Source organism: Pinus tabuliformis, chromosome 2_1, assembly GCF_031772625.1.
Source record: "Pinus tabuliformis cultivar Carrire ecotype Pingquan chromosome 2_1, CPIR1, whole genome shotgun sequence".
Classification (NCBI taxonomy): domain Eukaryota; kingdom Viridiplantae; phylum Streptophyta; class Pinopsida; order Pinales; family Pinaceae; genus Pinus; species Pinus tabuliformis.
The window spans coordinates 387405672-387549850 of NC_142299.1; the positions used below are offsets into that span (position 1 = coordinate 387405672).

At 35.2% G+C, this 144179-nt stretch overlaps 6 protein-coding genes and 3 pseudogenes across 6 annotated transcripts; 5 read left to right on the forward strand and 4 right to left on the reverse strand.

Annotated features, from left to right (window-relative positions):
- Positions 1-12266: 12266 nt before the first annotated feature.
- Positions 12267-13669, reverse strand: LOC149200482 (ER-bound oxygenase mpaB-like). The gene is made up of 2 exons (XM_089399584.1): positions 13133-13669; positions 12267-13050 (listed from the first exon to the last, which is right to left on the reverse strand). The coding sequence occupies exons 1-2, from the start codon at positions 13585-13587 to the stop codon at positions 12435-12437; spliced, it is 1071 nt and encodes a 356-aa protein (XP_089255710.1). The 5' UTR covers positions 13588-13669; the 3' UTR covers positions 12267-12434.
- Positions 13670-21056: 7387 nt separating this feature from the next.
- LOC149200483 (formate dehydrogenase, chloroplastic/mitochondrial-like) lies at positions 21057-22530 on the forward strand (annotated as a pseudogene).
- A 16683-nt stretch (positions 22531-39213) lies between these two features.
- On the forward strand, positions 39214-66168 carry LOC149200484 (glutaredoxin-C1-like). Its single transcript, XM_089400955.1, has 4 exons — positions 39214-39235; positions 39432-39563; positions 40726-40787; positions 65878-66168. The coding sequence occupies exons 1-4, from the start codon at positions 39214-39216 to the stop codon at positions 66166-66168; spliced, it is 507 nt and encodes a 168-aa protein (XP_089257081.1).
- Positions 66169-69837: 3669 nt separating this feature from the next.
- On the reverse strand, positions 69838-74666 carry LOC149200485 (ER-bound oxygenase mpaB-like; annotated as a pseudogene).
- A 3032-nt stretch (positions 74667-77698) lies between these two features.
- Positions 77699-78163, forward strand: LOC149200486 (glutaredoxin-C1-like; annotated as a pseudogene).
- A 3333-nt stretch (positions 78164-81496) lies between these two features.
- On the reverse strand, positions 81497-82280 carry LOC149200487 (ER-bound oxygenase mpaB-like). The gene is made up of 2 exons (XM_089400956.1): positions 81805-82280; positions 81497-81722 (listed from the first exon to the last, which is right to left on the reverse strand). The coding sequence occupies exons 1-2, from the start codon at positions 82257-82259 to the stop codon at positions 81497-81499; spliced, it is 681 nt and encodes a 226-aa protein (XP_089257082.1). The 5' UTR covers positions 82260-82280.
- A 14124-nt stretch (positions 82281-96404) lies between these two features.
- On the forward strand, positions 96405-96776 carry LOC149200488 (glutaredoxin-C1-like). The gene has a single exon (XM_089399585.1). It carries the CDS (start codon positions 96435-96437, stop codon positions 96774-96776), a length of 342 nt encoding a protein of 113 aa, XP_089255711.1. The 5' UTR covers positions 96405-96434.
- A 20507-nt stretch (positions 96777-117283) lies between these two features.
- LOC149200489 (ER-bound oxygenase mpaB-like) lies at positions 117284-118681 on the forward strand. The gene is made up of 2 exons (XM_089399586.1): positions 117284-117801; positions 117884-118681. Exons 1-2 carry the CDS (start codon positions 117347-117349, stop codon positions 118497-118499), a joined length of 1071 nt encoding a protein of 356 aa, XP_089255712.1. The 5' UTR covers positions 117284-117346; the 3' UTR covers positions 118500-118681.
- A 14457-nt stretch (positions 118682-133138) lies between these two features.
- Positions 133139-133907, reverse strand: LOC149200490 (ER-bound oxygenase mpaB-like). The gene is made up of 2 exons (XM_089400957.1): positions 133477-133907; positions 133139-133394 (listed from the first exon to the last, which is right to left on the reverse strand). Exons 1-2 carry the CDS (start codon positions 133905-133907, stop codon positions 133139-133141), a joined length of 687 nt encoding a protein of 228 aa, XP_089257083.1.
- Positions 133908-144179: the final 10272 nt, after the last annotated feature.

Genomic DNA, 144179 nt, shown 5'->3' on the forward strand with positions numbered 1-144179 from the left:
GGTAGACGTTTCAAACCAATAGGACAAAGTGAAAAAAAATTGAGAAAAAAAAAAAATTTTCAATATCTTTTATAATAGTTTAATATTGTATGTTTGAATATCATATGAAGCATGGTTCCAATTAAATGTAAATAAATAAAATTAAAAAACAACATTTACATGAGAGTTTGATAATAAAGATTACTTAAGTGTAAAGTAATTTAATTTTTTTAGTCATCTTATGATTTTCTCTAAAAAAAAAATAATTAAAATCAATTTCAAAATTTTAAATTTATATAATTTAAACAAATTTATTTAAAATTAAATTTATTTTTCAAGTTTTTGAGGTAGTGTGTGTATATATATATATATATAAAAGGTTTCAATATTTTTTTTTATAATAATTTAATTTCCACAAAAAAAGATTGTCATTTTCAATCTTGGCAAGATTTGAACGTATAACTTAGAAATACCTAAACTCTCTACAAACAAATTAAACATATACCTTTTGAGTGTGTGTTTTTATTATATATATCATGATGATGATGATGCTTAACGTCCACTAAGGCCAATGTGGTCTATCGGACCTCAAGAAAAGAGAGTCTAATTGTCATTCTTCAAAATCTTGTTTATGTGATCAAAGAGCAAGGAAAGAAGCATTCCAAGATCGCTATACTTGGGTTGGCTTAATAAGTCAAGAAGATTGGAGGTGTGACTGATGATAGGGAATTGAGAGTGGGTGTGGGAAAGCGCTGGACAATCTAAAAGGAAGTGCTTTTCATCTTCCACCTTCTTAGTATCACAAATCTAACAAATTTCTATCGTCTCAGGGAGTCTTCGGAGTAGACCATCATCTGGTCTCACTCTGAAGCTCATGAGAGTTAGTTTTAATCCTAGGCATGTTCATTTTCTTCTTAGTGCTGGTCAACATAGAGAAATAATTCTGGTTATCGAGGGTGGGGTTGATCACCTCCTTATAATACCTTAGCTTCCTTTTACCCTCCAGCTCCTTAGCATCCTACATCTTGTCCTTAAAACTGGAGGCAATAGTATCTTTGACACTATCCTTGCTTCCCGTGATGATCTCCTCCTTAATCCCCCAAAGGTTGAGCGAACACTGAGCATCCTGATGCCACCCCTGCTTGAGGCGCAGGTGCATGTTTTGACTAAAGTTAGAAGCAATTTTTGGGAGCCTCTTGGATTCCATATTGTGAAGCTTCTTCTTATACATCAGATATCTAAACATAGTTGCACTTTCAATGGGGAACAAGCTAGCTTCGATCAAGAGGGTAGAATAGGTAGTATTCCCCTTGATATTGAGGTTATAGGTTATGAATTGCTTCTGGATCATCTCAATCTTTCTCCACAACTCCCTAGATATACTGCACCGCCAAAATTCACATTCGTATAAGATAACAGGGGTGACGAGAGTCTTAAAGAGGAACTTTTTTTTACTCTAGACGTAAATATCAACTGACTTACAATTGTTTTCAAGCTCATAGTAAGATTTACAACCTCCAATAATTCTTTTCTCGGTGCTATGATTCCAGTTGAGCTGACAAGGAAAGTCAATACCCAAATATTTATAATAAGAAACATGCTCAAGATAATGGTTATCATAGACAAAACTACCATGGGTGATCATTTTGGATTTAATGATCATGACTTTAGTCTTGTCGGTATTGAATGTCATATCCATCTTGGAGTAGTAGACATGAAGAGTCTTAAGCTACTTGTCAATGTCATCGTGGCTCCTTACAAGAAAAATGATATCATTAGCATAAAGGAGAAGAGTAATGATAATACCAGCGAGCTCGGTACCTTTGCAGCCCACAGTTTCCAAACACTCCTCTCATTTCTTAATGTAAATACCAAAAAGGGTAGAAGAAAGGGGACAACCTTGCTTAACCCCGCTATTACATTTAATATCTTTAGACCACCCTTTGTTGGTATTAATTTTGGCAATGATAGTCTCGTAGAGGCAGATGATAACAATACTTAGTTCAGGAGGAACCATGATCTCTTTAAGCATCTCCTAGAGCTTATCTCAGGGGACAGTGTCGAAATATTTTCTAAAGTCCACAAAACAACAAAAATATCGGTTTTACTATTGTGACATTCCTCTATGATGATCCTAAGGGTGACAAGGTGGTCGATAGTTGAGTGATGTCTCGTAAAACCAACTTTCCCTTTAGATCTTTTAACCTGGTTCTCATGCCAAAGGCTAATATTTTTTTCCAGAATGAGTAGATAAAGCTTGGCTAGGATGTGGCTAATCATAATGGTCATGTAGTTAGAGGGAACACTTTTGTCCGCATTTTTGAAGATAGGCACAATAAGGTTTTGTGTCCAAAGCTTAGGGAAGCCATGCTTTACAGCCAAATTGAGAAGCTTGTGGAGATGAGGAATGATGATATATTTTCCCATTTTAAAGATCTCAACTTGGTAACCTTCAATATCTTTGGCTTTCCCGTTAGCGAGCTTATTAATCCCAAAATCTATGTCTTCTAGAGAAAAAATATTATCCTTAACAGGAGTGTTTAATATGGTGTCAATGGTGTCCGAAGAGTCATACAACTTCTTAAGATAATTATCCAAATTTTCTAAGGGGATAAAATGATTATATTTAGTTTTACGAACAAGCACATTCTGCCAAAACTTTACGGGCGCAACTTTAGAAAGGTGGAGAAGATGCTCTTGTCTCTTATTAATATGTGACCTCTTTTTCCTCTTAATGAGAGATTTGTATATGCTTATATTTTAGAGCTTAATTCTTTCATTAGGGGCGTCTCTGATTTCTTTCCTAGAAATTTTACAGTCTTTGTCATACCAAGGTTTGGAATTTCTATTATTTTTCTTATACAAAGTCTTATTAGAGAATTTTCTAAAGGTGGTGGAAATGGTAGTAGTAAAATGGTAATAGATTTGATCAATGTAATTATTATAAGTCATGAATTCTAAATTCCTTTCCAAATTCCTTAAGAAAAGGTCGACCTTACTTTTTCTCAAAGTGAATGTGACTTTTTCTTTCACTATTCTCCTGCATGTGGGTGGTATTCATAGTAAGATTGAGGGATAAAGATAGAATCTATGGTAAGAGTCAGGCTCATACCCGTTAAGAAGCTCAAAGTTTGTAATATGGTTGAGGACATGGATGTCAGAGATCACATAATCCACGATGCTGCTACCCAACCCATGGAAACAAGTCATCTGACTGGAGAGAGGCCATTTATTAATACCATTGCAAATGATTATGTCCTGGGAACTATAAAGTTTGAGGAGCTCGGTGTCGAATAAGTTCTCGATTATGTCTTCATATTTTCTCTTGAATCTATTAGCTAAGTGACCATCTTCATCAAGACACAAGGGGTTAGGGTTAAATTTTTTACTTAACACAATATCTTGATTAGTAACAATCTGAGCATTAAAGTCCCTAAGCAAAAGGATATTGCTTTCATTCCTTAGGTTGTAGATGTATTTTTCTAAGGTATTTAAAGGATAATAATTATCCAAGTTATTTTTCTTATAAGATGTAGAGTTGATAGGGGCAAAATACAAAATTACAAGGAAGATCCTATTGGTTGTATAATCATAGATTTCGATCCAAATGTATTGATTGAAGGGGTCGGTTTTATGAAGTTGGTTGTGAGAGGAAACAATGTTCCTAATATAACAGGCTATACCACCAAAACCTCTCCTAGAGGATTTATTATTCTAGATAGGCCAAAGAGTGAAACCGTCAAGGTGAGGGACCCTAGATTCGTCATGTTCCCAAGTTTCAACTAAAAGAATAAGATCAATATGACTTGGGATCCAACTTAACATAGGACCTTTACACCATGAAAAACCATGACAATTCTAGGAGAGGATCTAGAGTGATGTTATTTCCTATTTATCATTTGTGTTTGGGACTTTGTCTCTAATGATAGATTTTCTATTCCTAATGATTTTTCATTTCCTTTCTTTTCTTGCCTCCTTGACTTTTTGTACTTGTTTTGTAAATTCAGCTTGGTCTTCTGGAATGGGGTCTTCATTTATAAAGATTCTCGTTCCTTTTAGGCTTGGGGATTTCCTAAGTATATCTAATTTATGGTCATTACCACTAACCTTGACATGGATTAGTCTATGTTTATGCTCAAGTATCTTTCCTATCCTTATTGCTTCAGTGGTATAAGTTGTTTGAATTTGAGATTTTGTCTTTAATTGTTCTTTAACTAATTCTAACATGTCTTCATTGTTTTGTTCTTCTATACCAACAATTATAAGGTTGAGTACAATTAGTTTATTAATTTCTTATTTTATGTGTTTAATATCTAATTTATTCTCTGTGTTATTTAGGGTTGAGTTATTATGTAGTTGTTCTTTTAGATTTTTAATTTCACTTTTCAAAGTGTCATTTTCTTTAACCATTGCTTGTTTTCTATGTTTGATTTCTTGAATTCTACCTTTCATTCCTTGGAGTTCAGTCTCGAGTGAGAGTATTTTATTTTCTAACGATTTGTGGTTATTGTCAAGCATTGTAGTTAATTCTAGTTTAAAATGGTTTTCTCTTTCTTCTCTTCGTCTTTCTAAAGATTCAATGTACTCATAAAGACTCTCTAAGGTAATTTTACTTGGTCTCCCTTTTCTAGAGTGCGGTTTAGAAAAATGAAGAGAAATTCTCATAGTAGAAATGAGCAAAACTTAACCAGAGAAGAATAAGTTGGAATGTATGCACCTGTCGGAGTTGTCTATTGAACTGATTTTTCTAGATTCACTCGTAGTTGACTTGCAGTTTGTCTCCTCCAAGAGTGCGTTCTCTAATAGCTATGGGCCTTTTGATTCCAAATGTTAGGCTATAAGATTATCCACGTCTAAGCCTTTCATATGATGTTTACAGAATCTGCATCGTCCACACTTGGCTGCAGAAATCCAACAATCACTGGTTTGAAATGAGTTCGGCTCTTCTATGAATTCGTAGAGCCTTTTCTACTATTATCATAGCATCCAATTATCATCCCTTTGTCTTCAAACAGTTCCAGTAACCTTCCACGAGTTTGGAGGGAATTTCGTTCAGTCTTCACCATATTCAATTTGAGTGACCCTACAGTCTTCGTAGAATGATCTGTTGTAGGAGAGGAAGAGTTTACGGTTGTTACATGTGCTTCCAAAGATTTCTCTTACGATTTTTGTAAACCCTTTCTTCAGCTAGATGCTTATCTGTGACGCAATTTCGAAACAGAATCACAGGCTGTCCTGCAGCTTTTGGCACTCACTCTTCAAATGTGTTGAACTTTCAGTGTTATCATTTTAGCATGACTAGATCTAGATGATTATAAAGTTCTACCAAAGCATGGATTTAGCTCAGTCTGTACTCCTCCATTTGAATTGAGACCAAATATCCTGACTGAATCTGCAACCAAACCCTTCTTAATATTTTCTTAGCGCAATTTTTTTTCAGACCCAAGTCATCATCTCCCTTCTATCAATGTGAACCCTCCCAACTACCTCAGATGCACCCTTTGAACTGCCTTAGTCGAGTCTCATACCTGCAGGAGATGTGTTGCCTTAGACCTTCAGGAGATGCGGTATATATAATTATTTAGTTTGACTGAAGTAGATCAAAACTCATGAAATGTTAGAGCTGAGGTTGTTGTTTTGTAGGTATCTCCATAAAAATTAATGTAAATTAATGTGACTCAAATATAAGGAATCGGTGCCTCCAAAATGAATATTGTATGTTGGAGGGGAAAAAAATTGTAGCATTTTGAACATGGTTAAATTGGACAATTTTTGTAATTTTTCAATTAAAAGATTATTCTCGAGTGACCTGTTGATTCAATATCAACATTGAACTTATGTGTTTGAATATTATATCAGGCATGGTTCCAATTAAATGTAAGTAAATAAAATTAAAAAACAATATTTACACCCGAGGTTGATAATAAAGGTTACAAAAGTGTAAAGTAATTTAATTTGTTTTTAGTCACATTATTATTTGATTTTCTTTAAAAAAAAAATGATTAAATTTTATTTAAAATTAATTTTAACTAAATAAATAAATATTTTATAATTTTAAATTATTAAATTTATATAATCTAAATAAATTAGCATAAAATTAAATATATTTTTCAATATACATATATAAGAAATTAATTTATTTGATTGAAGTAGATCAAAACTCATGAAAAAATTGATTAATTTTATTTAAAATTAAATTTGACTAAATAGATGGATCTAAATAAATTAACTTAAAATTAAATCTATTTTTCAATATATATATAAAAGAAATTATCTAATTTGATTGAAGTAGATCAAAACTCATGGAACATGTCATATCCCTCTCGTAAATAACTCAAGGTAAATCAATTAGTTATGAAATAGTAATTTTTTAAAAGATTACAAATTAGTTTCAAAAACTAATTTTGGTTATTCATAAAACTGAATGAGAAACTAATAGCTGGGTGTCGAATAGAGGAGGGGACAGTTGGAAACGATACCCAACTAAATCAGCCACGTATTCCACCGTAGCAGCAGTGACATGGTGGAGAGTAGTGGTCTATGTGGGGAATAATCATGTTAACGTCTTCCTGTTTTAGACTTTGGAGGGGTTTTTTTGGAAGGTGTACTTGCCTGCCTGCCTGGAATTCCAACAACCACCTGCATGATTATTGATGTTATAAGACCCCCTCGGTTTCTCCTGCCAATTGGTGGGGGGGGGGGATTGTGGAACAAAGCCAAGATTTCATAATCCCTCATCGGTGCTGGGGAGGCGCGGAGCGTTGCCATCATATTTGTCATCATGATGCAAAATTCGTAATACAGGGCTGGCGGATCATCAGTTCCAGGCACCGTGGCCTCTGCGGCCTATAAGAGGCCAGCCACCGCTACACTGCAGTTGGGGCAGAGCTTAATGGAGGACGCCGAGGAGGAAACGATGACCACGAAGATAGCCACGATGAGCCTAAACCCTTTGCAAAGAGTGCAGTGCCTCGCCTCCTACAACGTGGTGCTCGTATTCAACGTCACTTACTGCTTCATGTGTCATGTGGTCAAGCGCCTCCTCTGCGGCCTCGGGGTTAATCCGGCTGTATTCGAGCTCGACGAGGAAGGGGAAGGCGCTAGGAACTTGGATATGGAGAAGGTTCTAGTGAGATTGGTCGAAAAAAAGCCTGTCATGCTGGCAGTTTTCATCAACGACCTCAATCGCCTCATGGCCACGCACATTAGCGGCAAGCTCGTGCCCAAATTGAAGCAAGTCGAGGCTCTGTGGCTTTAGAGAATCAAAATTTTTGCTGGCATCTATTTTTGTTGTTTTCTTTAGTGATAGATCAATTAATTAATCACCATTTCTCGTGGCATAGAAGGACACAAATTTCTCTGAAGGTCATGCGAGACCAGAGACTGCTAATGAGAAACTGCCTAGGATTCGAGGAACGCCATTAAAAGGAATGCTTGTTGAGTTCTTTAGAGCTTACCTCGATTGCATCAGGTGATGGAGGCAAGGAGGCCGCCAAGGATAAAGATAAGTAACTTACTCCCCTTCTAGAAGGAAAAATATATGTATGTTTTATTTAGGTATCTTTTGAAATATTTCCTTGTGTTAAATGCCGAGTCACTTTTCGTTTTCTTGAAAATGGATATAAGCTTAAATGCTTTGTGTTTCTAGCTGATTTTGAAGTTCTTGTGAAATAGTTATGCATTGCGTGCATGATAGAAAATTGCTAATGATGTGCTTCTAGGCACATAAGTAATCATACTAACTTTCTTGAAGAAAGAATATGTTTTATATACACATAGATATAGTTTTCGTTTTAGGAAAGTGTGCATACCTCATGGATGAAGATGATTGCTTTTATGAGAAGATCACTTGAAACAAAAATAGAGTTTCTTATTTTTAAATACATATGAATAGTGTTCATATCATACCAAGAATCCATACTTGTTTCACGGAAAGATTATGTGCATTGAAGTAAAAGTAATTGTGTTAGGAAAAACACATGTTGCATGCACATAAGGGTAGCTAATATGATTATGGAAGTATGATTTTGTATGATCTTGTGTGTACATAGAGAGAGTGATTATGTTAACTTTCTTGAAAATAATAATCTCTTGAAAAGTTTGTCTTGTTAGATGAGTTGTGTCGATTTCTTGGTTTTGATGCATAAAGGGTAAGTTAACCTTGTTATTGTATCTTGATAAAGATGGATATCTAACTAATTCCTTGAAATCGAAGCATGAGGAACTTACTTATAGGAAGATAAAGAAATGAGGTTATAATGACTTCCTTTAAGAAAGAATTATGTGATTTGTTACATGAAATGATGGTAGTATTCTAGTGAAGGGAATATGTGTTGCATACGTTAAAGAGGTGCTATTATTGTGATGTAAGAGTTATGTTCTTTGTATAATAGAGAAACTATGTTGAGTTCTCGAAAAATAACTATGTGAAAAGAACATATGTGCTTAAGCATAGAAATAACAATTTATTACATGTATGAAGATATAACGATTGTGTTATACATGTTAGTAGAACTAATGAGTTAGATCTCTTAAAGAGAATTATGCATTAGTGTGAATAAACATTGTGGAGGTAAAACAATATTTACTTGAGTATATGTACTAGTTAAATAGTATGTCATGCTTGCTCATGCATATGAGTAGATGTTTAATGATCTCTTTTAGAGGTTGATTATTGATTGAATAATATGGTATCTAATCTTGTTGCCAAAGCTTGTTGATGACAACATTGACAGCAAACGATGGCAGTTGGTGCCAAATAAAAGTGATGTTTAACATTGTGGCAGGAAAAGGATTAATGGTCCATGCAAATGAGTTCGAGTTGCAGGATCGTCCATTGCTAGAACAATCATGCCACAAGGAATGTTGCATGTGGCGGTATGTAAGAAAAGAGTTTCATGGAAAATGTATTAGCTTTTAGCTAGTTATGTGACAACTTAATGATAATTCATTGTAATGATTTTATAAAAATGGTTAAGGGATGGAATCCCTTATAAGCCATTGTGTGAGGGGTGATAACCCTCATGAGCATTTAATAATAAGATTAAACATTTGCTAGTTTTCACCCTACGGGGTTTCCATGGTATATTGGTGTTCAATGGTGTGATTGCCTTTTGTGTCAGTTTGATGATGATGAATCCTTGATGTTGATGGTTCTTTATTTGATGGCATAAGCATAACGTCCAAGTATGAGATTAATTAATATGGTGAAGGAAATCATGAAATGGATGCAAGGATTCATGAGACAGTTTATGTTATTACACTACCACAGTGGTGGTTAATGGTTATGCAACTTACTGTCTTTTATTGCAATTTACTTGATGTACTAATGAACATTATATCTAATGGTTAATGATGAATTGTGGTGTTGTGAATTGGATAATTACTTGTGGGTAATTTGTATAAAAGAATTCCAACTCCCTGCTTTTACATGCGAGGTCACCGGGATATGTGACAGAACACTACCTTTGAGGTTGTTGTTTTGGAGATATATGCATAACAATTAATGTAAATTTATGTCCTTAAAATCTAAGGAATGGTCCCTGCTATATGAATATTATATGTTTGAAGAAAAAAATTACAACCTCTCCAACATGGTTAAAATGGATAAATTTAGTAAGATTCCAATTAAATGATTATTACTTAATGATTAATTTTAACATTAATATTGAACTTTGAGTACTACATCAAGGATGGTTCCAATTAAATGTAAGTAAATAAAATTAGAAACAAAGTCTACACCAAAAATTGATAATAAAGATTAAATAAGTGTAAAGTAATTTAATTTGATTTTAAGCGCATTATTATTCGAATTTTTTTTTAAAATTACAAAAAAATTGTGAATTTAGTTTTTGTCACCAATTTTTGTTTTGTGTAATAGTAACTTGGAAAACAAGCATAGAATAATAAATCATGCAGAACGCCTTACAAAACTCGTGGAAGCACAATTCGATGAGCATCACCACTACCAAGTACTTTCCCTTTTCAATATAAAATCAATTTACATTCATATTTCATAGTATTTTCTCATTGAAATGCCATTTTTAAAAACCAAAACATTTATTCTTTATTTTTATTTGTTAATAAAAATAAACTCATATTTACAAAATACCACCATCCACCTAATTTCTTTTTAATATTTAAAAAATAAACTTACCAAAAATAAACAATCATCAAATAAATTATTTGAGTTAGAATTAATAATCATGGTAATGGTGTACTCACATTAGAGATGACTTTAGAATAAGGTATATTAAGTTATGTGGTTTTGTCAAATTACAAAATACCATCACTTAACTATAACTAATTTCTTTCTGATATTTAAAAGGAACAATATTTTATATAAAAATGGTCTCAATATAAATTAATAATCATTTTAATATTATTGTATTTTTATTAAATTAAGGATGACTTTCAAATAAAGTAAGTTAAATTTTATAATTTGATTGTAAAATTTAGATATTTCAAATGGTTTTTAAAAAATTTGCTATTAAATTTTGTTTGTTTATAAAATGACAAAAAACTCATTTTATAACCTAGTATAATATATAACATTATTCATCATTAATATTCATAAAATCGATGCTCTTATTATTTCTCACCCTTCATATTCATAAAATCGATGCTCTTATTATTTCTCACCCTTCATACTTATCAATCGATATCAGATTATAAAACACAAGAAAAAGTTACGACCAGAAGATTAAAATTGAAATAAATGCTATTATAGTACACCAACACCCCTCTAAAGTCAGAATAGCGTAGGAAAGAAATAAGTTTTGGTTAGTTATCGATTCTCGGTATTTTAGGTGTAGCAATTATTGACGTATGGGTTATCATTCAATTTTTAAGGTTTAGGAATTATTGATCTGCCACCTATAAAGTTAATTTTCAATCAATTCTCGAAGACTGATTTATAGATTATTAATATTAATATTATTTAATTTTGATAAATAATGTGTACAATGAATTATTTATTAGAGTTTTTATTTTAATATATTAAAATAATAATCTAATCATTAATTATTATATGGATGTTTGTGGTTGGGTGTGGTGTTAGTTACTCACAAATATCGGAGACCATTGTTGGGTTTTTATTAGAATTCTTCTGACCCTCAGGCCAACCTGCTCTGGTAAAAAAAAAAAGGTCTGTCTTATAGCAATCAATATATCTTAATCTATAAGTTATTTAAGACCTTTAACCAAGCTTGACACAGTACTGTGACATCAGTTCACATTTATGGTAACATAAGACCATCACCATCTTTTTATTATCGGTTGAATGCAACTCGAAGATGAATATGAAATAGAGTACCATTCTCCCGCCATCAACAAGTCGGCAGTCTGCAACAGACCAAATAGCAAGCTTCATTTCCTCTCCTCTCTGCAACACATGGCAATTCAGACAACTGGGAAGGAAGCAACATAAGAGGACCTGTAACACTTGTAGGTTTTCCCAGATGTTTGGCTCCTACGATGTTTGTTTCAAAATCTATTCAACTTTTCTGGGTCAAATGTATAACACTGCTCAGACTACTTCCAATCTGAAACTCAGCGAATTATTAGTTTCATTGGTGGAATTATTTACAAACATCTACACTAGTAAACAGCGAACTCAGGCCATGACTACGGGTTTCAGCCTACTGAAATGTATCCAACTTATCACTGGTTGCTTTAATAAGCTTCTCATTGTAGTGGTGCAGCAACATCCCCGAAAGATGAACTTAGATGTAGATCCTATCTCACAAAGAGTCATACCATGGACAAAGCACCAGTCTTGAAATAAAAAAAAGCTATGGCCCTCCCATCAAGAATGCATCTTTATCTTTAACATTCTGGACTTCAATGACTTAAAAAATTACTAATTAAACCAAAAAAATTAGTAAACAAATAAATCCAAGAAATCTGCACTTCTTAACACCGAATTGTTTGCTGCAAATCTCCTAACTTCGATTTACACCGAACATAGAGGCTAAATGTCAGAGATAATTTAGGTAAATAATTTTTAAAGCGATTGAGTTAATTGATTTTTAATTTTACTCCAAGCAAAACATTAGAATGGTTTTTTACCAAAAAGTTTGCGATGAATTCCACCTATTCATGAGCCGAGCGAAAAAGGGAAAAAGAATGGGGGATTTTTGTTCGCTCCTTTGGTTACTCAATTTGTTTTATTACGGTCAGAAAGACGAAGAGCGAAAGATTAGAAGACGAGTAAAAAGAAATTTCCATCTTTACCATCTTACAAATCCTTTTGAATCGTAAACTAAAAGAAACTCTTTTAAACATTTTCATTTTCATAGGAAGTATAGTGTTTCTAGCCTATGACTAGAAACTCTCTTTCAATGAAAGTAACATTTAGCATACAAACATTATAATATTAAAGTTTCTTCAACTCTTTCAAAGTTACCCAATAACAATCCAAAGTGTTGATAGCTACGTTCAATCTGCAGAGCACGTCATCGAATCTTCTGCTTCTTGGGGTTCGAGAAGGAAGGGAAGAATGGACAGCTGAGATCTCCGCCAAACGCCACGCCCAATTCTCCCGGCTTGCCAGTGCCCACCTCATTTATCTGGTAACCATTTGGATAACTCTCTGGCTTATACTCGCTGTACCTCAATTTATGCACCTTCGCAGCTTCCTCCTCTTCGGCACCCTCCTCCACTGAAATCCTCTCTGTCGACCACCTCCGCGGCCTCGGCGGTAGAAACCATTTCACAAAATTGCCAACGCAGAGCAGCAGGACGACCTCAACGATCCAGATGAGCCAATAGGGCTGACGGGGATAACCCATGGCGTCCAAAACCCTCTCCTCCAACAAGCAATATGCGATCCGTCTGCCTACCGGACGGAGGCAAGCAGGTACAGTCGACAGCAGGAGATCCAACGTGGCGTCGCCGATCTCCCTGTTGGAATCGGAATACGCCATTTTCTGGGCTTCGTATTGCCGGCTGAAGATCTCCACTCCCTCCACCGTGTCGGGAATATCTCGGATGCCCATTCTTGTGCCGATGTCGCGCCACACCACGAAATTCGCCATCGTTTCTATTTCAGTCCACTCCCGGTAACCGAACCTGCAAACGAAAAAACGAAGATCCCTTTAAATTTCTCTGAAAAGCAACTAAATGCACCGGAAAAGAGAGTGAGCGAACATACTTGGAGGCAAATCGCTTGGGCTCCAAGATGAAGGTGGAAAGCGTGTAGAGAAAATCTTGGTTGGAAATGTTGTAGCGGCCGTGAATGAAGTTGAGGCGCCGGAGTGCAAGGGATCCCCTGCAGCTGTCAACGTGATTGAGGAGCATTTCCTGTAATAGAATGTCGGTGTCGTCGTATCGCTTGTTCACGGCTGGTGGTGAGAACTGGCGAGTGGCGGCCAACAGGTTGGATATGGAGGGTATGGCGAAGGTCTTGAAAAGAGCGAATTCGATAGCCTTCTTGCTGAGAAGAGGGAACTCCACGTAAAGTGTGAGCTTCGACAGAGCCACGGCGTCGCGGATGGGATCCATTGATGAAATTAGACGCAATCGTCTGTGCCGGAGGAGATTGCACACGCCGACCCACAAGAAGAAGGCCAGAAGGAGAATCATGACGGAAGATTGTGTTTCTACCATTGCCGTAGGTCTAAGGGAGGGATGAAATGCTTTTTTTGCAGATCTCCACAGCCGCTCCCTGGATTTGTCATCGCAGTGGGTGGACGCAATACCAAAACGTGTGCAACTAAGCTTTGACAATTATTTAGCCTGCCGTCTGGGTCAGGTTGAATTTATTATTCCTCACCGACATATTTCATACTTATTATTGGAGGTCCCTTATTATCCCGCAGGCTAGGTGATAATAGCTTTAGATTTTTCGTTGACATTTTTTACAGGGTAAAACAAATTAATTTATAGAAAAATGCTTTTTTGGAATAATCATAGGATTTTGTTTATTTTCGCATTAATTAATGTGGTTTATTTTTTAGATAAGGTGAAAGAAATCGTCTAATCTGCATCATTGTTTCACTTTAGTTTTCAATGTTTCAATCTTAGTTATCAAGTTCGGTCTTAATTCAATCATAGTTACCAAGTTCGGCTCTAATGTGGTTTATTTTTAAGATAAGGTGAAAGAAATAGTCTAATCTACATCATTGTCTCACTTTAGTTTTCAATGTTTGGAGACTGCTAAGTTGTAAACCAGTGAAAAAATTATTGTGTATTTTGTTGTTTATGGGTGGTTTCAATAAATTTATGTAATGTGATCATTAAGGGGGGAAGTTGGAGTTAATGCTTGACATCTTTTGTTTGTAATGTTGGTTTATGAGTTGTTGGTGATAGTTGAGAAATTTTTTCAATTTCTCTTTCTAAATTAGGAATAAGTTAGATCTCACAAACTCTATATTAGCACAACCACATTTACCAATGTGATTGATAAACACGGATAGACTTATATGAAACATGATATACGCTGATAGGCTTATATCAACCATATTAATACTTATTATCAATATTTAAGATTATTAATAACTATATAAATATTAATAACCAGATTATTTATATATATTATTATAATAATATTATAATAATAATATAAACTCCTAATATATATTAATTAATAATAAAAATAACTCATAATAATATATTATCATTATATTATTAAAATAATATAATAATTTAAAATTATAAAAAATAATCACAATTATATTGTATTATTATAATAATAATAATAATATATGATTATAATATTATATTATTATTATTATAATAATATAATCATTATTATTTTTATAATAACAATAAATATCAATTATTTATTATTTATGATAATTAATAACAATACAAATAATAACAACTATATTCTTATATATTTATGATTATCATATTAATATTATGATAATAACATAAACTATTATTATTATTACTATTAAATTTTAGTATTTTTAATATTTATTTTAGGACTTGTATACATTGGATTAATTATTATTAGTTTTTAAGATTATTAATAATTATATAAATATTAAGAAACAGAAATTTTTTCCTTCCTAAATTAAGAATAAGAAAAAATTAAATCTCGCAAACTCTATATCATAAAATAATCTTTAATATAAACGACGTGTTGACAAATACACTTACGTGTAAAATTCAACCCACGGCTCTTAAAAGTGCATTAAGTTTGAAATGAAATGGAGCCATCAAACCGACAATTCAGGGTAACACTGCCATCTGGAAGCAATTCATGTTTCGTGATAGTTACGCCAACAGACTGAAAAAGCAAACAAAACCATACAACCTTTCGTAAAACGTTCGCTCACTTGTTGCGTCGGGAATATATCAAAACTACATTATTGGTGCTGGTTATGTGGGTTGGCATGCACACCAACAGTGTAAACAGAAACTGATTGAACATGGAGGTGAGGTTAAACTTTGTATTCTAACTGTGAACTAAGTTATTGTTGATACTTATATGGAATGAAGTTTTCAATATTTCCCCTTATCTTCTCCTTTCTATACTTCACTTCTTGAAAAAAGTGAATTATTAGGTAAGAGATCAAATTTTTTTACAGGAGCCAATTCCTTATTCGAAGTCGAGGTTTTTGTTTCAAAATGTTTTTCATTCTATAAAGGGCTTTAAACTATGACATTCTCTTTCCTCTATGTATCTATTTTATTTATTTTAATTTTTTTATTTTCCAAATGGCATGTTTAATTTTAAATTTTTAATTATGTTTATAGATATGCTTATTCTAAATATTTAGAACGGGAGTTATAAGAAGCTTTCGAAGAATCCCCTCAAAAAGGTTTCCAGAGCAGTCGCTCTTGCGATCAAGTCGTGCAATTCCACGATTCCTCTAGCCCAGAAACTTATTGAGGGTAACCCCATCACTCCCAGGATTTATGGTCTTCCTAAAATCCATAAGGAGGGGGTCCCCGTGAGACCCATTGTCAATACCATAGGTGGTCCGACTTACCTCCTGGCCAAGTTCCTCGCGGCAAAATTGAGACCCTTGGTCGGGCAGACTGAGTCTTTTGTCAAAGACTCGGCTGCTTTTATTGAGGATCTCAAGAATATTAATATTGATCCAGAGGACATCTTGGTTAGTTTTGACGTGGTCTCTCTCTATACCTGCATTCCTATCAGTGAGGCCATGATGGTTATTAATAAGCTAACTGACCCTGACACGGCCAAGTTAGTTGAGCTGTGCCTTACCTCTACCTTTTTCAGCTTCGAGGGAGAATTCTATGAGCAAACTTGCGGAGTTGCCATGGGCTCCCCCTTGTCCCCTGTTGTCGCGAATCTCTTCATGGAGGATTTTGAGTCGAAGGCTTTGGCCTCCTCTCGTCTCTTACCAAAGCTTTGGAGGAGATTCGTTGATGACACTGGTGTTGTCTGGTCTCATGGTCCGGATGAACTCGATCGCTTCTTCTGTCACCTTAATAACCAATCCGCCGCCATAAAATTCACGATGGAAAAAGAAGAGAATGGTTGTCTTCCGTTCTTGGATGTTCTCATCTCTAAAAAGGTGGATGGTTCCTTTTCTCATCAGGTGTATAGGAAGAAGACGCATACTGAGCAATACTTGCATGCTTCTTCCCACCATTTCCCTGCTCAAAAGTTAGGTGTTCTTAGCACGCTTGCCACCCGTGCTGTTAGAATTTCGGATGAGGAGAGCCTAGAAAAGGAGAAGGCTCACCTCCTGGATGTCTTTGAGAAGAATGGTTATGATAGACGCCTCGGTCAAAAAGCCTTCCTCAAGGCTAAGAAGGAGCCGTCCACTCGTAAAGTTTCCAAGGATCATATCATGGGTGTGAACCTTCCGTACATCCAAGGAACCACGGACAGGATTGCAAGGATTCTAAGGAAGTACGATGCGGCCGCGACCTTTAGACCTCTCAACACTATCCGTGGTTCCCTCAGGTCGGTGAAAGACCCGATTGACCCTAAGGACATGAAGGGCGTCTATGTCATTCCCTGTTCCTGCGGGACCCCTTATATTGGTGAGACTGGTCGCTCTATTAATCAACGGATTAGCGAGCATTCGGCTGACTTAAGACATGGAAGGACCAAGTCCTCGGCCCTGGCTGAGCATGCGGGAAAGACTATGCATCATGTGTGTATAGAGGAGGCTCAAGTCATTGCCAAAATTGCGCACTTTCACCATCGCAAATTTAGGGAGGCCCTGGAGATCGAAAAAAGGCCGGTCAACCTTAATAGGGATGATGGCTGGAAGATTAGCAGTTGCTGGGTGCCAGCCTTGTCTTCTTAGCCTTCTCTTTTCCTTTTGTTAGGTCTTAGGGTTTTTGTCTTCCACCTCCTTTAATTTCTTTTGTCGGTTTTGTCCTATGATCTTGGAACGGTTGAGTTTGTTTCGAGCTATTATTGTATATATGGGGCTTATTAGTATTATATTATTTAAGTATCCCTAGGTTAACCTTAAAAATTAAGTTTCCCTTAAACGAATTCTTATTAAAAAAAATTTTAAACCTTATAAATATCAATAATTATCAGTATTGATATGATTATCCTTAATAAAAATTTGGAATAAATATTCTTTTTAATAAATAGTGGTTTAACCTGTAGATTTAAAGATACCAGAATAGTAGTTTAGTAATAAACTCATCAACCTTGGATTATAAGTTAGAATAGAAATTGGGATTATGATTCTAGGAATTATAGTTGAACAAACTGTTTAGATCTATCAAGATGATTTAGATTATGTAATAAACTTTTAATCTATTGACCAATCTATTTAAATAATAAATTTGATATAGACCTAACGTATATTAGATAATAATGACACTATTAACCTTAATAAATTTGGAATAAAAATATTTTTAATGTTTTAGGTACCAATAACATTAGTTTTAATAATAAACTATCGACCTTAAATTATTAGTAATAATAGTTCACCTTGGAATAACTATTATTAGGTAATTATGATTTACCATAATATTAGTTATATTTTTCACCTAATATAGCTAATTCTCTAATAATAATAATAGAAGATTTAGATTATTATTTAGTTATTTAGCTGATTGACTTAATGACCAATCTAATTAAAATATTAAATTTGGTATAGATCTAACTTACCAAAGACCTTGAATTAATTATCACACAACTATCTAGTAGAAAAATAGGGTTTGGTACCTTTACATTGGAATAATATTTAAATATGATATATTAAGGGATATAATAACCATCTTAATTAAAATAGGTACATAATAAGAATAATACACCTAATTATTTTAAATTTACCAGTAGATTTACCTAATTATTTTAAAATTTACCAAATATTTACCTATATTTAGCTTTTTAGAGAAATATTAATTGAATAATAATTTTTTAGTAGTTTGACCAGGGTCTCTTGGTCAAATTAGCCGTTGGGATCTCTGCACACTCTATTTATTCACGCTAAGCTAGATTGGTTCTTCAACTTGTCCTGACGATGAACCACACTAGTTGGTTCGAAACGCGTCGACAAAAGATTCGCTATGTGATTTTGCCGAAGATTATCTTAAAAAAAAAAGGTTTTCATAATTTTTGTTTTTTCAATTAAAAAAATTTACTGGACGAGTAAGATTTAATAAAGTGGTACATTTTTAATAACCTAAATTATATGGATGAGTAAGATTTAATAAAAAAAAGTATATTCTTTGTTAGTAAATCACACTTAAAGGGGTTTTATTAAATTCTAACCCTAACCAGAATATAAAGTGGGCTATCCGCACAAAGAGCAATAGAATATAAAGTGGGCTATCCGCACAACGAGCAACAAAGAGTAACATAAAAGCATAGATTTACAAATCAGAGGAGAGAAGCATAGATTTACATAGTAGAGGAGCGACCCCTGCTCGTAGCAAGTGGCCGAAACCATACTTTATAAATCAGAAGGTTTCGAGAAGGTGCAGGAAGCCCTTTTATCAAAATTGGACGTTTGGATAGGCAATTCTGCACGATTTTTAGCCAGGATGTGAGTGGTGTTGTCTATTTCTAGATATACATATACATACACATATACATACACACACACACACACACACACACATATATATATATGATAGCCTACAACTAAAACTTCACCTATTTTTCATTCTAATAATAAATATTTCAATCAGGAAAATACATTATATTTGATAAATTATAATAGATACTGACATTGCATTACTACATTAGATTGAAATATACCAATATGTTATCTAAATTGCACAATATGTTGTTTGTTTCAGATTGTAATTGAGATTCCCTACATACTTATTCAGACAGCCATGTATGGATTGCTCACGTACACCATGATAGGATTTCAGTGGTCTGCACTGAAATTTTCTGGTATATATTCACCATGTTCTTCACCTTTCTCTATTTTACATATTATGGAATGTTGGTTGTCACAATCACTCCAAGCTACCAAGTTGTTGTTGTTGAATGGTGAACTCAAAGACCACAAACATGGCATATCAGAAGATAACTAGATCTAATAATTCAGTAACATGAATATAGTGGACAACACACAGTAGTTTGAAACAACAGTTAATATTTTCTTATCCACACAATATAAAAGTTACACCGCGTAGTTTGAAACAACAGTTAATATTTTCTTATCCACATAATATAAAAGTTACACCGGTGTCGTGAAGGGATTACAATGGCTTCTCAAAAGCCTGAGGCACCCTCTCAGTAGATTCACTCTACTCATTCTAGCTAACTACAATGCTCTCCCAACTTGACTTGACAAGAAAGGAAACAGAAATTACAAAAATATCTCTCTGTCAAAGGAATCATTAGCCAATATAACAAATAATTTCTTTTGTTGTTATGTCTAAGTTAGCACTCCTACAAAATAAAATAAATTAATGTGTCTTTTTGAACTTCTTAATTTAACATCATTCATATGCATAGAAGTTGCGCAGGGGATTTGTAGGTTCAGAACATAAAAGGGAAAGTTTGAACCAGTGTTACCAGGATCGTGGCTTGAACCTGCCATTTTCCCAACTTGTCTGAGTCAAACTTGGTTGTTGACAGAGAGTTTGATTTTCCAACTTGTAACTTGTTTGTTGACAGAGTTTGACTGTCGACACGAGTTTGACCTCTGAGCATGAATATGACTTAGTTGATTGAATCAAACTTGTGTAATAAAAACCCTCATCCAGCCCAATTTAGGTTATTTTTACCTCTGCTAGGTTCATTGCTCCTCTACTGAGTGATTAATTTCTGTGAAACAGACTGAAGGGAGGTCATGTTGTCGCACTCACCATTGCTTATATATTTTCATCAAAATATATATGTGTATATCTTTATACTTTTGTTCTACTCTCCAATTTTGTCTCGAATTTTTTCCTTATCCTTTCCCAAAACTTGGCCTCCCCGAATTTTCCTTGATTATGCATCTGGTAACGCTTGGAGGGAGCTGTGCTAAATGCCATCTCTTTCTTTAAACTGTTAGAAGCCCCCCAAATGCCCTGTTTCTTTCTGTATCCATGTATACCACTAGGCTATATGTGTTCTCTGTGTTGGTGAAGTGATAACATGGAATTTAAATGCCCTACTAGGCTACATGTACTGTGCTGTCAAATTGGCCCCGTGAAACTTGAAATCATGATAACTGATTTGGAATTGCGATTTTTTATCTGCTAACACTAGAGTGCTGGGACACACTCATCATCAAGCTATGTACACCAGACTTCTTAATAAATGAATAAACTGTGGTCTAATTGTTAGCAGGTCTCATTTGTCTAACTGTAGTTACTAGCCATCAAAAGCACAGAAAAAGATTTAGAGCTAATGCTAAATGTGTATCAGCAGGGTTTTGCTTGGTAGAGTTTCTTTGACTGCTGGACAAGGCACCATCTATGCTGATTCTTGTATTGTAGAATCTTCTTGACAGACAATTTCCCTTGAAACATGAGACGACCTTCTAACTCAACTCATATGTCTTTGACCTGGGAGGGAGGTATAATTATATGGTACCTAGTAATATCATACTCCAACTCCACATCACTTGGAGTCATCTTTCTTTTTCGGGTGCGGAAAAATATTGTCCCACAATTTAGGCGTTCCAAGCATCTTGCTAGCCCCTTGCAGATTTCCTTCCTCTTCCCAGTTTTTCTGGATGGACGACGAGGGTAGTAACCAACTGCTCACTGAAATACCAGCTGGTAACCCCAAGGTATTTAATGAGATTTTCTCCCGTGAAGGGCCACCCACCCCTTGGGATATAAAATCGTGTTATTTGTTGCTGTTATTGATATGGATGAATAGTTTATGTCCTAGACTTCCTTTTGTTCCTCATATCCTGAATAATAATCAATCTATATGGTATCGTATGTGTTGCTTCAAAAAGAGAGATTTACAGAATATATATCTTGTCAAACAAGTCATAAATGACTTCTGGTTATTCACAATTGAAGTTGGGTGGTTGTTTAATCCACAATCCAATCTATTAATTTTCTGGTATGCCTTCCCTTTCCTACTTCTTGCTACCATGGATCGTCGAAATCAGTGTATTGCTTGCTTTCTTTTACATTTAAGAATTGTAACCCACTATAGACTAAACTTACATAATTAATTTCCTTTGCAGAACTTGAGAAGCACATACCTGATGCACATGTTTTGATTTCTACGCCTTTCCACTGGGCCTATGTGACAACAGAGAGGATCAAGAAGGCAAAGAACTTAAAGCTTCTTTTGACAGCTGGTATTGGTTCTGATCACATTGATCTAAATGCTGCAGCAGCCGCTGCTGTGACTGTCGCAGAAGTTACAAGTACTATTTCTGAAATTATACCGCTTGTCACTGCCATGTTCACGCTATGGACATTTTGGTATGAACAAGTTTCTGCAATGATCCTTCATAATTTAACTGACACCTTCTTCAACAATTTTTACAGCAAGTAATGTGGTGTCCGTGGCAGAAGATGAGCTAATGTGCAAATTCTCATATTGATGCGAAACTTTGTGCCTGGATATAAGCAAATTGTTGAGGGTGATTGGAAAGTGGCAGCAATTTCTTACAGGTCATATGATCTAGAAGGGAAAACTATTGGTACTATTGGTGCAGGGCGTATTGGCAAAGAACTACTTAAGCGTTTGAAGGTATTCATTCTTAGGATCTAGTACTACTTCATGATGTTGCAAACTTCTTTTCAAAAATCAGTGCTCCATAATTCTTATGCATGCATGCTGTTTGTTTCAAAATTTCAATCTAATAATAATAAACATTACATGATGTTGAATTGAATTGCATTCCTTTGTACATCGCTTCAATTCTAAGCTTCTTTACCACGACCGTCTTTCTATTGGACCCGAATTGGAAAAGGAAACTGGAGCAACATTGGAGACAAATCTTGATGAAATCCTACCTAAATGTGATGTACTTGTCATTAATATGCCTCTTTCTGACAAAACTAGGTGCGCCTTATCACAATTTCATAAATAATCTCTCCCATTATTCACTTAGACATCAATAGCACCTATATATTTTATACAACTTGTGAACAGAAAACTAATTATTGTTTCTCTTGCCCTTTCCTTTTGGTTACAATAGGGGAATGTTTAACAAGGAAGGTGTTCTCTACCAAGCCTAGCTTCTCTCTCAGAATCTTAACATCCCCTTTGCAAAGGGTTTCATTAGAATGACAACAACCCGCATTTAAAGCATTTCTCCACCCCTCTCCTAATTAGAAATACAATTTTGGGTTCTCTACTAATTTTCTCCACACCCATTTAATCTAACAATGGACATAGAGCATGTATATTTATACCTGTGTTTTGGAAATACCATTTTATACTTTAATGTTTATTATTTTTGTTTTATTATTATTACTTGAATTTCTTCTTAACAAGTGGTTGTGTTTCTTTTGGTTTTAGTGAAATTATGGGCTGTTGGCTCTCTTATTATGGAGTATAATTCATATTTGAGAATTTTTCAATTATTAAAGTAGGTTAGTCAATTGCTTAAAATATTAAATTTATTTCAAAAAGTTTTTGTTACTTTATAGGTTAGACATTGGCTTGAAATATTAAACTTATTTCAAATTTTTTTTGTTACTTTATAGACAAGGCGTAGATTTCTTGGCTCTATGATGAAAATAATGAAGGGAAAACACATGTTAATATGTTACTTGTGCTCTTTGACTGAAAAATACACAGTGAGAGAAAAATGCATATTATGCTAATTGAGGAATGTTTTTCGCTTCTCGAACTTATAGTATTAAATTTAACACACTAACACTTTACAACAATGAACTAACAATATTCATGATGAAAATAGCAATATGGAAGATTTATCTACATAATGAAAAAGGCAATATGGAAGATTCCGATCACGTTCCAAGGCATTTCTTAAAATGTGGATGTGACAAAAGGTTGTTGTGGAAGTTGTTGTTTGTATATGGGAAATTTCTTGATCATTGTGTATAATCCTAATGTTGATAGATATGTCTACTAAGTGCTTCCAGTTAATGGGGCATTGATTTGAGCGTTTAATATATTTTTATTCTTTATCAAAGTATTCTTTTGTTGTATTTGTATTTTTCAATTTATGCCTTACGGCGTTTCCTTTGCAACATCTGGTGCAAATACTAGTTAAACTTAATTTTCAAATCTTAACTAATCAGCAAAAAATCCAATCCGGGAAACTACTAACGTAAAGGTCTGTGTTATCCGCTAACGAAATTACAGTGTGTCTATTTTTCTCTTCTTGAAAATTAGAGTGTTCATTAAATTCGAAGATCACATCAACTGATGAAACCAAAACATTTGAGTCACTATCGAATCGTGCATCAAGTTCCCTTTTATATGCGAGTTGTTTTAGTATGATTTTTTGGAAGTGTTTTTGTATAATTTTTCTAAAATTTGGTTACGGAAATCACAAGTTTGATGGATAATTTTTGCACAATCCAAATGCCCTAAAGATTTTCCAGGGTGCTGAATCCATATTACAATAAAAAAAACATATTTAAATAACACAAATCAAGATTTCACCTCAATTTTTTAGGTTATATTCCACTACCAAACACAACTCTTTCAAAAGTATATTAATTTCGAGATAAAATCAAACCATCCAAACCGACATCTAGTTTGACCATTCACGGGAAAGCAATTCAATGAATTTTCGTGTTTCGTGATAGTTACACCCATAGTAAAACCTTTCGTAAAACCTTTTCTCACCTGTTACGTAGGGGGAATATATCAAAATTGGATTATTAATAAAGAAACGGCGTTGTCTAAAGAGATTACAAATTCATGGAGGCGGAAAATGCTGAGTAGATCCCTCCAGATATGGCTAGATTGCTGGTCAATTGAACACATTTCAAGCTAGCTACGTCAATCTTGTATTTTTCCGAATCACTTGTGGGACAGATTGCTGGTACTGACTATAAAATATCTTGCTGCAATTTGAAGAGATCAGTTGAGCAGATTTCCTTGATAGGCCTCTTGAACAATCCACACTTTACTCTGAATGTAATGGCAATTATTGTTGGAACTACTCCACACCTACATGCAGACTCTTAGAGCATGGGACTGCATGCAAGATTCCTTTTGCATGTTGAAACTACTACACACCTATATGCGGACTCTTAGTTAGAGCATGGGATTGCATGCAAGATTCCTTTTGCATGATTTACTCCTTGATTTGCTCCTTCTTTAACTCCGCAGCTGACTGGTTATCTCCGGAACTTATTGTAGGTGTTGAGTCTTCTCATTGATCACCACTATAGTGCATTACCTTGGGATCTCACCCAGTGAGGCTATATCATGAGCATTGTAACATATTTTCGAATGTATCATTCTTTTCTTCTTTCGATTTTCTTTTAGTGTTGTTGCTCTGCAAAGCTGTGTGTTCAACCTTTACTAGCTAGATTCATCTGTGCAGGTTTTCTAACACATTTACATGGTATCAGAGCCCACAGGTTGCTAGATAAAAGGCGCACCAGTACTTTATTTTGCAAGTATTACAGATTGGAGATCGAAGATTGATAGAAAAATGGAGTTTCCCAAAGCATCGATCCTAACACCGTACAACTATCATGAATGGAAGGACCAAATGGCTCGATACCTTCGTCATAAAGGGTTCTACAGGATTACCATGGCTACAGAAGTGGAACCCACTTCAGCCATAGAGAAATCCAAGTACCTCAACCGTATGGATGAGGCCCACGGATCCATATGCATGTGCATCTCTCCAGAGTTGCAGTTTCATCTATCTGCCTGCAATACTCCCAATGAGATTTTGAAAAAGGTTGAAGATCTCTACGGGAAACAATATGAGATGAAAGGACATCTGCTCGAAGTGGAGCTGCTATCATTGGATCCACGGAACTATGACATAATTCAAGACTTCTTCACCAAATATAATGATCTATTGCTGCAACTCAAGGGTTGTGGAATTGACAAATCCATGGAGGAGAGTCGCCAAGTTCTCTCTATTATGTCAAAGCTCGGACCGGAATACTCCGTCTTTGTGTCTACATTTCATTCAATAAGGCTCGCAACAGGTAAATCCTACACTATGCCTTCTCTCAAAGAATTTATGGAGTCCCTTATTTTTGAGCAAGATAAACTCATTGGCATGGGGAAAATCAAACCTCAAAAAGCACATGCACTTGTTGTGCATGATGGCAACCACAATAAAAATCATAGATCTAATTCAAATCAGAAAAGTCAGCAGCAAAAAGACAAAGGAAAAGCACATTCCCATCCAAAGAAGGAAGGGTACACCAAGCCCTTCAATGACTCCTCCGGCTTGAGAAATGAGAAAGGGAAGAAAGGAAAGGGATGCACCTACTGTCAAAGAGGATTCCATCCAGAATCCTCTTGCATGAAGAAACAAATTTACCAAATGGCAGAAATCCTTCAGAAGCACAACCTTGGGGACCACATCCCTCAGGGCGCTAAGAAGAAAACTGAGGATCCGCCACACGGGAAAGGTAACAATTTTCATGCTTTAGTTGCAATTAATTCTTCTCCTGATGCATGGATTATAGATTCTGGTGCATCACATCATATGGCTGCTGCAAAGGAAGTCTATTCCTCTTTGGATGCATGCAAAGGACCTCCCATCCTCATGGGAGATGACTCACCTATTGAGGTCACCGGAAAAGGTAGAGTGGAACTTTTACACGGAAGCTTTGAAGATGTGCTTCATGTTCCAAAACTTTCGGTAAACCTGCTTTCAGTTTATCAGATCACTCATTCCGGCACTGGAAAGAGAGTGGAATTCACTCCAGATGTAGCAAACATATATGATCCACATAGCAGCACCAAATTGCAACTGGTGAGGTAAACAATGGAGCCAGACTGTATACATTTTCTGAATTTATTGAATCTGAATCCTCCTTATTGCTTACACATGCTGATGATAGTAGTAGGCTTTGGCACGAGAGGTTTGGTCAGTTAAATTATAAGTATATGCAGCAGCTAAGCAAGAATGAGATGGTGGAAGGCTTGCCAAATATCAGTTTCTCCAAAGGAGTTTGTGAAGGGTGTGTTCTTGGCAAACATCCCAGAGAAAAGTTTGACACCAGCAAGACTCACAGAGCATCCTCTCCTCTATATCTGATACATAGTGATCTCATGGGGCCTTTTCCTCATCCTTCCATCAAAAAAGCAAGGTATGTGCTTACATTTATTGATGATTTCTCACGGTATACTTGGGTGTATCTTCTCAGCAACAAATCTGAAGTTTTTGAGCACTTTGAAGATTTCAAAGCACTAGTTGAGACACAGTCAGAGAGAAAGCTCAAAGCCCTCCGTACAGACAATGGGGGGGAATATGTTAACACAGCACTTCAGAACCTTTGCCTTCAGTCCGGCATACAGTTGTAGTACACAGTTCCATACACTCTGCAGCAGAGTTGCTGAGAGAAAGAACCGATCTCTCAAAGAGATGGCTTCCTCCATGTTGCATGCCAAGTCATTGCCTCATAAGCTCTGGGCCGAAGCACTTAATTGTGCTAACTACATCCAGAATAGATCTCCTCATAGTTCTGTCAAGGATCAGACCCCCTTTGAGGCTTGGAGTGGCACTAAATCAGAGTTCACACACCTCCGTGTTTTCAGCTCTCAAGCATGGGCCCGGATCCCCTATGAAAAGAGGAAAGCTCTTGATCCACAGAGCATTGAGTGCATCTTTGTTGGATACCCTGATGGTGTGAAGGGATATCGACTCCTAATTCCCTCTACGAACAAGCTCATCATTGAGCGAAGTGTCAAATTTGAGGAAAGTCTCTTACATGCACCTCAAGCGCCGCATGCAGACACTTTTTATCTACCTCATGTCCGAGATGATGATTCAGTGCACTCAGATGCAGATACAAATCATGCAGATGCCGAGGAAGAGCATGCAGATGCAAAGACAGAGTCTTCAGATACAAATCTAGTGCATGCAAATGATGATCCACATCCAAGCACAGATCGGGCTTCCAGCAGTGAATCATATTCCCCTGTCATAAATCAGAGAACAAGGAGCTTACGTGAGATACATGCACAAGACCAACCAGCTACTAGAAATGGTCTTATGGGGGATAATTCTGATCTGCAGAGGACTAGCTCAGAGTTTATTGAGCCTCCTCTTGTCCTCACTGCCACTGAACCATCACCCTCCTGGCATTGTCATTTGGTTCAGTCTTCTGATCCACAATCTTATGCTGAGGCTGCTGGGCATCCATCTTGGGAGTCCGCCATGGAGGAGGAGTATAACTCCCTCCTTGAGAACCAGACTTGGGATCTGGTCCCCCTTCCTTCAGGAAGGAAACTTGTCCGATGCAAATGGGTATACAGGACCAAGAGTGCTGCAGATGGGCAAATCACCAGACGGAAAGCAAGGCTAGTAGCCAAAGGCTTCCAACAAGTGCATGGCATTGATTATGACGAGACCTTTGCTCCAGTAGTAAATATGGATTCCATACGCCTTACACTTGCCATTGCGGCTGCACAGCGGTGGGAAGTACATCAGATGGATGTGAAGAATGCCTTTCTTCACGGAAACCTATCTGAGGAGATCTACATGGAGCAGCCACATGGTTTCATTCAGGATTCATCTTTGGTCTGCAGACTGAAGTAATCTCTCTACGGCCTTAAGCAGGCCCCGAGAGCTTGGTACACAAAGATGGATTCTTTTCTCTTATCACAAAACTTTGAAAGATGTAAGTCTGATCCGAATGTTTACATGCTTAGGACACATGATTCTCTTCTTATCTTAGTTTTGTATGTAGATGATCTCCTAATCACTGACAGCTCGGCTTCAGCCATTGCTACAGTCAAGAGGGCCTTGCATGATAGGTTCTTGATGACGGACATGGGTCCATTACACTTCTTTCTTGGTCTTGAGATCAGCCAGAATGCCACAGGCATTAAACTCTCTCAGGTTAAGTATGCACAGGATCTCCTCAAGAGATTTCGCATGACTGACTGCAAGCCAGCACCGACTCCTTTTCTGTCTGGGGTCCGCCTTGAGGATGGAGGTGACACTCCATTAGTTGACAACACTCTCTACTGACAGCTAGTGGGGAGCTTATTGTACCTCACCCACTCCAGACCAGATCTCTCATATGCAGTAGGGGCAGTTTCCAGATACATGCAGGAGCTGCATGAGCCACACTGGAATGCTGCCAAGCGCATCCTCCGATATGTGCAGGGCACCATCACCTTCGGGATTCACTATGCAGCAGGCACTGCATTGAATCTCCTTGGCTTCACAAATTCTGATTGGGCGGGAGACAACATTGATCGCAAGTCCACCTCCAGATATTCACTCAGTCTAGGATCTGGCCCTATCTGTTGGTCGAGTAAGAAGCACGCTGTTATTGCTCTCTCTTCAGCTGAGGCTGAGTACCGAGGAGTAGTCAACATCACCATTCAGGCTCTGTGGCTACAACACTTCCTCATTGAGTTGGGCGTCCAGTTCCACCAGCCCATTGTCATCTGGTGTGACAACCAGAGCACTCTTAAATTTTGCAGGGATCCAGGACAGCGGCAGCGGACGAAGCACATAGAGATCCATATGCACTACATCAGAGACTTAGTACATGATCGGGTCATTGATTTGCAGTTTTGTCCTTCAGCAGAATAGACTGCAGACATCTTCACCAAGACATTCACTGAGCAGAAGTTTTGCTCTTTGTGCGGTCGTCTTGGAGTGAAGGACACGATTGCTTAGCAACTGTATTTTTCTTCCTCTTTTCTTTTGATTACATTGTATTTTGAGGGGGGGTTTTCCCACGAGGTTTTCCCTCTTTCCTCAATTTTAGTACAAGTTGCACTGTATTTTGGGTGACCTTTGGCCTTAGTTGCCAGGACCCATTTTCTATTTTTCCCCATAGCAGTGTTCAGGGGGGTGTTGGAACTACTCCACACCTACATGCAAACTCTTAGAGCATGGGACTGCATGCAAGATTCCTTTTGCATGTTGGAACTACTACACACCTACATGCAGACTCTTAGTTAGAGCATGGGATTGCATGCAAGATTCCTTTTGCATGATTTACTCCTTGATTTGCTCCTTCTTTAACTCCGCAACTGACTAGTTATCTCCGGAACTTGTTGTAGGTGTTGAGTCTTCTCATTGATCACCACTATAGTGCATTACCTTGGGATCTTCACCTAGTGATGCTATATCATGAGCATTGTAACATATTTTCGAATGTATCATTCTTTTCTTCTTTCGATTTTCTTTTAGTGTTTTTGCTCTGCAAAGCTGTGTGTTCAACCTTTACTAGCTAGATTCATCTGTGCAGGTTTTCTAACACATTTACAATTACCAATGAGCCAATAAAACTTTGATACTATCATTTGGAGTTTCTAAAAATATGCAAGAATTTACTTTCTATTTCCCAATAGATTAATTAATTAATTAATATGATAATATTTTTTCGAAAATATTAATATAGATTCATGTTAAGTACGGATTTAATATGAGTTAAGAGGGAGTAAATTTTTTCTCTTGCAAAATTTTTAGAGTGCAAAATATATTTTTTCAAGTTCAAATTTTTTAGGCTGAAAAATACAATATGTTATTTTTCATTGTTTAAATTATATTTTTGAATACTAAATAGTATATATATAGGATCAAATAAGAAATTTTAACCATAAAAATTAATTTTTTAAAATCCATACATAGATATATATGATAAGATTTAAACATCTGATTAACATGTTATTTAAATTTTATTTTTATTTTTATTTAAAAAAAATATGGATGGAAAGACAAACTTACACATCTCCTCATACTAAACTATAAAATGAACCTCTCGATTCAATGATATATAATTCTACATATCCCAATATAATGCGATGAATAAACTATCGAAAAAATACCATTCAACTCTGCTCTTAACAAAATTCAAATCAATCCAGGTGGATATGTTAATCATGATCCTTATAAAAATTCCTAGAGAACAAGCCAATCGCAGAGTTGAGCTTGTCACGACTCCTCTTGGAAGATGTTTTATAACCATATATAAATTCTTCTCCCTACTACGTATACTACAATGGAAATCAGCCATATGTCTTTCCTCTGCAGATATTGTAGGAACTCTCCCTTCAATCTGTATACACTCAAAACAAAACAATAATGCCTTAGTCGAGTCGTGCAGACTCTATTACAGAAGTGATATGTCTCTAGGTTGCGATCAGATTTTAAATACCACCCAAATTTGTTGCTTACAAACCCTTTCTATGGTGGGTGCTCCGCTACACACCAATAGCACACCCATTTTCTCTCAATGTATGTTCTCTTGAGCTTATGGAAAACCCATCGTCAATCTATCATCTCGAGTGGTACATCGAGAGAATCTAGAGAACAATGGGACTGTAACTCCACTTTCTCTGAACGATGAAATCATTAATCCTGGTCCTCTTGACATGGATTTACAGTCTCTTCATAGAGACAAATAACTTCTTCATGTTTCAATACCAATTTCTAACTTCTTCCCGTTTCAATATCAACTTCTATCTTCGATTTTTAGAACATGGTCTTTTATTACAAAAAGGGCTCTTTATTACATTTAAGGAAATACCAGTTTAAATGATACTATTGTATCAACCGATATTCTTAGAATCATTCTAATCTAATTGAAACATTTTCTAACTATTCTCAAATTCTCAAAAATGTTAAAACAATAGAACAAGTTTCAAATATATACCTTGATAAGTTTCCATACAATTATGTTTTTTTATATGTTTTTTATATGGTTAAAAATATCTAATTTAATTTTTTAGTTTGTAATATTCATAATATACATATGACATTAAAATAAATTTAAATAGTAATTATTCATATTAATAATGATTCTAGATAGACATTAACACACTTATTTCATGATACATTTGAAAAAATATTTAACAAGATTATTAACCAAGAAGATTCACTCTATTTTACTATGGTTATTTTTAACTTATAATAAGTATTGTTACAAAACCATGATTTATCAATATTACATATTCAAAAACCATAATAAATTTCACACTCTAAATATTTTATATATTTTAGTTTAATTTAATTTTATAACACTTTTTTAATTAAATTGACAGGCAAAAGGGCATAAGTCTTTTTGAAATAAATCTAAACCCTTTATCTTTAATTGCTATAAAAAATATTCAAGCCCTTAGGGTTAGCTCAATTGATGTCTTTTCATTAATAGAAAAAAAAAAAAAAAAAAAAAAACTACTACAAAAAATGTTATAACTCTCTACCATCTAATTATAAATTAAGATCCATTTTACCAATAATTCATTTTTGTAATCATCATATTTTAAATTTTCTTACCTAAATTTACTTAATAAACAATAAAAACTTAATACTATTTTTGTTTTCAAGGTTTTGTGATCCATAATGAATTAAGCAAAGTCTTTCGCTAGAAATCACATAAGAGAAATTTTTGGCCGATGCCTTTCAAATGAACAAGTGTGGTTCATCGATGAAGAGACATGCTGTGGTAAAGGCTTAAATAGAGAGCAATGTAGAGACATAATTTCAAGTAACTAACAAAGCTAATAGTGAATTTTTTCTTAATCTTTCTCTATAAAATTAACTTTAAAAAATTACAAAACATCTTAAATAGAAATGACAACCACATTTATATGTATTACTAGGATTTTAATAAAATTAAAAGTGTGAATATTTCTACATATGGAAATGTGAAATTTATATAAATATAAAAAATATTATTAAAGATTAACATAGATTAGTTTTAATTTTCGATATATTAAAGGTTTAGATGAATCAATTCTTTCTATATAGAAAATTTCCACATATTTAACATTTCAAAAAACAATTGTCTATTTGGAAAATTTGATTTTTTTTTTTTGGTAAGCTTGGTAGCACTACATCATCATCATGTCCAACTTCTCACTCCACATATTTAACATTTCAAAAAACAATTGCATATTTGGCAAAAAAAAAAAATTCTAAGCTTGGTAGCACTACATCATCATCATGTCAAACTTCTCATTCGTATAGGGGATAGCACATGATTTGAACCCAATACTTCCGGTTCGTTGAGACTTCATTTCCATGGCCATTTCCAATTGAGCTACCTCAAACAAACAAATCTATACCAATTTTATAAGTTAAATTTGTATCATTTTCTAAAAAATTATTATTCTTTTAACAAGATTGGATATTGTGATTTCTATTCCAAAAGGAAAATGGAACAAGCTCCCATTACATATAGTTTTTGGAGAGTAACTCACTTTTAGAGAAAAAGAGGGAGTGCATTCCCGAATACCGCAAGCATTAGATCCAAAATTGCCCAGATACTACATTCTACTTATATTGTCTTACAAACTGATTAAACAAAACTTTACATTTACAAAACATGTGTAAAACTTATGATAATTGTCGAGAATGTTGCAATAGAATCACTGTTGTGATCTTCTAGAATTGATTGACTGACAGTTCTTACTGGGACTTGATCCTGTTGCCCTCAAAGTTTAAGTTCTCACCAATTTGGTTTATGATGAGTCCCTTGAGATAGTTGATTGATTCCTCAAGGTGAGAACACTTGTTCTTGAGCGAATCAATTTCAGTATTCTAGTCATTAAGTTGTTTTTTCATAAAAGAATTCTCTTGCTACGCTCGCTGCCTTATTTCCTTCACTGTTTCACGGAGTTGATCTATCATATATTTGTTTTCTCTGCACACTATGCACTTGTCATTTGGGGAAGCTCTATCAAGAGGATTCATTTCCATTTCTACGCAGAGGGATGAAAAAAATCTTCTCTGATGTCTGGAGATGACAAGGGATAACTTTGGTAGATAGGAGGAAGTGAGATCCACAGAGGGTGCTCCACGTTGGAAGAGATTGATAAGGATGGTAGATGCTGAGAGTAGAGGCAGAGAGTAGCTAGAAGGTAGAGATATCAACAAAAGAATGCCAGGGGAGTTGGATATAGGGAAAGCAAGCCAATGAGAGAGGGAGAGAAAGGAAATTCATTGCATAATGGGCTGATGCACAATGGGAGTTGTAGAAGCAGGGATGAAATCGGGACTAAAAGGGGAGAGGGAGCCATGATAGAGGATAGACTGAGGGAGCCAAATCAAGATGAAGGAAGAAGTGGAAAAGTGGCAGATATATAGGAGAAGACAATTGATAGTATAAGGAGAGGATAAGGGCGAAGATGAGTCACGCGAAAACTGAGGGAGCTCATCAAAATTGGAAAATAAGCAGGAGCAGGAGAGGGGTACGAGAAGGATTTGAGAGAGATTTGAATTTAGAGGAGGAGGATTATTAATATTTTTTGGTCAAGTTCCTATCCATAAATCAATGTGACATTGACAGGATTGGACTAAGTAAGATTTTATGGAATTGGAATATTTATAATATCATGGTGAATATAAGATTCACTAGGAGATCATGCCACTACCGAGTTGGTCTAAGTGTCAGCTGAGTTATTGTTTTCTCTCAGAATGTGCTTGAAGGAAACTTGACCCAAAGTTAATAGATTTTTTCTGATTCTTGTTATGGATTGGCTCAGAGCAACATTTGATGGGCTGCTCCTTTTAGCCATAACTTGAATGATTATAACTGAGTCGCCCATTATGACTGGATTCTGAATATTCCTTTTTTTGAGGATCATTGTGCCCAACATCAAACCATAGGCCTCTACCCTATTGTTTGTGTTTCTTCCAAGTCCCCATTCATAGGTAATAGGGTTAATTCCACCTGGTTCTAGGAGGATGACACCTACTCCTACTTTGCCCGGATTTTCCTTTAAAGCGCCATAAAAAAAAGGCAGGGTTGCTTTAATTTTTTCATCCAAAGGATGAATTCTTCATTTTTTTAGCCTTATTTTCCAATTCTGAAGTGTTGGCTTTAAATTGGGAGTGCTTGGCCATTTAGGCATACTAATTGCAAAGTTGATCCAACTTCTCTCCTCTTGTTCTAGTTGATTAGTATCAATTGGTTTCATTCGTTTTGAAGATAGGAATTTAGATGTAAGACCCCAAGTCATAGACAATACTTTGTCAATGATTAAAGGGTAGTCATTGAAAATTTGTTGGTTTCTTGCTAACCAAAGCTGCAAAAATAGGAAGGAAGGGAGACTTGTCCAATACCTTTTGATGGAGTGCTTTTTTTTAAGAGAGTAAGGGTATTCCATTTTCCAAGTTGTAAAGAAGTCATTAAATGGTCAAGATATATTTAGACCAATCTCCATGGGACTTACTAGGAGGTTCAAACATTCTTTTTCAAAGGGGAAGTTGAGAAAGAGGTGTTGAATGCTTTCTTCAGCCATTAAGTACAAAGGGCACGTGGAAGGCCCTGAAAATCCCTTTTTTTGAGGTTTTTTGCAGTTAGGACTTTGCCTTTTAGAAGAGTCCAAATGAATATTTTTACCTTTGGCAAGCTTTCAGTTTTCCACACTGTTCTCCAAGGTGTCCAATCTTGTTTATCTTGTTGTGCTTGGATGGTCAAATATCTTGATTTCACCATATACTCTACTCCATTAGGATCCCAAATAAATGAATCTTGAGAATCTTGATTAATTGGAGCACCTCCCTTGAGAAGGATGATTAAAGAGTTCCATTGTTTTTTGAGATTTTGAGGGAGGATGGGGATGTTCCAATCTGCCCAATTGTTGTTTTGTCAAAGAGAGATTACTTCCAATGTGCTTATTCCCTTTGAGCTCATCCATCTTCTTAAATTTTGGAGATTTGAATGAGTGGCTAGGGGAGGGTTCCCCATTATTTTATCTTCCCATAATTTAGTACCTTTACCATTCCTAGGGAGTTTATATGTGTGCTCCTTGATGAGAGGGAGGACTTTTTTGACTAGTTTCTAAACTTGAGAACATGGCATGATTGGGGTTCCTTCTTCTAGAAGGAGAGATCAAGCATGATTCATATATGTAGATTCCAAGACTTGCTTCTACCAACAATCCTTCCCTGTGATAAGCCTGTATGCTATTTTTTCCCCTAGAGCCAAATTCAAATCAGCAAGGAGTCTTATGGACATACCTCCTTTTTCATATGGCAAGGTTACTTGATCCCATATTACTAAGTTGAACTTTTTTTATTCAAATTTCCCTCCTTGCCATAGAAATCCCTTTATTATTAACTCTATTTGCTTGCGTATGCTAGCTAGTGCTAAAATTACTGTAAATTGATATATTGGGAGAGCTGTGAGCATTGACTTAATTAAGATCACTCTGCTTGCTAAATTGAGCCAATTTATCCCCCAATTTTGTACCTTTTTTTCCATTTTCTCAATGTGGTTGTTCAACAGTTCTGTCTTCATGATTTCTTTAGATATGGGGAGGCCTAGATAGAGGAAATGACTCCATATTACTTGAAAGGGAATGTCCGACATCTGAGATATTCATTGAAGAGTGCGAGGAGGCGTGTTCCAACCATAGATTCTACATTTTTTTTTGTTGTTCATGGAATTATTCAACACTTTTTAAATCCTTCAGGCTACTATGCAAGAAGCCCCTCCCATCATTAGTGTAACATATGCAAATAATGATAGATTGATGCTTTTGACTCCAAAAGTTATAGAGAGGCTAGTTAATGTGTGTTCTCTTATGCTCTTTTCAAGAGTTATGCTCAACACGTATGCCATTATTATATAAATAAAAGGAGATAATGGGCATCCTTGTCTCAATCCCTGAGAACTTTGGAAGAACTCACTTGACCTTCCATTGATCATAGGGGTGATCCATGGTCCTACTGTGCAAGCTCTGATTACTTCTATTATCTCACTTGAGAATCCAAATTTCTTGAGAACTGTTGATAGGCAGGATAGATTAACTTTATCAAATGTGTTGGCCATATCTAATTTTATAATGATGGCATGCTATTTCCTTGATACACTTGAGTGCAGTGCTTCTTGCACTATCATAATATTGTCTTGGATCTGTATATTAGGCACAAATCCTCCTTGATTTTATGAGATAAGATCAGTGAGGAGGGGCTTTATTATATTGGCTATATTTTTGTGATTATTTTATAAGAGGAATTACACCAGGAGATTGGTTGGAATCGATAAAAGTGGAGGGCCTTACCTCTTTTGGGACAAGAGCAAGGTAAGAAGATTTGGTGAAACCTCCTAATTTCTTTTTCCTAAAAACATTTCTTATCATTCTTATAAAATCTTTTTTGATAATGTGTCAATTGAAATGATAGAATGCAATGGAAAATCCATTGGGGCTAGGAGCTTTGTCCAGATGAAGTCCCACACTACTGATTGGATCTCAATTTCATCGAATTATTTAGCGAGTTTAGAGTTGTTTTGTTCACTTAGTTTATTGGGAATATGCTGGATGAAGATTCCATAGTCTGAATTTGCTAATTCTGTTGTTAGAAGCTTTTTGAAATGGTTGTAAACTTCCTTTTTCAATGTTTCTTGACCTCTTATTTATCTATCTTCTTCTACCTTTATACTGTCAATCTGATTTATGATTCTACGCATCTTTGTTAAATTGTAAAAGAAGGTTGCATTTTTATCTCTCTCCTTCAACTAGAGGTTGTTAAATTGTAAAAGAAGGTTGCATTTTTATCTCTCTCCTTCAACTAGAGGTTGTGAGATTTTAATCTCCATTCCTCTACCTCTGCTATATTCTCTCTGTATATTTCCAAATAAAGTTTATTTTCCTAAAATTGACTCTTTTTTTTTTGTTTCTTCCCGGTGTTCTTTTGATTCTGGAATGGTTTCCAATTTTTTTAATAATTATGCCTTCCTTTTTTAATCATTTTATTTATTATATCAAAATAAATATGTACAAACTAAATTATTAAAAAAATATTTCCGTAACTTAATGGCCAGAGAACCTGACAAAATATTCATATAAAAATTATTTTAAAAACAACCCATTGAAGTTAGTCTAAGTTAACCAACATATAACATGCACATAATGCACTAATAATATTACATTATGCGCTAGTCTACTAGGCGGAGGAGTTGTCCAGAAAATTATGAAAATTCTAGTCATATTTAAAGAAAATTTAGCAAGAATTTTTGTAAATCCAAGTTATAGTAATTAATCTTCAAAATTTTAAATGTTTTAGACATTTTTGATGGTGCTGAATCTATTTCTACCATCAAAAACATGATTTAAACATTACCTCTATAAAAAAATTTGAATTTTTTTTACCTAAATTGCAAACACTTTTGATTATCCAAACAATTCCTTAAATTTGAATTTTTTTACCTAAATTAAAAACCACTTTTGATTATCCAAGCAATTCCTCCACCTGATTAAATTACTCCATTACATCTTACAAACCATCACGGCATGACGCTGTCTAATTACTTTAATAAATACACAATTTCTGAAGCATCGCTTCCATGACAACCCGCTCACATAAACTTTCATATGATTGAATAAATCCTCGTCATGACGTTTTTGGGCACTGTGATCATACCCACTGCCGGCAGGTTTTCTAAAATATTAAAAATACCTAGGGCAATTTTTTTTTGCTTTTCTGTTTTAATAATAAACCTATTAAATAAAAAATTATACGCATGAAGGAGAAATATAAGATATAATTTATTTTTATATTAGTTTATGCTAAATTAAACCCTGATTACTCATCAATGCAGTGATAAATCTAAAAATAAGTTTATTTTTATATTATTAGTCCCTGCCGGGGACTATAAGCGATCGATAGATCGCTGACTTTGGGTTGACCGCGGCGATATTTGGAAATATTTCATGGTTTTCCTAAGTCGGACTAAGGTTTATGGGGCGGAAGCGAATGGGGGTCTTATTACGCGCTTCGCATGGATCGAGGCGAATGGCAGGTGGCGTGCGTGAGGGGCACGTGGTTGCATGCGCTCTGGTGGTCTGATCGCTCGCCAGGTGTCCGTCCTCGAGATTGGGGAATGTTCCTTCTGTGTTTTACTGTCTTCGCGGCATTTGGGTTGGTATTGTTACTTGCTTGTGTGGCTGTGCAGTCTGTGCGATGTTTGGTCTGCGGTAGAGTTGCGCCCGGGTATTGTTATTTGCAGTCTGTGCGATTTTTCGTCTGCGGTGGAGTTCCTGCCTGCTGGGTGTGCGTTTGGTAAGTTCGGCTAAGTTAATGGCATTCTGGTTGAATACTGAGGGTGTGTGTTCTGGTTAAATACTGAGAGTTTCTCTTACCTGCATGCAAGAGTCCATGGTTATTTGAGCATTATAAGTTAATGGCATTCTGGTTGAATACTGAGGGTTTTTCTTAGGTGTGGTCGGCATGCGCTGTGGTGATCTCATCGGCGGCCAGCTGTTCCTCTTCGAGATGCTGGAAAGTTCGGCTTGGGTTTTACTGTCTTCGCGGCCTTTGGGTTTTACTGTCTTCGCGGCCTTTGGGTTGGTATTGTTACTTGCTTGTTTAGCTCTGCAGTCTGTGCAATTTTTCGTCTGCGGTGGAGTTCCTGCCTGCTAGGGTGTTGTTACTTGCTTGTTTAACTCTGCAGTTTGTGCGATTTTTCGGCTGCGGTGGGGTTCCTGTCTGCTCGGTGTGACTTTGGTAAGTTCGGCTACTGTATGGCATTCTGGTTAAATATTGAGGGTTTCTGTTACCTGCATGCAAGAGTCCATTGCTATTTGGGTTTTACCCTGTTCGCGGCCTTTGGGTTATTATGATTGCTTGGTTGTTTAGCTGTGCGGTCTATGCGATTTTTCCTTTCTATTTGTTCTATTGTCTGCGGTGAAAACACAATGCGGTTGCTGCGTGCTGTGTTACCTGCATGCAAGAGTCCATGGTCATTTGAGCATTATAAGTTAATGGCATTCTGGTTGAATTCTGGGGGTTTGTCTTAGCTGCATGGGTTTTATGCAAATTTGCGTAAATGTCTGCGGGAAGCTATGATTGTTAGTTGTATTGTTTAGAGGATAAGTTCGGCTACTGCATTATAAATTAATGGCATTTGGATTATTATTGTGAATACTGAGGGTTTGTCTTCTGGTTGAATACTGAGGTTTTCTCTTACGTGCATGCAAGAGCCCATGGTTATTTGAGCATTATAAGTTAATGGCACTCTGGTTGAATACTGAGGGTTTGTTTTAGCTGTGGTCGGCATGCACTGTGGTGGTCTGATCGGCAACCAGCTGTTGCTCCTCGAAATGCTGGAAAGTTCGGCTTGGGATTTAGTGTCTTCGCGCTCTTTGGGTTTTACTGTCTTCGCGGCCGGCTGCTCGGGTATTGTTCCTTGCTTCTTTAGCTCTGTAGTCTGTGCGATTTTTCGTCTGCGGTGGGGTTGCTGGCTGCTCGGGTATTGTTCCTTGCTTGTTTAGCTGTGCAGTCTGTGCGATTTTTCGTCTACGGTGGGGTTCCTGCCTGCTCGATGTGGCTTTGGTAAGTTCGCCTGTATGGCATTCTGGTTAAATACTAAGAATTTCTGTTACGTGCATGCAAGAGTTCATGGTTATTTGGGTTTTACCCTATTCACGGCCTTTGGGTTGTTATTGTTACTTGGTTCTTTGGCTCTGTGGTTTGTGCGATTCTTCCTTTCTATTTGTTGTATTGTCTGCGGTGAAAATAGAATGCGGTTCCTGCTTGTTCTGAGGGTTGTTGTTACCTGCATGCAAGAGTCTATGGTTATTTGAGCATTATAAGTTAATGGAATTCTGGTTGAATACTGAGGACTTGTCTTAGGTGCATGCGTTTTATGGAAATTTCGGTAAATGTCTGCGTGAAGCTGTGATTCTTAGTTGTATTGTTTAGAGATTAAGTTCGGCTATTGCATTACAAGTTAATCGCATTTGGATTATTATTGTTACTTGGTTGTTTAGCTCTACGGTGTCTGCGATTTTTCCTTTGTATTTGTTGTATTGTCTGCCGTGAAAACACAATGAGGTTGCTGCGTGCTCGGTTAACTCTGTCGCAAAGGTTTGCTTGCGGTTCTGTTGTTCCAGGTGCGGCTTGTATCCCGCAACTTTGTGCTGTCGCTTTGATAAGTTCAGCCACTGCATTATAAGTTAATGGCATTCTGGTTAAATACTGAGTGTTTCTGTTACTTGCATGCAAGATTCCATGGTTATTTGAGCATTATAAGTTAATGGCATTCTGGTTGAATACTGAGGGTTTGTCTTAGTTGCATGGGTTTTATAGAAATTTGGGTAAATGTCTGCGTGAAACTATGATTCTTGGTCGTATTGTTTAGAGGTTAAGTTTGGGTACTGCATTATAAGTTAATGGCATTCTGGTTAAATACTGAGGGTTTCTGTTAGCTGCATGCAACAGTCCATGGTTATTTGAGCATTATGAGTTAATGGCATTCTGGTTGAATAATGAGGATTTTGTGTGCAGACTTCGTTAACCAATTTCGTCATTTGCACATTTTCTCATGGTACTGGCATAGGCTGGCTTGTGCATGCATATGGTCTGGACGAGAAGGAATTTGAACGCTTGGCTTCGTTGCAGGTACGGTGTTATTCTACTAATTACTTTTTGTCAATAAGTTAAACGTTAGATTAAAATGTCATGTTAGCTAGTTATAACCAGATTGGTTCTGATATGATGTTTAAGTACCTTGTTCTCCTTAGAGAGAAAAAATTGTTTTATTATGAAAACAAAATTACATTTATTATATATGTTTCTGCATTTCACAGATATCCTTAAGCATAGGAAGTGATAAAAGTATTGCTAGTAACATATCTTGTTTCATAAACAGTTTCCAAAATGTCAATATGACAGCCCTGTCATAGTCATTCTAACATATATCGGAGCTTTGAAACGAGTTTTATCTCATAGGAAATTAGCTGCTAGATATTTCCATAAACAGTCCCATAAAAAATATAGATATAGAGATATGCTTAAGCATAGGAACTGATAAAAGTATGAGTGAGAAGATATGTTGCTTGATAACGAGTTTTCAAAAATGTCAATATGACAGCCCTGTCATGGTCATTCTGACATACATCACAGGTTTGAAACCAGTTTTGTCTCATAAAGAATTAGGTCCTGGATATGTTCATAAACAGTGCCATAAAAAATTATAGATATAGATATTGACATTTAAAAGACATTCGATCAGCTCTCCTTCCACTCTCTGTTGAATGGGCCTAGCTCATGGTACCAAGTATAATCTTGCTTTTGACAGTCCATCAGTTTGCATGTTCCTGTCTTTGTAAACATGATCTGTTAAATACTCTGTTTAAGCAAGTCGAATCTCCTGAAATATAGGTTGAAGTTTATAATTATCCAATCGATTTGTTCCATTCATCCGATTCACCATAGTTTGTGAATCATCAAAGATCTGTAATTTTTGCGCATCCTCTTTCACATGCCACAATTGCCAACAGTCTTGCGACAATTTGCTTAGGCAGATTGTTGCTATGTTTGCCAAAGCCGTTCTTTGAACATATTACATGTTCATCATTTATATGGATTGTACCTGCAGTGTCCGATAATGATGGATCTTGTTGAGAAGCGTTATGGAAGTATGCTTATGCACTACTCGTATCTGGTTCAGTTTCCAAAAATGTCAATATGACAGCCCTATCATAGTCATTCTAGCATATATGGGAGCTTTGAAGCGAGTTTTGTCTAATAAGAAATTAGCTGCTAGATATGTCCATAAACAGTCTCATGAAAAAATATAGATATAGAGATATGCTTAAGCATAGGAAGTGATAAAAGTATGGCTGAGAAGATATGTTGCTTCATAACCAGTTTTCAAAAATGTCAATATGGCGGCCCTGTCATGGTCATTCTGATAGGCTGATAACGAATAGCAGGAAACTTTTTACCTTGGTATATGTTAGAGTTGCAACCTAGCATAAATCAGAGACAATACTTTTTATATTTTGACAGTTGAATTGGTGCACCACTTATGTAAAACTCATAAATAGGCTCATGGTCAATTTATTTGACAAATGCAATTGACAATGGTGTTAGCTTTCAGAAATATTCTTAAAGTTCTGTTGCATTTGTTCATTTTGTCTTTGCATTGCTTCCTTTTGTTAACTTCATTTTGTGTTTCGATTGTTCCCTTTTGTTTACTTGCAGAAATATTCTTAGAATTATGCTCCATTCTTTTCATTATGTTTTTGCATTGTTTGCATTTCCAATTTCTTTGTTATTTACAAATATGGCTTGCTGCTAGAAATTTGATATTTGTTTACCAAGATAATGCAATAGCGTATTTTTTAAATATACATACATTTTGTTCAAAACAATCAAATTCAGTTTTTGCTAACTTCATTAATTTTTTTTGCAAAGCTGTACAAGACAATTGCAAAAGCCAGCTCTGGTAAGCAATTGCAAATGATGGAACAAATAATAGATGTTGACAATTACAATTTCAGATTGCAATGCATTTTGCCTGAGAACATTGATATTGTATTAAAAAGAAATGGTCTTTTTAGACTAAATGCATTTTCATATACTGTAGGAGATTGTCTATTTGACTCGTTCGAAATGCTTCTACATTTTCGTTATACTTCAAATGAATTGTGAAATGGGTTAATAGACCACTTTCTTTTTTGCTTAAAGAACAATGACGTTGAAGCAATACAGTCATATCAATATGAACTAGCACCTGAGTTCCTATACGAGTTACATGGTGTTAATGATATTGGTACATATCTTCATAAAATGCGTTATTCTGCATCTACAAATATAAAGGAATCTGAACGAGGTTTATGGGGTGATACCTTTTGCATACGTTGGTTAGCTAAATGGCTAGATATATCAATTGCAGTTTGGTCATTGACAAGAAAAACGAGATATTTGCTTTTCAATCAACATGAAAATGCAATTCCATATTGCATTCTCTTTCATGATGCAAATCCTGTTAGTGGTCATTATGAACCATTGGTTTACCAAAAGTTTCCAATTTGCATTTGCAATGAGTCTAATATCTACCTATCACCTATTTTCAAAGATGTTGAAAGCAATTGGATGCACATTGCAAATAATATGCTTTTAAATGGACTCACAATTGCAAAGCAAGTGACATATAACTGTGGTGACAGTCTCTTTAATGCAATTTGCTATTTGGTAGCAACAGAATTCAATGCAGAGTCTTTGCGACTTTACATTGTGCAATCTTTTTGCAATGCAGTTATGCATAAGAATCAAGAGGCATTGCATTGTTTACAGCAATACATGGTAGTTGATGCGATACACTATACAATGAATAGCAATTGGCAACAATATCTGATAAATATGGCAATGCCATATGAAAAAGGACAAGTGGAAGGCAGACCATTTTGCCTGCAATGGATATCTGTCATATTCAAAGTCAATATCCAAGTATGGTCCTCTGTTACTAATAGCTTTGTCAACTACAGTTGCGCTTATTCAAGATGCAATGATATTGTTAACATCTTGTCATTCATGACAAATACATCGCATATTCACTATCATGCAATGATACAAGAATATGTTCACAATTCTCAACAATTGTCCATGGAAGCAAATGATGTTTGTAATCAATTGCATCATGGGCATGTACTAGAAAAAGAGCAATGTATATCTCAAGTACATTTTAGCAATAATATTGCATTTGAGATAGCATGTCATTTAGAGAAAATGCAACCAACTAAGGATTGTAGGCTGAATTATCACAAGCTAAAGCAATTCATACGTGCAAAACGCAAATGCAATGACAAATGCAAAAAACCATTTTCTAATAAGAAGTCAAAAAAGAAAAATGCAATACAAATTTATATCGAAAAAGTCGAAGACACGCCTAGGAATATATGTGCAGTTTGCAACAAATTGCATTTTGCAAAAAATATTAGGTTCTTCACTACAGATTTGCAAGAAAAGCATATGGATTTGACGTTGAACAATAGGACCTTTAGCAATGAAAACATATGTGTTTCTTGTAAGAAAGCACTTGACAATGGAAAGCTACCACAATTTGCAGCACCCGAACAAATAAGACGTAACATTTCATTGCCAACTGTAAATATACTTTCAGACCTAGAAGAAAGACTTGTGTCATTGAGAATTGCATTTGCACAAATCAGAAAATGGGGACATAGACGGTCACAAATTGGCTTAACAGAATCAATTATCAATGTACCAGTTCATATGGACATTGTGCAAAAAGCATTGCCACAATATCTAAATGATACAATGACAATTGCAGTTGCATTGAAAAGAAGATTTCAATACAAAAATGCATACCAAACAGGTAAAGTACGTCCCATTATTGTCATGAAGGCATTGAACGAATTATGTTCTAGAAGTCTTTATAAAGCTAGCAACATTTGTATAAATGAGAATTGGGCCCATGTTTTACAAGAGGATAATGAATACATTGTACAAAATTCAAACAGTGACAATGAAAGTGATACAGATAGTGATGCAAATAATGAAGCACCTACTGAAACATTGGTGCATGGATTAATAGAATCACAACGCATCTACGATCTGCAAGACAAGATTATTGAAGTGGCCCCTGCTGAAGGACAACGACCATTAGGCATCTTCAAGGACAAATATGCAGAAGAAATGAACTTTCCAACATTATTTTATGGCGATGCACGTGATCATGACATCACAAATAGGTTTACTTACCAAAAAATTGTGCAATGGGAATTGTTACAAGCAAGTGGTGACTTCCAATATCATACAACAAATTTGTTTTTCAAGACAATGCGAATAATAATTGATAAAGTGCTTTCTTGCATATGGGTGCGAATAAGAAAGGGACAACTAAAAGGCAGGAAAATATTAGCAAAAGATGTCAAGTATCGAGCAAATTTGGAAAAGTTATTGAAATCTGACATTGGATACATAGATTTCAAAAACATTCGCATATCTTCTGACCATTTGGAACAAATTAGGAAAAACATATTTGCAATGATACGACAACTAGGCCCTCCAACTTTCTTTGTGACATTCACAAGTGCAGAACATCGATGGAAACCATTAGTAGATACACTTGTCACATTGTTTAGAAATAAAGCAAAAAAAAGTGCTATTGATATATTAGAAGATGATGACATTGACTACCTTATAAGAAAATATCCAGTCACATGTAGCCAATACTATAGACATAGAATTAATGCTATAAAGCGATTGATATCTCAAGATACTACATTCTTTGGAAAAATATCTAATTACTATTTTGTAACAGAATTCCAAAATAGAGGAACTGAACATGAACATGGACTGTTATGGATAGAGAATGCTCCAATATATGGAAAAGAAAGCAACTCAGAAATTGAGAAGTTTGTTGACAATTACATCACTTGTAATACAAATCATTTGGAGCCAGATGTTGCTAAATTGCATAAACATCACCATACAAAAAGTTGTAAGAAGCGAAAAAATTCAAATTGCAGATACAACTTCCCCATGCCACCAATGAAATCAACAATGATCATTGAACCAACCAATGCAGAAAATACAAAAGTTGTAGAGAAGTCAATATCATTTTTTGCATTCTTGGGGCAAACAAACTACAATGATTCAACAACACATGACGATTTCCTCCTAGAAATAGGGCTGCTACAAAATGAGTACATAGAACTATTGCAACATACAGTAAAGCAACCAACAATTTTCTTGAAACGAAAACCTTCTCACATTTGGAATAAAAGTTTTGCAAACAATATCCCTGCTTTATGGAATGCAAATACAGATGCACAATTTGTGCTAAATGCATATGCTGCAGCATCATATTGTAGTTCATATATGGCCAAAATTGACAAGTCTATGACAAATGCATTTAGAAGAATACGGAGAGAGCATCAAAAAGATGAAATTGATGCTATGCAAATGATTCGTAAACTTGGAAATACATTACTCAATCTACAACAAATGTCAGCTCAACAAGCAGTGCATATAGCACTTTCATTGCCATTGAATTCTAGTTCAAGGGAATGTATATTTGTCAACACGTCTCCAGTTGATGAACGCACGTTTATGCTTAAACCGCCTATTCTTTTGAAACAAGAACCTGATGATTCAGAAGATGTTATGTGCCATTCCATTGTTGACTACTACATTGGACGACCAAGTTCCATTGGCAAAATCTGCCTTGCAGAATTTGTATCAAATTACAAGAAAAATGGCAAACTGATATCTAAAAGGAAAAAACCAAATGTTATACGATTTGTCAAATATAACAAACACAATGATATTGAAAACTTTTGTCGAGAGAAATTATTGTTATATATGCCATTTGAAAATTGTGAAGATACATTGAAACAAGAATTGCCTACATGGCTCTCTGCATATAGATTACATGAAAAAACAATTCAAGTTAATGAAGCCAAATTTACATATAACATCAATCCAACATGGGGTGATTTAGAGACTGCAACAAATGAGCAAATTAGTTCTTTGAGTACTAACGAAATGAATATGCAAAATCAAGAGAACAATTCCCATTATGAGGAATATGATTTGCAATCGGACTTGCAATTTCCAAAACAATTTGAAATGAAGAAAAAAATCAATCTTGGATTTCAAATTACTGCCCATCCATTTTTAATGGAGAACAATGAATATTACAAACTTAGAAGAATCTTGAACAAAGAACAACAAGCAATTGTAAAAGACATTGCAATTAAAAAAAAAAAACCCAAGGAACCAATTTACCTTTTTATTACAGGTGGAGCAGGTGTAGGTAAAACGCTCACAGCAAAAGCAATTTTCCAAATGCTTATACGAATTTATGATTCACAAAACACAACTGATCCTATGAAACCAAAAGGTCTAATATTAGCATACACAGGAAAAGCTGCATACAATGCAGGTGGAACAACAATCCATTCTGCATTGCTAATGCCTTTTAACAATTCTCAACTGTTCTCGCTGAGCAAAGAAGTATTGGACAACTTATCAAAGCTATATCAAGAATTGCAAGTAGCTTTCATAGATGAGATCTCGATGATTGGAAGTCGGTTCTTATATTCTATTGACAATAGACTCAGAAACATAAAACATGTCCAAACAAAATACTTTGGGAACATTGACATCATATTTTGTGGTGATTTCTATCAAGCTCAACCTATCCAAGACTCTCTTATTTTTGAACAACCAACAATCAACAATCAAACAATAACACATGATTTTTGGAAGGATAATGTCAAGTGCTTCCAATTGCATATGACAATGCGACAAACAAATAAGAGATTCATATCAGTGTTAAATAGAATGCGAACAAATTGTCAAACATCTGAAGATATAACATACATGAATACAAGTTGCATGCGCCCTGTACCAAATGATCCAACATTTCCCTACTTATTTTACAAAAACAAAGATGTTGCAATGCATAACAACAAAATATTGATGCTAATGCCTGGCAAAGAAATTTTGATTCATGCAATTGACGAAAATCAAGAGAATAACGACAGTTTCACAGCTCATCAACATACGGCTATTTTGCCACCACAACTTTTGATAAAGTTGAACATGTTAGTTGAAATGTATGCTTGCAATTATGATGCAGCAGATGGGCTAGTGAATGGTGTAGATGGAATAGTTAAAGCATATACCCATACGAATAAGGTCGATGTTCTATGGATTAAGTTCCATGACCCTAACATTGGTCATCGACAATCTAGAAAACTAGGTCATTTGTACACTTCAGAGATAGCGGATGATTGGACACCAATATTGCGAATATCAAAACCAATGCCTATGACATCAAAGATGGCACCATTGAAAATACGAAAACAATTTCCAATTCAGCTTGCATGTGCACGCACAATACATAGATCACAAGGCTTAACCTTGGATAGGCTTGCATTCGACCCTACTGGAGTACAAGTGCATGGCCTAGTATACACAGCACTATCACGTGTCAGAAACATAGAATCATTGTATTTGCTTAATCCTCTTAAACATAGCAACTTCAAGCTCAAGCAAAAAGTAAATTCTGAAATGCAACGTTTGCAAACCACTGCAAAATGGCAACTAGAATATGACTGTTCATCAATACAGTCATTGCGATCCATCTTTATTCTTTCATTGAACACTCGCAACCTTCATGCGCATCTTACTGACATATGCAATGACTATGACACAATGCAATCTGATATCTTGTGCTTACAAGAAACACATATGTTGCTGTCTATGCAAAATGAATACTTCAAAAATTTCAATTGCATCTCAAGTTGCATTAAGCATGGAGTAATGATATTGATAAAGAAAAATATCATTATCCTTGAACATACCCATTTTGAAGACTGCTTTGTAGAAGCATTGTTTGCAAAAATAAAAGTTCACACATTGCAAATTGCAATACTCAATATATATGCATCGCCACATGCAAACCTAAACAATATCCTCAACGTCATTGCAAAAGCCTTATACCAGTTAGATCTGAACAATATCACAGTTATACTAGGGGACTTCAATATTGATATGGTGCATTGCAATCAAAAAACAAAGCAACTAGAAACCTACATGCAAAACAACAATCTTCATTTCCTAGTTGACAAAACTAATAGCATGCACAAATCATTGATTGACCATGTTTGGGCAAATATAGGCAATATAAAGTATAGAATTTTCGTATTGGATGCATATTGGTCTGACCATGATGTAATATCTCTTGTCCTTGACCTATGATATACACATGAAACAGTTTACAAAATTCCAAATTTTGGCATTTTTGCAATACCTCATTGGTTTTACCATATCTATTTTACTAAAGAAAACTACAATATCTTTTTGTGGTAAACGAAGTGATAACAGCATACATACTATGCATTCTATTCTACATTTAGATATATGGCATTCTGTATTGATCAATGCAACTTGTTCCAAAGACAGCCTTTTCAATTAACCAACACAACTATCCTACCATAAATTTGCAGATATGAGCTCATCTATTTATGCATGCAGATTCTGCTTGTAAAACCCTTTTCAATTGAACAGAACGACCAAGAAAAAAGAACAACAACATGCAACATAAACAAACAGAGTATATTCTTTTTGCCTTTCCTCTTCTATGGATCTTGTCTTTTTGTTCAAGTTTACTTTTATATGTTCTTTTGACTTGTACTAAATATGTCTTGCTATTCTATAACATAGCATAAATCTTGAAAAAGGAAATGAAACAATTGAAGAAATAGAATGCATAAGCCAATTAGAAAGCGCAAACGAACCACTTGTTTTCCAAAGGTATGTCTATGAGAACCACACAAAAATGGTAATCTGTATTTAGAATATTAATGTCTAGTATATATGCATTCTATTTTTAGTTTTTACATATGTATGGTTCTATGGTTTTAATGTTCTTGTTCAGTTTTTACTTCTAGTTTGCACTAAATATATGTTACTATTCTATAACATAGCCTAAATCTTCAGAGACGAAACGAAACAATTGAAGAAATAGAATTCATAACGCAATTAGAAAGGGCAAGCCAACCACTTGTTTTGCAAAGGTATGTCTATGACAACTATACAAATATGCTGATTTGTATTTAGAATAATAATGTTCAGCAAGGCATGTTTATGACAACTATACAAATATGCCAATTTGTATTTACAATGTTAATGTTTAGTATATATCCATTCTATCTTTACATATGTATGGTTCTATGCTTTTAATGTTCCTTGTTAACTGTTTACTTCTATATGCTCTTTGAAATTGAACTAAATATATGTTCCTATTCTATAACATAGCATAAATGCTGAAAAAGGAAAACAAAAAACTGAAGAAATAGACCACACAAGTCAATTAGGAAAGGCAAACCAACCACTTGCTTTGAAAAGGTATGTATGACAACTATACAAATATGCTATTTTCTATTTAAAATATTAATGTTTACTATATATATCTCCTCTTTTTACATATCTATATTTAAATGTATATATGTCAGATTAGTGTTTACTATATATATCTTCTCTTTTTACATATCTATATTTAAATGTATATAAATTAGAAAATCTTGGACGAGTGAAGAAAGCACTAGTAGTAAGTTCCCCCAAACAATGCAGCAAGAAGACATGTACAGGTTACATATCACAATTTCTTTATTGATTGCTTATCACAAAATACATGTCATAATATCCACACCATATTGAACCATGCGTTTGCTTGTGTTAGTCCAACTCAAACAATCGGAGCCAAACCTCATTCAACAAACGTGCAAAATGATACATCAAAAAGGTATGCATATCAAACACAATACTCTAATCTATTTCTAGTTATTCAGTCTTTAGGAGAAACATAGTATTCTACAAATGTTTATAGCAATTTCTAACTAGGCAATTTTAATAGGCAAAAACAGATACTGCCAATTAAAGTATCAATTGAAGATCTCAATAGTCGTAAAACTGGGCAGCTATTTGTTGGAGACATAATGGTTGTCTATAGTGCATTCCTTGATAAAGCAAACAAATCACGTCAAGTATTGCGAGCTGATTTGACAGATGATCAAGGAATGATGACTATAACGTTGAGTGTACCTGCACATTTGGTCGAGCGACATGAACACAAAATTTTGCAAGGCAACAGCATCTCAATTACAAACTTCAGGATATTGCCTAAAAGTGTTTATGATCGCGGTGACTGTGACAAAATAATATTGCTTACTGAATCAAGTATCATAGAAACTGTACCTGAAGTTTGCAAAGAATATCATTTCATTCCCAATACGACCATTAGGCAATTTGCAAACAAAAAAGAAATGTACCTAATTGGAACAATCGCTGCTGCCGTAACACTTGCCAAACGAGTTGGATTGCATTACATACTTCATATCAAAGACGGAGATTCTGAAGACGACAATGCAACTGTATGTATTCAGATGTTACTTATTCCTAATTGTCAATAAATAACATGCATCACTTCAATAGATAGTTGTTCTAATTTGTCCATAGTTTTTGTAATTTGTCTTCTGCAATTGCAATCTTTCAATGCATACGAACAATGTAGTTGCATATTACTTTTTGTATTTTTCAATACATAGCAATTTCTGTTTTGCAGTTGCAACTCTTTGACACATATGAACAATTTTTCGTCTCAATCGAAAAACAATTGCAAAAAGGACACTTTCCGCTTATTCTTTTCAAAAATTTAACAAAAAAGGTAAACACAACAGAAACAATATTCAGAGCATCGAAGTCAACGTTCATGACTGAACTGAACACAGATACACTCAACAATCTCATAAAACTAACTAAATCTACCTATGCTGTAAGTATACCAATAATAATGTTTTTGCTGCATTTGCATTTGGCATGTAATAATGAAAATTAACGTTTGAATGTTTTATAAACAGGTCGAAGGTATTCTGACCACAACAAATCCATATTCAACTCCTTTCGAACCTGTTTGTGGAATTTGTAACTGCCCAGTGAATTCATCCATAGCAATATCCAATGCAACAATTTTCTGTTCACAATGCAATGATAATTGCCCTTTCATCTACAAGCATTGTATAAATGCTGTAATAGAATCCATTACAAATAACTTTGTCCAGTGCATTATCAGGGAGCCCTTATTACATGACTTGCTTCCTGATTTAAAATCAATGTCATATGAGACATATTTGCAACAGAAAGCTACCACTGTTTACATTTTACGTGACTTCAAAATTCAGAGCAAGTTCACACTCAATGAAGATAGTGAACTATTACATGTCAACTAACAAATGGAAGGTATATCAACATATGCCTTAACATGTTTTCTCTCAAATATGTACTCTCTTCAATTTACAGTGTTATCTTTTTGTTCTAACTAACCATTTGATATACAGATTACAAAATCCAGGAGCATGGCAGCCTTCAGATCCATAACAAATGCAAAAGTAATATGGACATGTTTCTTCATATTATGGTCTCACGATAATACAAGTATTTGACTTGCAATTTTGAGTCATTTACAAAGATTATGTAACGCAACAGTTGATCAAAAAAGGCTACAAAGTCTTTATCCATATGTGTTTGTAATGTTTCTGTTTCTGTTCTCTATCTCAAAAAAGGCTACAAAGTCTTTATCCATATGTGTTTGTAATGTTTCTGTTTCTGTTCTCTATCTCAAATGGAACACATTCTGCATCATGCTTCAAGCTTGACAACGAGAGATTGTCTTGTCAGCTTTTGTATGTATATTTTTGTCGCATCTTAAAAACTGCCATGTTTGGTTTAAACTATATCATTGAATATAGCAAATGCAACATCAGTTGAGAAATAATTTTGTATCTACAGCTGCTGACTGCAAACAGAAAAGATTCCATAGATTGATTAAATGACAAATCGTATATTGAATCCGCTAGTCATTTCTATCTGCTCGTATGTTATGGCTGAATGCTATGTTAGTTTTTGTTTCTTGCATAGTGTAGCTAACCGTTCAGGAAACAGGCCTAGAAAGTCTTTATACATGTCTATTTGTATTGTTTCTGTTTCTGTCTTGTATTTGAGATCGAAGGCATTCTACAACATGCTTGAAGCTAGACTTTATAAATAGCATCAAACTATATGCACTTTAAAATGAATATATGTTGTTTGAAAATGCAATAATGGCATAATGCATTTGGAATTATTACTCCTTACCTGGGACTATATGCAATCGATCAATTGCTAACTGTTGCTTGATATGCATGATTTTTCATTATAATAGCATTATAACCTTAAGCCAAATGAAAGTTTTGGGCTCGAAAGGTTTTGTTTTATATTACCTATGTTTCTGTTTACTGTTAGCTCTACAATTTGCTTAAATTTTTTCCATGTTGCTAAACACATCTGATTCAAAGTCAAACATAGAGTTATATTTTCAAAACAAATGCTACAGGATAGTTCTTTGCATAAAATCTGGTAACATTACGAGGAAACAATTTATCCCACAGACCATCTGAATATGCCATATATCTGGAGACTGCTGACATGATTTGCAGTTTACAATCTGAACAATGCTCACATGTTTTCCAATCTACAACGCACAAAGGACACAATGGCTAATGTACATTTCTGGTAGCTTCCACTCATTCCATTGGTATTCTTGCTCGGACTCAATGCTGAAATTCAAATGAGTAAGTTTATCTGAACCCATTTCATTTTTTACATCATTTGAAGTCGAAACCTTATTTCAGAAGTCTATGGCTTTGTAGCTTCATGCTTTTGATCTCTCCTTGTGCAATGCCATGTTTAACTAGTTAGCATGAATATGGAATTTGTGTTTGTTGTTGGTGGAGTTCCTGTTCTACTTGTTTAGCTTGACATTATTTTGAAATCTTGTTGTCTAATTAGCAGGATTGTTGCAATGACTTCTGAAATGAAGCACACAACAGCTGCCAATATTAGAATATTACCAAGAAAACGCCTTTCTCACTGTGCTTTCGAAAGTAATCAGTTGGTTCAGGTATTACAGATCTGTTTTACTCTTATACAACCATAAGTATTGCAGAAAAAGCCTTAGTTCACATAACTCCTTAACATGTTTCCTCTCAAATATGTCCTCTGTTCAATTTACAATGTTACCATTTTATTCTAACCAACTGTTTCTTTTACAGATTACAAAATGCAGAAACATGCTGGCCTTGAAATTGTGTTGCTCCCTCCTCACAAAAGGCAAGTACAATCTGCAACTATTTGATGGTTCTTTCTGTTTGCAACTATTTCAGGTTTTTTTGCAAATACCATATCCAGACATCTTTGTTTCATTTATCGATCAAGATATTATTAAATGCAAAATTGAGTTGAGATGTTTTAGGTTACACTTCCATGTTATTTCAGTCTTGCATAATTTGACTACTGTTTTGACTCAACAAGTTTATATGCATCAGCAAGTGCAGTTGATGATATAAAGTGCAATTCGTGACAGAGCATGATGATGATCTCACTCGTGAAAGGTAGACAACATTTGCAAAATTTTGTTAATTGCTGCTATCATAGTGGTTTTGCTGATCACTATTTCTGTACTAATGTCCTTGGCATTGTATATCACCTTTGGCAGTGTAACAGCAACTGGTCAGCTTATCACAACAACTACAGTTGAAGTTGTAACATCTGAATGCACAGTTGCAGCCATTCTAGGAAAGTCCGGAAATGATCTTGTTAAAATTCAGCAGTTAAGCTAGTATAAAGAAGCATAAATTTCTGCAAATTCCTTGGCATCCCCTTCAACTGAAATTTTTGAAACATGCAAACTTGGAATGAAGTGCTGTCATTGCTGACAAAATGTTACAGCACAAATCCTATGTTCTTAAATGATCATCTTGTATCTGAACATTCATCTAGTCAAATGTTGTATTAATTATTAGTTGATAAAAATTGGCATTGCCAATTTTTATTTTGTCTCTATGACTATTGACTCATTATGCTAATGTTTAATGCATTAATTATTAGTTGATAAAAATTGGCATTGGCAGTTTTTATTTTGTCTCTATGGCTCTTGATTCAGTATGCTAATGTTTAATAAATTGGCATCTTTATCTGTTATATATTTGATTTTATGCAGAAAACCAATGTTATAATTCAATTTGATTTAGTTACTTGAACTCATTTCTTTAATAATTGGGTTTGTTTATTTTTTATATTTGTTAACTACATTGGCCCATGCCTTAGCATCACAACAAGGTTAATTATGATAAACACTTTTTACTATTATTAATCATGATACACATGTCAATTATAATTAAATTTCAATATCTCTCAGCCAATATAAAAATATTGTTATTATTTATTTTTATTTAATTATAATATCACACTCTATCTTTAATGTTTAAACAAATAATGCATTTTATAATTTAAATTAGCCATATAATATTAAATACTGCTTATCCATTCATATTTAATTATAACTATTAAACTATTTATAGTTTTAACTAATTATAAATTTCGTATAATATTTTTATTATTCAGTATTCATAATGAAAAAATTACACTTCCAATCACAAAGAAATAAAATTCCTTGAATAAAAAGATTCCCACATTGAAATGAACTCTTATCTATTTTTTAAAACACTATTAATTGAATATGACTTTCATAATTTATAACATGTAATATCATTTCTCCTAGTTGTGTTAACCTGCAATAATTAGCTTATCCCAACGCAAGCCTTTCTTGTCACCACGTATAAAGTTTAATAACATAATAACTTTTATAAAATCAAGCTGCCAAAACATTATTTCTAACTAAAAAATAGAGTAATTTGAAGTGCTATAGTCAATCTCCATTTTTTTATTATTTTCAATTATCTCAATTTTCGTCATTCTATATGTCATCATACCTCCTATGCCTATGCTATGCCAAATAAATGAATTATATTGAACTATGCCCCCTTATTAAGATAATCACAAAATAGAAAAACAACTATGTTTAATGGCCTCTGTTTATCTGTGATGTAAGTCCTTTCACAACACCAAAAGATAATGAATATTTTCTTGCAGATCATGATTTGTTTATTTTAGTTTTTAATTTATAAAATAAACTTATCAAAATTGCTTTGCTATTGTACTTAGATCCAATATTTGCTAACCCAAAGCTATAAAAAAGACCAAAAGTCATGTCCTTTTGCATCACACCAAATTATTAATTAAATGCAACAAATTACTAATTAGAAATTAGATACAGGGTTTATTTTCTTTGCTAATTTGTAATTGGAGAAATTTAAAATTCACACTAAAGTTATGATAAACAATATTTTAAAATAAATATATCTTTTGTTCTTTTGACCATGAAATAATTCGCCAATCATTGACATTAACCTAAATGGTATCGCTTATGTCCAAACATGTTACTAGATATCTAATATTTCAATCATGGGTCCAAGACTCCATAATTTTTAAATGCTTAAGTTCTTCTTTGACTTCCAACAATCGTTTATCTAAATATTGAACACTCTCCACCACGGATTTAATTATCAAATTTATATTCATAATAATGTTTATTTGGTCATTATCATTTTATAAATATTTCCATAATATTCAAATGTAAAAAAATAACAAAATTCTATCTTTTATGCACCATTAAAATACATAACTTACTTTAACACTCTTTAATTCTTCATACATTATAATGCATTATTATTACCTTTTATAGTTTTTTCCCGTCAAAGTTTCCATGATTCAATCTTAAATTTTATTACATTTTAATTATTAATCTACACATTTTCTAAATCATGACACATTGGAATATTACATCTAAAACTAATCTTACATTTATCACAATTCTTATTTAACAAACGCAAAGTTCATTATATTTTACTCTTTGCATAAAGTCAAAAAGTCCATACAACAATTCGCTATTCAATTCACTAAACCTTAATACAAGTAAACATGCCTAAAACATACTAGTAATGCAAACCCGCTCTAATGATAATGTAAATTAAACACAAGTTAAATCTCAACCGGCAGGGACTAGCGCCACTACAGTGGCTCCTTTTTATATTATTGGCAGGCTTACCCTGATCACTCATCAATGCCGTGATAAAGTAAAATCATGAAATTAAAACCTACAGGTGTCTCACATTCTTAATATGGTCATCAATTTGTAAATGTCTCTACGGCTAGAAGTGAAGTCTCCTGTATATGGCTAGAAGTCTCTTGTTCAAGTATGCATGTCATTCCATATATATATTAAGGTTAGATTATAAAGTTTAATTTTCAATGTTTTTATAATAGTTTGATTTAAAAATAGTTTTTTGGATTAATGACATTGTAAAGATTAGGTAGACGTTTCAAAAAATTTCAATATCTTTTATAATAGTTTAATATTGTATGTTTGAGAAAAAAAAATTACAGTCATTCTACTGTAATTAAATTAGATAAATTTTGTAAAGTTCCAATTAAATGATTGTTATCAACATTGAACTTATTTGTTTGAATATCATATGAAGCATGGTTCCAATTAAATGTAAATAAATAAAATTAAAAAACAACATTTACATGAGAGATTGATATTTATAATAAAGATTACTTAAGTGTAAAGTAATTTAATTTTCTAGTCATTTTATGATTTTCTTAGAAAAAAATTAATTAAAATCAATTTCAAATTTTTAAATTTATATAATTTAAACAAATTTATTTAAAATTAAATTTATTTTTCAAAGTTTTTGAGGTAGTATGTATATATATATATATGTTTCAATATTTTTTTTATAATAATTTAATTTCCATAAAAAGATTGTTATTTTCAATCTTGGCAAGATTTGAACCTATAACTTAGAAATACCTAAACTCTCTACAAACAAATTAAACTATACCTTTTGAGTGTGTGTTTTTATTATATATATGATGATGATGATGCTTAACGTCCACTAAGGCCAATGTGGTCTATTGGACCTCAAGGAAAGAGAGTCTCATTGTCATTCTTCAAATCTTGTTTATGTGATCAAAGAGCATGGAAAGAAGCGTTCCAAGATTGCTATACTTGGGTTGGCTTAATAAGTCAAGAATATTGGAGGTGTGACTGATGATAGGGAATTGAGAGTGGGTGTGGGGAAGTTCTGGACAATCTAAAAGGAAGTGCTTTTCATCTTCCACCTTCTTAGTATCACCAATCTAACAAATTCTATCGTCTCAGGGAGTCTTCGGAGTAGACCATCGTCCAGTCTCACTCTGAAGCTCATGAGAGTTAGTTTTAATCCTAGGCATGTTCATTTTCTTCTTAGTGCTGGTCAACATAGAGAAATAATTTTGGTTATCGAGGGTGGGGTTGATCACCTCCTTATAATACCTTAGCTTCATTTTACCCTCCAGCTCCTTAGCATCCCACATCTTGTCCTTAAAACTGGAGGCAATAGTATCTTTGACACTATCCTTGCTTCCCGTGATGATCTCCTCCTTAATCCCCCAAAGGTTGAGCCAACATTGAGCATCCTGATGCCACCCTTGCTTGAGGCGCGGGTGCAGGTTTTGACTAAAGTTAGAAGCAATTTCTGGGAGCCTCTTGGATTCCATATTGTGAAGCTTCTTCTTATACATCAAATATCTAAACATAGTTGCACTTTCAATGGGGGACAAGCCAACTTCGATCAAGAGGGTAGAATAGGGAGTATTCCCCTTGATATTGAGGTTATAGGTTATAAATTTCTTCTAGATCATCTCAATCTTTCTCCACGACTCCCTAGATATACTGCACCCCCAAAATTCACATTCGTATAAGATAACAGGGGTGACGAGAGTATTAAAGAGGAACTTTTTTTTACTCTAGATGTACAGATCAACTGACTTACAATTGTTTTCAAGCTCATAGTAAGATTTACAACCTCCAATAATTCTTTTCTTGGTGCTATAATTCCAATTGAGCTGACGGGGAAAGTCAATACCCAAATATTTATAAGAAGAAACATGCTCAAGATAATGGTTATCATAGACAAAATTACCATGGGTGATCATTTTGGATTTAATGATCATGACTTTAGCCTTGTTGGTATTGAATGTCATATCCATCTTGGAGCAGTAGACATGAAGAGTCTTAAGATATTTGTCAATGTCATCGTGGCTCCTTACAAGAAAACTGATATAATCAACATAAAGGAGAAGAGTAATGATAATACTAGCGAGCTCGGTACCTTTGCAGCCCACAGTTTCCAAACACTCGTCTCGTTTATTGATGTAAATACCAAAAAGGGTAGAAGAAAGGGGACAACCTTGCTTAACCCCGCTATTACATTTAATATCTTTAGACCACCCTTTGTTGGTATTAATCTTGGCAATGATAGTCTCATAGAGGCAGATGATAACAATACTTAGTTCAGGAGGAACCATGATCTCTTTAAGCATCTCCCAGAGCTTATCTCAGGTGACAGTGTTGAAATATTTTCTAAAGTCCACAAAACAATAGAAATATCGGTTTCACTATTGTGACATTCCTTTGTGATGATCCTAAGGGTGACAAGGTGGTCAATAGTCGAGTGATGTCTCTTAAAACCAACTTTCCCTTTAGATCGTTTAACCTGGTTCTCACGCCAAAGGCTAATATTTTTTTCCAGAATGAGTACATAAAGCTTGGCTAGGATGTGGCTAATCATAATGGTCATGTAGTTAGAGGGAACACTTTTGTCCCCATTTTTGAAGATAGGCACAATAAGGCTTTGTGTCCAAAGCTTAGGGAAGCCATGCTTTACAGCCAAATTGAGAAGCTTGTGGAGATGAGGAATGAGGATATATTTTCCCATTTTAAAGATCTCAACTTGGTAACCTTCAATATCTTTGGCTTTCCCATTAGCGAGCTTATTAATCCCAAACTCAACGTCTTCTAGAGAAAAAATATCATCCTTAACAAGAGTGTTTAATATGGTGTCCATGGTGTCCGAAGAGTCATACAACTTCTTAAGATAGTTATCCCAATTTTCTAAGGGGATAGAATGATTATATTTAGTTTTACGAACAAGCACATTCTGCCAAAACTTTATGGGCGCAACTTTAGAAAGGTGGAGAAGATGCTCTTGTCTCTTATTAATATATGACCTCTTCTTCCTCTTAATGAGAGATTTGTATATACTTATATTCTAGAGCTTAATTCTTTCATTAGGGGCATCTCTGATTGCTTTCCTAGAAATTTTACAGTCTTTGTCATACCAAGGATTGGAATTTCTATTATTTTTCTTATACAAAGTCTTATTAGAGAATTTTCTAATGGTGGTGGAAAGGGTAGTAGTAAAATGGTAATAGATTTGATCAATGTAATTATTATAAGTCATGAAGTCTAAATTCCTTTCCAAATCCCTTAAGAAAAGGTCGACCTCACTTTTTATCGAAGTGAATGTGAATTTTTCTTTCACTGTTCTCCTGCATGTGGGTGGTATTCATAGTAAGATTGAGGGATAAAGACAGAATCTGTGGTAAGAGTCAAGTTCATACCTGTTAAGAAGCTCAAAGTTTGTAATATGGTTGAGGACTGGATGTCAGAGATCACATAATCTGCGATGTTGCTACCCAACCCATGGAAACAAGTCATATGACTGGAGAGAGGCCATTTATTAATACCATTGCAAATGATTATGTCCTGAAAACTATAAAGTTTGAGGAGCTCGGTGTCGAATAAGTTCTTGATTATGTCTTCAGATTTTCTCTTGAATCTATTAGCTAAGTGACCATCTTCATCAAGCCACAAGGGGTTAGGGTTAAATTTTTTACTTAACATAATATCTTGATTAGTAACAGTCTGAGCATTAAATTCCCTAAGCAAAAGGATATTGCTTTCATTCCTTAGGTTGTAGATGTCTTTTTCTAAGGTATTTAAAGGACAATCATTAACCAGGTTATTTTTCTTATAAGATGTAGAGTTGATAGGGGCAAAATAAAAAATTACAAGGAATATCCTATTGGTTGTAGAATCAGAGATTTCGATCCAAATGTATTGATTTAAGGGGTCGGTTTTATGAAGTCGGTTATGAGAGGAAACAATGTTCCTAATATAACAGGTTATACCACAAAAACCTCTCCTAGAGGATTTATTATTCCAGACAGGCCAAAGAGTGAAAGCGTCAAGGTGAGGGACCCTAGATTCGTCATGTTCCCAAGTTTCAACTAAAAGAATAAGATCAATATCACTTGGGATCCAACTTAACATAGGACCTTTACACCATGGAAAACCACGACAATTCTAGGAGAGGATCTAGAGTGATGTTATTTCCTATTTAGCATTTGTGTTTGGGACTTTGTCTCTAATGATAGATTTTATATTCCTAATGATTGCCCATTTCCTTTCTTTTCTTGCCTCCTTGACTTTTTGTACTTCTTTTGTAAATTCAGCTTGGTCTTCTGGAATGGGGTATTCATTTCTAAAGATTCTCGTTCCTTTTAGGCTTGGGGATTTCCTAAGTATATCTAATTTATGCTCATTACCACTAACCTTGACACGGATGAGTCTATGTTTATGCTCAAGTATCTTTCCTACCCTTATTGCTTCGGTGGTATAAGTTGTTTGAATTTGAGATTTTGTCTTTAATTGTTCTTTAACGAATTCTAATATGTCTTCATTGTTTTGTTCTTCTATACAAACAATTATAAGGTTGAGTACAATTAGTTTATTAATTTCTTATTTTATGTGTTTAATATCTAATCTATTCTCTGTGTCATTTAGGGTTGAGTTATTACGTATTTGTTCTTTTAGATTTTTAATTTCATTTTTCAAAGTGTCATTTTCTTTAACCATTGCTTGTATTCTATGTTTGATTTCTTGAATTCTACCTTTCATTCCTTGGAGTTGAGTCTCGAATGAGAGAATTTTATTGTCTAACGATTTGTGGTTATTGTCAAGCATTGTAGTTAATTCTAGTTTAAAATGGTTTTCTCTTTCTTCTCTTTGTCTTTCTAAAGATTCAATGTACTCATAAAGACTTTCTAAGGTAATTTGACTTGGTCTCCCTTTGCTAGAGCGGGGTTTAGAAAAATGAAGAGAAATTCTCATAGTAGAAATCAGCAAAACTTAACCAGGGAAGAATAAGTGGGAATGTATGCACCTGTCGGAGTTGGATATTGAACTGATTTTTCTAGATTCACTCGTAGTTGACTTTCAGTTTGTCTCCTCCAAGAATGCGTTCTCTATAGCTATGGGCCTTTTGATTTCAAATGTTGAGGCTATAAGATTATTGATCTGAAAATGGAATTGTACTTGTTTAAGGGTGCAAGGTATCCATTTTCCCTAATTTCAAATGTGAGTTATACACTCCAAGTGACCTCTAAAAATGTGAAAACTTCGTATTTCTTATACAGAGATAGACTGTAGGGGCATTCACCGAACATGTCACCTCTAAAGAGAGGATGAGTTCCAGAGGCTACCTGGCCCTCTACAGGCTCTGCCTAAAAAAATAATGAAGTAAACACTTAGAAGTTTTTGGCATACACATACTTGAAGTTTGATGTCTTGCGGAATAAGACAAATAACTTTCTGCAGCTGAATAGGTGATTATGTGTGTATGCAAGTTATGTATATTTGTCGTTTAACACTTTATATCAGTTTTGTTTAGTATATCATCTTCAGTAAATTAAGACATCAAAATGATAAAGCAGTTCACCCCTTCTAGGCTACATCTGCTGCACCAAGCCTCTCAAACTAGGCTTGTCCTCTTGTATTAAAAATGCTACAAAGGCTAATACAAGAATATGAGTGTCTCGAAAGACAGATCTGACTGTAAATACAGAATCAGAAGATAGGAATTAGCTAAACATGCTCTTTCACAAACACTAAACATGAAATTGTACCTTATACAGTACTTTCCCCAATTGGCCCTGGTGGCCCTTTAAACTTGCATGGAGAATTTCGAGGTAAAGATGACCTCAATTGGTTCTAAAACATCTACCATTAGACTCAGAAGGTCGAAAATAGTAGACATAGGCTTTTGAATCACCAAAAATGGATGAAAATAGCCCCCAAACAGCTCAAACACTGAAATGGCCTTAGTGGCCCTGAAAGCTTCCCTGAAGCTAAACAGTGAGAAGAATGCATCAACAGGGAAAAAGAGCTGTAGAAATGGATTTAGAATGCTGAAAAGCTTTAGGAATGACCTTATTTCCACATTCAATGGCTGCACACATCCCAATGCAGCTCCCAAACTGATTTGGCCCTAGTGGCTCCTAGAACTTACACGAAAAAAATCACCTAAAAACGACCTTAGATGGCTGTGAAACCTGTGCCAATGGCTTCAGAAGGTCGAAGAGACCCAAAATCAAAAAAAAATTCGTCCAAAAAGGACTTTCCTAGCCAAAGTTATGGCTCATTGAAGATTTCCTCCAATTTGGCCTAAAATCACTCTAGCTAACTGTAGTGGAAGTTCAGTTAGCTCCGCCAATTATGGCGGGACCACCCAAATTTGGCGGTCCACCAAAAATACCTCCAGACAGACCACGCATTAAACGGTTAGTTGACTGCCAGTTCAGTTTGCATGTGAGCGTTTTCCGGCGGTGGTTAAGCTGCATTGAATAGCGTGCTGGCGGTTAGTGTTCTGGCCCACGGTTATGGGCGCGTAGTCACATGGTATGGGGGGCTGGCCACTTAGGGGCTGGCCCCCTTCGAGCCCCGCTTTAACCAACTTTAAAGTTCATATGCGCATTTTCTGGCACCCATAACAAGACCTAACCGCATGGTGTGTTGGTAAGGTGTTGTAGTGTTTGCTAGAAGGTCGTAGGTTCAAACCTCTCCGTCTCCAAACAAATTTTAATATGCGCCCGCATACCTTTGCTGATGTCACCCAGGCCATGTGGCGGCCTCTGGGCCTGCCACGTGGCAACTTGTGATTGGCTGCCCAGATGGAATATTCCAAAGAATATTCTGCGGAATATTCTTTTTTTAATATTTTTTTTTGAAAAATATTCAAAAATTAAGGGTTATTGGGCGATTTTGTTTTTGGCATAACTTTCTCATACGGTGACCGTTTTTCGAACCGTTTGCGGCGCTGGAATTAGGAAGATGAGCTCTATCTGGTCATTCAAGTTCAGACTAGTTCTGAGCACTTTCATTTCTGACCATTTTACGACACTTGGTCCTGAGCTCCTGATCAATTATCCACATCTAAGCCCTTCATATGATGTTTACAAAATCTGCATCGTCCACACTTGGCTGCAGAAATCCAACAATCACCAGTTTGAAATGAGTTCGGTTCTTCTATGAATTCGTAGAGCCTATTCTACTATGATCATAGCATCCAATTGTCGTCCCTTTGTCTTCAAACATTTCCAGTAACCTTCCACGATTTTGGAGGGAATTTCATTCAGTGTTCACCATATTCAATTTTAGTGACCCTACAGTCTTCGTAGAATTATCTGTTGTAGGAGACGAATAGTTTACGGTTGTTACATGTGCTTCCAAAGATTTCTCTTACGATTTTTGTAAACCCTTTCTTCGGCTAGATGCTTATCTGTGACGCAATTTCGAAACAGAATCACAGGCCATCCTGCAGCTTTTGGCACTCACTCTTCAAATGTGTTGAACTTTCAGTGTTATCATTTTAGCATGACTAGATCTAGATGATTATAAATTTCTACCAAAGCATGGATTTAGCTCAGTCTGTACTCCTCCATTTGAATTGAGACCAAATATCCTGACTGAATCTGCAACCAAACCCGTCTTAAAATTTTCTTAACACAATTTTTTTTCAGACCCAAGTCATCATCTCTCTTCTATCAATGTGAACCCTCCCAACTACCTCAGATGCACCCTTTGAACTGCCTCAGTCGAGCCTCATACCTGCAGGAGATGTGTTGCCTTAGACCTTCAGGAGATGCAGTATATATAATTATTTAGTTTGATTGAAGTAGATCAAAACTCATGAAATGTTACAGCTGAGGTTGTTGTTTTGTAGGTATCTCCATAAAAATTAATGTAAATTAATGTGATTCAATATATAAGGAATCAGTGCCTCCAAAATGAATATTGTATGTTGGAGGGAAAAAAAATTTGTAGAGTTTTGAACATGGTTAAATTGGATAATTTTTGTAATTTTTCAATTAAAATATTATTCTCGAGTGACCTGTTGATTTCAATATCAACATTGAACTTATGTGTTTGAATATTATATCAGGCATGGTTCCAATTAAATGTAAATAAATAAAATTAAAAAACAATATTTACGCATAATAAAGGTTACAAAAGTGTAAAGTAATTTAATTTGTTTCTCGTCACATTATTATTTGATTTTCTTTAAAAAAAAATTGATTAAATTTTATTTAAAATTAAATTTAACTAAATAAATAAATATTTTATAATTTTAAATTATTAAGTTTATATAATGTAAATAAATTAGCATAAAATTAAATCTATTTTTCAATATACATATATAAGAAATTAATTAATTTGATTGAAATAGATCAAAACTCATGAAAAAATTGATTAAATTTTATTTAAAATTAAATTTAACTAAATAGATGGATCTAAATAAATTAGCTTAAAATTAAATCTATTTTTCAATATATATATATATATATATATATATATATATATATATATATATATGAAATTATTTAATTTGATTGAAGTAGATCAAACTCATGGAACGTGTCATATCCCTCTCGTAAATAACTCAAGGTAAATCAATTAGTTATCAAATAGTAATTTTTTAAAAGATTACGAATTAGTTTCAAAAACTAATTTTCGTTATTCGTAAAATTGAATGAGAAACTAATAGCTGGGTGTCGAATAGAGGAGGGGACAGTTGGAAACATACCGAACTGAATCAGCCACATATTCCATGGTAGCAGTAGTGACATGGTGGAGAGTAGTGGTCTATGTGGGGAATAAGCGTTGTTAACGTCTTCCTGTTTTAGACTTTGGAGGGTTTTTTTGGAAGGTGTACGAGCCTGCCTGCCTGGAATTCCAACAACTAGCTGCATGATTATTGATGTTATAAGACCCCCTCGGTTTGTCCTACCGTTTAGGGGGGGATTGCAGAACAAAGCCGACATTTCATAATCCCTCATTGGTGCTGGGGAGGCGAGGAGCGTTGCCTTTATCTTTGTCATCATGATGCAGGGTTTGCAATACAGGGCTGGCAGATCATCGGTTCCAAGCACCGTGGCCTCCGCGGCCTGTAGGAGGCCAGCCACCGCTACGCTGTAGTTGGGGCGGAGCTCAGTGGAGGACGCCGAGGAGGAAACGATGACCACGAAGATAGCCATGATGAGCCTGAACCCTTTGGAAAGAGTGTAGCGCCTCGCCTCCGATAACGTGGTGCTCGTATTTAATGTCACTTACCGCTGCATGTGCCACGTGGTCAAGCGCCTCCTCTGCGGCCTCGGGGTTAATTCGGCCGTCTTCGAGCTCGAGGAGGAAGGGGAAGGCGCCGAGAACTTGGATATGGAGAAGGTTCTGGTGAGATTGGTCGGCAAAAAGCCTACCGTGATGGCGGTTTTCATCAGCAACCTCAATTGTCTCATGGTCGCGCACATCAGTGGCAAGATCATGCCCAAATTGAAGCAAGTCGAGGCTTTGTGGCTTTAGAGAATCAGAATTTTCGCTGGCCTCTATTTTTGTTGTTTTCTTTGGTGATAGATCAATTAATTAATCACCATTTCTCGTGGCATAGAAGGACACAAATTTCTCTGAAGGTCATGCGAGACCAGAGACCGCTAATGAGAAACTGCCTAGGCTTCGAGGAACGCCATTAAAAGGAATGCCTATGGCGTTCTTTAGAGCTACCTCGATTGCATCAGGTGATGGAGGCAAGGAGGCCGCCAAGGATAAAGATAAGTAACGTGCTCCCCTTCTAGAAGGAAAAATATATGTATGTTTTATTTGGGTATCTTTTGAAAGATTTCCTTGTGTTAAATGCCAAGTCACTTGTCGTTTTCTTGAAAAGGGATATAAGCTTAAATCCTTTTTGTTGCTAGCTGATTTCGAAGTTCTTGTGAAATAGTTATGCATTTCATGCATGATAGAAAATTGCTAATGATGTGCTTCTAGGCACATAAGTAATCATATTAACTTTCTTGAAGAAAGAGTATGTTTTATATACACATAGATATAGTTTTCTTTTTAGGAAAGTGTGCATACTTCATGCATGAAGATGATGGCTTTTATGAGAAGATCTCTTGAAACAAAAATAGAGTTTCTTATTTTTGAAAGACATATGAATAGTGTTCATATCATACCAAGAATCCATAATTGTTTCATGGAAAGATTATGTGCATTGAAGTAAAAGTAATTGTGTTAGGAAAAACACATGTTGCATGCACATAAGGGTAGCTAATGTGATTGTGGAAGTATGATTTTGTATGATCTTGTGTGTACGTAGAGAAAGTGATTATGTTAACTTTCTTGAAAATAATAATCTCTTGAAAAGTTTGTCTTGTTAGATGAGTTGTGTCGATTTCTTGGTTTTGATGCATAAAGGGTAAGTTAACCTTGTTATTGTATCTTGATAAAGATGGATATCTAACTAATTCCTTGAAAGGGAAGCATGAGGAACTTACTTATAGGAAGATAAAGAAATGGGGTTATAATGACTTCCTTTAAGAAAGAAGTATGTGATTTGTTACATGAAATGATGGTAGTATTCTAGTGAAGGGAATATGTGTTGCATACGTTAAAGAAGTGCTATTATTGTGATGTAAGAGTTATGTTCTGTGTATGATAGATAAACTATGTTGAGTTCTCGAAAAATAACTATGTGAAAAGAACATATGTGCTTAAGCATAGAAATAACAGTTTATTACATGTATGAAGATATAACGATTGCATTATACATGTTAGTAGAACTAATGAGTTAGATCTCTTAAAGAGAATTATGCATTAGTGTGAATAAACATTGTGGAGGTAAAACAATATTTACTTGAGTATATGTACTAGTTAAATAGTATGTCGTGCTTGCTCATGCATATGAGTAGATGTTTAAAGATCTCTTTTAGAAGTTGATTATTGATTGAATAATATGGTATCTAATCTTGTTGCCAAATCTTGTTGATGACAACATTGACAGGAAATGATGGCGGTTGGTGCCAAAGAAAAGTGATGTTTAACATTGTGGCAAGAAAATGATTAATTTTCCATGCAGATGAGTTCGAGTTGCAGGATCGTCCATTGCTAGAACAATCATGCCACAAGGAATGTTGCATGTGGCAGTATGTAAGAAAAGGGTTTCATGGAAAATGTATTAGCTTTTAGCTAGTTATGTGACAACTTAATGATAATTCATTGTAATGATTTTATAACAATGGATAAGGGATGGAATCCCTTATAAACCATTAAGTGAGGGGTGATAACCCTCATGAGCGTTTAATAATAAGATTAAATGTTTGCTGGTTTTTGCCCTACGGGGTTTCCAGGGTATATTGGTGTTCAATGGTGTGATTGCCTTTTGTGTCAGTTTGATGATGATGAATCCTTGATGTTGATGGTTCTTTATTTGATGGCATAACCATAACGTCCAAGTATGAGATTAATTAATATGGTGAAGGAAATCATGAAATGGATGCAAGGATTCATGAGACAGTTTATGTTATTACACTACCAATGTGGTGGTTATGGTTATGCAACTTACTGTCTTTTATTGCAATTTACTTGATGTACTAATGAACATTATATCTAATGGTTAATGATGAATTGTGGTGTTGTGAATTGGATAATTACTTGTGGGTAATTTGTATAAAAAAATTCTAACTCCCTGCTTTTACATGTGAGGTCACCGGGGTATGTGACAAAACACAACCTTTGAGGTTGTTGTTTTAGAGATATATGCATAACAATTAATGTAAATTTATGTCCTTAGAATCTAAGGAATGGTCCCTGCAATATGAATATTATATGTTTGAAGAGAAAAATTACAACCTCTCCAACATGGTTAAAATGGATAAATTTAGTAAGATTCCAATTAAATGATTATTACTTAATGATTAATTTTAACATCAATATTGAACTTATATATTTGAATACTACATCAAGGATGGTTCCAATTAAATGTAAGTAAATAAAATTAAAAACAAAGTCTACACCAAAAATTGATAATAAAAATTAAATAAGTGTAAAGTAATTTAATTTGATTTTAAGCTTATTATTATTCAAATATTTTTAAAAAATTACTTAATTTTTCTAAGAAATTTGTGAATTTAGTTTTTGTCACCAATTTTTGTTTTGTGTAATAGTAGCTTGGAAAACAAGCATTGGAAAACAAGCATAGAATAATAAATCATGCAGGAACGCCTTACAAAAGTCGTGGAAGCACAATCCGATGAGCATCACCACTACCAAGTACTTTCCCTTTTCAATATAAAATCAATTTACTTTCATATTTCATAGTATTTTCTCATTGAAATGCCATTTTTAAAAACCAAAACATTTATTCTTTATTTTTATTTGTTAATAAAAATAAACTCATATTTACAAAATACCACCATCCACCTAATTTCTTTTTAATATTTAAAAAAAAACTTACTAAGAATTAACAATCATCAAATAAATTATTTCAGTTAGAATTAATAATCATGATAATGGTGTACTCACATTAGAGATGACTTTAGAATAAGGTATATTAAGTTATGTGGTTTTGTCAAATTACAAAATACCATCACTTAACTATAACTAATTTTTTTACGAAATTTAAAAGGAAAAATATTTTATATAAAAATGGTCTCAATATAAATTAATAATCATTTTAATATTATTGTATTTTTATTAAATTAGGGATGACTTTCAAATAAGGTAGGTTAAATTTTATAATTTCATTGTAAAATTTGAATATTTCAAATGGTTTTTAAAAAAATTACAATTAAATTTTGTTTGTTTATAAAATGACAAAAAAATCATTCTATAGCCTAATATGATATATAACATTATTCATCATTAAAATTAAATTAAAATTCTATTCATAAAATCGATGCTATTATTATTTCTCATCCTTCATACTTATCAATCGATATCAGATTATAAAACACAACAAAAAGTTACGACCAGAAGATTAAAATTGAACTAAATGCTATTATAGTACACCAACTCCCCTCCAAAGTCAGAATGTCATAGGAAGTATAGTGTTTCTAGCCTATAACTAGAAACTCTCTTTCAATGAAAGTAACATTTAGCATACAAACATTATAATATTAAAGTTTCTTCAACTCTTTCAAAGTTACCCCATAACAATCCAAAGTGTTGATAGCTACGTTCAATCTGCAGAGCACGTCATCGAATCTTCTTCTGCTTCTTGGGGTTCGAGAAGGAAGGGAAGAATGGACAGCTGAGATCTCCGCCAAACGCCACGCCCAATTCTCCCGGCTTGCCAGTGCCGACCTCATTTATCTGGTAACCATTTGGATAACTCTCTGGCTTATACTCGCTGTACCTCAATTTATGCACCTTCGCAGCTTCCTCCTCTTCGGCACCCTCCTTCACTGAAATCCTCTCTGTCGACCACCTCCGCGGCCTCGGCGGTAGAAACCATTTCACAAAATTGCCAACGCAGAGCAGCAGGACGACCTCCACGATCCAGATGAGCCAATAAGGCTGACGGGGATAACCCATGGCGTCCAAAACCCTCTCCTCCAACAAGCAATATGCGATCCGTCTGCCTACCAGACGGAGGCAAGCGGGTACAGTCGACAGCAGGAGATCCAATGTGGCGTCGCCGATCTCCCTGTTGGAATCGGAATACGCCATTTTCTGGGCTTCGTATTGCCGGCTGAAGATCTCCACTCCCTCCACCGTGTCGGGAATATCTCGGATGCCCATTCTTGTGCCGATGTCGCGCCACACCACGAAATTCGCCATCGTTTCTTTTTCAGTCCACTCCCTGTAACCGAACCTGCAAACGAAAAAACGAAGATCCCTTTAAATTTCTCTGAAAAGCAGTTAAATGCACCGGAAAAGAGAGTGAGCGAACATACTTGGAGGCAAATCGCTTGGGCTCCAAGATGAAGGTGGAAAGAGTGTAGAGAAAATCTTGGTTGGAAATGTTGTAGCGGCCGTGAATAGTTGAGGCGGCGGAGTGCAAGGGATCCTCGCGGGCTGTCAACGTGATTGAGGAGCATTTCCTGTAATAAAATGTCGGTGTCGTTGTATCGCTTGTTCACGGCTGGTGGTGACAACTGGCGAGTGGCGGCCAACAGGTTGGATATGGAGGGTATGGCGAAAGTCTTGAAAAGGGCAAATTCGATAGCCTTCTTGCTCAGAAGAGGGAACTCCACGTAAAGTGTGAGCTTCGACAGAGCCACGGCATTGCGGATGGGATCCATTGATGAAATTAGGCGCAGGCGCCTATGCCGGAGGAGATTGCAGGCGCCCACCCACAAGAAAAGGCCAGAAGGAGAATCATGGCGGAAGATTGTGTTTCTACCATTGCCGTAGGTCTAAGGGAGGGATGAAAGGCTTTGTTTGCGGATCTTCACAGTCGCCCCCTGCATTTATCATCGCAGTAGCAGGACGCAATACCGAAATGTGTGGCAATTGTTAAGCCAGCTGTGAGTCAGGTTGGATTTATTATTTCTCACCTAAATTTTCATACTTATTAACCGATATCAGATTTATATAACACAAGAAAAAATTGGAATCAGAAAAATGAAATTAAAATTTAGAAGCCATGCTCAGACATATATATATATATATATATATATAAAAGTTTCAAATTTTTTTTATAATAATTTAATTTCCATAAAAGGATTGTCATTTTCAATCTTGGCCAGATTTGAACTTATAACTTAGAAATACTTAAACTCTCTACAAACAAATTAAACTATATCTTTTGAGTGTGTGTTTTTATTATATATATGATGATGATGATGATGCTTAACGTCCACTAAGGCCAATGTGGTCTATCGGACCTCAAGAAAAGAGAGTCTAATTGTCATTCTTCAAAATCTTGTTTATGTGATCAAAGAGCAAGGAAAGAAGCGTTCGAAGATCGCTATACTTGGGTTGGCTTAATAAGTCAAGAAGATTGGAGGTGTGACTGATGATAGGGAATTGAGAGTGGGTGTGGGAAAGCGTTGGACATTCTAAAAGTAAGTGATTTTCATCTTCCACATTCTTAGTATCACCAATCTAACAAATTCTATCGTCTCTAGGAGTCTTCGGAGTAGACCATCGTCCGGTCTCACTCTGAAGCTCATTAGAGTTAGTTTTAATCCTAGGCATGTTCATTTTCTTCTTAGTATTGGTCAACGTAGAGAAATAATTCTGGTTATCGAGGGTGGGGTTGATCACCTCCTTATAATAAATTAGTTTCCTTTTACCCTCCAGCTCCTTAGCATCCCACATCTTGTCCTTAAAACTGGAGGCAATAGTATCTTTGACACTATCCTTGCTTCCCATGATGATCTCCACCTTAATCCCCCAAAGGTTGAGCCAACACTGAGCATCCTGATGCCACCCCTACTTGAGGCGCAGGTGCAGGTTTTGACTAAAGTTAGAAGCAATTTTTGGGAGCCTCTTGGATTCCATATTGTGAAGCTTCTTCTTATACATCAGATATCTAAAGATAGTTGCACTTTCAATGGGAGACAAGCCAGCTTCGATCAAGAGGGTAGAATAGGGAGTATTCCCCTTGATATTGAGGTTATAGGTTATGAATTGCTTCAGGATCATCTCAATCTTTCTCCACGACTCCCTAGATATACTGCACCCCCAAAATTCACATTCGTATAAGATAACAGGGGTGACGAGAGTGTTAAAGAGGAACTTTTTTTTACTCTAGATGTAGAGATCAACTAACTTACAATTGTTTTCAAGCTCATAGTAAGATTTACAACCTCCAATAATTCTTTTCTTGGTGCTATAATTCTAGTTGAGCTAACGAGGAAAGTCAATACCCAAATATTTATAAGAAGAAACATGCTCAAGATAATGGTTATCATAGACAAAACTACCATGGGTGATCATTTTGGATTTAATGATCATGACTTTAGTCTTGTCGGTATTGAATGTCATATCCATCTTGGAGCAGTAGACATGAAGAGTTCTAAGCTACTTGTCAATGTCATCGTGGTTCCTTACAAGAAAAATGATATCATCAGCATAAAGGAGAAGAGTAATGATAATACCAGCGAACTCGATACCTTTGCAGCTCGCAGTTTCCAAACACTCCTCTCGTTTATTGATGTAAATACCAAAAAGGGTAGAAGAAAGGGGACAACCTTGCTTAACCCCGCTATTACATTTAATATCTTTAGACCACCCTTTGTTGGTATTAATCTTGGCAATGATAGTCTCGTAGAGGCAGATGATAACAATACTTAGTTCAGGAGGAACCATGATCTATTTAAGCATCTCCCAGAGCTTATCTCAGGGGACAATGTCAAAATATTTCCTAAAGTCCACAAAACAACAGAAATATCGGTTTCACTATTGTGAAATTCCTCTGTGATGATCCTAAGGGTGACAAGGTGGTCGATAGTCGAGTGATGTCTCTTAAAACCAACTTTCCCTTTAGATCTTTTAACCTGGTTCTCACACCAAAGGCTAATATTTTTTTCCAGAATGAGTAGATAAAGCTTGGCTAGGATGTGGCTAATCATAATGGTCATGTAGTTAGAGGGAACACTTTTGTCTCCATTTTTGAAGATAGGCACAATAAGGCTTTGTGTCCAAAGCTTAGGGAAGCCATGCTTTACAACCAAATTGAGAAGCTTGTGGAGATGAGGAATGATGATATATTTTCCCATTTTAAAGATCTCAACTTGGTAACCTTCAATACCTTTGGCTTTCCCATTAGCGAGCTTATTAATCCCAAAATCTAACATCTTCTAGAGAAAAAATATTATCCTTAACAGGAGTGTTTAATATGGTGTCCATGGTGTCTGAAGAGTCATACAACTTCTTAAGATAGTTATCCAAATTTTCTAAGGGGATAGAATGATTATATTTAGTTTTACAAACAAGCACATTCCGCCAAAACTTTACGGGCACAACTTTATAAAGGTGGAGAAAATGCTCTTGTCTCTTATTAATATATGACCTCTTTTTCCTCTTAATGAGATATTTGTATATACTTATATTCTAGAGCTTAATTCTTTCATTAGGGGCGTCTCTGATTGCTTTCCTAGAAATTTTACAGTCTTCGTCATACCAAGGATTGGAATTTCTATTATTTTTCTTATACAAAGTATTATTAGAGAATTTTCTAATGGTGGTGGAAATGGTAGTAGTAAAATGGTAACAGATTTGATCAATGTAATTATTATAAGTCATGAAGTCTAAATTCCTTTCCAAATCCCTTAAGAAAAGGTTGACCTTACTTTTTATCAAAGTGAATGTGACTTTTTCTTTCACTGTTCTCCTACATGTGGGTGGTATTCATAGTAAGATTGAGGGATAAAGACAGAATTTGTGGTAAGAGTCAAGCTCATACCCGTTAAGAAGCTCAAAGTTTGTAATATGGTTGAGGACATGGATGTCGGAGATCACATAATCCGCGATGTTGCTACCCAACCCATGGAAACAAGTCATCTGACTCGAGAGAGGCCATTTATTAATACCATTGCAAATGATTATGTCCTGGGAACTAGAAAGTTTGAGGAGCTCGGTGTCGAATAAGTTCTCGATTATGTCTTCATATTTTCTCTTGAATCTATTAGCTAGGTGACCATCTTCATCAAGCCACAAGGGGTTAGGGTTAAATTTTTTACTTAACATAATATCTTGATTAGTAACAGTCTGAGCATTAAAGTCCCTAAGAAAAAGGATATTGCTTTCATTCCTTAGGTTGTAGATGTCTTTTTGTAAGGTATTTAAAGGACAATCATTATCCAAGTTATTTTTCTTATAAGATGTAGAGTTGATAGAGGAAAAATACAAAATTACAAGGAAGATCCTATTGGTTGTAGAATCAGATATTTCGATCCAAATGTATTGATTTAAGGGGTCGGTTTTATGAAGTCGGTTGTGAGAGGAAACAATGTTCCTAATATAATAGGCTATACCACCAAAACCTCTCCTAGAGGATTTATTATTCCAGATAGGCGAAAGAGTGAAAGCGTCAAGGTGAGGGGCGTCAAGGTGAGGGACCCTAGATTCGTCATGTTCCCAAGTTTCAACTAAAAGAATAAGATCAATATCACTTGGGATCCAACTTAACATAGAACCTTTACACCATGGAAAACCACGACAGTTCTAGGAGAGGATCTAGAGTGATGTTATTTCCTATTTATCATTTGTGTTTGTGACTTTGTCTCTAATGATAGATTTTCTATTCCTAATGATTGCCCATTTCCTTTCTTTTCTTGTCTCCTTGACCTTTTGTACTTCTTTTGTAAATTCAACTTGGTCTTCTGGAATGGGGTCTTCATTTATAAAGATTCCGTTCCTTTTAGGCTTGGGGATTTCCTAAGTATATCTAATTTATGGTCATTACCACTAACCTTGACACGGATTAGTCTATTTTTATGCTCAAGTATCTTTCCTACCCTTATTGCTTCGGTGGTATAAGTTGTTTGAATTTGAGATTTCGTCTTTAATTGTTCTTTAACTAATTCTAATATGTCTTCATCGTTTTGTTCTTCTATACTAACAATTATAAGGTTGAGTACAATTAGTTTATTAATTTCTTATTTTATGTGTTTAAATCTAATTTATTCTCTGTGTTATTTAGGGTTGAGTTATTACGTATTTGTTCTTTTAGATTTTTAATTTCATTTTTCAAAGTGTCATTTTCTTTAACCATTGCTTGTTTTCTATGTTTGATTTCTTGAATTCTACCTTTAATTCCTTGGAGTTGAGTCTCGAATGAGAGTATTTTATTTTCTAACGATTTGTGGTTATTTATCAAGCATTGTAGTTAATTCTAGTTTAAAATGATTTTCTCTTTCTTCTCTTCATCTTTCTAAAGATTCAATGTACTCATAAAGACTCTCTAAGGTAATTTGACTTGGTCTCCCTTTGCTAGAGCGGGTTTTAGAAAAATGAAGAGAAATTTTCATAGTAGAAATGAGCAAAACTTAACCAGAGAAGAATAAGTGGGAATGTATGCACCTGTCGGAGTTGTCTATTGAACTGATTTTTCTAGATTCACTCATAGTTGACTTGCAGTTTGTCTCCTCCAAGAATGCGTTCTCTAATAGCTATGGGCCTTTTGATTCCAAATGTTAGGCTATAAGATTATCCATGTCTAAGCCCTTCATATGATGTTTACAGAATCTGCATCGTCCACACTTGGCCACAGAAATCCAACAATCACCGGTTTGAAATGAGTTCGGTTCTTCTATGAATTCGTAGAGCCTATTCTACTATGATCATAGCATTCAATTATCTTCCCTTTCTCTTCAAACAATTCCTGTAACCTTCCATGATTTTGGAGGGAATTTCATTCAGTCTTCACCATATTCAATTTCAGTGACCCTACAGTCTTCGTAGAATGATCTGTTGTAGGAGACGAAGAGTTTACGGTTGTTACATGTGCTTCAAAATATTTCTCTTACAATTTCTGTAAACCCTTTCTTCGGCTAGATGCTTAACTGTGATGCAATTTCGAAAGAGAATCACAGGTCATCCTGCAGCTTTTGGTACTCACTCTTCAAATGTGTTGAACTTTTAGTGTTATCATTTTAGCATGACTAGATCTAGATGATTATAAAGTTCTACCAAAGCATGGATTTAGCTCAGTCTGTACTCCTCCAATTGAATTGAGACCAAATATCCTGACTGAATCTGCAACCAAACCCTTCTTAAATTTTTCTTAGCGCAATTTTTTTTCAGACCCAAGTCATCACCTCTCTTCTATCAATGTGAACCCTCCCAACTACCTCAAATGCACCATTTGAACTACCTCAGTCGAGCCTCATACCTGCAGGAGATGTGTTGCCTTAGGCCTTCAGGAGATGCGGTATATATAATTATTTGGTTTGACTGAAGTAGATCAAAACTCATGAAATGTTACAGCTCAGGTTGTTGTTTTGTAGGTATCTCCATAAAAATTAATGTAAATTAATTTGATTCAAATATAAGGAATCGGTGCCTCCAAAATGAATATTGTATGTTGGAGGGAAAAAAAATTGTAGCATTTTGAACATGGTTAAACTAGATAATTTTTGTAAATTTTCAATTAAAAGATTATTCTCAAGTGACCTGTTGATTTCAATATCAACATTGAACTTATGTGTTTGAATATTATATCAAGCATGGTTCCAATTAAATGTAAGTAAATAAAATTAAAAACAATATTTACCCCCGAGGTTGATAATAAAGGTTACAAAAGTGTAAAGTAATTTAATTTGTTTTTAGTCACATTATTATTTGATTTTCTTTAAAAGAAACTGATTAAATTTTATTTAATATTAAATTTAACTAAATAAATAAATATTTTATAATTTTAAATTATTAAATTTATATAATCTAAATAAATTAGCATAAAATTAAATCTATTTTTCAATATACATATATAAGAAATTAATTAATTTGATTGAAGTAGATCAAAACTCATGAAAAAATTGATTAAATTTTATTTAAAATTAAATTTAACCAAATAGATGGATCTAAATAAATTAGCTTAAAAATAAATTTATTTTTCAATATATATATATATAAAAGAAATTATTTAATTTGATTGAAGTAGATCAAAACTCATGGAACATGTCATATCCCTCTCGTAAATAACTCAAGGTAAATCAATTAGTTATGAAATAGTAATTTTTTAAAAGATTACGAATTAGTTTCAGAAACTAATTTTGGTTATTCATAAAAGTCAATGAGAAACTAATAGCTGGGTGTCGAATAGAGGAGGGAACAGTTGGAAATGGTACCCAACTGAATCAACCACGTATTCAACCGTAGCAGCAGTGACATGGAGAAGAGTAGTGGTCTCTGTGGGGAAGCGTTGTTAACGTCTTCTTGTTTCAGACTTTGGAGGGCTTTTTTGGAAGGTGTACGTGCCTGCCTGCCTGGAATTCCAACAACCAGCTGCATGATTATTGATGTTATAAGACCCCCTTGGTTTCTCCTACCATTTGGGGGGGAGGGGGGGGGGGGGGGGGGGGGGATTGCGAACAAAGCCGAGATTTCATAATCCCTCATCGGTGCTGGGGAGGCGCGGAGCGTTGCCTTCATCTTTGTCATCATGATGCAGAATTTGCAATACAGTGCCGGTGGATCATCGGTTCCAGGCACCGTGGCCTGCAGGAGGCCAGCCACCGCTACGCTGCAGTTGGGGCGGATCTCAGTGGAGGACGCCAAGGAGGAAACGATGACCACGAAGATAGCCATGATGAGCCTAATCCATTTGGAAAGAGTGCAACGCCTCGCCTCCGATAACGTGGTGCTCGTATTCAGCGTCACTTACTGCTGCATGTCCCACGTGGTCAAGCGCCTCCTCTGTGGCCTCGAGGTTAATTCGGCCGTCTTCGAGCTCGACGAGGAAGGGGAAGGTGCCGGGAACTTGGATATGGAGAAGGTTCTGGTGAGATTGGTCGGCAAAAAGCCTGTCGTGCTGGCAGTTTTCATCAACAACCTCAATCGCCTCATGGCCGCGCACATCAGCAGCTAGCTCGTGCCCAAATTGAAGCAAGCCGAGGTTCTGTGGCTTTAGAGTATCAGAATTTTCGTTGGCCCCTATTTTTGTTGTTTTCTTTGGTGATAGATCAATTAATTAATCACCATTTCTCGTGGCATAGAAGGACACAAATTTCTTTGAAGGTCATGCGAGACCAGAGACCGCTAATGAGAAACTACCTAGGATTCGAGGAACGCCATTAAAAGGAATGCCTATCGAGTTCTTTAGAGCTTACCCCGATTGCATCAGGTGATGGAGGCAAGTAGGCCGCCAAGGATAAAGAAAGTAACTTGCTCCCCTTCTAGAAGGAAAAATATATGTATGTTTTATTTGGGTATCTTTTGAAAGATTTCCTTGTGTTAAATGCCGAGTCACTTGTCGTTTTCTTGAAAAGGGATATAAGCTTAAATGCTTTCTGTTGCTAGCTGATTTCGAAGTTCTTGTGAAATAGTTATGCATTGCATGCATGATAGAAAATTGCTAATGATGTGCTTCTAGGCACATAAGTAATCATACTAACTTTCTTGAAGAAAGAGTATGTTTAATATACACATAGATATAGTTTTATTTTTAGGAAAGTGTGCATATTTCATGTATGAAGATGATGGCTTTTATGAGAAGATCTCTTGAAACAAAAATAGAGTTTCTTATTTTTGAAAGACATATGAATAATGTTCATATCATACCAAGAATCCATACTTGTTTCATGGAAAGATTATGTGCATTGAAGTAAAAGTAATTGTGTTAGGAAAAACACATGTTTCATGCACATAAGGGTAGCTAATGTGATTGTGGAAGTATGATTTTGTATGATCTTGTGTGTACGTAGAGAAAGTGATTATGCTAACTTTCTTGAAAATAACAATCTCTTGAAAAGTTTGTCTTGTTAGATGAGTTGTGTCGATTTCTTGGTTTTGATGCATAAAGGGTAAGTTAACCTTGTTATTGTATCTTGATAAAGATGGATATCTAACTAATTCCTTGAAAGGGAAGCATGAGGAACTTACTTATAGGAAGATAAAGAAATGGGGTTATAATGACTTCCTTTAAGAAAGAAGTATGTGATTTGTTACATGAAATGATGGTAGTATTCTAGTGAAGGGAATATGTGTTGCATATGTTAAAGAAGTGCTATTATTGTGATGTAAGAGTTATGTTCTTTGTATGATAGAGAAACTATGTTGAGTTCTCGAAAAATAACTATGTGAAAAGAGCATATGTGCTTAAGCATAGAAATAGCAGTTTATTACACGTATGAAAATATAATGATTGTGTTATACATGTTAGTAGAACTAATGAGTTAGTCTGTTAAAGAGAATTATGCATTAGTGTGAATAAACATTGTGGAGGTAAAACAATATTTACTTGAATATATGTACTAGTTAAATAGTATGTCATGCTTGCTCATGCATATGAGTAGATGTTTAAAGATCTCTTTTAGAGGTTGATTATTGATTGAATAATATGGTATCTAATATTGTTGCCAAATCTTGTTGATGACAACATTGACAGGAAACGATGGCGGTTGGTGCGAAAGAAAAGTGATGTTTAACACTGTGGCAGGAAAAGGATTAATGGTCCATGCAGATGAGTTCGAGTTGCAGGATCGTCCATTGCTAGAACAATCATGCCACAAGGAATGTTGCATGTGGCGGTATGTAAGAAAAGGGTTTCATGGAAAATGTATTAGCTTTTAGCTAGTTATGTGACAACTTAATGATAATTCATTGTAATAATTTATAACAATGGTTAAGGGATGGAATCCCTTATAAGCCATTGAGTGAGGGGTGAAAACCGTCATGAGCATTTAATAATAAGATTAAACGTTTGCTGGTTTTCACCCTACGGGGTTTCCAGGGTATATTGGTGTTCAATGGTGTGATTGCCTTTTGTGTCAGTTTGATGATGATGAATCCTTGATGTTGATGGTTCTTTATTTGATGGCATAACCATAATGTCCAAGTATGAGATTAATTAATATGGTGAAGGAAATCATGAAATGGATGCAAGGATTCATGAGACAGTTTATGTTATTACACTACCACGGTGGTGGTTAATGGTTATGCAACTTACTGTCTTTTATTGCAATTTACTTGATGTACTAATGAATATTATATCTAATGGTTAATGATGAATTGTGGTGTTGTGAAATGGATAGTTACTTGTGGGTAATTTGTATAAAAAAAATTCTAACTCCCTGCTTTTACATGCGAGGTCACCGGGGTATGTGACAGAACACTACCTTTGAGGTTGTTGTTTTGGAGAAATATGCATAACAATTAATGTAAATTTATGTCTTTAGAATCTAAGGAATATTCCTTGCAATATGAATATTATATGTTTGAAGAAAATAATTACAACCTCTCCAACATGGTTAAAATGGATAAATTTAGTAAGATTCCAAATAAATGATTATTACTTAATGATTAATTTTAACATCAATATTGAACTTATATATTTGAATACTACATCAAGGATGGTTCCAATTAAATGTAAGTAAATAAAATTAAAAACAAAGTCTACACCAAAAATTGATAATAAAGATTAATAAGTATAAAGTAATTTAATTTGATTTTAAGCGCATTATTATTGGATTTTTTTTTTTTAATTTTAAATTACTTGATTTTTTTAAGAAATTTGTGAATTTAGTTTTTGTGACCAATTTTTGCTTTGTGTAATAGTAACTTGGAAAACAAGCATAGAATAATAAATCATGCAGAACACCTTACAAAAGTCGTGGAAGCACAATCCGATGAGCATCACCACTACTAAGTACTTTCCCTTTTCAATATAAAATCAATTTACTTTCATATTTCATAGTAATTTCTCATTGAAATGCCATTTTTAAAAACCAAAACATTTATTCTTTATTTTTATTTGTTAATAAAAACAAACTCATTTACAAAATACCACCATCCACCTAATTTCTTTTTAATATTTAAAAAAAAAAAACTTACCGAGAATTAACAATCATCAAATAAATTATTTTAGTTAGAACTAATAATCATGATAATGATCTACTCACATTAGAATCAGGTCTATTAAGTTATGTGGTTTTGCCAAATTACAAAATACAATCACTTAACTATAACTAATTTCTTTTTGATATTTAGAAGGAAAAATATTTTATATAAAAATGGTCTTAATATAAATTAATAATCATTTTAATATTATTATATTTTTATTAAATTAGGGATGACTTTCAAATAAAGTAAGTTAAATTTTATAATTTCATGGTAAAATTTGGATATTTCAAATGGTTTTTTAAAAAAAAATTATTAAATTTTGTTTGTTTATAAAATGACAAAAAAAACTCATTCTATAGTCTAGTATAATATATAACATTATTCATCATTAAAAAAATTATATTCATAAAATCGATGCTCTCATTATTAGCAGGAGATCCAAGGTGGCGTCGCCGATCTCCCTGTTGGAATCTGAGTACACCATTTTCTCGGCTTCGTATTGCCGGCTGAAGATCTCCATTCCCTCCACCGTGTCGGGAATACCTCGGATGCCCATCCGTGTGCCGATGTCACGCCACACCACGAAATTCGCCAGCGTTTCTTTTTCAGTCCACTCCCGGTAACCGAACCTGCAAACGAAAAAACGAAGACCCCTTTAAATTTCTGTGAAAAGCAGTTAAATGCACCGGAAAAGAGAGTGAGCGAACGTACTTGGAGGCAAATCGCTTGGGCTCCAAGATGAAGGTGGAAAGCGTGTAGAGAAAATCTTGGTTGGAAATGTTGTAGCGGCCGTGAATGAAGTTGAGGCGGCGGAGTGCAAGGGATCCTCGGGGGCTGTCAACGTGATTGAGGAGCATTTCCTGTAATAAAATGTCGGTGTCGTCGTATCGCTTGTTCACGGCTGCTGGTGAGAACTGGCGAGTGGCGGCCAACAGGTTGGATATGGAGGGTATGGCGAAAGTCTTGAAAAGGGCAAATTCGATAGCCTTCTTGCTCAGAAGAGGGAACTCCACGTAAAGTGTGAGCTTCGACAGAGCCACGGCGTCGCGGATGGGATCCATTGATGAAATTAGACGCAATCGTCTGTGCCTGAGGAGATTGCACACGCCGACCCACAAGAAGAAGGCCAAAAGGAGAATCATGGCGGAAGATTGTGTTTCTACCATTGCCGTAGGTCTAAGGGAGGGATGAAAGGCTTTGTTTGCGGATCTTGACAGTCGCCCCCTGCATTTATCATCGCAGTAGCAGGACGCAATACCGAAATGTGTGGCAATTGTTAAGCCAGCTGTGAGTCAGGTTGGATTTATTATTTCTCACCTAAATTTTCATACTTATTAACCGATATCAGATTTATATAACACAAGAAAAAATTGGAATCAGAAAAATGAAATTAAAATTTAGAAGCCATGCTCAGACATTGAAACACTAAAGTTATTGATAATTAAAACTGCTTAGTCTCTAAAGCTATTATAGCACACCAACTCCACTGTAAAGTCATACTAATAAGTTTTGGTTGGTTATTGACTGTCAGTAGTAATTTCACTTTTCAAGTTGGTTATTGACTGTCAGTAGTAATTTCACTTTTCAAGTTTTAAGTTTAGAAATTATTGATGTACGGATTATCATTCAATTTTTAAAGTTTCGGAATTATTGATGTGCCAACTAACTTCAGTACTTATTAATTTTCAATGTTTAAAAATATTAATTTATGAACTATTAATATTAATTTTATCTAATTTTGATATATATTATAAACCAGAAATCAATAATTGATTTATTCAGTTTTCATCCTATTTATTTATTGAAAATCACTTTATCAATTATTCAGTTTTCATCCCATTTATTTATTTATTTATTTATTTATTTATTTATTTATTTATTTATTTATTTATTCATTCATTCAGTGACAAGCCAACCGCAACGCTGAGCTTGTCACGACTCCTCTTGGAAGATGTTTTATAACCATATATAAATTCTTCTTCCTCCTACGTATACTACAATGGCAATCAGCCATATATCTTTCCTCTGCAGATATTGTAGGAACTCTCCCTTCAATCTGTATACACTCATAAAACAAAACATTAATGCCTTAGTCGAGTCGTGCAGACTGTATTACAGAAGTGATATGTCTCTAGGTTGCGATCAGATTTTAAAATACCTCCCAAATTTGTTCTCAACGTCACCAATAGCACACCCATTTTCTCTCAATGTCTGTTCTCTTGAGCTTATGGAAAACCCATCGTCAATCTATCATCTCGAGTGGTACATCGAGAGAATCTAGAGAATGGGACTATAACTCCACTTTCTCTGAACGATAAAATCATTAATCCTGGTCCTCTTGACATGGATTTACAGTCTCTTCATAGAGACAAATAACTTCTTCATGTTTCAATACCAATTTCTAACTTCTTCCCCTTTCAGTGTCAACTTCTATCTTCGATTTCTAGAACCTAGTCTTTTATTACAAAAAGTGCTCTTTATTACATTTAAAGAAATACCAATTTAAATGATACTATTCTATCAACCGATATTCTTAGAATCATTCTAATCAATAGCACATGATTTGAACCCAATACTTCTGGTTCGTTGAGACTTCATTTCCACCGCCATTGCCAATTGGACTACCTCAAACAAACAAATCTATACCAATTTTATAACTTAAATTTGTATCATTTTCTAAAAAAGTATTAATCTTTTAACAAGATTGGATATTGTGATTTCTATTCCAAAAGGAAAATGGAACAAGCTCCCATTACATATAGTTTTTGGAGACTAACTCACTTTTAGAGAAAAAGAGGGAGCCTATTCCCGAATACCCCAAGCATTGGATCCAAAATTGCCGAGATACTACATTCTACTTATATTGTCTTACAAACTGATTAAACAAAACTTTACATTTACAAAACATGTGTAAAACTTATGATAATTGCCGAGAATGTTGCAATAGAATCACTGTTGTGATCTTATAGAATTGATTGACTGATGGTTCTTACTGGGACTTGATCCTGTTGCCCTGGAAGTTTAAGTTCTCACCAATTTAGTTTATGATGAGTCCCTTGAGATGGTTGATTGATTCCTAAAGGTGAGAACACTTGTTCTTGAGCGAATCAATTTCAGTATTCTAGTCATTAAGCTGTTTTTTCATAAAAGAATTCTCTGGCTACGTTTGTTGCCTTATTTCCTTCACTGTTTCACGGAGTTGATCTATCATATATTTGTTTTCTCTGCACACTATGCACTTGTCATTTTGGGAAGCTCTATCAAGAGGATTCATTTCCATTTCTATGCAGAGGGATGAAAAAAATCTTCTCTAATGTCTGGAGATGACAAGGGATAACTTTGGTAGGTAGGAGGAAGTGAGATCCACAAAGGGTGCTCCATGTTGGAAGAGATTGATAAGGATGGTAGATGCTGAGAGTAGAGGCAGAGAGCAACTAGAAGGTAGAGATATCAACAGAAGAATGTCGGGGGAGTTGGATATAGGGAAAGCGGGCCAATGAGAGAGGGAGAGAAAGGAAATTCGTTGTGTAATGGGCTGATGCACAATGGAAGTTGTAGAAGCAGGGAAGAAATCAGGACTAAAAGGGGAGAGGGAGCCATGATAGAGGATAGACTGAGGGAGCCAAATCAGGATGAAGGAAGAAGTGGAAAAGAGGCAGATATATAGGAGAAGACAAATAATAATCTAAGGAGAGGATAAGGGCGAACAAGAGTCACGCGAAAACTGAGGGAGCTCATCAAAATTGGAAAATAAGTAGGAGCAGGAGAGAGGTACGAGAAGGATTTGAGAGAGATTTGAATTTAGAGGAGGAGGATTATTAATATTTTTTGGTCAAATTCCTATCCATAAATCAATGTGACATTGACAGGATTGGACTAAGTAAGATTTTATGGAATTGGAATATGTATAATATCATGGTGAATATAAGATTCACTAGGAGGTCATGCCACTACCGAGTTGGCCTGAGTATCAGCTAAGTTATTGTTTTCTCCCAGAATGTGCTTGAAGGAAACTTGACCCAAAGTTAATAGATTTTTTCTGATTCTTGTTATGGATTGGCTTAGAGCAACATTTGATGGGTTGCTCCTTTTAGCCATAACTTGAATGATTATAACTGAGTCACCCATTATGATTGGATTCTGAATATTCCTTTTTTTTTTTAGGATCATTGTGCCCAACAACAAACCATAGGCCTCTACCCTATTGTTTGTGTTTTTTCCAAGTCCCCATTCATAGGTAATAGGGTTAATTCCACCTGGTTCTAGGAGGATGACACCTACTCCTACTTTGCCTGGATTTTCCTTTGAAGCGCCATAAAAAAAGGCAGGGTTGCTTTGAATTTTTCATCCAAAGGATGAATTCTTCATTTTTTTAGCCTTATTTTCCAATTCTGAAGTGTTGGCTTTAAATTGGGAGTGCTTGGCCATTTAGGCCTACTAATTGCAAAGTTGTTCCAACTTCTCTCCTCTTGTTCTAGTTGATTAGTATCAATTGGTTTCATTCCTTTTGAAGATAGGAATTTAGATGTAAGACCCCAAGTCATAGACAATACTTTGTCAATGATTAAAGGGTAGTCATTGAAAATTTGTTGGTTTCTTGCTAACCAAAGCTGCCAAAATAGGAAGGAAGGGAGACTTGTCCAATACCTTTTGATGGTGTGCTTTTTTTTTAAGAGAGTAAGGGTATTCCATTTTCCAAGTTGTAAAGAACTCATTAAATGGTCAAGGTATATTTAGACCAATCTCCATGGGACTTACTAGGAGGTTCAAACATTCTTTTTCAAAGGGGAAGTTGAGAAAGAGGTGTTGAATGCTTTCTTCAGCCATTAAGTACAAAGGGCACCTGGAAGGCCCTGAAAATCCTTTTTTTGAGGTTTTTTGCAGTTAGGACTTTGCCTTTTAGAAGAGCCCAAATGAATATTTTTACCTTTGGAAAGCTTTTAGTTTTCCACACTGTTCTCCAAGGTGCTCAATCTTGTTTATCTTGTTGTGCTTGGATGGTCAAATATCTTGATTTCACCATATACTCTACTCCATTAGGATCCCAAATAAATGAATCTTGAGAATCTTGATTAACTGGAGCACCTCCCTTGAGAAGAATGATTAAAGAGTCCCATTGTTTTTTGAGATTTTGAGGGAGGATGGGGATCTTCCAATCTACCCAATTGTTGTTTTGTCAAAGAGAGATTACTTCCAATGTGCTTATTCCCTTTGAGCTCATCCATCTTCTTAAATTTTGGAGATTTGAATGAGTGGCTAGGAGAGGGTTCCCCATTATTTTATCTTCCCATAATTTAGTACCTTTACCATTCTTAGGGAGTTTATATGTGTGCTCCTTGATGAGTGGGAGGACTTTTTTGGTTAGTTTCTAAACTTGAGAGCATGGCATGATCGGGGTTCCTTCTTCCAGAAGGAGAGATCAAGCATGATTCATATACGTAGATTCCAAGACTTGCTTCTACCAACAATCCTTCCCTGTGATAAGCCTATATGTTATTTTTTCCCCTAGAGCCAAATTCAAATCAGCAAGGAGTCTTATGGACATACCTCCTTTTTCATATGGCAAGGTTACTTGATCCCATCTTACTAAGTTGAACTTTTTTTATTCAAATTTCCCTCCCTGCCATAGAAATCCCTTTATTATTAACTCTATTTGCTTGCGTATGCTAGCTAGTGCTAAAATTACTATAAATTGATAGATTGGGAGAGATGTGAGCATTGACTTAATTAAGATCACTCTGCTTGCTAAATTGGGCCAATTCATCCCCAATTTTGTACCTTTTTTTTCATTTTCTCAATGTGGATTTTCAACAGTTTTGTCTTCATGATTTCTTTAGATATGGGGGGGCCTAGATAGAGGAAATGACTCCATATTACTTGAAAGGGAATGTCTGAAATCTGAGATATTCATTGAAGAGTGCGAGGAGGCACGTTCCAACCATAGATTCCACATTTTTTTTTGTTTAGAAGTCCTCCTGAAACCTCCATGGAATTATTCAACACTTTTTTTAATCCTTCGGGCTATTATGCAAGAAGCTCCTCCCGTCATTAGTGTAACATCTGCAAATAATGAGAAATTGATGCTTTTGACTCCAAAGGTTATAGAGAGCCCAGTTAATGTGTGTTCTCTTATGCTCTTTTCAAGAGTTATGCTCAACACGTATGCCATTATTAGATAAAGAAAAGGAGATAAGGGGCATCCTTGTCTCAATCCCTGAGAACTTTGAAAGAACTCACTTGACCTTCCATTGATCATAGGGGTGATCCATGGTCCTACCGTGCAAGCTCTGATTACTTCTATTATCTCACTTGAGAATCCAAATTTCTTGAGGACTGTTGATAGGCATGATAGATTAACTTTATCAAATGTGTTGGCCATATCTAATTTTATAATGATGCCATGTTGTTTCCTTGATACACTTGAGTGCAATGATTCTTGCACTATCATAATATTGTCTTGGATCTGTATATTAGGCACAAATCCTCTTTGATTTTATGAGATAAGATCAGGGAGGAGGGGCTTTATTATATTGGCTAGATTTTTTGTGATTATTTTATAAGAGCAATTACACAAGGAGATTGGTTGGAATCGACTAAAAGTGGAGGACCTTACCTCTTTTGGGACAAGAGCAAGGTAAGAAGATTTGGTGAAACCTCCAGAACATTTCTTATCATTCTTATAAAATCTTTTTTGATAATGTGTCAATTAAAATGATAGAATACAATGGAAAATCCATTGGGGCTAGGAGCTTTGTTCAGATAAAGGTCCCACATTACTGATTGAATCTCAATTTCATCGAATTATTTAGTGATTTTAGAGTTGTTTTGTTCACTTAGTTTATTGGGAATATGCTGGATGAAGGTTCCATAGTCTGAATTTGTTAATTCTGTTGTTAGAAGCTTTTTGAAATGGTTGTAAACTTCCTTTTTCAATGGTTCTTGACCTCTTATTTATCTATCTTCTTCTGCCTTTATACTATCAATCTGATTTATGATTCTACCCATCTTTGTTAAATTGTGAGAGAAGGTTGTGTTTTTATCTCTTGCCTTCAACTAGAGATTGTCAGATTTTAATCTCCATTCCTCTACCTCTGCTATATTCTCTCTGTAAATCTCAATCTCCATTCCTCTACCTCTGGTATATTCTCTCTGTATATTTCCAAATAAAGTTTCTTTTCCTAAAATTGACTCTCTCTTTTTTTTTGTTTCTTCTAGGTGTTCTTTTGATTCTTGAATGGTTTCCAATTTTTTTAATAATTCTGCCTTCCTTTTTTTAATCATTTTATTTATTATATCAATATAAATATGTATAAAGGAAATTATCAAAAAAATATTTCCATAACTAATGGCGAACCTGACAAAATATTTATATAAAAACTATTTAAAAAACAACCCACTGAAGTTAGTCTAAGTTAACCCGCATATAAGATGCACATAATGCACTAATAACATTACATTATTCATAGTCTCATGCACATAATGCACTAATAACATTACATTATTCATAGTCTAACCAAGCGGAGGAGTTGTTCAGAAAATTATGAAAATTTAAAAAAAATTAGCAAGAATTTTTGTAAATCCAAGTTATAGTAATTAAACTTCAAAATTTTAGGTGTTTTAGACATTTTTAATGGTGCCGAATCTATTTCTACCATAAAAACACGATTTAAACATTACCTCTATAAAAAAATTTGAATTTTTTTCCATAAATTCCAACCAATTTTGATTATTCGAACAATTGCTCCACTTGATTAGAGGACTCCGTTACATTAAATTAGACTCCATTACATTAAATTATCTTACAAACCATAACGGCATCACGCTGTCTAATTACTTTAATAAATACACATAATTTCTGAAGCATCGCTTCCATAACAACCCGCTCACATAAACTTTCATATGATTGAAATAGTCCTCGTCATGACGTTTTTGGGCGCTGTGATCATACCCACTGCCGGCAGGTTTTCTAACATATTAAAAATACAAGGCAATTTTTTTTTTGCTTTTCTGTTTTAATAATGAACTTATTAGATAAAAAAAATTTATATTAGTTTATGCTAAATTAAACCCTGATCACTCATCAATGCCGTGATAAAGTAAAATCATGAAATTAAAACCTACCGAGCATAACTGTTATAACAGGTGTCTCGCATTCTTAATATGGTCATCAATTTGTAAATGTCTCTACGGCTAGAAGTGAAGTCTCCTGGATATGGCTAGAAGTCTCTTGTTCAAGTCTGTCTGTCATTTCATATATATATAAAGGTTAGATTATAAAGTTTAATTTTCAATGTTTTTATAATAGTGATTTAAAAAATAGTTTTTTGGATTAATTTTATTATAAAAATTGGGTAGACATTTCAAACCAACAGGACAAAGTGAAAAAGTTTTGAAAAAAAAAAAATTCAATATCTTTTATAATAGTTTAATATTATATGTTTGAGAAAAAGAATTACAGTCATTCTACTATAATTAAATTAGATAAATTTTGTAAAGTTCCAATTAAATGATTGTTATCAACATTGAACTTATTTGTTTGAATATCATACGAAGCATGGTACCAATTAAATGTAAATAAATAAAATTAAAAAACAACATTTACATGAGAGATTGATGATAAAGATTACTTAAGTGTAAAGTAATTTAATTTTTTAGTCATTTTATGATTTAAAAAAAAAATTAAAATTAAAATCAATTTCAAATTTTTAAATTTATATAATGTAAACAAATTTATTTTTCAAGATTTTGAGGTAGTGTGTATATATATATAGAGAAGTTTTAATATTTGATTTATAATAATTTAATTTCCATAAAAAAGATGGTTATTTTCAATCTTGGCAAGATTTGAACCTATAACTTAGAAATACCTAAACTCTCTACAAACAAATTAAACTATACTTTTTGAGTGTGTTTTTTTATTATATATATGATGATGATGATAATGATGATGATGATGCTTAACGTCCACTAAGGCCAATGTGGTCTATCGGACCTCAAGGAAAGAGAGTCTAATTGTCATTCTTAAAAATCTTGTTTATGTGATCAAAGAGCATGGAAAGAAGCGTTCCAAGATCGCTATACTTGGGTTGGCTTAATAAGTCAAGAAGATTGGAGGTGTGACTGATGATAGGGAATTGAGAGTGGGTGTGGGAAAGTGTTGGACAATCTAAAAGGAAGTGCTTTTCATCTTCCACCTTCTTAGTATCACCAATCTAACAAATTCTATCTTCTGAGGGAGTCTTCGGAGTAGACCATCGTCCGGTCTCACTCTGAAGCTCATGAGAGTTAGTTTTAATCCTAGGCATGTTCATTTTCTTCTTAGTGCTGGTCAACATAGCGAAATAATTCTGGTTATCGAGGGTGGGGTTGATCACCTCCTTATAATACCTTAGCTTCATTTTACCCTCCAGCTCCTTAGCATCCCACATCTTGTCCTTAAAACTGGAGGCAATAGTATCTTTGACACTATCCTTGCTTCCTGTGATGATCTCCTCCTTAATCCCCCAAAGGTTGAGCCAACACTGAGCATCCTGATGCCACCCTTGCTTGAGGTGCAGGTTTTGACTAAAGTTAGAAGCAATTTTTGGGAGCCTCTTGGATTCCATATTGTGAAGTTTCTTCTTATACATCAGATATCTAAACATAGTTTCACTTTCAATGGGGGACAAGCCAGCTTCGATCAAGAGGGTAGAATAGGGAGTATTCCCCTTGATATTGAGGTTATAGGTTATGAATTTCTTCTAGATCATCTCAATCTTTCTCCACGACTCCCTAGATATACTGCACCCCCAAAATTCACATTCGTATAAGATAACAAGGGTGACGAGAGTATTAAAGAGGAACTTTTTTTTACTCTAGATGTAAAGATCAACTGACTTACAATTGTTTTCAAGCTCATAGTAAGATTTACAACCTCCAATAATTCTTTTCTTGGTGCTATAATTCGAGTTTAGCTGACGGGGAAAGTCAATATCCAAATATTTATAAGAAGAAACATGCTCAAGATAATGGTTATCATAGACAAAACTACCATGGGTGATCATTTTGGATTTAATGATCATGACTTTAGTCTTGTCGGTATTGAATATCATATCCATCTTGGAGAAGTAGACATGAAGAGTCTTAAGCTACTTGTCAATGTCATTGTGGCTCCTTACAAGAAAACTAATATAATCAGCATAAAGGAGAAGAGTAATGATAATACCAGCGAGCTCGGTACCTTTTCAGCCCGTAGTTTCCAAACGCTCATCTCGTTTATTGATGTAAATACCAAAAAGGGTAGAAGAAAGGGGACAACCTTGCTTAACCCCGCTATTACATTTAATATCTTTAGACCACCCTTTGTTGGTATTAATCTTGGCAATGATAGTCTTGTAGAGGCAGATGATAACAATACTTAGTTCAGGAGGAACCATGATCTCTTTAAGCATCTCCCAGAGCTTATCTCAGGGGACAGTGTTGAAATATTTTCTAAAGTCCACAAAACAACAAAAATATCGGTTTCACTATTGTGACATTCCTCTGTGATGATCCTAAGGGTGACAAGGTGGGCAATAGTCGAGTGATGTCTCTTAAAACCAACTTTCCCTTTAGATCTTTTAACCTGGTTCTCACGCCAAAGGCTAATATTTTTTCCAGAATGAGTAGATAAAGTTTGGCTAGGATGTGGCTAATCATAATGGTCATGTAGTTAGAGGGAACACTTTTGTCCCCATTTTTGAAGATAGGCACAATAAGGCTTTGTGTCCAAAGCTTAGGGAAGCCATGCTTTATAGCCAAATTAAGAAGCTTGTGGAGATGAGGAATGATGATATATTTTCCCATTTTAAAGATCTCAACTTGGTATCCTTCAATATCTTTGGCTTTCCCATTGGTGAGCTTATTAATCCCAAAATCTACGTCTTCTAGAGAAAAAATATTATCCTTAACAAGAGTGTTTAATATGGTGTCCATGGTGTCCAAAGAGTCATGCAACTGCTTAAGATAGTTATCCAAATTTTCTAAGGGGATAAGATGATTATATTTAGTTTTACGAACAAGCACATTCTGCCAAAACTTTACGGGCGCAACTTTAGAAAGGTGGAGAAGGTGCTCTTGTCTCTTATTAATATATGACCTCTTTTTCCTCTTAATGAGATATTTGTATATACTTATATTCTAGAGCTTAATTCTTTCATTAGGGGCATCTCTGATTGCTTTCCAAGAAATTTTACAGTCTTTGTCATACCAAGGATTGGAATTTCTATTATTTTTCTTATACAAAGTCTTATTAGAGAATTTTCTAATGGTGGTGGAAATGGTAGTAGTAAAATGGTAATAGATTTGATCAATGTAATTATTATAAGTCATGAAGTCTAAATTCCTTTCCAAATCCCTTAAGAAAAGGTCGACCTTACTTTTTATTAAGTGAATGTGACTTTTTCTTTCACTGTTCTCCTACATGTGGGTGGTATTCATAGTAAGATTAAGGGATAAAGACAGAATCTGTGGTAAGAGTTAGGTTCATACCTCTTAAGAAGCTCAAAGTTTGTAATATGGTTGAGGACATGGATGTCAGAGATCACATAATCCGCGATGCTGCTACCCAACCCATGTAAACAAGTCATCTGACTGGAGAGAGGCCATTTATTAATACCATTGCAAATGATTATTTCCTGAAAACTATAAAGTTTGAGGAGCTCGGTGTCGAATAAGTTCTCGATTATATCTTCAGATTTTCTCTTGACTCTATTAGCTAAGTGACCATCTTCATCAAGCCACAAGGGGTTAGGGTTAAATTTTTTTACTTATCATAATATCTTGATTAGTAACAGTCTGAGCATTAAAGTCCCTAAGCAAAAGGATATTGCTTTCATTCCTTAGGTTGTAGATGTCTTTTTCTAAGGTATTTAAAGGACAATCATTATCCAGTTTATTTTCTTATAAGATGTAGAGTTGATAGGGGCAAAATACAAAATTACAAGGAAGATCCTATTGGTTGTAGAATCAGAGATTTCGATCCAAATGTATTGATTTAAGGGGTCGGTTTTATGAAGTCGGTTATGAGAGGAAACAATGTTCCTAATATAACAGGTTATACCACAAAAACCTCTCCTAGAGGATTTATTATTCCATACAGGCCAAAGAGTGAAAGCGTCAAGGTGAGGGACCCTAGATTCGTCATGTTCCCAAGTTTCAACTAAAAGAATAAGATCAATATCACTTGGGATCCAACTTAACATAGGACCTTTACACCATGGAAAACCACGACAGTTCTAGGAGAGGATCTAGAGTGATGTTATTTCCTATTTATCATTTGTGTTTTGGGACTTTGTCTCTAATGATAGATTTTCTATTCCTAATGATTGCCCATTTCCTTTCTTTTCTTGCCTCCTTGACTTTTGGCACTTCTTTTGTAAATTCAGCTTGGTCTTCTGGAATGGGGTCTTTATTTATAAAGATTCTCGTTCCTTTTAGGCTTGGGGATTTCCTAAGTATATCTAATTTATGGTCATTAGCACTAACCTTGACACGGATTAGTCTATGTCTATGCTCAAGTATCTTTCCTACCCTTATTGCTTCGGTGGTATAAGTTGTTTGAATTTGAGATTTTAACTTAATTGTTCTTTAACTAATTCTAATATGCCTTCATTGTTTTGTTCTTCTATACCAACAATTATAAGGTTGAGTACAATTAGTTTATTAATTTCTTATTTTATGTGTTTAATATCTAATTTATTCTCTGTGTTATTTAGGGTTGAGTTATTACGTATTTGTTCTTTTAGATTTTTAATTTTATTTTTCAAAGTGTCATTTTCTTTAACCATTGCTTGTTTTCTATGTTTGATTTATTGAATTCTACCTTTCATTCCTTGGAGTTGAGTCTCGAATGAGAGAATTTTATTGTCTAACGATTTGTGGTTATTCAAGCATTGTAGTTAATTATAGTTTAAAATGGTTTTCTCTTTCTTCTCTTTGTCTTTCTAAAGATTCAATGTACTCATAAAGACTTTCTAAGGTAATTTGACTTGGTCTCCCTTTGCTAGAGCGGGGTTTAGAAAAATGAAGAGAAATTCTCATAGTAGAAATGAGAAAAACTTAACCAGGGAAGAATAAGTGGGAATGTATGCACCTGTCGGAGTTGGCTATTGAACTGATTTTTCTAGATTCACTCGTAGTTGACTTGCAGTTTGTCTCCTCCAAGAATGCGTTCTCTAATAGCTATGGGCCTTTTGATTTCAAATGTTGAGGCTATAAGATTATCCACGTCTAAGCCCTTCATATGATGTTTACAAAATCTGCATCATCCACACTTGGCCGCAGAAATCCAACAATCACCGGTTTGAAATGAGTTCGGTTCTTCTATGAATTCGTAGAGCCTATTCTACTATGATCATAGCATCCAATTGTCGTCCCTTTGTCTTCAAACAATTCCAGTAACCTTCCACGATTTTGGAGGGAATTTCGTTCAGTCTTCACCATATTCAATTTCAGTGACCCTACAGTCTTCGTAGAATGATCTGTTGTAGGAGATGAAGAGTTTACGGTTGTTACATGTGCTTCCAAAGATTTCTCTTACGATTTCTGTAAACCCTTTCTTCGGCTAGATGCTTATCTGTGACGCAATTTCGAAACAGAATCACAGGCCGTCCTGCAGCTTTTGGCACTCACTCTTCAAATGTGTTGAACTTTCAGTGTTATCATTTTAGCATGACTAGATCTAGATGATTATAAAGTTCTACCAAAGCATGGATTTAGCTCAGTCTGTACTCCTCCATTTGAATTGAGACCAAATATCCTGACTGAATCTGCAACCAAACCCTTCTTAAAATTTTCTTAGCGCAATTTCTTTTCAGACCCAAGTCATCATCTGTCTTCTATCAATGTGAACCCTCCCAACTACCTCAGATGCACCCTTTGAACTGCCTCAGTCGAGCCTCATACCTGCAAGAGATGTGTTACCTTAGACCTTTAGGAGATGCGGTATATATAATTAATTAGTTTGCTTGAAGTAGATCAAAACTCATGAAATGTTACAGCTGAGGTTGTTGTTTTGTAGGTATCTCCATAAAAATTAATGTAAATTAATGTGATTCAAATATAAGGAATCAGTGCCTCCAAAATGAATATTGTATGTTGGAGGGAAAAAAAATTTGTAGAGTTTTGAACATGGTTAAATTAGATAATTTTTGTAATTTTTCAATTAAAAGATTATTCTCGAGTGACTTGTTGATTTCAATATCAACATTGAACTTATGTGTTTGAATATTGTATCAGGCATGGTTCCAATTAAATGTAAGTAAATAAAATTAAAAAACAATATTTACACCCGAGGTTGATAATAAAGGTTACAAAAGTGTAAAGTAATTTAATTTGTTTCTCGTCACATTATTATTTGATTTTCTTTAAAAAATATTGATTAAATTTTATTTAAAATTAAATTTAACTAAATAAATAAATATTTTATAATTTTAAATTATTAAATTTATATAATGTAAATAAATTAGCATAAAATTAAATCTATTTTTCAATATACATATATAAGAAATTAATTAATTCGATTGAAGTAGATCAAAACTCATGAAAAATTTGATTAAATTTTATTTAAAATTAAATTTAACTAAATAGATGGATCTAAATAAATTAGCTTAAAATTAAATCTATTTCTATATATATATATATATAAAAGAAATTATTTAATTTGATTGAAGTAGATCAAAACTCATGGAACATCTCATATCCCTCTCGTAAATAACTCAAGGTAAATCAATTAGTTATGGAATAGTAATTTTTTAAAAGATTACGAATTAGTTTTTGATTTTTTAAAAGATTACGAATTAGTTTCAAAACTAATTTTGGTTATTCGTAAAATTGAATGAGAAACTAATAGCTGGGTGTCGAATAGAGGAGGGGACAGTTGGAAATGGTACCCAACTGAATCAACCACATATTCCACCGTAGTAGCAGTGACATGGTGGAGAGTAGTGGTCTATGTGGGGAATAAGCGTTGTTAACGTCTTCCTGTTTTAGACTTTGGAGGGTTTTTTTTGGAAGGTGTACGTGCCTGCCTGCCTGAAATTCCAACAACCAGCTGCATGATTATTGATGTTATAAGACCCCCTCGGTTTCTCCTACCGTTTAGGGGGGGATTGCAGAACAAAGCCGAGATTTCATAATCCCTCATTGGTGCTGGGGAGGCGCGGAGCGTTGCCTTCATCTTTGTCATCATGATGTCGGGTTTGCAATACAGGGCCGACAGATCATCGATTCCAGGCACCGTGGCCTCCGCGGCCTGCAGGAGGCCAGCCACCACTACGCTGCAGTTGGGGCGGAGCTCAGTGGAGGACGCCGAGGAGGAAACGATGACCACGAAGATAGCCACGATGAGCCTGAACCCTTTGGAAAGAGTGCAGCGCCTCGCCTCCGATAACGTGGTGCTCGTATTCAGCGTCACTTACTGCTGCATGTGCCACGTGGTCAAGCGCCTCCTCTGCGGCCTCGGGGTTAATCCGGCCGTCTTCAAGCTCGACGAGGAAGGGGAAGGCGTCGGGAACTTGGATATGGAGAAGGTTATGGTGAGATTGGTCGGAAAAAAGCCTATCGTGCTGGCGGTTTTCATCAGCAACTTCAATCGCCTCATGGCCGCGCACATCAGTGGCAAGCTCATGCCCAAATTGAAGCAAGCCGAGGCTTTGTGGCTTTAGAGAATCAGAATTTTCGTTGGCCTCTATTTTTGTTGTTTTCTTTGGTGATAGATCAATTAATTAATCACCATTTCTCGTGGCATATAAGGACACAAATTTCTCTGAAGGTCATGCGAGACCAGAGACCGCTAATGAGAAACTGCCTAGGCTTCGAGGAATGCCATTAAAAGGAATGCCTATTGGTGAGAATTTAAACTTCCAGGGTAGTAGATCAAGTCCCAGCAAGAACCGCCAGTCAATCAATTCTAGAAGATTACAACAGTCATTCTATTGCAACATTCTCGACAATTATCATAAGTTTTACACATTTTTTGTAAATGTAATTTTTTGTTAGATCAGTTTGTAAGACAATATAATTAGAATGTAGTATCTCGACAATTTTGGATCCAATGCTCAGGGTATTTGGGACTGCGCTCCCTCTTTTTCTCTAAAAGTGAGTTATTCTCCAAAAAAATATCTGTAATGGGAGCTTGTTACATTTTCCTTTTGGAATAGAAATCACAATATCCAATATTGTTAAAAAAGTAATAATTTTTTAGAAAATGATACAAATTTAAGTTATAAAATTGCTATAGATTTGTTTGTTTGAGGTAGCACAATTGGCAATGGCCGTGGAAATGAAGTCTCACCGAACCAGAAGTCTTGGGTTCAAATCATGTCATGTGAAGTCTTGGGTTCAAATCATGTGCTATCCCCTATACGAGTGAGAAGTTGGACATGATGATGATGTAGTGCTACCAAGCTTACAAAAAAAAATAAAAAAAATTGCCAAATATGCAATTGTTTTTTGAAATGTTAAATATGTGGAAATTGTCTATATAGAAATAATTGATTCATCTAAACCTTTAATATATCCAAAGTTAAAATGAATCTATGCTAATCTTTAATAATATTTTTTATATTTATATAAATTTCACATCTCTATATGTAGAAATATTCACACTTTTAATTTTATTAAAATCCTAGTAATACATATAAATGTGGTTCTCATTTCTATTTAACATGTTTTGTAAAGTTAATTTTATAGAGAAAGATTAGGAAAAAGTTCACTATTAGCTTCGTCGTTATGTCTCTACATTGCTCTTTATTTAAGCCTTTGCCATGGTGTGCCTAATGAACCACAGTTGTTGGTTCGAAATGCATCGACCAAAAATTTCTCTTAGGTGATTTCTACGGAAAGACTTGGCTTAATTCATTATGGATCGCAGAAGCTTGAATACAAAAATAGTATTAAGCTTTTATTGTTTATTAAGTAAATTTAAATAAGAAATTTTAAAATATGATGATTATAAAAATGAATTATTGGTAAAATGGATCTTAATTTATAATTAGATGGTAGAGAGTTATAACTTTTTTTGTAGTAGTTTTTTTTTTATTAATGAAAAGACATCAATTGAGCTAACCCTAAGGGCTTGAATATTTTTTATAGCAATTAAAGTTAAAAGCTTTAGGTTCATTTCAAAAATACTTATGCCCTTTTGCTTGTCAATTTAATTAAAAAATATTATAAATTAAATTAAGCTAAAATATATAAAATATTTGAAGTGTGAAATTTATTATGGTTTTTGGACATGTGATATTGATAAATCATGGTTATGTAACAAAACTTATTATAAGTTAAAAATAACCATAGTAAAATGGATTGAATCTTCTTTGTTATTAATCTTGTTAAATAGAGAGTTGGTGAGCTTGAGGAGCAGGAAGAGCGAAGAGTGAATAGCTAGGGTTTCAGATTGCTGCAAGGGTTTTTCTCCATGGAAGGGCGCAGAGGAGGGAGCTCCACTCCCTCCTACAAGGAGGCTGTGGCCAATAAGGGCAAGAAACCTCCAGAAAATGGCAGAGGTACTGTTGAGGAAGGAAGAATATATATGGAAGAGGAAATAGAAGGAACCAAAATGAAGGAGAATAAAAGCACAAAAGACAAGGATGAAGATGACAAAAAACAGGGAACAAAAGACAAAAGATAAAACCTTGTAAACCCAAAGCTGAAATCACACCTAGAGTAGTATTAAATGATCCTGCGTTGTAGGCACACAAGGATCACATGCGGACTTATGCAATCATCTACAAATTCATGGGATTATGGCCCACTGAAAAAGCTTTACAAACATGGATCAAATACCACTAAAAGCCTAAAGGGAGCATTGATCTTCATCTTGGGTCCAAGGGATTCTTTACTATGGTGTTCACTAACATCGAAGACAAAGACAGAGTGTTTAAAGGCAGGCCCTACTTCAATGCAACAGCAAGTCTCTACATGCGGCCATGGATGATGAATTTTGTTCCGGAGCATAAGACTTTCACATCGGTCCCGGTCTAGGTAAGACTCTATTCTCTACCTCTTCATTATTGGAAAACTGAATCGCTAGCTGCCATAGGCAATAAATTAGGTCAGTTTGTCAAAGCTTCTAAAGCCACAAGAAGGGGAAATACACCTCCTTTGCTAGGGTGTGTGGAAATGGATCTATCCGGAGCTTTTCCGGATGAGGTAATCTTGGAAATTTTTTATGAAGAATGGGTGCAAACAGTAGACTACGAGCATATTCCATTTAGATGTCATAGATCCCATGAACATGGGCACCTACTCATAGACTGCCCTCTCAGTAAAGCAGAGAACAAAAGCAAAACTAATACAATGAAAGACACTGATAGCTTTCACAAAGTGGTACATAAAGGAAAAGGCGGAAAAAAAGGGCCAAAGCAACACTAAAATGAAGAACAACAGGTTAGTCAGAACGAGTTCCAAGTTCTCGAAGAAGATGAAGAAATAACAGTAGAAGATCAAGCAATGAACAGAAGTCTTGAGGAAAAGGAGAAAGAAGAAAATTGTGAACATACACAGGAAAACAATAAACATAAAGGGATCATGATGAGTGATACAGAACTAGAGATGGATCAGGAAATGACCCAGAGTGAGATGGAACTGGAGGACCATGAGCTACAGGAGATTCTTGAGAGAGAACACTTAGATCTGGAAGGGTTCTTGATTCAAGGAACAACCTGCCGAGTAGAATCGTCACCTTAAGAAGAGTTCAATAGAATACATCAATTGTTTTTATGGAAAACTTAGGCTAAGGGTTTGGAGGGGGGAAACAACATTGACATGCAGAGTAATGAGGGTGTGAAAACGTTAAAAACTACCCTGGGATTAGCACCTAGAAATCCAAGAAAGAAAAGAGGCAGGAAAATGCAGAACAAGCTATTGATGAAGTGTGGAAAGCTTATGATAGACTTAGGTAAGATGAAAGATCTAACCAGTTACTCCTTTACAAATCTTTAATTATGAAGTTCACATCTTGGAATATTAGAGGTCTAGGCAGTAAAAGAAAACAGAGAATGCTTAGTAATAGAATGAAACAGGCAACTCCGGATATAATTTTCATCCAGGAAACGAAATGTTCCATTCAAAAGTTAAGGCAAATACACAACAAATGGCTCAGTAGATTTGAGTTTCTAGAAGTTAAAGCAGAGAACACAGCAGGTGGTATTCTCACTCTCTGGAATCCCCAAAAAATTGGCATAATAGATGCGGATGCATCAAGGAATCATTTATCAGTGGTAATTCAGACTATAGGAGATAGGGGTACATATCTAGTCATGAATGTTTATGGCCCTCAAAGGATAGATGACAAACTCAGGTTTATAGAGTCCCTTGTGGATCTCAAGGTCAGATATGCAGGGATACCTTGGATCATGGGAGGGGACTTCAATATGATCAAATCACCCTCAAAGAAAAAAGGGGAAACCAGAGCTCTAAGTAAAGACTCTTCAACCTTTCAAATCTTTTCAGATAATATGAAGCTTGTTGACATTGAAACAAACAATGGCCTCTTTACATGGAACGATAAAAGAGGAGGACATTCCCATGTAGCCTCCAAGTTAGATAGATTCATAATATCTGAGGATCTTATGCTTATAGACAAGGAAATAATAGCGAGAGTTCTTCCCTTTGGAGGCTTAGATCACTAGCCAGTACAAATGGAGATCCAGGGCATAGGCACCCCCAAGAACAAACCTTTCAGGTTTGAGAATATTTGGCTGTCACATCCAGAATTCATCAGCAATATTGAAAAATGATGGGCAAATGATTTTCATATTTAGGGATCAAGAATGTTCCTTCTACACAAAATATTAAAGCACATCAAGCTGAGGCTAAAAGATTGGAATAAGAATGAATTTGGCAATATTTTTGCTGGAAAGAAATCTGTTGAAAATAAAATTCAGGAACTCAACCAAGTTATGATCAAGGAAGGCTTTGATAAAAACAAAAATGATCAAGTTGAGAAGCATCATCAAGAATGGGAAAATTTGTGTAAACAAGAGGAAATATTCTGGAGACAAAAATCTAGAGTTCAATGGCTAAAAGAGGGAGAGCGTAATACTAGATTTTTCCACAGATCCACCATTGCAAACAGAACTCACAACAGGATCTCTTCGATCAAGGACGAGGATGGGCAGATACATCAATCCCATGAGGATATAGAAGCTGTGTTAGTTCAGCACTTCTGAGGCATAGCTCAAGAAAACAATCCAGTAAGAGAACCTTTCATCAGGGACTTAACCAGACATATACCTAAGCTAGTGTCTAGAAAGGAAAATTTTAATCTCAATAGGCCAATGACTGAAAAGGAGGTCAGTGAGGTCCTCAAAGAAATGCAGAATGGCAAGGCTCCAGGCCCGGATGGATTTAATGTGGATTTCTTTAAAGCTTGCTGGAATATTGTTAAACATGATATTTTGAAGGTAGTGGAGGATTCCAGGCTGAACAGAACTATTTTGAAGGCGCTCAATACCTCTTTCATCTCCCTGATCCCTAAATAGGACAATGCACAAACACCAAAAAGGTATAGACCCATTGCTTTATGCAATGTAGTATACAAGATAATTTCCAAGGTAGTGGCCAACAGACTCAAACCTCTACTTCCTACGCTAGTTTCGGGGGAACAATCAGGTTATGTAGAAAGTAGAAAAATACTAGATAACATCATTCAAGCTCACGAGGTGGTTCACTCGTTAACTAGCAAGAGAAAAGATGGTATGATCATGCAATTGGACATAGCCAAAGCCTATGATAAAGTGAACTTGACCTACATCAGGAAAGTGCTTACTGCGTTTGGATTTGATCATGACTGGGTCAGATGGGTCATGGCCCTGGTGACTTCTTCCAGCTTTTCAATACTAGTTAATGGCTCTCCCTCTGAGATTTTTCTTCCTTCAAGAGGCCTCGGACAGGGAGATCCACTCTCTCCTTTTCTCTTCATCCTCATGACGGAAGGACTGGGTAAGTTTATCAAGCATGCTAGAGTAACGGGTAAAATTCACGGACTCCAACTATTGGAGAATGGACAGGCATTGACTCAACAACAATTTGTAGATGATACCATGTTACAAGGAATCCCCACAGTCAAGGAGGCTCAAGCATACAAACAAATATTGAATGATTTTTCTATGGCTACAGGTATGGAAGTTAATCTTTCCAAATCAATTTTTTTTTTCATTAACACCAATATTGCTATTCAGAGAAATATCTCCAGAATTCTTGACTTTCAAAGGGATTCCCTCCCTTCTAAGTATTTGGGAGTTCCTCTAACTGCTAAACCTTTGCACAAGAGCATTTGGGAGCCGTTAATCAATAAGATGCAAGATAAAGTCAGAAAATGGACCATCAAATCTTTAAACCTAGCTGGTAGATTGGTGCTAACAAAGGCAGTGCTCCAAGCTATCCTAGCTTTCATGCTATCAGCACTCCCAGCTCCAAAGGAGTCTTACAACTATTTAGAAATATCCAAAGAGACTTTCTCTGGGGCAAGGAGGAAACAAGGAAGAAATGGGCTTTAGTCTCATGGGAGAAGATCTGTAAACCCAAGAACCAAGGAGGACTAGGATTAGATGATCAAGAGAATCTCAGCAACGTTCTAAGGGCCAAACTTAGGTGGCGTTGGGTCAAAGACCCAAAGGCTCAATGGGAAAGCATCTGGAAAGAAAAATATGCCAGCTCCTGGCAATCTATTGATCTCATAAGGATGTTTGGAAATATGAAGGGCTCTCCCATCTGGAACAAGGCCTAGGAGAGCAGAGGATTAGTATAAAAAAACAGTTTTTGGGAAATCAAAGAGGGAGATCTAGCACTATTCTGGGAGGATAAATGGCAACAAGAACCAACACTATTAAAAGAGGAATTCTTAGGACTCAAGCACGAGACTGACACCCAAGGATTAATAAGGGTAAAAGAATTTTGGGATCATACTCACATTACAGGAAAATGGAGAACCTGGAGAAACATAGATTGTAGGGATGACAGACCCCTGAACACGAAAGCAAAGACCCTTAAGAGAATATTGGAACAGAGGATGATTTTAGCAACTGAGGGGCATGATCAATTAAGATGGGGCAACAACAAAGAAGGCACCTCTAATATTAAGGAAGCAAAGGGTATTCTCCTTGGGCTAGAATCCCATGCTCTGGATAGGATCTGGTAGAATCTATGGAGGCACCAAGGTTGGATGAAGATTAAACTCTTCATGTGGCTAGTTCATCACAAGAAAATCTTGACCTGGGATAATATTAGGAAGAGGGGTGTGTTGGGACCCTCCAGATGCTAGCTCTGTGAAGCCCAAGAGGAGACAATGAAACATCTTCTCAATAGCTGCATTTTCACCTCCATATTATGGAACATATTTGCCACCATTTTCAAATAGTCCGACAGAGACAAAGAGAGTATCACTAACACCCTAAGCAGTTGGAGGAAAAAAAATTTAGATTTTGAAGTCTTAACTTTGCTTGGGCTCTTATGCCAAGCTTCATTATATGGAATGTTTGGAAAGAAAGGAACAAGAGAATCTTCAAAAATGAAAAAAATCCCTCTCTTCGCCTATTTGAGCAAATCTTAAAACAACTTAAGGAGACGGTCGGCACCATAGTGAGGGATCTCCCCAAAAATCCTCCCTCAGAGGCTGAAATAAGGATTCTCAGGCAGCTGGGCATGCAGGGACTCATTCCACAAGGCCTGGATAGGAAAGTAATCAAAATGGAAACTGTAAAGGAGTTCTGGAATCCTCCTCTGAAAGGTTTTTTGAAATACAACATAGATGGAGCTTCAAAAGGCAACCCGGGAACTACGGGTTTTGGAGGGGTTCTTCGGGATGATACAGGAAGCATTCTCTTCCTCTTCCATTGTCATTTAGGAAAAGCCACCAACAACATGGCGGAACTAATGGCTTTGGAGCAATGCTTAGAATTTCTGAAGCATGATAATTGCCTAAATGTGATAATAGAAGCTGACTCGGAGTTAGTCATTAACTCGGCCAAGAGAATTAGTTGTGGAACAGGGCCGGAGAAAGTTTCAAAACACTGGAGGTTGATCCGGGTTCTCCATAGAATACAGGGTCATCTTCAGGGACTACGCACGGTTAGGTTCAACCATGTGTGTAAAAAGGCCAACAAATTGCTAGATATTCTGGCCAACCAAGGTGTCAGCTGTAATTATAGCAGAGTTTCGATGGAGTGGCAAGTATTGCCTCAGGGTAGCCTAAAAGTACTTTGCCACAACCAAGCAGAAGAGGATAGAGAAGTGTACTGAAACAAAGCTAAAGAAGCAAAGTCTCAATGAGTAGTTCTCTGTATGATTCACAAATTTTGGTCAGATAGGTCTTTAGTGAGAGGTAGGCCATGGTTGGCCTCAGAAGCAATGGTAATTTTAACTCAGAAATCCCCGGTGTTTGTTGGACGGTTTTCTCAGTCCAACGGATGGTAAAGAGAAAAAGGTAGGAATTCTAACTTTTTCGGCGGCCATTTTACCCAAAATTTCCCTTTTCGGGAGACAAAACGACTTCCCAAGTGGTTTATGGTTGATCGCACCTCTCTCAAGCAGGAAGTGGTTTTGGTGATTTGGAAGCGCTGCCATACAACATCCGACACATGGATGAGGGCTGGGACCGTAAACCGCCTTCATCGCACACTAAAGTTCGGTGACCTTGAGCGGTGCGATATTTCTCTCATCTGTTGAATTCCGCGAGAAGGATCAACGATCAGGAATGATCGTGCGGTTTGGTGGGGTTGGGGAGTTAATCAACAAGCATCTTCTCGAGGCGATATTCTCCTCCGATGTTGGATTGAGGAAGTGGAATAGACGGTCACGATTAAAGAGGTTGGTTTCGCGAGCGATTGCGCAGGTAATTGCGTGGATTTCCACAGGTCCTGCTATTCATTTAGCACAAACATTGTATGTACTCTAAAGGGTTCGAAGGTTACCTCTGTTGGGTTGGAGGGTTATGTCTCAAGCGGTTAGCATTCTGTTTTCTTTTCTAAGTCCACAGGGTCTGTTGGAGGATTGTACGCTGTATAAAATAGGCTTGGATTAATGAAATAGAAGGAACGACTCTTGCTTTAGCAAAAAAAAAATCTTGTTAAATATTTTTTCAAATGTATCATGAAATATGTGTATTAATGTCTATCAAGAATTATTATTAATATGAATAATTACTATTTAAATTTATTTTAATGTCTATTACAAACTAAAAAATTAAATTAGATATTTTTAACCATATAAAAAAACATAACTGTATGGAAACTTATCAAGGTATATATTTGAAACTTGTTCCTATCGTTTTAACATTTTTGAGAATTTGGGAATAGTTAGAAAATGTTTCTAATTAGATTAGAATGATTCTAAGAATATCGATTGATACAGTAGTATCATTTAAATTGGTATTTCCTTAAATGTAATAAAGAGCACTTTTTGTAATAAAAGGCTAGGTTTGATATGTTCTAAAAATCGAAGATAGAAGTTGATATTGAAACGGGAAGAAGTTAGAAATTGGTCTTGAAACAGTTATTTGTCTTTATGAAGAGACTGTAAATCCATGTCAAGAGGACCAGGATTAATGATTTTATCGTTCAGAGAAAGTGGAGTTACAGTCCCATTGTCCTCTAGATTCTCTCGATGTACCACTCGAGATGATAGATTGACGATGGGTTTTCCATAAGCTCAAGAGAACAGACATTGAGAGAAAATGGGTGTGCTATTGGTGTGTAGCGGAGCACCCACCATAGAAAGGGTTTGTCAGCAACAAATTTGTTTTTAAAATCTGATCGCAACCTAGAGACATATCACTTCTGTAATACAGTCTGCACGACTCGACTAAGGCATTAATGTTTTGTTTTATGAGTGTATACAGATTGAAGGGAGAGTTCCTACAATATCTGCAGAGGAAAGATATATGGCTGATTTCCATTGTAGTATACGTAGTAGGGAGAAGAAGTTATATATGGTTATAAAACATCTGCCAAGAGGAGTCGTGACAAGCTCAGCTCTGCGATTGGCTTGTTCTCTGGAAATTTTTATAAGGATCATGATTAAATTCAGAGTAAAGCGTGGATTGTTCAAGAGGCCTATCAAGGAAATCTGCTGAACTGATCTCTTCAAATTGCAGCAAGATATTTTATAGTCAGTACCAGCAATCTGTCCCACAAGTGATTCGGAAAAATACAAGATCGACGTAGCTAGCTTGAAATGTGTTCGATTGACCAGCAATCTAGCCATCTCTGGAGGGATCTACTCAGCATTTTCCGCCTCCATGAATTTCTAATCTCTTTAGACAACGCTGTTTCTTTATTAATAATCCAGTTTTGATATATTCCCCCTACTTAACAGGTGAGCAAAGGTTTTACGAAAGGTTATATGATTCTGCTAATGTTTTCAGCATATGGGTGTAACTATCACGAAACACGAAAATTCATTGAATTGCTTTCGCGTGAATGGTCAAACTAGATGTCGGTTTGGATGGTTTGATTTTATCTGGAAATTAATATATTTTTAAAAGAGTTGTTTTTAGTGCTATTCTTTTTTATTTTTTGATGGTGGAATATGAAATTTTGATATTTTGATTTGTGCCATTTAAATTTGTTTTCTTATTATAATTATGTTTTTTACTATAATTATGGATTTAGCGTCTTGGAAAATTATGTAAAAATTACCCATCGAACTTATAATTATGGATTTAGCGTCTTGGAAAATTATGTAAAAATTACCCATCAAACTTATAATTTCCGTAACCAAATTTTAGAAAAATTATACTAAAACAACCCACTAAAAACACTTCCAAAAAAATCTTACCAAAACAACTCGCGTTTAAAAGGGAAAAGATATGTGGATTTGACTTGATGCACGATTCGATAGTGACTCAAATGTTTCGGTTTCATCAGTTGAGTTGATGAAAACTGAATAAATCAATTATTGATTTCTGGTTTATAATATTTATCGAAATTAGGTAAAATTAATATTAATAGTTCATAAATTAATATTTTTAAACATTGAAAATTAACAAGTACTGAAGTTAGTACTTATAGTTGGCAAATCAATAATTCCGAAACTTTAAAAATTGAATGATAATCCGTACATCAATAATTTCTAAACTTAAAACTTGAAAAGTGAAATTACTACCAACAGTCAATAACCAACCAAAACTTATTATTATGACTTTACAGGGGAGTTGGTGTGCTATAATAGCTTTAGAGACTAAGCAGTTTTAATTATCAATAACTTTAGTGTTTCAGTGTCTGAGCATGACTTCTAAATTTTAATTTTATTTTTCTGATTCCAATTTTTCCTTGTGTTATCTAAATCTGATATCGATTAATAAGAATGAAAATTTAGGTGAGAAATAATAAATTCAACCTGACTCACAGCTGGCTTAACAATGGTCAAAGCTTAGTTGCACAATCTTAGAAACGCAATGGTAGAAACACAATCTTCCGCCATGACTCTCCTTCTGGCCTTCTTCTTGTGGGTCGGCGTGTGCAATGTCCTCTGGCACAGCCGATTGCGTCTAATTTCATCAATGGATCCCATCCCGACGTCGTGGCTCTGTCGAAGCTCACACTTTACGTGGAGTTTCCTCTTCTCAGCAAGAAGGCTATCGAATTCGCTCTTTTCAAGACCTTCGCCATACCTTCCATATGCAACCTGTTGGCCGCCACTCGCCAGTTCTCACCAGCGGCCGTGAACAAGCGATACGACGACACCGATATTTTATTATAGGATGTTTGAAATTTCTGCTGATTTCAAACAAAATTTTACAGAGCAGAACAATGCTCCGATACTACTGTTGGGGATTTTCCGGGTAAAATCCCAAAAACAAACAAACAAACTGAACACAGAGATAATGCTTTGTTTTTCTGCCACAGGATTTTTTGCAAAGGGAAGCTAACTTGTTTTCTGAGAACAGAAATTTTTACGCCCAAAAAAAAACTTTGCATTCATCAATATGACTACCTGTTACAAAAAAATGTCTTCTTCTTAACAGAGGGATTACAAAACTGTTGTTACACAAAGGTCTTCCTCACATAAAGGGATTCAACACTGCTTCAGATGCAGTTCCACAAACAACAAAAGAGTCTTCCTCACACAGAGGGATTCACCAGAGATTATGCTGAAGAGCATCTTCCTCTTGACAGAGGGATTCACCAGTCTATGCTAAAAAGCATCTTCCTCTTGACAGAGGGATTCACCATGACACTGTGCTGAAAAGCACCTTCCTCTTTAACAGAGGGATTCACCAAAAATACATTTCAACCAATCAAGAATTTACTCTGTCTCCTTCTGAGATTTTACACTGCTGTGTGTAAAAATCTCATTTACATTTACTGTTGTCAAAACAGAGTTTTACATATACTGTTGTAATAAAAATCCTCTTGCTTCATTCACCTTTTCACTGCTGTGTAAAAACACATTTCTTCATTCTCACTGCGGTGAGTTTCACATTTACATTGCAATAAAAAAAATTACATATGCTGCTGCATCCCACACATTTTTCTTTCAACAATAAAAATTCCTTTACAATGTTGCGCATTCCATTGTTGTTTTTCACCCAACAACATAATTTACATATGCAAAAATCAACATATACATACCAAAAAAATTGCTGCATATATATATATATATATATATATATATATATATATATTCTTTTGTTTTCAGTCAACAAAAAACAACCCTCATTTCCTTATGCACTGTTGTGCATGCCTCCTTTCTCACGCTGCCCTTGTTCTATGTTCTTCTACGCACTGCTGTGCGTTTTTCATTTCCTCACACTGCTGTGCCCTTACCCTCACTCATTACCTCATTGGCTCACAGCTTGCTTCCCTTCGTTAGAGCAACCAACCACACTACATTTCAACCTCTCGGTTGTTTCTTTATATTTCACACTACTTGGCGTTATTCGCCTTTTCATCATTCAATGGTCAACTCGTTCCTTTTTTTTATTAACACCTTGCACTGCTGTGCAAACCAAAGTTCTCTTTCTTTTATGAAAGTCAACAGAGACAAAAAAGCCATATCATATACATATCATATATGTTAAACAAATAATAATACATGCCGTAAAAAACTTAAGTGTTTTACCAACTATCTATGAATGCCATTTAATTCTCAGCATGGTGGTCAATTAATTTAGTCGGCCTTGTTGACAGAACCAGCGGTCAAACTAAAATTCGCTTCACGTCAAGTTCATGAATTACTCCATGGTGCAGGTCTATACTTTAAATCATGATATCGATCGGATGACTGAAATTGGTTTGAGGAAGGTGCGATCTGCGATTTGCAATCGGGTCGCATCGCAACATCGCAATCGGCAGAAATCAAGAGAACCTGAGAGAAACAGTAGGCAGAGATGCGATTTGCGATTTGATCGCATCGCGAAATCGCAATCAGCGCAAAGCAGGGGTTCAATAGGTTAATGTGCGATAGCGATCTGCGATTTGATCGCATCGCACAATCGCATCACAAATGAAGAAAATAGTAATTGCGCAGAACTCCAATGGCGATTTTGCTGAAATATTCGTGGTCCCTGTTCAACTGTCACTGCAGTTGAAATTACATTCCAACACAGGAAATGCTCCTCAATCACGTTGACAGCTCCCGAGGATCCCTTGCACTCCGCCGCCTCAATTTCATTCACGGTCGCTACAACATTTCCAACCAAGATTTTCTCTACACGGTTTCCACCTTCATCTTGGAGCCCAAGCGATTTGCCTCCAAGTGCGTTCGCTCACTCTCTTTTCCGGTGCATTTAACTGCTTTTAAGAGAAATTTAAAGGGGTCTTCATTTTTTCGTTTGCACCGAGAGTGGACCGAAAAAGAAAGGATGGCGAATTTCGTGGTGTGGCACGACATCGGCACACGAATGGGCATCCGAGGTATTCCCGACACGGTGGAGGGAGTGGAGACCTTCAGCGGGCAATACGAAGCTGAGAAAATGGCGTACTCAGATTCCAACAGGGAGATCGGCGACGCCACGTTGGATCTCCTGCTGTCGATTGTACCCGCTTGCCTTCGTCCGTTAGGAAGACAGATCGCATATTGCTTGTTTGAGGAGAGGGTTTTGGACGCCCTGGGTTATCCCCGTTAGCCCTATTGGCTCATCTGGATTGTGGAGGTCGTCCTGCTGCTCTGCTTTGGCGGTTTTGTGAAATGGTTTCTACCGCCGAGGCCGCGGAGGTGGTCGACAGAGAGGATTTTAGTGAAGGAGGGTGCCGAAGAGGAGGGAGCTGCGAAGGTGCAGAAATTGAGATACATCGAGTATAAGCCAGAGAGTTATCCAAATGGTTACAAGATAGATGAGGAGGGCAGTGGCAAGCCGGTAGAATTGGGCCTGGCGTTTGGCGGAGATCTCAGCTATCCATTCTTCCCTTCCTTCTCGAACCCCAAGAAGCAGAAGATTCAATGACGTGTTCTGCAGATTGAAAGTAGCACTCAAACCTTTAGATCGTTATTGCATCGTTGCCATGTTATGTTGTCTTACACTATGCGTCCTGTGGAAAATATGAGTGGTTAATTGTCATGATGAGATGATGAGGCGTTCGTTGTGCTATATTTATGAACAATAAACCAGCTATATATTATATACTCGCTATTTTTAAACAAACTTACTTTAACTTTAAATTTTCTTTTTTGGTAATTAAAAGAAAGTTAATTTAAATTTTTGATAATTATATTAATCTATATGTGTTTATTTTGGAAAAAGGTTTTCTTAATTTTAATTTAAGTATTAATAATTATTATGTAGAAGATAGAGATTTATTTAGAGTAATATATACAAATTAATAGTTGATCTTTATCTCCAAAATAATTATATTTTTTTGTTTTTTAAATTAAATTAATTAATTAAAAAAATGTAATATAAACAAATATCATATAAAGTAAGTTATGGTTTTTTGAACATGTGACATTAATAAATCATGACACTGACACATGGTATTATGACAACCTATTTACATATTAGTAATCTTCATGATAAAATGTATAATTAAAAATTATATATATTTATATATATATATGAGAACATTTACTACTGGAAAATTAATATATATTTATTATGCTTTTCTACCCAGTATGGAAGAGAGGTTGTCTTCTTCTCTATTATCTTGTTATGTAAACAAAAAAAGAAAACGATAAAATACAAATAACAATATTTTAAAATAAAAATAATGTATTGACCTAGCCCTAGTGTTAGCTCAATTGGTGGAGTTTAGTCGCATAAGCACCTTGTTATGAGAAGTCACGTGGTCAATTTTCCTCGATACCCTCAAGGTTAGGCTTTGAAATGAGCCCCAACCTAGGATCGTAACGGTCACTAATATCTCGAGTCCATGAACTACATCTAACAAAAGCCTTGTAATTTAAAGGGAGAAAGACTCTTTAAAGGGGGGAAGATGATCATTGATCCATCTTAACTCTAGATCTAGGCATTGATCCATCTTAACTCTAGATCTACCAAGTGTTGAGAGAGATCAAGTCTCTTTTCACTCTAAAAAATGTTTGTTCCTCGAAAGATTTGATCTCTCTCGACAATTGTTACATTCTCAATTCAAATGGATCTAGAATGATATATGAGATACTAAAAATATGTTCTCCTAAATAATGTCTCTGTGCTGAGAAGAAATCTCTAGAAGAGAGGTTGTAATATCTTTTCCTATTATGTAAACATTTTTTACTCAAGCAAATTACATAATTTTTTTTTTTTTCAATTTTAAAAATTAAAATAAAATTGAAGTAAATTAGTCAATTTATCATTGGTGTTTTTGGGGCTCAGATTTTGACAACCCATGATTTTTCCCATGGAATTATTATGTAAGAGAATATATATATATATATATATAACCAACCTAGATCCATCTTAACTCAAGTTCTACCAAGGGTCATCAGGATCAAATCTCTTGAGGTGCAAACCACTTTTAGAGTGAAAAGAGCTTTGATCCCTCTAGGTCTTTGGTAGATCCAGAGAGTTAAATGTATCTAGGTAATATAATTGATGATGATGATGACAGTTAACATCCACTAAGATGGGTGAGGTCTATTAGACCTTAAGAAAAGAAATTAGTTGAGAATTTTTAAAATGTTATTTGAGCATTCTAAGATCACTATAGTTATCATGGTTGAACATTTTGTTTTATATTATTTTTTTTTCCCGAAACTGAAAAAATGTTTTTATATTATTTGAAATGAGAAAATAAAATTTATAGGGGACATCTCAACTTTCATTAATCTCTCTCTCAGAATGCCTTGTTTAACTAAAAACTACTCTCTTTTCAACTACTCTTTCATCTCAACTTTCATTAATCTCCTTACTCTTGCATCTCAACTTTTATTGATCTCCATTTCAAAGTACCTTGTTTTTTCCTACATTAACATATGTGTTTAGTTAGAAATAATTAATTCCTACTTGTCTATGGTTGTAATTCTCTATTTCAGGAGTTTGTTTCTACATAATAGGAATTAGCTAGAATATAGTTTCTCCTAGTTTAGTGTGTGGTTGAGAGAATCTCTCAACCACACTATTGTACGTCTAAGATAAAATTCCTATCTTGAGACTATTGATTGTATAAATATGTGTGTATTTCCTGATTCAAGAATAATAGAATATATTTTTGAGTGTCTGCAATTTTATCTTGGTATCAGAGCTCTGGAGGGCCTCACCCCTCGTGGACTTGGCCTCTCCTGGGCTGAGGAAATAAAAAGTTTAGTGTATGTTGTTTGTCCATCAGTTTTTTTTTGGGTTGTTTAAGTGCTTAAGCCGTTGATTGAAATCGTGTTAAGCACGCTGCTGTTCTGGTCCGACGTATACAGGTTGTTGTAAACTCTGCTGCCAATGAAGACCTGCGGGCGTCTTTTGGAGGGTCGAGTTGTTGACGATTGGTTCCTCCACACAGCTAGAGTCGAGACCTCTTGGTGCTCTGAGCAGTCGACTACCTAGCCAAAGCCGCGGGGCTCATTGCTGGAAGCAATGGTGGGCACTGGATCTCAGAATCCGGTGCACTGAATGCAGGATTCCAGAGCAATTATAGCAGGAGAGTAGTTGGTGCTAAAAGGGCGACTGCTCGTACTGGATGGAACTGTATTGAATACAGAGCTAGCGTTGCATGCTCGGTTGACCTACACGTTCGACTTTCAGCTGGGGCGCGGGGAGTTCAGCATAACTCACTTGTGCATCCACAAGATGACAGACGAGAAGTTCGCGTGCAAGCTCATTGTGAAGGGGTAGCTCAATGTGGTAAAGCTCAAGGGCGCTTACGAGGATAAGCAACTAGTCCACCTTGTCATGGAGCTTTGCGCTAGAGGGGAGCGTTTTGATCGGACATTGCATTAGTTTGTGGTGGAGTGCATTGGCAAGAAAGTCAGAGCCACATAGGTAATGATCGAGAGACCAATTTTTCTATAAATCTGGATTTTCATAGTATAGTTCGAACAGAGGCGAGGTTTTTAAAGTCAAAATCCCCATAAATTTGACTGAGAAAACTTTTCCCATGGAGCCATTGGTTGACCTTTCTGCTACCGTTTCATTATTAAAGTTGGAGCATCAACACATTATGTAAAGGATCTTCGTTTGAGATTAGAATTCAGGTTATTCGTGAAACTATTAAAGAGCAACGGAAGGCAAGATCCCTGAATAGATCTCGATAGTGTGGATCGAATCTGTGTGAATTTGTCGAAGTTAGTGGATCTGAAATCTGCTGGAGGCGCTTGGTGAATAGCCGTGGGCCTGTTTGATCGATAGTGGAGGTCGAGCCTGCAGTTTGTAGGTGCAGATGGCTGGTTCGTGGAGGTTGGATCGGTTTTGTTGAAGGCAACATGTGCCAAGCATCGCCGATTGGGGTTCAGATCACTGGATCCAGGTGCAAAGCCTGCAGCAGGAGTCTGGTTCCTCAGCGCCGACATGGGTGTCATTGTGGAGATCCGTGGAGGTTGTTCGAGATTACCGCGGAGGTGGTGAACGATCTGAGTAAAGGCACCGCAGTTTCGTGGAGGCAACGGTGCAGTAGAGATCGTTGGTGTGGCTGCTGGGAATGTGCAGTTGCCTCGGCATCCTTGCTGTTGCCTGGGTGGCGATGCAGATTTGCGGAGGAAGTGTGCACAGTTTGTCAGATATCAACGAGGTTGTTCGATTAATGGAGGTTTTTCTTCGTTCATATATGAAGATGAACTCCTTGGAATCAAGATTGCAGAGAGTTTGTGTGGCCATTGTGTTGAAGACTGCTTGGGTGTTGGAGCTGCTCGATATATAGAGAAGTTTATGCTATTGTCGAAATGTATTTGTTTAATTCTCTGATGATGCTGCAATATATTGATTAATTGTCATGACAATGAAACTAGTTGTAATTTAAGTGGCATTAGTATGACCAACTATTGTCACAATTCTGAGTGTGTGTTGGAACTGGTCATTCCAACACTAAGAAAATTTGCAGGGAATGGTGAACACATGACAGTGAAAAAAACATCAATTGGAGGATGATCGAGATCATGTTGCAGATTGTTAGCGAGCATGAGGCAGTATGCTTGAAAACAGTGACTAGCCTTGATACTGTGAGTAGGGGCAGTGGCATTATGTTGCGATGCCAGGAGAATTGGATACTGAAATGCAATGGAGGATTGGACCGTGGAGTCCTGGATTACTGTTCTTGAAGGGAAAATTGTGTTCTCTTTGTATGGTTGTGTGCCTATGTCTGGATCATCAGTGTTTGAATGCACTGCATTGAGTCCAAGTGAAAAGTTGTCAATCTGTTTCTTTATTAGGAGACCTCTCACAAGTATCGTTGGTGAAAAATGGCTGCTGATTGGAAATAATCATCTTTGGGCACAAATATAGAAATTAAATTTGAATAGTTTATGTTGTATTTTCTTGGAATCATGTTTAAATATTATTGAGCCTTATTGAGCCTAGCTAACTCAATGTAGGCAAAGTTATTTTGTTAGAATTTGCAACTCTAACGAATGACAGGTTAAGCATGGAGTTCCAAGAAGTTATTTGAACAGATAAGGATGCCCAAGATGTGAACAATGAACAAATGAGGTAAAACAGCAGCAACAACGTTTATGGTGGACAACAAAATAGATGTTTGTTTGAGTTAGTGTGGTTTGTGGAACAGACTTCCTAGCATGTTATAAGCAAGTCCAGCTGTTGTAATAGTCATTGTATGTACCCAGAAACTCCAAAATGTGGAATCAAATGTAAGATTTTTTAAAGGCATCTAAAAGTTCGTGGTGATCTTAAAACCACTTTGTAATGGTTTATGGTCAGCCTGAAACCATCTTTTGTCACTGTAAAGTGAGGGTTGGTGGTGAGCCAGAAACCATCTATAGTCTTTGTGGCTGAAGTGCTTTTGTGACCAGCTTGCCTTTGTGGCAGAATCGCCTCTGTGGCTTGAGGTGCCTTTGTGGCCGCGTGTACACGAGAGCTTTGTGCTCAATTGAGCAGGTGGACTGCAGAACACCTGGCTTGGACTCAGATGATTTTTTAATTTTCTGAGTAGAAGGGGATTGGCGCGCTTTTCACGCTGACAGTAGCGCTAGGAAGCGCAACTGGCGCGTCTGTTAGGCCATTAATCGCGCCACCGCACCAAAATAACATACTGGAGCGGAATTTTACGGAAAAATAGCACCAATTCACCTTCAAAGGGATCCGCGGGAATCCTTATCTTAGTTTGACAATTTGCGAGGGGAGGCAGATTGTGTTTTGGAGGTTCTGTACATGCAATTCGCTTGATGTTGGTGGATTTAACTATCATGACAAGTAGTCATTAAGGGGGGGAGTTAGAAATAATTAATTCCTACTTGTCTATGGTTGTAATTCTCTATTTGAAGAGTTTGTTTCTACATAATAGGAATTAGCTAGAATATAGTTTCCCCTAGTTTAGTGTGTGGTTGAGAGAATCTCTCAACCACACTACTGTACATGTAAGATAGAATTCCTATCTTGAGACTATTGATTGTATAAATATGTGTGTAATTTCCTCATTCAAAAATAATAGAATATATTTTTGAGTGTCTGAATTTTATCTGAAATAACATACAACCAAACATCCTCTTGGATCACAAAAAGTTGTGACGAGATGCCTCTTATTTTTCACCCGACCCACATTACCTTACACTCTCAATCTTGGACGAAAAACTTGTGTCAAGATCCATCTTGATTCTTTACCTCACTAACATTACCTTACCCTTTCAATGTCCTTCATAAAATATAATCAAGATCCATCTTGATTATATAAACTCATTTGGGAACATCATATTCATATACTGTCGACAACCTATAACATATCTATAATTCGAAGTTCGAAATTGATATGAAAGAGTCCCCGGCCATTATAATATTAAAATTAACGTAGAAAACATCCATAAGTTCTTAAGTTGTACTCCCCAGTCAATTAGGTTTGTTTATTTGTATTAAAGCCGAACAAAATCAACCGAACATAGTGTCAAATCTACCGTATACCAACTCAGTGAACTTCAACCTAAACCACGCCAACTACCTCAGTGAACTACTAACTAAGAGACATTCAAACCATACGAATTTGCAGGTCGGGCAGGATTGCAATGATGAGATGAGAAGACTACAACCAACAGGATTGCAATGATGAGATGATAAGACTACAACCAATGAAATGACAAAAAAAAATATTGATTAAATTATTTTAAAATATAAATTAATTTTAGATCTGAGATTTTTGTAATTTATATGGTAGATAAATGTTTTTTTGAAGAATGACAATATTTTTTGAACTAACTAATATGGTTTATGCTCATAATAAGGTAAAAAAATCGTCTAATTTTCGAATAAATAATAAATATGCGTCATTGCTCAAGGTTAGTCTTTGTCAAACAAGAAAATTGTCAAACTAACAGTTGAAACATGGAAAACTAAAGTAAGACAATAATACAGATTAGACGATTTCTTTCACTGTATCTTAAAAATAAACCACATTAATTAATTCGAAATAGAAAAAATCCTATGATTATTCCCAAAAACATTTTTCTATAAATTAATTTGTTTTACCCGGTAAAAGAAAGTCAACGAAAAATCTAAAGCTATTAATAATAAGGGACCTCCAATAATAAGTATGAAATATGTCAGTGAGGAATAATAAATTCAACCTAACCCAGACAGCTGGCTAAATAATTGTCAAAGCTTAGTTGCACACGTTTTGGTATTGCGTCGTCCCACTGCGATGATAAATCCAGGGAGCGGTTGTGGAGATCTGCAAACAAAGCATTTCATCCCTCCCTTAGACCTACGGCAATGGTAGAAACACAATCTTCCGTCATGATTCTCCTTCTGGCCTTCTTCTTGTGGGTCGGCGTGTGCAATCTCCTCCGGCACAGACGATTGCGTCTAATTTCATCAATGGATCCCATCCGCGACGCCGTGGCTCTGTCGAAGCTCACACTTTACGTGGAGTTCCCTCTTCTGAGCAAGAAGGCTATCGAATTTTCCCTTTTCAAGACCTTCGCCATACCCTCCATATCCAACCTGTTGGCCGCCACTCGCCAGTTCTCACCACCAGCCGTGAACAAGCGATACGACGACACCTACATTTTATTAGAGGAAATGCTCCTCAATCACGTTGACAGCCCCCGAGGATCCCTTGCACTCCGCCGCCTCAACTTCATTCACGGCCGCTACAACATTTCCAACCAAGATTTTCTCTACACGCTTTCCACCTTCATCTTGGAGCCCAAGCGATTTGCCTCCAAGTATGTTCGCTCACTCTCTTTTCCGGTGCATTTAGCTGCTTTTCACAGAAATTTAAAGGGATCTTCGTTTTTTCGTTTGCAGGTTCGGTTACCGGGGGTGGACTGAAAAAGAAACGATGGCGAATTTCGTGGTGTGGCGCGACATCGGCACAAGAATGGGCATCCGAGATATTCCCGACACGGTGGAGGGAGTGGAGATCTTCAGCCGGCAATACGAAGCCCAGAAAATGGCGTATTCCGATTCCAACAGGGAGATCGGCGACGCCACGTTGGATCTCCTGCTGTCGATTGTACCCGCTTGCCTCCGTCCGGTAGGCAGACGGATCGCATATTGCTTGTTGGAGGAGAGGGTTTTGGACGCCATGGGTTATCCCCGTCAGCCCTATTGGCTCATCTGGATCGTGGAGGTCGTCCTGCTGCTCTGCGTTGGCAATTTTGTGAAATGGTTTCTACCGCCGAGGCCGCGGAGGTGGTCGACAGAGAGGATTTCAGTGAAGGAGGGTGCCGAAGAGGAGGAAGCTGCGAAGGTGCATAAATTGAGGTACAGCGAGTATAAGCCAGAGAGTTATCCAAATGGTTACCAGATAAATGAGGTGGGCACTGGCAAGCCGGGAGAATTGGGCGTGGCGTTTGGCGGAGATCTCAGCTGTCCATTCTTCCCTTCCTTCTCGAACCCCAAGAAGCAGAAGATTCGATAACGTGCTCTGCAGATTGAACGTAGCTATCAACACTTTGGATTGTTATTGGGTAACTTTGAAAGAGTTGAAGAAACTTTAATATTATAATGTTTGTATGCTAAATGCTACTTTCATTGAAAGAGAGTTTCTAGCTATAGGCTAGAAACACTATACTTCCTATGAAAATGAAAATCTTTAAAAGAGTTTCCTTTAGTTTAACGATTCAAAAGGATTTGTAAGATGGTAAAGATGGAATTTCTTTTTTACTTGTCTTCTAATCTTTCGCTCTTCATGTTTCTCACCGTAATAAAACAAATCGAGTCACCAAAGGAGCGAACAAAAATCCCCCATCCTTTTTCCCTTTTTCGCTCGGCTCATGAATAGGTTTGGCGAGCAATTAGGTGGAATTCATCACAAACTTTTTGGTAAAAAACCATTCTAATATTTGCTTGGAGTAAAATTAAAAATCAATTAACTCAATCACTGTAAAAATTATTTACCTAAATTATATCTGACATTTAGCCTCCATGTTCGGTGTAAATCAAAGCTAGGAGATTTGCAGCAAACAATTCGGTGTTAAGAAGTGCAGATTTCTTGGATTTATTTGTTTACTAAATTTTTTGTTGGTTTAATTAGTAATTTTTTAAGTCATTGAAGTCCAGAATGCTGAAGATAAAGATGCATTCTTGATGGGAGGGCCATAGTTTTTTTTTTTTCTCAAGGTTGGTGCTTTGTCCATGGTATGACTCTTTTAACTCGAGTTCAGCTTTGTGAGATAGGATCTACATCTAAGTTCATCTTTCGGGGTTGTTGCTGCACCACTACAATGAGAAGCTTATTAAAGCAACCAGTGATAAGTTGGACACATTTCAGTACCCTGAAACCCGTAGTCACGGCGAGAGTTCCCTGTTTACTAGTGTAGATGTTTGTAAATAATTCTACCAATGGAACTAACAATTCGCTGAGTTTCAGATTGGAAGTAGTCTGAGCAATGTTCTACATTTGACTAAGAAAAAATTAATAGATTTTGAAACAAACATCGTAGGAGCCAAACATCTGGGAAACCCTACAGGTGTTACAGGTCCCCTTAGGTTGCAATTTAAACATCGTAGGAGCCAAACATCTGGGAAAACCTACAGGTGTTACAGGTCCCCTTATGTTGCAATTTAAGAAATGAAGCTTGCTTCCTTCCTAGTTGTCTGAATTGCCATGTGTTGCAGAGAGGAGAGGAAATGAAGCTTGCTATTTGGTCGTCGACTTGTTGCAAATAGCTGACTTGTTGGCGGGAAAATGGGTGTATATCCCGAGATAAGAACAGGTGATCAATATTTTATTTTACTCTACGTATCTCTATTTCATATTATCGTCTCCGGTTGCATTCAATGAGAAATATTTTGGTACAAATACAACCAATAAAGAGATAGTGATGGTCTTATATTATTCATAAATATAAATGGATGTCACAGTACTGTGTCAAGCTCAATTAAAAATCTTAAATAACCTATAGCTTAGGATATATTGATCGCCATAAGACAGACCTTTTTTCCAGAGCTGGTGCGCCTGAGGGTTAGAAGAATTCTAATAAAATTCCCAGAATAGTCCAAGGATTTGTGAGGAAATGGATGTCACAGCGCTGTGTCAAGCTCAATTAAAAATCTTAAATAACCTATAGCTTAGGATATATTGATCGCCATAAGACAGACCTTTTTTCCAGAGCCGGTGCACCTGAGGGTCAGAAGAATTTTAATAAAATCCCAAGAATAGTCCAGGGATTTGTGAGGAAATAACACCACGGGAAACATCCATATAATAGTTAATGGTTGGATTATTATTTTAATATATTATTGGTTAAATAATAATAAAATAATATTCAATAAATAAAATAAAAATTCTAAAAAATGATTCATTATACACATTATTTATCAAAATTAAATAATATTAATATTAATAATCTATAAATCAATCATTGTACACATTATTTATCAAAATTAAATAATATTAATACTAATAATCTATAAATCAATCATTTTTAAACTTTCTAGAATTGATTGAAAAATAACTTTATCGTTGACAAATCAATAATTCCTAACCCTTAAAATTGAATGATAACCCATACGTCAATAATTTCTACACCTAAAATACCAATAATCGATAACTAACCAAAACTTAATTCTTTCCTACTCTATTCTGACTTTAGAGGGGAGTTGGTGTACTATAGTGGCATTTAGTTCAATTTTAATCTTCTGGTCGTAATTTTTTTTTGTGTTTTATAATCTGATATCGATTGATAAGTATGAAGGATGAGAAATAATAAGAGCATCGATTTTATGAATAGAATTTTAATTTAATTTTAATGATGAATAATATTATATATCATATTAAGGTTATAGAATGAATTTTTTGTCATTTTATAAACAAACAAAATTTAATAGCAATTTTTTTAAAAACCATTTGAAATATCCAAATTTTACAATGAAATTATAAAATTTAATCTATCTTATTTGAAAGTCATCCCTAATTTAATAAAAATACAATAATATTAAAATGATTATTAATTTATATTGAAACCATTTTTATATAAAATATTTTTCCTTTTAAATATCAGAAAGAAATTAGTTATAGTTAAGTGATGGTATTTTGTAATTTGACAAAACCACATAACTTAATATACCTTATTCTAAAGTCATCTCTAATGTGAGTACACCATTATCATGATTATTAATTCTAACTGAAATAATTTATTTGATGATTGTTAATTCTGGGTAAGTTTTTTTTTTTAAATATTAAAAAGAAATTAGGTGGATGGTGGTATTTTGTAAATATGAGTTTATTTTTATTAACAAATAAAGAAGAAATGTTTTGGTTTTTAAAAATGGCATTTCAATGAGAAAATACTATGAAATATGAAAGTAAATTGATTTTATATTGAAAAGGGAAAGCACTTGGTAGTGGTGATAATCATCGGATTGTGCTTCCACGACTTTTGTGAGGCGTTATCCGTGATTTATTATTCTATGCTTGTTTTCCAAGCTACTATTACACGAAACAAAAATTGGTGACGAAAACTAAATTCACAAATTTCTTAAAAAAATTTAGTAATTTAAAAAAAAAAATTGAATAATAATGCGCTTAAAATCAAATTAAATTAATTTACACTTATTTAATCTTTATTATCAATTTTTGGTGTAGACTTTGTTTTTAATTTTATTTACTTACATTTAATTGGAACCAGTATTCAAATATATAAGTTCAATATTGATGTTAAAATTAATCATTAAGTAATAATCATTTAATTGGAACCTTACTAAATTTATCCATTTTAACCATGTTGGAGAGGTTGTAATTTTTTTCTTCAAACATATAATATTCATATTGCAGGGACCATTCCTTAGATTCCAAGGACATAAATTTACATTAATTGTTATGCATATATTTACCAATAAACAACCTCAAAGGTAGTGTTTTGTCACATACCCCGGTGACCTCGCATGTAAAAGCAGGGAGTTAGAATTTTTTTATACAAATTACCCACAAGTAATTATCCAATTCACAACACCACAATTCATCATTAACCATTAGATATAATGTTCATTAGTACATCATTGGTGTATGAGACCCCTTGTTTGGGCAATGATTTTGATTGCTAAGTCTGCGAAGGCATGTATACTCTACCCCTCTAGTTTTGAACAAATGACCTCTTAGGAGGAAACACATGCTCTTAACCATTAGGGTCACTCAAGCTCTTAATAAAAATGTGTTGGTTCTACTCTATGTGCTAACTATATGATGGTTTTCTATAATGCCTATGTGTATTTTAGATGGTTGGTCATTATAGATTATGGAAACTTATTTTTTGGGAAGTTTAATTCCCCAAACCAACTGGTTACATCTTATGTATATTATTATTATTTAAATAGAGTTAGTTATAATATCATGGATCAATATCATTGTTTATCAATACTTTTTCGAATGACATTTGTTTCAATTAATGAATTTAATTAAAAGAGAAAATGCAACATGACTACTTTAAAAATAAATCTCAACCTTTGATTATTATATACTCTTAAGAAGGAAATAATTTTTTCATTAGAGACATTCACCTCTACCTTATCATGGAGATTGTTAATCTATCAATATGTTTTGTTATAATACCATGGTTTATCAATACCACATGTCTAAAAAATCATAATTCATTTCATTTTTAATTTAATATTATCACATTTTTTTATTTAATTGAAAAGAAAAAAGAACATCACTACCTTTGAAATAAATCTAAACCTTATATCCTTAATCATTACTCAAAATATTTCATAAATATTCTACTAGGTTATATTCCTACTATCTATCTATTATTATGATAATTAAATGAAAAGTTTGAAAATACGATTCCAAAATAGTCATGCCTATAAATGTAACTAGATTTTGATGACTATTTTGGAATAGGGCTTCTATAATTTTAGTTTAACCATCAATAATTATTAGGTGGATGATAAACATTTAATATCCATATAATATTTTAAAATATACTTAATAGTAGTCACTAATCAAAGATTGAGATTTATCTAAAAAATAATTATGTCCATTTTAAATTTTTAATTAAATTGATTAATTAAAAAAATATCACATAAACAAGTGTCATATGAATGAATTATGAACAAGTGCTATATACATGTTTTTTTAAATGTATATACATTTCACTCATATATTAATTCTTTTTTTCTAATTAATAATAATAATAATAATAATAATTTAAATAAAATTCTTATTTAATTAAATTTTATGACTCTGGCCATATAAATTGTATTATAAAGTAAGTGTTTTAATATTTATCATAATTAATACTTATCCATATTTATCAACTATTTATAGCTAAAAATAATTATAAATATAATTTATTTTTTAAATATGTAAATAAATTTTCTTTTTAATTTATCTATTTTTAATTTATATTAATAATTTTATTTGATTATAAATTATAATTTAAACCATTAATAAAATATATAATTTAATCCTAAACCTATAAAACATTTTTTATTTGGTATTTCTTTTACGTTATTAAGATATAACGTATTCAGTTTTTCATTAACTTGCTATTAGTTTTTTTGACTAAAAAACTTTAAAATCTAGCTAAAGTTTATCATTATGAAATTAAATTTATTATTTTTAAATTTATTTCTGTTTATCTCATATATGATTGGTTAAAATGTCTCCCCTCTTATTGTGTAATGATGGCAAGAATTGACTTTTGTGTACTCTATTATTAATTACTATGTACAATAAATATAAATAATTTGAAAAATAACATTATATATTAATTACTATGTACCATAAACACAAATGGTTTGTAATTAAATTCAAAAATTCCATTTTCTAATTGGTGTAAAGTATTGAATAGACGATTTTTATGGATTTTATTTTTTAATTTACAAAAAAATTATTTAAAAAATATAAATTTGAAAGAAAATGTAAAAATAACATGTGTACAATTTGTACAACTCTCATTATATCAATCTATACTCTTAAAAAATTGTCATCATTCAATATTAAATAAATAATTATTAACTTGTTATCATTCTCTTCAATGTCAATTATATATCTATATATAAAATTTTTATCTTCCAAAAAATGTTTAATTATATTATCATGACATTAAAATATTTTATTAAACTAAGTGACAAAAAACACTAGCTATAGGACCTTATTTATCATGACACATTAATTTTTATAAACAATTTTGTATTAATTGCCTTTTCCTTTTAAATTTTATTTATTATATATAAAATATAATAAAAATTATTACAAAATATATAGCATACTTTAAAACTCATTAAAAAATTATAATTATATAATGTATGTTTAATTCGTTAAAATTTCTCATAAAATTAATTTTAAAATGCTATGAATTATTAGTAATATTATTACTAATAGTCATTGACAAAGACTATTGCTCTAACCATTATACGGGCATTCATTACTTCACCCTTCCCTACTTTTTGACAGAGACTATTGGTCTAAGCATTATACGGACATTCATTACTCCACCATTCTCTACTTTTCTACTTTTATGAATATGAGTGTTAGCAACGGAGGTGTGCACAAGAGATATGGCACTCTCAACATGGCATTGCTTATCAATTGGCCTAGTTTCATTAGTTGTTTCGTCTTGAATACCTTTCTATCAATGTTTTAAAGGAGTGCAATATATTAGTTTTGGTTTCATTTAAATAATTAGGGTTGAGAAATGTTTTTTAAATAGTAGAATTTATTAATTGATGAAGTTTACTTATTGACAGTGATATGTTATATAAAAGAAAAAACTATAATTTAATCTAAAGATCGTGAATCTCTTTATATAATTCTCAGATATTATTAGTAATTTATGTTGATATATATAAGTAGTTTATGTCTTTAGATGGTATAATATATAATTATTACTTGATTTAAAAAATTTCTTATAATTAACATTAATTAATAGTTTTATTTATTTATTAGCTCTTTTAGAAATGAATAAGGTATTCAAAACTTAGAATACAACAACTTAGTTCATAGTTTAGGGTATCATTAAATAGTGATTCATTTCTCCCACTTTTTTGTTGACCAAATGTCTTACATTGAAAGTGATTCCACCAAATATATAAAGAAACCAACACTTAAGATACATACACGATTGAAATGATATGACAATATTCCACCAAATATATAAGGAGACCAACACTTAAGATACATACAAGATTGAAATGATATGAAAATATTAAAGTAACGTGATAACATATGATAAAAATAGGTTAAAACTTTGTTATTCATATTACTTGACCATAATATTAAATTTTACATTCTCTCAACTTCTTTTTTTTTAAAACTCAAATGTCTTTGGCTTTGCTTTCTTAATAATAAGTTAATATGAAAACACACCATTTGAGAAAAATATTGTATTTTTTTTCTCAATTTTACATTCTCAAATTATATTTTTTTCTCAATTTTACATTCTCTCAACTTCATTTTTGTAAAACTCAAATGTCCTTGAAAAATTTGTATTTTTTTCTCAATTTTACATTCTCTCAACTTATTTTTGTAAAACTCAAATGTCCTTAACTTTGCTTTCTTAATGATAAGTGCCTAATATAAAAACAAGCTTTCCTAATGATAAGTGCCTAATATGAAAACACGCCATTTGAGAAAAAAATGTATTTTTTCTTATGTTTGAAGAAACTCTATGACAGCAACTTCTTACTTCTTATTTAATGGATAAAGTAGAGTAATCAATTTTTTTTTTTTAATTATAATTTAATAAATTATTGATAAAAAAAAAAATATTTATTATTTAATGGATAAAGTATAGTAATCATTTTTTTTAATTATAATTTAAAATATATATATATATATATTATTGTTTTTAAAATTTATTAATATAATTTTTAATAAAAATGTAATTATTTATTATTTAAATTATATTTTTAAATATATAAATAAATTTAGTATTTAAAAAATTATGTTAATATATATATTAGAAAATTCACAATTATTCTTGCAATAAATCTCTAAAAAAGTTCTGATAAATTTGGAGGAAAAATATAAATCTTTCTAAAATTGGTGATAAAGTTGGGAAAACTATTTTAGGAAAAACCAAAACGTGAAACAATTGAAATAAAGCATAACATTTTCCACAACATTCATAATGTGGAAACAACATAATAAGATATGGAGCGGACAACAATACGAACGCTCATTGCTACTTTTGAACATCTCACCCAATCTTCTCCTTCTTGGTGGTCGAGAAGGAAGGGAAGAACGGACAGCTCAGATCTCCGCCGAACGCCACTCCCAATTCTCCCGGCTTGCCACTGCCAACCTCATCTATACGGTAACCATTTGGATAACTCTCAGCCTTATACTCGTTATATCTCAATTTATGGACCTTCGCACCTTCTTCCTCTTCGACACCCTCTTTCACTGAAATCCTTTATGTTCGGTATTTTTCTGGTAAAGTCCCAAAAACAAACAAACTGAACACACAGAGGCAATGCTCTGTTTGCTTCTCTCTACAAGATCCTTTGCACAGGGAAGCTTTAAAAAAAAATTGTCTGAGAACAGAGTATTAAACCACCATAAAAAGATTTGTATTCATTAAAATGAAAATGCCTGATACATATTTCTTCCTCTTTCACTCACAGGGATTTACAAAAAATACATTGAGCCAACAAAAATAAAACTCTGTCTCTTTCTGAGATTTTACACTGCTGAGTAAAATTCTCATTTTACATTCACTGCTGTGAAAAACATTTTACATACACTGCTGTAAAAATAATTTTACATATGCAGTAAATTTTTACATTACATTCACAAAAAAAATTCTTTGCTCACACCATACAAATCTTCATTCACTCTTCCCTTTTGTTTGAGCAACCAACAAAACTCTGGTTTTTATATTTCGCACTGCTGTGCGTTCATCTTTTTTTTACATTGCATACACAAAATGGATATCATATACACCGTTGCGCTTCCCATGTTTTCTTTCGCTGCAGCGAGCTCACACTTTCACAATGGTCAACTGCATAAAAAAATACGCACGAGCTCTACATCTATATGGATATTACATTGCGTATAAAATATGACATAATGACCATACCTGTCATTAATATTCACCATACCTTCGTGCATAAAGAAACATTAAAACTAAAACTTTTATCTACTTTCTACGGGCACAATTAATTACAATCGGCGGTCAACCAAACTTCAATTCACTCCACGCAAAGTCATTAAGGCTAGCTCGAATGCAACTTTGAAACAATCGACGGCGGAGAACATTCAAGCGAATCGGACAGTAGATGGAGATTTTGGGAGCCCACTACATGCTGAACGTTAGGCTCCGATAAACCTGTACGGAAGGAAAAATGCATGGGACGCGCGTCAAAATTTCATTGCATTAGAGTCGATTATACGGAAACCACTTCACACCAAAAGGGGGTCCAAAATGTGTCTAAGGTAGTTTCTGGTTTCGCTGCGGCAGTTTGGGCATTGTACAAACGTAGTTGAAATTATATTTCAACACTCCCCTTTAATTTCAACTGTTGGGCATTCGGTCATACCCAGACACTTCCTCAAAAATTCAAAGCTTTTCTGATCCAATGGCTTTGTCAAGATGTTTGCTACTTGTTCTCGAGTCCTGCAATGTTCTAGGACAATTTCTCCATTGTTCACCAATTCTCTGATGTAGTGAAACCTTGTATCAATGTGTTTCATTCTCTTATGAAACACTGAATTCTTTGACAATGCTCAGCTATTGTCACAAAAAATCATTGTTGCTTTTGCCTGCTCTTGGCCTAAGCTCCTCAACATTCTTCTCATCCAAACTGCTTGACATGCTGCTGCTGTAGCTGCCACATATTCAGCCTCTGATGTAGATAATGCTACAATGGACTGCTTCTTAGACGCCCATGAAATGGCTCGTGAACCCATATGAAAAACATAACCAGAAGTGCTTTTCCGATCATCTACACTTCCAGCCCAATCACTATCAGTGTATCCAATTAGATCTGAACATTCTGAGACAGTATATAAAATTCCAAACATTTTGGTACCTTTGACATACCTCAAAATTCTTTTTGCTGCCTGCCAATGTGCCTCTTTTGGCCTCTCCATGAATCTGGAAATTAAACTAACAGCAAACATTATGTCAGGCCTAGTTGCTGTTAAATACATAAGGCTGCCAACAATGCTCTTGTACAAACTAGGATCAAAATCCTTGCTGCTGTCCTCTCTCCTGAGTTTTAATCCCATCACTGTGGGAGTGATTGCTTCCTTGCATTCTTGCATGTTAAATCTGCTCAATACTTCATTTACATATTTTTCTTGTGAAATAAAAATTCCATTTTCATTTTGATCTACTTCTATTCCTAAGAAGTATCTCAGCAAACCCATGTCAGTCATTTCAAATTCCTCCTTCATGACTGATTTGAAATTCTCAATGAAATGATCATCATTACCTGTGAAAATAACATCATCAACATATAAGACAACAATCAAAATTTTATCATCTTTTTCTTTGATGTAGACTGTGGGTTCTCCCTCACATTTGTCAAATCCATTCTCCAGTAGATAGGAATCTATCCTGCTGTACCATGCTCTTGGCGCTTGCTTCAGCCCATAAAGAGCTTTCTTTAATTTGCACACTTTGTGCTCTTCACCTCTCTTCTCATAGCCTAGAGGTTGTTCAATGTAAACCTCTTCCATTAACACTCCATTTAGGAAGGTTGACTTCACATTCATTTGGTAAACTTTCCATTTGTTTTGTGCTGCTATGGACAGCACTGCTCTCACCATTTCCATTCTTGCAACCGGTGCGAAAGTTTCCTCATAATCTCTCCCATACTGCTGCTTGTATCCTTTGACAACCAGCCTTTCCTTTTGCCTTTCTATATTGCCTTCAGCATTGCTCTTAGTCTTGTAGACCCATTTGACTCCAATGACTTCTTTACCTTTTGGTAGCTCAACCAAATCCCATGTCTGGTTTCTCTCTATGGCATTAATCTCCTCATCCATGGCTTCTATCCATTTCCTGTCCTTAATTGCATCTTCGAAATGAATAGGATCATCAACATGACAATACAAAGCAAACAAGGAATTCATTCCTTCATCATAAATGTCACTTAGATTTCTAAACTTCTTACCTCTTTCATTTGGTGTACAAGTGCTTGAGGACGCACTTGAATTTCCTCCTTGTGGTGTGCTTGAAGAAGCACTTTCATTTATCCTCAATGGTGTCCCTTGTTGTCCTTGTGTTGGTGCTGCTGTTTGGGGATGTATTTCAGCCATCTCCTCATCATCTTCATCGTGAGACAAACAGTTTTTAACATTCACAATTTTCTCTATGCTTCCATCCCAAGCTTCCTCCTCAATGAATTGAACATCTCTGCTGACAAAAAACTTCTTGGTAGATGGGATATACAACCTGTAAGCTTTGGATTCCTCACTGTATCCAATGAAAATACATTTCTCCCCTTTGCTGTCCAACTTCCTCCTTAGTTGATCTGGAATGTGTGCATAGGCCACACATCCAAAAACTTTCAAGTGGGTGACACCTTGCTTTCTCCCACTCCATGCTTCTTCCGGCACTTTGTTCATGACTGCTTTTGTAGGACACCTGTTCAAAATGTAAACTGCACAATTTACAGCTTCAGCCCAATAATCATTTGGCAAATGCTTTGCCTTTAGCATGCTCCTCGCCATATCCATGATGGTCCTATTCTTCCTTTCAGCAACTCCATTCCGCTGTGGGGTGTACCTAGCTGTAAACTGTTTATGAATTCCATTTTCTCTACAGAATCGTAGGAATTCCTTGGAGATATACTCACCTCCTCTATCAGTTCTCAAAACTTTAATATGCAGCCCGCTTTGGTTTTCCACAAGTGCTTTGAAATTTCGAAATTTTTCAAACACTTCACTCTTGTTTTTAAGGAAATAAGCCCAAGTCTTTCTTGTAATGTCATCAATGAATGTTAGGAAATATTGGCTGCCTGCTAATGATGGATTTTGCATTGGTCCACATAAGTCTGAGTGAACAATCTTTAAGGGTGTCTTTGCCCTTATGCTCTTCCCTTATGGAAAACTTTCTCTATGTTGTTTTCCCAAGATACAACCTTCACAAAGGCTGTCTGGTTTCTCTATCAGTGGTAATCCTCTTACCATTCCTTTTTTGCTCAACAAATTAAGACCTCCAAAGTTGAGATGTCTAAATCTCAAGTGCCACAACCAATTTTCATCCTTTGGCAGGCTTTGGAAAGCCTCTTGGGTGACTGCTGCAATTTCTCCTTTGTTTTTCAAATCTGCCCTTATTCTAAGAGGGAACATCCTGTTCCTTGTCATCTTCACTTCAGCAATGCATCGTTTGCTGGGTGCTATATCCATGATGGTGCACACATCATTCTCAAAGAAAACATTGTACCCCTTTTGAACAAGTTGTCCAATACTCAAGAGGTTACATCTCATTCCAGGAACATAGTAGACATCTGCTATGGTTTTCTTTTCACCCTTCTTTGTAAATATTTTTACCTATCCTTTTCCCATAACAGAAATTTTGCTATCAGTGCCAAGTGTGACTTCTGATTTTATATTCTGATCTAAAGCAGAAAAGAGGGCTATGTTTCCTGTCATATGGTTGCTGCAACCTGAGTCTAAAAACCATATATCTTCACTGTTTGTTTCAGCCATGTTACAAGCTAACAACACATTATCTTGGTTGATGTTTTCTCTAGTGACATTTGCATTTTGTCTATTACTCATATCATGTTGCTTCTTTTTACATTCACTAGCATAATGCCCATATTTTTTACAGTAATAACATTGGACATTGGATTTTTCATACCTTTGTCCTTGAGCATGATGTTGTCCTCTTTGTTGGCTACTGCTTTGGCCTTGGTTCTGATTTGGATTGCTGCCTCTTCCTTGAGAATTTGTTGGGCTGTTCCTTCCACCGCTGTTTTGACTTCTGCCTCTTCCTCTCTTGTTTCCTCTGTCTTGACCTCTTCCTCTTCCAAAGGACATCTGGGTCTTGAAGGCTTGCTCTAGAGATGAGTTTTCATTTCTACTCAACCTATGCTCATGTGTTATCAGTGATGCATGAAGCTCATCAACTGAAAAGTTTGAGAGATCCTTTGTCTCTTCTATGGTGGTGACAATCACATCAAACTTTGAGGGTAGAACTCTCAATATTTTCTCCACAATCCTCCTTTCTTCAAGGGTTTCTCCATGAGTCCTTATCTGTGTGACCAGATCAATCACAAGTGTGAAGAATGAGTCAATATTGTCTAACTCCTTCATGCTCAGATTCTCAAAATCTCTCCTCAGCAATTGTAGTTTTGCTGTCTTCACTTTCTCCATGCCTTGATAGGCTGTTTTGAGGGTTTGCCATGCTTCATTGGATGTCTTAGCTGCTGCTATCCTTGGAAACACACTCTGGTCCACTGCTTGATACAACAATACAATGGCTTTTGCATCCTTCTTCCTATTGCTCTTCAGCAGATCTCTCTCTGCCTGAGTTAGGCTGTTAAATTGATTTTCATCTGCTGGTTCTTCAAACCCATATTCAACTAATTCCCATAAATCTTGAGAGATAAACAGGGCTTTCATGGTTATGGCCCAATAGTCATAGTTTTTCCCATTAAACTGTGGGAGCTGGGTATTAAACATACCCATACTAGTGCTGGTGCTAGCCATTCCTTGCATCCTCAACTATGCTTCAATTTCTTGACTGTGTATTTTAAAACACTGACTGTTTCAGCAGTAACAAAAAGAAAACTTTGAGGAATACCTGAATCTTTTGCCTGAGACTTCACTTTGCTGGAGAAGATTTACTGCTGCAACAAAAGACTCCTCCCTTCAGCTTCTTGAACACCTTCAAAGAGCCTAAGCCTGCTCTGATACCACTGTTGGGGATTTTTCTGGTAAAATCCCAAAAACAAACAAACTGAACACACAGAGGCAATGCTCTGTTTCCTTCTCTCCACAGGATCCTTTGCATAGGGAAGCTTTAAAAAAAAATTGTCTGAGAACAGAGTATTACACCACCATAAAAAGATTTGTATTCATTAAAATGAAAATGCCTGATACATATTTCTTCCTCTTTCACTCAGAGGGATTTACGAAAAATACATTGAGCCAACAAAAATAAAACTCTGTCTCTTTCTGAGATTTTACACTGCTGAGTAAAATTCTCATTTTACATTCACTGCTGTGAAAAACATTTTACATACACTGTTATAAAAATAATTTTACATATGCAGTAAATTTTTACGTTACATTCACAAAAAAAATTATTTGCTCACACCATACAAATCTTCATTCGCTCTTCCCTTTTGTTTGAGCAACCAACAAAACTTTGGCTGCTGTGCGTTCATCTTTTTTTTTACATTGCATACACAAAATGGATATCATATACACCGTTGTGCTTCCCCTGTTTTCTTTTGCTGCAGCGAGCTCACACTTTCACAATGGTCAACTGCATAAAAAAATACGCACGAGCTCTACATCTATATCTATATGGATATTACATTGCGTATAAAATATGACATAATGACCATACCTGTCATTAATATTCACCATACCTTCGTGCATAAAAAAACATTAAAACTAAAACTTTTATCTACTTTCTACGGGCACAATTAATTACAATCGGAGGTCAACCAAACTTCAATTCACTCCACGCAAAGTCATTAAGGCTGGCTCGAATGCAACTTTGAAACAATCGACGGCCGAGAACATTCAAGCGAATCGGACAGTAGACGGAGATTTCGGGAGCCCACTTCATGCTGAACGTTAGGCTCCGATAAACCTGTACGAAAGGAAAAATGCATTGGACGAGCGTCAAAATTTCATTGCATCGGAGTCGATTATACGGAAACCACTTCACACCAAAAGGCGGTCCGAAATGTGTCAGAGGTAGTTTCTGGTTTCGCTGCGGCGGTTTGGGCATTGTACAAACGCAGTTGAAATTATATTTCAACACTTTCTGTTGACCACCTCCGCGGCCTCGACGGTAGAAACCATCTCACAAAACTGCCAACCATCTCACAAAATTGCCAACGCAGAGATGCAGGACGACCTCCACTGTCCTGATGAGCCAATAGGGCTGACGGGGATAACCCATGGCGTCCAAAAGCCTCTCCTCAAACAAGCAATATACGATCCGTTTGCCTATCGGACAGCACAACAAGAGATCCGACCAGGAGATCCAACGTGGCATCGCCGACCTGCCTGTTGGAATGGGAATACATCATTCTCTCGGCTTCGAATTGCCAGCTGAAAATCTCCACTCCCTCCACCGTGTCTGGAATATCTCGGATGCCCATTCGTGTGCCGATGTCACGCCACAACACGAAGTTCGCCATCGTTTCTTTTTCCGTCAAATTCCGGTAACCGAACCTGCAAACGAAAAAAAGAAGACCCCTTTAAATTTCTCTGAAAAGCAATTAAATGCACCGGAAAAGACAGTGAGCGAACGTACCTGGAGGCAAATCGCTTGGGCTCCAAGATGAAGGTGGACAGCGTGTAGAGAAAATCTTGGTTGGAAATGCTGTAGCGGCCGTGAATGAAATTGAGGCGGCGGAGTGCAAGGGATCCCCGGGAGCTGTCAACGTGATTGAAGAGGATTTCCTGTAATAGAATGTCGGTGTCGTCATATAGTTTGTTTACGGCTTCTGGTGAGAACTGGCGAGTGGCAGCCAACAGGTTGGATATGGATGGAATGGCGAAGGTCTTAAAAAGCGCGAATTCGAGAGCTTTCTTGCCGAGCAGAGGGAACTCCACGTAAATTGTGAGCTTCATCAGAGGCAAGGCGTCGCGGACGGGATCCACTGATGAAATTAGGCGCAAGCGTCTGTGCTGGAGGAGATTGCACAAGCGAACACACAAGAACAAGGCGAGGAGGAGAATCATGGCCGTTGATTTTTTGCAGATCTTCACAGCTGCCCCCTGGATTTATCTTCGCACTGGGAGTAGCCAATACCGAAATGTGTACCACTACGCTTTGACAAATATTTAGCCACACGTCAGTCAGGTTGAATTTATTATTTCACATTATAAAATACAAGAAAAAAAGGTAGAGCCAGCACATTAAAAATAAAATTTAGAATAGATTCTCAGATGGTCTAGTATGAATTTGTTATTTCTCACCTATATTTCTTAGTTTTCTAGTATAAATTTATTATTTCTCACCAATTTTCATGGTTAAAACAAAATTTAGAATAGATTCTCAGATAGGCTAGTTTGAATTTATTATTTCTCACCTATATTTCTTAGTTTTCTGGTATAAATTTATTATTTCTCACCGATTTTCATAGTTATCTATCGAGATCGGATTTATTGAAAACAAGAAATAATTAGAACCAGAACATTAAAGTTAAACATCCATGCTCAGACACTGAAACACTAAAGTTATTGATTATTAAAACTGCTTAGTCTCTAATATTTATAGTACATCAACACCCCTCCTTTAAAGATTCGGAAGTGATTTCTCGAGTGTCATAATAGCGTAGGACTTCAGGAGTGTGCCACCGACTCATAATTGAAGACCTCAAGGAAAGGAATAAATTTTTGTCAGTTACCTTATAAGGTTTAGGTTTAGAAATTATTGATGGATAGAATATTGCTATTAAGTGCATTCAATTTTTAAGGTTTAGAAATTATCGATGGATAGAATATTGGTATTAAGTGCATTCAATTTTTAAGGTTTAGACATTATTGATTTACCAACTATGAGCACTAACTTCATTTAGTTTTCTCCAATTTTCAAGGTTCATAAATATTGATTTAAAGTATTAATTTCAGTTATATTTAAAGGAGTAAAGGTGCGTTTTATGCGGTTATCATATTAACAATATTTCCAGAGTTTTGATATTTGGAAATGATTTGCATGTAGTTTTATTGGTATATTAGTTTTCTTTTCTAGAAAATGAAAGTATTAATTAAATTAGAAAATCCAGTCAACTGATCCAAATCCAAATATTTAAGTGATTTACTCAAATGGACTGAACTTGAAGTTAATGCTTACATCTCATATTTGTAGTGTTGATTTATGAGCTGTTGGTGATGGTTGAGAAATTTTCTCAACTTCTTTTAATCAGTTTTGATGTTTGGAATTGATTTGCAAATAGTTTTATTGGTATTCTAGTTTTCTCTTCTAGAAATTTAAAGTATTAATTAAATTAGCAAATCCAGTCAACCGATCCAAACCCAAACATTTAAGTCACTTACTCAAATGGACTGATCTTGGAGTTAATTCTTACATCTCATATTTGTAATGTTGGTTTATTAGCTGTTGGTGATGGTTGAGAAATTCTCTCAACTTCTCTTTCTAAATTAAGAATAAGATTTCACAAACTCTATATTATAAAATAATTTCTGAATGTAAATTATGTATTGGCCCATGCACCTTTGTGTGAAATATATAAATGCTTCCAACCATTTTTAAAATGATATCAAAACCTCTCTAAAATGACTCCCTCCCTCGTGGGAAGGCCCACGGGCATAGGGAGAATGTATCACTGCATATTTTACAGTAGTGTGTTGGGTTTCGATCTGTGAAATCTGGAATGATGGGTATTAGCGCGCGTGCACCATGTGCGGGATCTTATTTCTGCGTTGCAGTTCTCTTGTTAGGAGTCGAGTTTGGAACTTGATGGAGATACAAGCTGACCAGTACGAAGAATGCGTTCTCCATCCTATTTTGTTTTTTATTAATTAAGCTCATGACCTGCGTGTCGGGGATATACAAGAGGGGTCGTATACTGGAGAGCTGCCAGAGGCATTAAAAAAATCTTTGTTGAACGACATAGTTTTGAGATCCGTTAAAAATATTTCATTAGATCAAGTTTTGAAACCTTCCACGTTCTTTTCTACCGTCCGGAAACCTTGCAAATCTTGAACTTGTGTTCGAAATTTTGTTTTTCCAATATTTTCTTAGTCATATTTCCCAATAATTGATACAATATAGTTGGTATAGCAAAGAAGGGAGGGTCTTAACCACGGTAAAGACAAACACGAAATTTTGTTCTCTCCATATTTTCTTAATCATATTTCCCAAGAATTGATACGATATAGTTAGGTATAGCAAAGATTGCGCTAACTATACCAGAGGCTTCGAAGGGCAGAGTAAAAGTCTAGTATGGATAGTTTTCGAGTTAGATTGGCGGTTGTGAATTTAGGAAAGGATTTTTTATTTTTTTAAGACTCTGAGAGAGGTTTGGGATGTTGTTCAGTAATTGAATTTGGGAGATCCATGATTCGGAAGTTCAAGAGTGGAACTTGGGAGTCCAATTTTCCAACTACACCTTAGAAAGGTTATAAGGCAGTTTGATGGAGTCTATACTGCTAAGTTGTAAACCATTGAAAGAGTGATTGTGTATTTTGTTGTTTACCGGTGGTTTCAATAAATTTATGTAATGTAAGCATTAAGAGGGGAAGTTGGAGTTAATGCTTACATCTTCTGTTTGTAATGTTGGTTTATGAGTTGTTGGTGATAGTTGAGAAATTTTCTCAATTTCTCTTTCTAAATTAGGAATAAGTTAGATCTCACAAACCCTATATTAGCACAACCACATTTATCAATGTGATTGATAAACGTTGATAGGCGTATATGAAACATATATACAACCACATTTTCCAATGTGGTTGATATACACAGATAGACTTATATCAACCACATTAATAATTATTATCAATATTTAAGATTATTAATAACTATATAAATATTAACAACGAGATTATTTATATATATTATTATATAAATATTATATTAATATAATAATAATAATATAAACCCCTAAAATATATTAGTTAATAATAAAAATAGCTCATAATAATATATTATCATTATATAATATAATAATATAATATTATAAAAAAATAACAATTATATTGTATTATAATAATAATAATAATAATAAATGATTATAATATTATATTATTATTATAATAATATAATCAATATTATTATTATAATAACAATAAAGACCAATTATTTATTATTTATGATAATTAATAACAATATAAATAATAATAACTATATTCTTATATATTTATGATTATTATATTAATATTATTATAATAACATAAATTATTATTATTATTAAGCTTTAGTATTTTAATATTTATTTTAGAATTTGTATACATTGAATTAATTATTATCCGTGTTTAAGATTATTAATAACTATATAAATATTAATTTTCAACTTTTCTTTCTAAATTAAGAATAAATTAGATTTCACAAACTCTATATCATAGAGTAATCTTTCAACATAAACTCTGGTTGACAAACACACTTTTGTGTAAAATTCAACCCACGGCTCTTAAAAGTGCATTAAGTTTGAAATGAAATGGAGCCATCAAACCGACAATTCAGGGTAACACTGCCATCTGGAAGCAATTCATGTTTCGTGATAGTTACGCCAATACTATGAAAAAGCAAACAAAACCATACAACCTTTCGTAAAACGTTCGCTCACTTGTTCCGTCGGGAATATATCAAACCTAATAACGACATTATTGGTGCTTATGTGGGTTGGCATGCACACCAACAGTGTAAACAGAAACTGATTGAATATGGAGGTGAGGTTAAACTTTGTACTCTAACTGTGAACTAAGTAGGTTAGAACTAAGTTATTGTTGGTACTTGAAGTTTTCAATATTTCCCCTTATCTTCTCCTTTCTATACTTCTTGAAAAAAGTGAATTATTAGGTAAGAGATCAAATTTTTTTATAGGAGCCAGTGCATTATTAGAAGTCGAGGTTTTTGTGTGAAGATGTTTTTCATTCTATAAAGGGCTTTAAACAATGACATTCTCTTTCCTCTATGTATCTATTTTATTTACTTTAATTCTTTTATTTTCCAAATGGCATGTTTAATTTTTAATGTGTAATTATGTTTATAGATATGTTTATTCTAAATATTTAGAATAAGGTTTTCATAATCTTTGTTTTTTCAACTAAAAAGTTTAGTGGACGAGTAAGATTTAATAAAGAGATACATTTTTAATAGCCTTCATAAATTATATGGATGAGTAAGATTTAATAAAAAAAAGTATATTCTTTGTTAATAAATCACACTTAAAGGGGTTTTATTAAATTCTAACCCTAACCAGAATATAAAGTGGGCTATCCGCATAACGAGCAATAGAGAGTAACATAGAAGCATAGATTTACAGAGTAGAGGAGCGACCCCTGCTCCTAGCAGGTGGCCGAAACCATACTTTATAAATCAGAGGGTTTCGAGAAGGTGCGGGAAGCCCTTTTATCAGAATTGGACGTTTGGATAGGCAATTCTGCAAGATTTTTAGCCAGGAAGTCAATGGTGTTGTCTATTTCTAGAGTTGGGCTCTCCATTTCTCATATATCTTCCAGATTTGAGTTATAAGAGTGTTTATGTAAAATATTTTGTACTACTTCTCTTTTCATGTTATTTAATGAATGAAGGCCTCCTCACTATTGAGGAGGGCCCAGAGATGTAGTCCAAATTGGATGAACTCCTTAATCAAATCTCTGTGTTTGATCTCATGTGTGAATATGTCTTTTTATCTTCGTTTTATATGCTTATGTTCCATGGTTTTTAAGTGCTCTGTTACATGTAATTCTGATGCATCTATAAGCAAAAAAAAATTGGATCATGGAATCACCAAACTTTTGTCCACTTGTGGATGTGCACAATGGGGTTCACAAGCATCTATGCACTCCTTTTTTGTTTCTTCTACAAATTCTTCACTCATCAACCACTTGTGGTTAAGCATAGTGCGATTCACCAAATTCTTCATCTTCAACTGGATTACTCCCCTTACATGAAAACTCCTCTTAGGGGTATTGCAGGCTTCCTTGTCTATTCATTCTAGTTGTTGCTTCTCATCAAAAATAAAAATTTCAAACATCTCTTGCTGCTGCGTCAACTTTCTTAGCCTCTTGGTTTTCCCCATTTGCTGAGCGCCAACAAAATGCAACTCAATAATCAAATCAAACTTCAAACATAATGACTAGGCTTCTATGGTGGCTTCTGTGCTGCTTAACTTCCACAAAACAGACGAGTCTACAATTGTTTTAGAAAGGAAATGCTTTGACAAAAACTTTGACAAAAATATCATAATGCCCAGAGCCTATTGGATTTTCCTATTTCTATCTAGTCTTTGCTTCACATACTGAACATTGCTTGTCCAACGCTCTTTACTTGTCGTGGCTTAAAAAAATCCCTACTTAAAAAAACAACGCTCACTTCTTTAAATGAAACTTCAATAAAACCTTTGTTTTTTTCAATAACAAAACCAAAAAAACCGTTGGTGGTCTTTGCTTCACATACAGATTGAACATCACTTGTCCAACGCTCTTTACTTGTCGTGGCTTAAAAAAATCCCTACTTGAAAAAAACAAGGTTGTCTTCTTTAAAAGAAACTTCAATAAAACCTTTGTTTTTTTCAATAACAAAACCAAAAAAGACCTTTGTTAAAATGCATTGCTCATTTATTTTTATAACTTAATTTCAAGTTTTATAAAAAAAAAAATTGAATATAACTCTGAAAAGTTTGATTTAATAAGACATAACAAAGCCTCCCATTTTTAATTAATGGATCGTTCCTTTAAGAAGTCCTCAACGAATAAACCAACAAACCTTCAAAAAAAAATTCATTGAAATTTTAGAGGCTTTTAATTCATTTGACTTTGACTGGAACAAATTAAAAACAATGACTTACGGTTACGAAAAAGATTCTATTCCTTTTTGCTTCAATGTTTCCGCAGCTCCGATGGATTCTCTTCCTTTTTGCTTCAATGTTTGCGCAGTTCCGATGGATTTTTCTGGGGAGTTTTTCGTACTCGTTAAATTGATTGGGTGCATCAATTTTAAAATGTTTACAGTTTCGTAAGCTTATGATTTTTTGCATGGTTTTTTTGTTGAGGTGTGAAAATGATGCACTAGGCCTTTTTAGGTGCGCAATTGCTACACTTTTTCTTGTGTGGAATTTACACTTTTCTCCTCCACCTCTCGTAACTTTTTCTTCTTTTTTGCCAGTTCAAACAAAATTTGAAGTGTTGCTTTCTAGAGTCTTATGTAACTCGGTGTTCTGATACCATGATAAAGAATATTGAGAACTAAACATGGAGCAGAGGATTGTTCTTCTCAATATTACGGATAAGTTAAATAAAATTACATTGGAAACATTAGTAATAAACGATTGGAGTTAAACTCGGCTTAAACTAGACAAACTGAAACTGAACTGGGACACTTGGATGGAAGGTTTTGATATCTAACAAGTGGTTGGAATTAGATTCTCCAACAAATAGGATATAGTTTTCCCACACTGCTAAAGTGACAAGGAGTGTGGAAGTTTAATGTGGTAGTTAGAAGAAGCAAAGGAATGGGGTGGTGAAAGTATAGCAAGAGAACCATTATGCATATCTGACTATGGGGCTCATTATCACTGCTTTCCTACTACTAAATCTCATCGGGTAAATTTATAAAGCACACAAGAAGCATGACGGGAAGCTTTCTCGACAAATTTAATATACATCAAAGTGAACATATCTACGAAATTTTTTGCACTTGGGGGAAGGATTTCCCAGACAACCATGAAGAACATATAAAAGATTGCATCGGCTGGAATTGTCGTTTTTGCTGGATTTAGATCAACCTACAATGGTGTCATTTTTGGGCCTGCTATGCAGAATCTCAAAGTGAGTGATACTGAGAACACATCACCCAGAGACGATGCCCATAATTTCAACCATTGGTCTAGAGTTTTGACAGGGAATGTCCAAACAATTTTAAATTTCCTGCATTTATTAGAAGGTTGATGGCAGATGAACGTGAAGTAATATCACATCTACAAGCACGTGGGATATTATGAAATCTACCCACTAAAAAAATTGCCAAGAAATCCAATACTTGCCTTCTCTCCACTTGGCGCAGTCACTTATAAAAATGATTTGGGTTTGGGATTGGCTCCAATGGATATTGATTTTATTTGGGATTGGCTACATCAATAGTAACAAAGAAGAATGTAAATCAGAGGTATCATGAGGGTCTCACATGTATCATCCAGCCCACATTTTGTCGGATATCCTCTTTATAATTTTTTTTCCCTTACAGATTTTGTGAGTTAAACTGTCGAGTGGTCTTGCCCACCAATCTTTCGGGTGCTTTTTCTAACGGATACATTCGGTAATAACTGGCATTGTGTTTGTTGTGCCATATAAGCCATAAGATGAATAATGGGAACATACCTAGTGATGGCATAGCATATGGCAGGTCCTACAGTAGAATGGCTCGATAAAGGGTCAAAGTGACAATATGGATAAATGCACAACGTTTTGTTTGGCCAACTTTTCCTGTTGAATTGTCCACCTCTCTAATTGATCGTTCTATGATTGGTTCGTCTACCCCCCCATGGAAGATTACTTACCTCCAACTTCCTCCCCATAGGTTTAACAGTTGATTGACATCAAGGCCCAAGCAGAAGAATACTACCTCCACTCCAAAACAATGAACTGTAAATAGACTTCCAAAACTAATCCTCTCTTCACTGAGCATCCTACCTCACGAAAGCTTGACGCAATTAAGAAAAATAAGGCCATCAAAGTGGCTCCACATACTCAATGACTGGTTCTCGAGGTGGAAGGTTACTCGGAGGAATCAATAAAGCTAAAATCCCAGGTTTTGGTTGGTAGATGGGTCTTTTGCACTTTAAATAGAGTTCAGATGTGTAAATGGATGGAATCTTGGTGGCTCCCCATCTTAAAATACTGCCCTCGCCTTGGTGCTCTCAAAAATATTCTTTTCATTCTCTCCCCAGAGGATGCAGATCGAATACGTGATTGTCCTTGGGTTAGAGGACGGGGCTACTTATCCCTTTAGCGCTGGACTTTTGGTTTTGACCTTGCCACTGATATGTCAAGGCAGGTCATTCTTTGGTTTAAACTCCCTGGTTTCCCTTTGGAATTACAGACCAGAAAAGCAATCACTGATATCAAAAACTCTATTGGAAATTTTTATTATCTAGATGAATGCAATCTTGGAGGCATGATCAAGCACACTGCGTGGGTACTGGTGAAAATAACGTTAACAAGATGTCTCCCAGTAGATATTGACCTATACTGGGGACCATGCTCACGTAAACAAATCATTGATTACTAGGCGGTCCCATTTTGATGTATTTTTTGTCATGGGAAGGAACATGTCTGATTGCCCTGATCGACATAGCAGAAATTCACATCCTCCTTTTCCTATAGCAAGACGTCGTGAGGTTTTCAAGGCTCACACCATTGTCCTTCATGCAAGGCCAGATACTTTCTATCCAACCTCTCCTCCTACCATCAATGATTCTCATAATTTTCTTTCTCCTTTTAACAAATCATTTCATTTCAATAGCCCAAACAACTGGATAAACTGCCCCATCACACCTCACACAAGGCGCCTCGACCATCCCCACCCTCCTCATATATGAACCATGTCATAAATTCCTTCTCCCTCGCAACCTCTTAGCCTTTGTCGGCATTATTAAATCACTCTCCCAAAACCCATGTCCCTCCATTCACAACCCAATCGTTTGTTGATCTTATTTTGTCCTCCCCCATGAAATTTGGAGATCCATCTGTGCGTACATTCTCCCCTTTATTTGAAGACATAGAGTTGTCCCCTTTTTTTAAAGATATAGGTATAAGTTCTTACACGCAAGAAGCAAAACTCCATGGAGCCCCTGGCCATAAAAATATCCTTCTTTGAAGTTGAAGAAGCCCTCCCTTGTCTTGCTAAATGCAAAAATATCACCATAAGGAGAAAAATCGGGACCAAATATAAAAAAGTCTCCTCCTACTCCCTTGCCCCAACCAACCTCCTGAATCATTTTAAGAATCCTCTGCAATTCAGGGCCATAACATCTCCCTTACCTCCTTTCAGGTTGGTCATCTAGATGTGAATCTCCCTAAGTCTTGGGTCCTTAGAGAAGAGCCACCTGAATTTGATCTTCCCTAATGACTATTTTATCCCTCAATGTTTGGGGTCTCGGATCGTCCCACAAAATACGAGACTTAAAGAGTATCATTGACATTCACAATCCAAAGATTGTTCTATTGCAAGAAAATATGACTAGCAGGGAAAAGACATGGGGATATTTGTTCCAAATTTGTCTTAAATGGCACATCTGTGCAACTAACGCCATCGGATTGTCTGGGGTCTAGCTGCAATGTGGAATGCATATTTATTTAAATTCAAGGCTTATAATTCCAATGTGGGCCTCCTAATCTCTCGAGGTCGATGAGGCACTCAAACACGCCTCCATATGATCAACATCTATGCTCCATATGTCAATAGAAAGGAGTTTTGGAACAAGGCTGACCATAGTGGCCTCCTTGATCTTGAATCTTTAATTCTGGCTGGGGATTTCAATTTCACCGTTGGTTCCTCCGAAGGATGGGGACATTTTAATCAAACAAATCCGTGGGATAATCATTTCTGGGATTTCTTCATGTTGAAACACCTCTTGGACATCACCCCTTGGCCTGTTGGTCATACTTGGCGAAATGGCCGATGGGCGTCCATGGAATTGAAAAACGACTTGACCAATTTTTTGTGCATGAACCCATTGTCAGCATCATGAAGGATTTAACATCTAGGATTATTCCATCCAAAATCTCTAACCATTTCCCTATATTGTTGCATTGGACTGGAATTTCCAAGCACAAGGCTCCTCCCTTCAAATTCAATCATTTTTGGCTAAAGGATGCAAACTACATTGAACTGGTTCATTATGTCTGGTTGACATCTTCGGAGGACCTTATTTCTAGGAAAATGGATAAAATAAATCTCAAGCTTAGAAGGCTCAAATAAAAACCAAAAGGAATTACTTTCCATAGAAGAGAAGATTAAACCTTTGGAGGATCCTAGCAACCCTAAGTATGTCTCACAATCTAGACAGCTTGAAATCTTGCATTTGGAATGTCGTAAATCTCAAATTCTTCTCCGTTACGCTGGAGCTCTCCAACATAAGAGTCAACTCACGTGGATTGAGATAGGGGATAAAAACAAGAAAATTATCCACAATCAAATTTCTTGAAGGCGACAAAAAAACTTCATTTGGAGCATCAAATCATATTTTGGCGCACACCTCACAACACAAAAAGACATTGAAAGGGAGGCTTTGAGCGATTTTAGTGCCATATATCGCTCAAGGGATCATA

Excerpts from the sequence above, each read along its gene's own strand:
- LOC149200488 (XM_089399585.1), top strand. The coding sequence starts at position 96,435 with ATGACCACGAAGATAGCCACGATGAGCCTGAACCCTTTGGAAAGAGTG.
- LOC149200482 (XM_089399584.1), bottom strand. The coding sequence starts at position 13,587 with ATGGTAGAAACACAATCTTCCGTCATGATTCTCCTTCTGGCCTTCTTC. Across the intron at positions 13,051-13,132 it reads CCCAAGCGATTTGCCTCCAA|GTTCGGTTACCGGGAGTGGA; the intron begins GTATGTTCGCTC and ends TTTCGTTTGCAG.
- LOC149200487 (XM_089400956.1), bottom strand. The coding sequence starts at position 82,259 with ATGGTAGAAACACAATCTTCCGCCATGATTCTCCTTTTGGCCTTCTTC. Across the intron at positions 81,723-81,804 it reads CCCAAGCGATTTGCCTCCAA|GTTCGGTTACCGGGAGTGGA; the intron begins GTACGTTCGCTC and ends TTTCGTTTGCAG.
- LOC149200489 (XM_089399586.1), top strand. The coding sequence starts at position 117,347 with ATGGTAGAAACACAATCTTCCGTCATGATTCTCCTTCTGGCCTTCTTC. Across the intron at positions 117,802-117,883 it reads CCCAAGCGATTTGCCTCCAA|GTTCGGTTACCGGGGGTGGA; the intron begins GTATGTTCGCTC and ends TTTCGTTTGCAG.
- LOC149200484 (XM_089400955.1), top strand. The coding sequence starts at position 39,214 with ATGTCTGCGGGAAGCTATGATT. Across the intron at positions 39,564-40,725 it reads CTTCGCGGCCGGCTGCTCGG|GCTGGCTTGTGCATGCATAT; the intron begins GTATTGTTCCTT and ends GTACTGGCATAG. Across the intron at positions 40,788-65,877 it reads AACGCTTGGCTTCGTTGCAG|CGCCTCGCCTCCGATAACGT; the intron begins GTACGGTGTTAT and ends GAAAGAGTGTAG.
- LOC149200490 (XM_089400957.1), bottom strand. The coding sequence starts at position 133,907 with ATGATTCTCCTCCTCGCCTTGTTCTTGTGTGTTCGCTTGTGCAATCTC. Across the intron at positions 133,395-133,476 it reads CCCAAGCGATTTGCCTCCAG|GTTCGGTTACCGGAATTTGA; the intron begins GTACGTTCGCTC and ends TTTCGTTTGCAG.